Genomic DNA, 130,798 nt, shown 5'->3' on the forward strand with positions numbered 1-130,798 from the left:
TCTCTGGGCCATAGGCTGAGAAGCCTTGTATTAGATCGATTCTGAGGTCCCTTCATCTTGAAATGTATAATCCTGTGATTCCAAGTCACTTGGCTTTGCCCAGTTTTCCTTTGCTTATTAGTAAAATGAAGGGTTTGAACTAAATGAATTTTGAGGTCCCCTCTGTCTCAATTCTAACTCCTTCCCTCTGCGGATTGTCTCCAATTTCTCCAGTCTATATCTATCTTGTTTGCATGTTGTCTCTTCCGTTAGACTGTGAGCTACTTGAGAGCAGGGATCGTCTTTTGTCTTTTTTTTTTTTTTTGGTATAGCAGTGCTTATTAGCACAAAGCTTAACATTTACTAACTGGAAATCTACGATTCTATGAATTTAAGTTACTTAACCTCCCTGGGCCTCGGTTTCCTTATCTGTAAAATGGATTCAATTTAATCAATATTTATTAAGCACTTACTATGTGCCAGGCACTGTGCTAAGGGCTGGGAAGACAAATAAGAAAAAGAAAGACAGTGGCTGCCCTCACAGAGCTTACAATCTTACGGGGCTACGGCACACAAAAGGAAGCTGAAACGTATAGGATGGGTGGGTCGGGGCTCCAGGGAATACCTGGGGTTGGACTAGATGGATTTTGAGGTCCCTTCCATCTCTACATTTATGATCTTATGATTCTAAGTAAATTTGCCTCCTTTGGTCTCAGTTTCCCTCTCTGTAAAAGGCCACGGTTGGTCACTAAAGGGTTCCTGGGGCCCCTTTATGCTCTACAGCTATGCTCCTAAGATCTCTAAGCCATGACTATCGGATTTAAGACAGGGGTCCCGGGGAAGAGCATCCCAAGGGGACAGGACCCGACCCCCGGAGCAGCTGGGCTCAGCCCCTCCCCCCAGCCGCATCACTCAGCATCTCTTCATCCCCCTCCCTCCTCCCGCCCCACTTGGTCCAGTTAGACTCTAGGCTGGGCCGGCTGCGGCCCCGCCCCCTCGGGCGGGCCAGCCAACCGGCGCCCGCGAATCAGCGCTGCCGAGACATTCCCCGGGGGGGGGGCGGGGGTGCGGCCAATCAGTGCGCGCCTGTGATTTCCATGGCAGCTGGGGCGGGAGGTAGAGGCGGCAGTGCGAGCTGCGGGCCGGAGTCGCTGCTGAGGCGGCGGCGAGCGCGGAAGGGGTCGTGCGAGCTGCGACGGCCGGGCCGGGCCGGGCCGGGCTGGGCTGGGCTGGGCCGGGCCGGCGGCGGCGGCGGCGGGCCGGGGGCCCTGAGCGCGGCGGCGGCTGCGGACAAGCGGCGAGCGCACGATGCCGATGCCGGCGCCAGGGGGCGGCCGCTGCGCGTCCCGCCCAGGTGAGGGGGCAGCAGCCCGGGTCTGCCGGCTTCCCTGCACCCCGCCCCCAGCCTTGTTCTCATCCCCCGCCTCATCTGTGCTCCGGGGTCCCCCTGCCTCTCATCCCTGGCTCTGCGTCCCTGAACCCCGCCCCCAGTCTGGTTCTCCCCCCAGGTCATTGGTGCTTTGGGGTCCCCCTGCCCCCATTCCTGTCTCCATCTGTGTTCCTGCACCCCACTCCCAGCCTTGTGGTCATCCTCCTGCTCATCTGTGCTCCGGGGTCCCCCTGCCTCTCAACCTCATCCCTGTCTCTGCGTCCCTGAACCCTGCCCCGAGTCTGGTCCCCCCCCCGTTCATTGGTGCTTCGGGGTCCCCCTGCCCCTTGTCTCCATTCCTGTCTCCATCTGCGTTCTTGCACCCCGCCCCCAGCCTGATCCTCCTCCTTTATCTGTGCTCTGGGGTCCCCTGCCCCTCATCCCCATCCCTGTCCCCATGTGCGTTCCTGCACCCCGCCCCCAGCCTGATGCTCCTCCTTTATCTGTGCTCTGGGGTCCCCTGCCCCTCGTCCTCATCCCTGTCTCTGTTTGCGTCCCTGCACCCCACCCCCAGCCTGATCCTCCCCCCCAACCCGTTCATTGGTGCTTCGGGATCCCCCTGTCCCCATTCCTGTCTCCATGTGGGTTCCTGCACCCTACTCCCAGCCTTGTCCTCACCCCCTATCTGTGCTCTGGGGTTTCCCTGCCCCTCATCCCCATCCCTGTCCCCATCTGCGTCCCTGCACCCCGCCCCCAGCCTAGTTCTCCCCCAGTTCATTGGGGGTTCGGGGTCTCCCTGCCCCCTGTCCCCATCCCTGTCTGCATCCCTGAACCCCGTCCCAGCCTTGTCCTCAATCCCCATTTTTCTGTGCTCCGGGGTCCCCCTGCCCCTCATCCCCATCCCTGTCTCTGTCCCTGCACCCCAGCCTTCAGCCTTGTCCTGCGTATCTCCTCTTCTACCCCACTCATTTGTATTCCAGGATCCCTCTGGCCCTCATCCCTATGCCTATCTTATTTCTGCGTCCCTGCACCCCCGCCCCCAGGCTTGTCACTGTCTTCTCCTTTCCCTCTCTCTGTGCTCCGGGATTCCCCTGCCCCTCAACCCCATCCCTGCTTCTGCTTGTGCCACTGAACTTCAACCTTCAGCCCTTTCCTTCCCGTCTCCTCGCCACATTCGTCTGCACTCTGGGGTTCCCCTGCTCTCTTTCCCACCCCGGTCTCTGCTTCCATCCCTGCATCCCCCTTCGGCGTTGTCCTCCCTGTGTCCTCCGCTGCCCCACCCCCTGCTCTGTGCTCCGGAGTCTTCCTGCCCCTCATCCCAATCCCTAGCCCTGTTCCCTATTTCGTCCCCTCTCTGAGCCTGGGGCTCTCCCCGGTTTCAGACTCTGCTCAGGATTCCAGCCCCTCATACTTCTACTCTCCAAGTCTGAGCCATGTCTGCCCCTAAAGCTGCCTGAGCCTAAACCTCCCCCTCCAGTCATCCCCCTTGCCCCTCTCTCCTCCTCAGGAGCAACTTGTTCCTTATCCAGATGTAGGGATACATCCCTTATCCCCTAGCACCCCTGGTATATATGTCCCTCTCCCAATCTGCTCTTTGGCCTGCTCTGAGTTCACTCCTTCCTGAGGAGCCCCCCAGGTTCTTTCCCCCTCCCCCAGTAGACCTGTCTTACTCCACCGGGGCTTTTGTCTTTCATCCTGTCTAACCATCTGTGCTCCATGTTACCCTTCCTGGTTCTTCCCAGGTTCCCTGCATCTGCCCTCCCCCCTCCCCATCTCTGTCTGTATCCTAAATCCTCCAAACCAGGCTCTGTCTGGGAGGCTCCTCTACCCACCTCCAATCCTTGTACATGCCAGGAATATGCCTGTTATCCATTTCTCTTCCTTGTCTCTGTCCCTTGTCCCTCCTCCCTGCCTCTATATCTAGCCCCTTATCACTTTCCTTCTTCCTTCCATCCTGGTCTGTGCCCTGCATCCTCCCCCTTCCACTCCTGAACATGCCATATATGTCCTACTTCATCCTAGGCCCTGTCCTATACCCCTCTGGGCAGCCACAGGCTTTGTTCCAAGACTATCCTGTTCTGCGACCTATACCCCACTCCTTTCTCTCGATCTGTCCAAGATGCCCATGTTCCTTTTCTCGCAGCTCTGGCCCTCATTTCCATCTTGTGGGGCTAACTTCCCCCAGCTTATCTGTTCCCTGTACCCCGCTTTCCTGGCCTGTGCCTTGTGTCCCTCCCCTTTCACTCCTTTGCCCTGCCCGGTGTCCCTTTGCTCCCAAATCCCAGGCTCTTCCCCAGGTCACACCCCTCCCATACCAGCTTGTGCCTGACATCCCTTCTTCCCCATGATCTCTGGCTCAGTCCCTGTCCCCAGATCCTTTTCCCAACTCTCAGGTTTCTTTTCACGCTGTAGGTCCCGACCCCAATCTGTTTCTCCAACCTCCCTACTGTAATTATACCTCCTAACTATGCTCAGCATCGCTGCACCCCCTCGCCTCATAGCTGTGATCCCTTCTATTTCCTTCCCCCTCTAACCTCCATCCAAGGCTCTCTCTCATACCCTCACTCCTCTCTTCCACCCCATCCTGCTCCATGGCCTATAACCCTTCTCCTCCAACTCAGGCTTCTCTTTCCTGTATATTTCTGTCCCTTGACACCTTTCTCATCCCAACCGTCATGACCTGCTCCTCCCTACTGTACTGCCTCTTGGTCTCCTTATACCCTGGGCTGGTCCTTATCTTCCCACCACTTGGTTTTTTAGCTCCCTCTCCAACCTAACCAGCCTAGTCACTGTTCCGTACTTCCAGCCCTCTATTCCTAGCTTTATCCCACATCCCATCCCACCCTTAGGCTTTGCCCTCCATCCTTCCTGTCCTGGCCTGGAGTTACGGTTATCTCTCTTCTTTCACGTATCCTGATCTCTGTCTCTTCCCTTCCCAGGTTCTGCTCCACATTCCCCCCTCCCCCACCTAGCATCCCTTTCCTTCCTTCTGCAGGCTGGCCTCGCTTCCCTTGTCCCTCTAATCCCTGCCCTCATCCTGGGATTGGCTTCCTGTCTCGACCCCATGATTCTAGTCTGTGCCCACCTTTCCTTTCTCTGGGCCTTGTCTAGCAGCCCCTCTTTTCCCTCTATCCCAGGGTCTGCCCTACATTCTCCTGGCTTCAGGGCTCTGTCTAGCATCTTCCCCATCCCAGGTGAAACCTGAATCTCAGTCCCCCGTATACATCGTTCCTCTTTCATCTTAACTTGTGCCCCAAATCCCATTCCTCTCCCCTCTGTTCTGTGTCCCCCACCTTATCTGTCATGACTGTGCTTCCAATCCTCCCCATCCCTTAGTCCTGCTTGCCTCTTGCTCCTTTCCCTCATTATATTGGGCACTCCACCCCCTTCATCCAGGAATATGCTCCTAATCATCTGTCCTGAGTTCTGCTTCCATTCCCCCCTCCCACTTTAAGCTCTTGCCTGCATCCCTCCCCCTCCCATCTTTGCTCCTCATTCCTGTGCAGGATACCTCCTCTCTTTCTTACCCTTGGCTCTTGTCTGATCTCTTTCCTTGCCCCTGAATCCTGCCCTTCTCCATACATCCTGGCTCTGCCCTAATCTCCCTCCCCTAGCCCAGAATAGAGGCATCATTTTCTGTTAATGGTCTCATATTCCTCTGTGGCCACCCCTTCTCCATCCCTTTAGCTTTCCCCTAAACAGGATTTTCTTATCTCCTGTGCTGATCTCCGTTATTCTAAGCCCAGAGGAGCTCTTCTCTTGTCCCTGTCTGCCTCTCCTTGGCTTTATTGTTGCTCTTCCTTCCTTTTTCCAGCTCTTTTCTTTCTTTGACGTTAAGGTTCCTTTTTCTTCCTACTAATCTTAGTTCTTCTCCTTAGATGTGCCTCTGATCTGCCCGTCCCATCACGTTTGCCCCTTCTGTCTGCACTTCCTTGCCTCCAGACTCCTTCCATTTTGCAGTCATGTCCTGGTTGGACTTGAGACATGAGTTTTCCTGTTTGCAGCCCAGCTTGGTGGTGGCTAAAACTGAACATTGAGTGTTTTAGTAAATGAACGACTCTGACCTAGACAGGAGGACTTGGGAGCCCTTGGTGGTGGCCAAAGGGTTAACTTTGCAGTTCACTGTCCGTGCTGTTGCCTTTGACCTTGCTCTCTGGACCCTTTCACGTTTGTTGATCTCCCAGTGGTTGCTGCTTTGGAACGGACCCATGCTTTCAGGAAAGCTGGTGTTGTAACCACCATGTATATTTCATTTGTCCAGAGTCTTCATTGCATCTTTGGGAAGAAAATTCCCATGAATCCTCCCTCACCCCTCAAACAAGCTGTCAAGTCAAGATACCACTAGGTGTACAAAGTACTCTTCAGGCATATTAGATAGACAGAAAGGAGAGCTGAAAACCCTACTCATCCCGCTGGGCCCCTGTTAAGTCAAGAGGCATCTTAACGTAATTGCCAAAAGCATTAGAGCTGTTTAAGGGTTGTAGTTTGGGGGTCCTGACGTCTCCTCCTCTAAGCCAATGGACAGAGTGACAAAAGAATAGTGTTTGCCACCCCCCACTTCTCCCTGCCCCTGGCATCCCCCACCTTTTCCTAGAAAGTGGGAAAGTGATTGGGTATTAGGTTAGTTAAAGTTGGTTGGAAAGGACCCAAACTAGATGGTCTGTAAGGTTGCTTTCCAGCTCCAGAATTCTAGAAGCTTAAGATTTATAGAGGGTGTATTAGCATTTAGTAAATATTGTAAAAACGTCTCTTGAATTCACAGCTCTGAAGGCTGACCAGCTGCTCCTTTCTGGGCTGCTTTGCAGGTCAGTATTCTTATTTGCACTGTCGTTCTTGTTTTTAAAACCTCCTTAAACTTTTTATGAAATGGCAAAGACTTTTTAAAAAATTAAGATTATTTGACACAGTCCAAGTGCTGACTGATTTAAGGTTAAGGCTGTGACAGTACCAGGGTTGGCTTTACTTGTTAAAAAATAAGTCGTTCTTTGATTTTAAACATTTGGGATTCGGTCTTGTTTCCTTTTGCCTTTAAAAAGAAGGAGCTCTTATGTTAGTTTGTTAGGATTAGGAATTTAAATATGGTGTTTGTGACCAGTTGAAAAGTTCATTGTAAAAAAAGACTTGGCAGACATTATAAACTAAGAGGTATGATGTAATTATTTCTTCTAAACCAGGAGATAAGTTGAAAAAATCATGCATGCAATATGAGCGAGGCAATAGAACTTCATTGATCTCACCAGAGAAGGGTGGTGGTGATTGAGGGACACTGGTTCCGAAATTCTATTATTCTTATCCCAGAGAATATCTGTAATTTCTCTTGTCATTGTCATTGATGTAAAAACTTCTTAGTCTCCCAGGGCTTTGATAGAAAAGATAGCTCCTGTGACGGTTCTCTTTCTTCCTGTCTGCCTTTTTCAACACGGTCTTGTAAGCTTTTTCTCCCTTCAGTGGAGAAAAGGTAACTATAAGCACCTCAGGATTTGGGGTGCCGGAAGAGTGCCAGATATTTGGTGTTGCCACTGTATGCATTTGATTTATTTTGTGGGTATTTATGAGCACCCGCTTTGTTCTTGGTACTTCACTAGGCACCGTGGGATGTGGGGGAAAGTATAAGACAGAATGGACCTCATAAGGAGTTTATAGTCTAGTTTGGGGAAGCGAATTTGACATGTGAAAAGTTCTTTTTATAATCAATCATGGTCATTAGACTTGGAGTCAAAAGATGTGGTCTTAAGTCTCAGTTTTGCCATTTGCTGTCTGTATGATCTTGGACAAGTCAACCTCTCAGTTTCAGTTTCCTGTGGAGTAGGTATAATAGTGCCTACTGCCCTTTCTACCTCCAAGAGCTGTCCTGAGAATCTAAGGCAACAGTGGATGTAGAAAGGCTTTCCAAACAGTAAAGTCTGTACAAATAGAAAGTATGATCATTTGTTTCAGTCAAGTCAAAATGATGTGTGTCAGATATGATTTTCCCACAGAAACAATTTTATAATAGGAAGTTATATTGCTATAAATTGTTATATTGCACCAAGGATTTGGTGCCCAGCTTTTTATAGGAATGATTGTCAGCAAACACTAGTAAACTCGTGTTTACTCGAGAATGCGTTATCTCCACACTTTCCGATTTCAGTCAACACACCATAATCCTTCTGGCATCCCAGGTTCATGACCTCAGCATTATCTCTGATGCTTCATTCTCACTTACCCCTTGTATCCAATCAGCGACCAAATCTTGTCCTTTCTACTTCCACGGCATCTCTTGTACTTGCCAGTCTTTTCCAGTCCCCCAGCTACCATCCTAGGTCAGACCTTTATCGTTTCTCACCTGGATTATTGCAGTAGCTTCCTAATTGGTTTTCCAGCCTTGGGTCTCTCCACTCTAATCCATCTTCTGCTCAGGGGCTAAAGTGATTTTCCTAATCATGTAGTTCTGACGTTTACTCCCCTACTCAATAGATTTAGATGGTTCCCTATTACCTTTAGGATGGAAAGAAATAGCATTTATTAAGCCCTTACGATGTGCCAAGCACTGTGCTGAGTGTGGAGGATAAAAATAGAAAGGCAAGATAGTCCCTACTCTTAAGGGGCTCACAATTTAACTGGGGAGATAACACATATAAGAAAGTTCAACTTCATGACATGGGAAGGCCAGAGGTCAAAGGTCCAGAGGTCAAAGCAACAGAGACAATGGCAAAGCTCCATGGGCCTTGGGGATCAATGGGCAGGGCAGATGGTTTCTGATCACTGATTGTTAAGAAAAGGGTAGTGAGCCCAAGGGTTAGAGTGGAGTGTGGCTCTGGGTCACTTCAGGCAGAAGTGGAGAAAAGTGGTTCAGCATCCAGCCAAGAGTGAGCATACCTGGGGGGAGCTAGGCAGTGCCATTTGGGATGGAGAAGGGAAAGGGTTCTCCAAGTCCTGTCAGGCACCTGTTGGTGGATGGGGCTGGCAGGGTCTCGAAGGGGAAGGAAGGTCCCTGGCTCCCGGTGGGGTCGGCTGCTCCAGGTGGTTAGCAAGGCAGCTCTTTGGCAGGATCAAACATAATCTTCTTTATTTGGCTTGTAAAGCCCTTTACAACCTGGCCCCAGCCTGCTTTTCCTGCTTAGTTATACATATTCCTCTTCTTACACTCTCCAGTAGTCAGATTGGCCTTTTTGAAACTTCCCCCACAAGACCCGTTATCTCCTATCTCCAGACTTTTGTGCTGGATGCTACCATTCCTGGAATATACTCCATCCTCACTTCTCCATCTTAGCATTCTATGTTTCCTTCCATAGTCAACTCAACCACCATCAAGCTTTTCTTGACCTCCCCTGACCACCAGCAACTAGTACCATCCTCCAGTTACCTGTAATGTGTATATATTTTGCATATTCTTACAGGTACGTGTTGTTTTCCCTCATTAGAAGATAAGCACCTTGAGGGATGGGACTTTCACTTTGTCTCCCCAACCCCTAGCATATTGTTTGACCCATTATAAATATTTAATAAATGCTTACTGAGTGAATGACCAACTGTTTCAGAAGCTATAAGGGATATGTCTACACACTGTACAAGATACTAGTTTCTATTGTGTGTCTAAATTAAACAGGGCAAAGCAGTAACCATTTATGTCACAATGTACTTAATATGATACAATATCTTCTAGCCAAAGGCCTTTTGTCATTTCTGCCTTAAGGGTATTATTTTTATTGTTATTATTGTAACAGAAGGCCAATCAGCACTTTCATCTGTTCAGAAAGATTTCTCTGAGGAGATTATGACAAGCATAATTAAAAAGACTTTGGGGAAAACTTAGGATTCCATTATCCGTGGTTAGAGTGTTGGACCTGGAGTCAGGAAGGCCTTAATTCATATCCTTCCTCAAACATTTACCAGCTGAGTGGCCCTGAGCCAGTCACTTAACATCTCAGCCTCAGTTTCCTCTTCTATAAAATGGGCATAATAATAGCTCACAGAGTTGTGCGAATCAAATGAGATAGCATTTGTAAAGTGCTTTATAAATTCATATAAATATTATCTATTATTATTTTTGGCTTTTTAAGAAACAGATCTAGGGATGCCTGGCTAGTTGTCTTCTTTCTTTTCCCTGAAGTAAGCACAGGCATTTAAGATGTAAGTTGTTGGTTTTCCTGCAATTTGAATTCTTGAAATTCTGTCTCAGAAACTCTGGTAACTTTACTTTTTAAAAATTAACTTATTTTTAATTTTCAACATTCATTTCCATAAGCTTTTGAGTTTTAAATTTTCTCCCTTTCCCTCTGCACCTTCTTCCGCAAGACAGCACGCAATCTGATATAGGTTTTTCATATACATTTCTTTTCTTTTTCTTTTTCTTTTCTTTTTTGTGAGGCAATCGGGGTTAAGTGACTTGCCCAGGGTCACACATCTAGTAAGTGTCATGTGTCTGAGACCGTATTTGAACTCAGGTCCTCCTGACTCCAAGGCCAAAGCTTCATCCACTGTGCCACCTAGCTGCCCCCATATACATTCCTATTAAACATATTTTCACATTAGTCATGTTGTAAACAAGAATTAGAACCAATAGGAGGAACCACAAGAAAGAAGAAACAAAACAGAAAAAAAGAAAAAATAGTATGCATCGATCTGCATTCAGACTCCACGGTTCTTTTTCTGGATGTGAACAGCATTTTCTGTCATGAGTCTTTTGGAATTGTCTTAGATCCTTGCATTGCTGAGAAGAGCTGAGTCTGTCAAAGTTAGTCATTGTACAATGTGGCTGTTGGTGTGTGCAATGTTCTCCTGGTTCTGCTCACTTCACTCAGCATTAGTCTATATAAATCTTTCCAGGTTTTTCTGAAGTCTGCCTGCTCATCATTTTTTTGTTTGTTTATTTGTTTGTTTTGCTAGGCAATGGGGTTAAATGACTTGCCCAGGGTCACACAGCTAGTAAGTATTACGTGTCTAAGACCAGATTTGAACTCAGGTCCTCCTGACTCCAGGGCCAGTGCTCTATCCACTGCGCCACCTAGCTGCCCCTTTAAGTTTCTTTGTTTTGTTTTTTTTTTTCTGCTAATCATTTCTTATAGCACAATAATATTCCATTACATTCATATACCACAACTTGTTCAGCCATTCCCCCATTGATGGGTTTCATCTCAATTTCCAATTCTTTGCCACCACAAAAAGAGCTGCTATAAATGTTTTTGTACATGTGGGTCCTTTTCCCATTTGTGTGATCTCTTTGGCATACAGCCCTAGAAGTGCCATTGCTGGGTCAAAGGATTTGCACATTTTTATAGCCCTTTGGGCATAGGCTGACTTTATTTTTGCTCTGGTCTTCTTCCTGCCGCATCAGTGCCTGAATTAATAGTAATTCACACTGAGATCCTCCATGTTGTTTCACCAAGTTAAGAAGCCTGAAGACTTTTGTTTGAATAGGACCAGACTTGGAGCACACACAGGGCTGAATCTTGTCATTACGATCATCACCATCAAAGATTTATTGAGGGCCTACTTTAATCCTAAAGCCGCCAGATGAGACGTCATCTTTCCTTCTCAGCGACAAATCCCGAGCAGTGATTTCTAACACTGGACTGAAACCATCATTCTGATTTTTCCTTCTATCAGTTATTTATAAGGATTGAATACGGGGCAAGAGAGCATAATGAAGGGAAGGGGAAAGGAAGGCAGCAGGAATCTATTAAGCACCTACTATGTGCCAGGCACTGTACTAAGTACTTCATAAATATTATCTTATTTGGTCTTCACAACAACCCTGGAAAGTAGGTGCTATTTTTATTCCCATTTTACAGTTAGGGAAACTGAGGCTGATTTAATAAGCCTGATTTAAACATAAAAACAAATAGTAACAACAAGAAACTAGATCAGAACGTATATATCTAAATAAGTGTCATTCCCTTTGAAGTGTTTACAACAGGAAGCTATACAGTTTTGGAACTTGGGCCTCTTTGGGGTATTGCCTTCAGGGTCCTAGGTGAGCATCTAGCCAAGGAATCAGTCTCCATATTCTGTAGTCACAGGACTCTCTCCTTCGGTCCATTGGATTTTCCTATCCCCCCCCTCCTGTGTCTCTCTCTTTTCCTATCCCCTCTGCATGGATACGCTCTACCCCTTCTATCCTCCCACTACCATAGTGGCTAGAGACCTTCTCCCGCACAACTCCAGGGCCCCTGACCAACACTGTGAAAGGTGTGGAGGTGAGAGCAGCAGTCCTCCATGATGGGGGGCAGCGTACTAGTTTGTCCCAAGTTTTGCTGGTTGTGTTGTCCATTGCTGGGAACCTCTGCTTGCAATCACACATAGTTGTTGACCGCCTTACTCTTTCTGCCAGTATTGTCACCTTAAATAAAAAGACTTCACTGTGAACAAAAAACTTTGAGAACCAAGAAATAGACTGAGGTTAGGCGTAGGAAGGGGGGAGACTTGAGAAGTAGACCAACTGGACTCAGAGATTGCTGTCAACTTTGCTTGTTTGTTTTCCGTCATATAGATGTGATCCATATGAATGGAAATAACTAGAAGTTGAGTGGGGCAAGTGGAAGAATAGCTCTATGATTAATTAAGTTCCATTTCACAAACATATATTAAGTACCTACTGTGTGCTAGGCAGCAGTGGTTCGGTGGTGTAGACAGAGAGCTGGCCTAAGAGTCAAAGTTCAAGGACCACCTCTGACACATGCTACCTGACCTCTCAGCGTCCCAGGGCAGAACTCAACAGAACAGGGGCTGATCTGTTTTGATAGAGGAAATTTTCTCTCTCGTAGTTCCTTATATCACTGAAATCACAGATTTTATTAAAAAATATATATGTATATGGCACTATGCTAGAGATACAAAGACAAAAGTGAAATGATTTCTGTGCTCAAAGAACTTACATTGTACTGGGAGATACAACACATACATGGATAAATATAAAGTATGTATGAGTTTGAAAGAGTGAGAGAATACCAATAACTGGAAGGGGGAAGGAAAGGCCCATTGTTGGAGGGGGCTCCTGAGCTGTGCTGGGGAGGAAGCTGGAGATAGGACAGGGTAGAGAAGAGAAGAGAGTAGAGATGTGGGAGAGCATTTCTGAAAGGGCCCAGAGCTCCAAGAGGGGGGATTCCTTGTACAAGGAATATCTAGCAGTTTGGGTAGAATGGAGTGTGCATGAAAACACCAAGTGGCGACCACGTTGTGGAGGGCTTTAAATGCCAGGCAGAGGATTTTATATTTCATTCTAGAGACAAGTGGGAGCCATTGATGATTTCTGTGACAAGGTCAAACGTGTGTTTTAGGAGTATCTGTTTGGCAGCTGTGTAGATGATTGGTTGGAGAGAGGAGAAATTAGGCAGTTAATAGATTATTACAGTAATCCAGGGGGCAGTGGATGAGGTTCTGCCCTAGAGTAAAGCTATGTGAGTAGAGAGAAATAGATGGATATGAGATGTTGTGGAAGAAGGCTTGACAGGGCTGGGAAAATCACTGGATATTAAGGTTGAGTGAGAGGTATGGTCAGGGTTGACCAGAGCTGTGAATCTGGATAACTGGGAGGTTGGTGGTACTATGAGACAGAAATATGGAAGAGGGATGGGTTTGGGAGAAAATACCTGTTCCATTTTGGCTATGTAGAGGACATCCAGTTGGATGTGGGTCTGGAGTTCAGGAGTGAGATTAGGTGCCAAATAGATTGCATGGAACATAGAATTATGGGAGTACAGAGGAGGGGGTGATCTGGAGCCTTGAACGATGTAAGACTTGAGTGAGTCCTAAGAGGGGAGATGGTATTCCAGTAAATTAGCAGTTTTGCAATTGAGTAGCAGATACTTGCAGAGAACTGTACTAGGTGCATATAGGGCATTAAAAGTAGGTGACTCAGACCTTTCTATTAACTCTCAAATATTCTATAAACTTGAAGGTACCAGAGAATAATTACAGAATAAAGTGTGTCAAATATATTGAATATTCTAAGTATAAGAACAGAAATACTGGAGGATGCAGACAAAAGTCCTGATTTGCATTGGGATAATGGGGGAAGGTGAACATTACCTGGTCTTCAGGCTTGCCGTAAAGTTAGAGGTAGGAGGGGGGAAAGAATGTATGTTCCAGGTGAAAGGATTGCTTTAACAAAAGCAGCTGGAATATATTAATATCTAATAATTATGAATATCATTGGGAGTAAGTAAAATGAATTTAAAGGTGGTAGATATGCAATATATCAATGCATGGTTATTGAATTGAGCTGAATATGGATTTTGAGTTTAAATTATGAAATTATAGTCATTTCAAACCTAATTGGAAAGGTGGGAAAAAACTTAACATCTCTGCTTACTTTATTCCCTGAACTTCCTGCATACAAATAAATGGTGCTGATATTTATATGCTTTTTGTAAGTCCCTGGAAAATTAGCCCTGATGGGATTAATTGAAAATGGAATCTAGAGTTAGTCTTAAAAGGTATTATATGTAGACATCTTAGTGTTTATTATAGTTTAGTTGTTTCAGTCGTGTTCAACTCTCCATGTCCCCATTTGGGGTTTTCTTGGCAAAGATACTGGAGTGATTTGCCATTTCCTTCTCCAGTCTCAGTGTTTAGGGGGGCATTAAATCTACTGCATTTATTTATTTACCTTAATCCAAATGTGTTATCCCCAATAATTGTGGTTGTGATGATAACTGACATTTCTATAATGCTTCAAGGTTTACAAAGCACTTCTCATTCGTTGTTTCGTTTGAGCCCAATTATTGTTGGCGGGAGGTGCTAACGGTATTATCATTCTCATCTATGGATGAGGATGTTGAGGCGCATGGAGATTAAGTGAATTGGCCATGGCCATTCAGCCAAAATGGGGCATTTTTGAAAGGGAAAAAAGATGTAAATGCGTGGGAAGATTGTTGTTTAGTCATTTTAAATCCTGTCCACCTCTTTGTGATCCTTTTTTTGGGATTTTCTTGGCAAAGATATTGGAGTGGTTTGCCATTTCTTTCTTCAGCTCATTTGACAGATGAGAAAACTGAAGCAAACAGGGTTAAATGACTTGCCCAGCAGCTAAGTATCCGAGGCCAGATTTGAACTCAGGAAGATGAGTCTTCCTGACTTTCAGGGCCGGTGCTCTATCCACTGAGCCACTTAGCTGCCCCAGGGAAAATAATTATACACAATTACTGTATGCCTTTTTTTTCCCCAACTGCATTTTGAAAACATTTGTTTCAATTAAAACATAGATGTTTTATTCATTTCATCATTTTCTCTCTGTCTTTATTGCTTTATTACTCCCATTTTCGTTCTTTTGCTAACAACATGATATTGGACTCTAATTTGGTACAAGCCAACTTTTGAAGGAAAATGTTATTTGGACCAAAATAGTGAAAGACTCTGACTTAGGTGTCGTTTGCTTTTCACCCCACCCTCCAAGTCATTGACTGGTCGTATGAAAACAATATCAGGTGAAAGACAATATTTCTATAGAACTGGGAGTCCCTGGGTTCCCAAATCCATTATTCAGGTGCAGAGCTGCTCCGTTGAGATCCAAACCTACCCACGATTCCTGAGCATCAGCAGCAGAGTTGTGAGAACTGGAGAGAAGCACAATCTGCTTCCTGTTTTAGTAGTGGCTGAGAAGGAAGCTAAGGAAAGAATTGGTTACTTGGGCATTTCAGCATCTTAGTGAAGTGACGAGCTCTTTTGGCACCAGGAACACAGTGCTGTGGGAATCTAGTGGCTTGGCCAAAGCTGCTTGGAGCTGGGCAGTGGGTTAGGGTCTGCTTTGCTGGGAATGTGACTGACCCTGAAGAAGGAGACAATCACTAGAGGGTTATGATGGAGGAAGAACAAGGACCAAAGAAGATGTGGTTTGTATTTTGGGTATTCCTGAGAATCAAACTCATTTGTTATAACCCTGACATTTAGAGACAAGGATAGCATTCATGTAACAGAAAACTCTAGACTCTGTGTGTCTGTGGGTGTGTGTGTGAGAGAGAGAGAGAAAGAGAGAGAGAGCAAGCACCCAAGCTGGTCAGTCAACAAATAATTATTAAATACGTGCTAGATGTTTAACATTATTAGGCACTTCTAGGGTATATGTAGGGGGAATAGAGAAATGTAAGAGATGACCCTCCAAAAAGTTACAATCTAGGTACTTGTAGATACAGTGAATTTGAAGCACTTATTGTCACTTGGCTGGCAATTAATCAAAGACTGCTTTTAAGTCAACACATATTTATAGTTTAAGGCATCTTGCCTTAAACTATAAGGGTAACTGATTTCCTCTGAGGTTACAAAGGCTAAAATGAAACAGCTCCTGCTCTCAAGGAGCTTACATTCTAGCCAGGTAACTATAATGCAAAGTAGGGTTATTATGGGCACAAGGAGAGATCTTTGAAGTACTCCAGGAAAATTTGGGGAAGGATACTCATCTGGAGGAAATAAGAAAGGTTTCACAGAAGAGTTCTGCCACTGTGTCACCTTGGACAAATTACTTAACTCTCTGGGCCTCATCTGGAGGATCATTTTCTGTCTTGTTCCATGTTTGTGCGTGTGTCCCAGGTCTCAATTCTATACCTCTTCATCCCTCTCTCCATATTCTCTCTATTGGGGTGTTCATCAGATGCCATGGACTCAACTATAATCTCGATGCAGATGACAACTAAATCTACAGAATCAGACTTTGACCCTTCAGCTTAAGTCCCACATCTCCAACTTCCTGCTTAACATCTCCCCCAGAGGTCCCATAGACACATCAAACTCAAAGGGTCCAAAGCAGAACACATTATCTTTCTCCCTAACTTCCATATTTCTTTTAAAAAATACATCTTTATTTTTTGCGGGTATTTTTTGTATCACCAACATTTCTCCCAGTGTCCTTTTCCTTTCCCCTCCCAGATAATTAATAATTTTTTTAAAAAAGAGAAAAAAGGTTGATTAACACATTGAAAATATCCAAAAATACATGCCGTGTATCATAGTGGACTTCCAGCCTCTGCAAAGGAGTGGCCTGGGGATGTCTTCTCCTATCTCTTCCCTGAAGCCATGCCTGTTCTTTGTTAAATTCGCAGCATTCACTGTTAATTCTTTTGTGTTTGTTGTTTCTATCTACAAGGTTGTGGTCATTGTGTATGTTGGGTTTTTTTGGCTCTGCTTATTCTGTTTTGCTTCTTGTGACTGATCATGCGGGTCTTTTCATGCTTCTCTGTATTTGTATTTGTCATTTCTTGTTTTTGTTTTTTATTTTTATTTTTTAGGCAATTGGGGTTAAGTGACTTGCCTGGGGTCACACAGCTAGTAAGTGTCAAGTGTTTGGTCTGAGGCCGGATTTGAACTCAGGTCCTCCTGACTTCAGGGCTGGTGTTCTATCCACTGAGCCACCTAGCTGCCCTTATTTTTGTTTTTTATTTTTATTTTTATTTTTTGTATTTGTCATTTCTTAAAGCACAGTGATGTTCCATTGCATTCATGTACCATAATTTGTTTAGCCATAACTGAATTGTTGGGTATTCAATTTATTTCTAATTCTTTGCTACTACATAAAGTGATGCTAGAAAATTTTCTTCTTATCAATGACTTCTTTGAGATATAAACCCAGTAATGAAATCTCTGGGTCAAAGAGTATGGACATTTTAGACCCTTTATTGGTATGCTTTTAAATTGCTTTCCAGAATGGTTATATTAAATCAGAGCTCCGCCATCAACGCATCAGTGTGCTGATCTTCACACAACCCCCTCCAATGCTGACTCTTCCTAACATTTGTCGCCTTTGAAAATCAGCAGGGTGTGAGGTGAGACCTCAAAGTTGTTTTGATTTACTTGTCTGTAATGCTATTAGTGATTTGAAGCACTCTTTTATCAGGTCACAAATTATTTGAAATTCTGCTTTTGAGAACTTTATTCATATCCTGTGACCACTTACCTATTGGGGAATGACTTTTGGAAATGTATGGATAGGTAGGTGTTTTGTTGTTTCGTTGTTTTCCATTGTGTCTGACTCTTCATGACCCCACTTGGGGTTTTCTTGGCACAGAGACTGGAATGGTTTGCCATTTCCTTCTCTACCTCATTTGACAGATGAGGGAACTGAGGTGAACAGGGTTAAGTGACTTGCCCAGGATCACACAGCCAAGTGTCTGAGGCTAGATTTGAACTTGGGAAGATAAGTCTTCCTAACTCCAGGCCTGGTAGTCTATCCACTGTGCCACCTAGCTGCCCAGATAGGTAGGTAGATAGATAGGTGGATGTAGAAATATCTGTACATATATCTATACATACATACAGATATACACAAATATAAATATATGTATGTGGAAAGATACATATACATCAAAAGTCATATATCTAATCTATATCTATATGTATACACACACTCATGTCAGTTGTTTGTGTATCTTCTATGCACAACCTTTATCAGAGCAATTTGATACAAAGACTCTTTTTCTTTTATCATTCAACTATTTCTCTTCTCATCCTAGGTGCATTAATTTTGTTTTTCAAGAAGCTTTTTAATCTCATGTAATCAAGCAACCGAGAATCGATTCTTGCTTTGTTGCATCTCAGCTTTAGAAGCTGCATTGAGTGTACAATCATCTTTGAACAAAAAAATCATGCACCAACTCTCCCTCCACTTAAGTCTTGGCTTGTAGCCTTTTCAAGTTAAACAATTTGCCATCAGTGCAGCAACTGACCTTGATACCATTTTCATCCTCATTGAAGGCGTCTGACAACATGGCTGAAAATATCATGCTAAAAAGCACAGGAGCAAGCACACAGCCTTGCTTCACTGCATTGGTGACTGGGAAAGCTCTAGAGCAGCCCTCACACCAGAGGTACTTGTCTTCCCTGAACACACCCTACTGGTCAAACCCTATGTATGCATTAGAGAAATCACTGTGGCTGCTAAGTGGGGCATGGGCTGGAGTAGGGGTATACTTGAGGTTGGGAGACCCCAGGTAGGCCATTGCAATCACCTAGAGATGAGAGGGGCATGTGTGAGTAAAGAGAAGGGGTTGGTTACAAGAGATGACATGGAGGTAGAAATGGCAGGATGTGGCTACTGACTGGGTATGTGGGGTCAGAGACAGTGAGGAGTTGAGGATGACCCAAGATTAGAAAACCAAGAGACTAGAGAGATGATGGTGCCTTCGAGAGAAACAAGGCGGTTTGGAAGAGGGATACCGCTGTTACCATGCTGCCTCCTGAGATCACTGGCTTCTCTCAACTCCTTCACTACCACTGGCCTGGACTAGTTTTGTTACTTGCATTATTAATTTTTTTTGGTGGGGGTAGGGGTGGGGGTGGAGGAAGAAGCAGGTGATGTGTAGGTAGTTTGTCTTGCATCGTTAATTAACTTTTCATGTGTCTATACTTGGTCTTCTCAACTGGACTATTGATTCCAGTTTCTCAGTTATGAGGGGAGGGTTGGTGATTATTTGTCTCCCAGAGTAAATGCTCAATACTCACTTATCAGTTGATGGTTGAAGTGACAGCTTGGGGACTCAGTGCAGGAACACTAGGGAGGTGGCTATTTAAGGACACAAACAGACAATAGCAGCCAACAACAGAAAGTACTTTGACACCAGGAAACTTTTTTTTTTTTTTTTGGGTGAGGCAACCAGGGTTAAGTGACTTGCCCAGGATCACACAGCTAGTGTTAAGTGTCTGCGGCTGGATTTGAACTCAGGTCCTCCTGACTTCAAGGCTGGAGCTCTATCCACTGCGCCACCTAGCTGCCACAGGAAACTTTTTAAAAAATAAATTTGATTAATCTCTTTTCTTTCGACACCACTTACATTTCCCAATGTGCACCTCCCTCTCCTCCTTCCAGAGAGGCGTCTCTTATGACAAAGAATAAAAAAAGAGAACAAAAACCTTTGCTGAATCTAAACAACAAAACAACAAACCTGCAAAGTCTGATATTCCATGTAGCGTTCTATACCCATGAACTGTCCCATCTGCAGAGAAGTTGGAGATGTAGATATCTCTGTGTATTTCTTCTTTGGGACGAACCCTGGCCATGTAGCATTGGATTTTACTTCTCTGGAAATGCATTGTAGAAGGCAGCTAAGTGGCACAGTGGATAGGTACTAGACTTGGAATCAGAAGGACTCATCTTCATGAGTTCAAATCCAGCCTCAGGCACTTACTGGCTGTGTGACCCTAGGCAAGTCACTTAATCTCTGCTTGCCTCAGTTTCCTCAGCTGTAAAATGAGATAACCACATTTACTTTGCAGAATTGTGGTGAATCTCAAATGAGATAATATTTGAAAAGCACAGTGCCTGGCACACAGTAGGTGCTACATAAATGCTTTTTCCCTTCTCTTCTCCTCCCTTCCCCTACTTGTAATGCCTCTTGCTTTAGGTCTTTATTTAACTCTTTAACTTTGTCCTGTATTTTTCTCTTGTTTCTCTTAATTAGATAAGCTTTTTAAAGGCAAGGCCTTTGTCTCATATTTCATACATTTAGCACCTAGAGTAGTAAGCTCTTTCACAGATATTTGTTGCTGATCTTTATGTTTTGGGGGAACAGTATAACTGAATCTACAGTATTATGAAGTTTTTGCCACGTTGGTTTTGTTACTTGCATTATTAATTTTTTTTTGGTGGGGGTAGGGGTGGGGGTGGAGGAAGAAGCAGGTGATGTGGGAGTAGTGATAGCAGCACACTGGTTGTTGGGAGGTCTGCCTGGTTATTTCTCAATCCCGGATCTCCTGTGGTCAGATCAAAGATCTGCCCAAGTCTGCTTGTCTGTCTTCATTGTCAGAGGGATGACTTTCTGTGGTTGGGGTGGAAACTGAGAGTAGGAGGGAGCTAAGGGCTGAGGTGGGAGAAGCAGAACACAGGGAAGTGAAGGAAAAAAGGACCTTTTTGGTAATAAAAGTTCTGTGGACCAGTAACAGTTAGCCCCGGCCTGGTGGCTAGGAGACACCCATTACGTCCTCATTACAGTTTGGTGAAGAGCTTTCAGGGGCATGTGTCCCTCTCTCAATTTCCCTCCCAGCCTAGCTCCCTGCCCAGCCTCTTAGGCCTCCTGCCTCCTGCCTCCAGTAAACCCCAATTGAAAAGAGCTTTGACATCATTTGTTTCAGCGTTTTCATTGGTAGAAGGGAGAGTTCCAAGGGTGAGAATGAGTGGATGAGTGAGGGCAGTGACTTGAGGGTCTTGGACTTCTGAGCATTATAAGGGTCGTTCTTATGGAGTCAGGCCCTTCTGGTTTGAAGTTCATGGCTTATAACTTGTGGCATTTCATTGTATTTCAGGGTGGATAGAAACAGAAACCCCACAGTTCTTTAAAGGCCAGTGGGAGAAAATCCCAGTGTTATGTCAGTTTAAACAGTTGTACAGTGCCCAGAAATAAATTTGAGAGCAGCAGACAAATGTTGAACACTCTGAAGAAACCGGTTCTTTTATCCTTTTAAAAATGTGGGGCTGGGAAGGAAATTCTGCCTACACAAGGGCAATTCATTTCAGCCCATTTCTAGGCCTGTGCTGAGAAAGGCTGTTGAAAGCTTACGAGATAGTTTTTCTTTGATATTTATTTGTATGTTTGATATTTGTGTTTGATAAATACATATTTACTTAAAAAAAAAAAAACTAACAAGTCTATGGGAGTTGCATCATAGTCTTGAACCAGGTAGTTAAACCACTTTCTGGGGATGAGAGGTCTGGAGCCTCACCATCAGCGAGCAAATCTGTTCCATCCACAAACCCCCCCTCCATCCTTGACCTTTTGGACTAATATTCCTTGTCACTTTCATTGACACCGGTGACATTCTTGGCCAAAGGAAGAGATGGGCATGCTTCTTGCTTCCCACTTCTACTTTCAAACAATTTGCCTGCCTCCCTACCCCTCTATCCCACTGCCTGTCTTTGAGGTCCATGCAGTTCTTTTATACAGCCCTTTCCATATTGGAGTTACCTAACCTCCAGCCTTCAGGTATCTTCAGTTCTTGGCTTTCCCAAGAACTGGCTCATGGTCTTCCCCTCAATTCAGGCCCCTGCCACCAATACTTAGGGGCTTTGATATTCATATTGATTACCCCTCTGCCACCCTGACCATCCAGATCTTTGAATTCTTCAATTCAGAGTGACCTCCTTTCCTATTCTACTTTATTCACATACGGCCTAGGACACATTTTAGGTCTCAGCATCTCATAGGGGTAGAATAGACATTAGAGGCCATCTCTCAGAACTTTGAAATGCTACCCTCTGACCGCAGCCTTTTCTTTTCTGACTTCTCTCCCATTGGCTCACTCACACTTTGCCCTTTGACCCATCCCTGTCCTCCTATCCATTTGCCTTTTTCCCATGAACTGCTTCTAGGGCGTTTCATTAGCTTCTACCCTAGAACCTTTTACCCCTCTCCGATCTTTGTTGACCTGCAGATCGTCACCTGTGAGCTCTTGGCCCCACTGTCTGATTTCTCCACTCTTGTTCCAGGATTCCTGGGTGTGGCTCATGGAGGTGAGCTTAGCTCGTCCTCAGCAAACTTCCACCGGTCCTTTGTCATTGCTCAGTGGTTTGTCTGCTCTACGCTTCCCAACTCCTTATCTCATTTCCTGAAGTTACTGCTCAAAACCTTTCTTCTCTCCTCTTGTCCTGACCCCAATTTATACCCATCTCACCCCCAAACTCATCTCGGCAGATGAGAGGAACTGAGGTTCAGGCATGAAATGACTTCCCCAAGATCACTTGGTGACCCACTGGTGGACCTGGCACTAGAATCCAGAACTTCTCTGCATCATTGCACAAGCTTCTCTCTTTTCTTCCTTGCCCTGGCCTGTCGCTGTTCCCCAAAGTTCTGTTGTTAACGCTTTTCCCCCCTACTCTTACACCTACAGTGTCACTCACACCCACAACTTCAAGTACCACTTCTATGTAAATGATTCCTGAGTCTGTATTTCTAGTACTGACCTCTCTTCTTAGCTACAGACCTACATTTGCAATTGTCTTCAGAACGATTTCTACCCAGGTGGCCCAGTGGCATCTGTCCAGTCTTAGTTTATTACGTTTCTTGTGGACATATGGGCTTGGAGTCAAAAAGACCTGAGTTCAAATGCTGCCTCATTCATTTACTGTCTTTCTGATTATAGGCAAGTCACTTAACCTCTCTCAGCCTCAGTTTCCTCATCTGTAAAATGGGGATAATTATTATTATAATTAATTATTAACATCCCATTAATTATAAACATCCCATTTGTATGGTTATCATGAAGATCACATCAGATAATGTAAAGAAAGTGCTTTACAAATCTTGTGGTGCTGTATAAATGGTAGTTATTATTGTTGTTATTATTACTTCTCCCTAAACCTGATGATTTTGACTTCACTATTTCTGTACACGGCACTACCATTAACACAGTGTCAAAGACAGAGCCAAGGTTTTGGACATGGGAATCTTCTTTCCTCTCGCCTGGGGTTATCTTTGAGCATTCCTTCTTTCCTCCTTCTTATCCAATCAGTTACCAAGTCTTGTTGATAAGACCAACATCTTTCACATTTGCCCTCTTTTCTTTATTCCCACTGTAACCATATTATTACAGGCATTCATTACTACCTGCCGAGAGTGTTACAGTAACCTCCTAACATGCCTTCCTGCCTCTATTTGGGGTCTTCTGGGTGCTCCCTTGTGTGAGTGATTCAGAGCCACAGGCAATAAAGCTAAAAAGCAGAGTGAAAAAAGCCCCTTTAGGTCCATTGGCGTGAAATAGTTAGGCCTCACTTTTTAAAATGTTATATCTGAATACAAGTGGCTTACTTTTCCCTGTCTTTGGACTAATGATGTTTTTATTTAATAATCTTTTTTAAAGACCTCTTAAAGATGTAGTTGTAGCATTTGATAGAGTAATATAAGCAAACTCAATTTTTTTTTTCTGGCAATGGGTTGATCTAGCTGGCTGGAAAGGAGCAGTCCGATTAATAGTAAGATTTCTGGCATCTCTTATAGATGTGTTTATCACAATGTACAAGTCCTCCCTTCCCCCACTTTTTTTTTTTTTTTTTTTTGCTCAATGATAAAAACAAAAGGGGACTGACTTGAACTCCCTAGAACTCCTTCTACTCTGGCTCAGATCAGCAAATGCCCAGCCTCAACAGGTCTTGGTATTCCTCATTAAAACCTGCTATGAAAAGACGGAAAGAAAAGCCCCGCTGTACTGAAAATGATAGAAACTGATCCAGTTTTGTTACATTGGAATCTTAAGGTCAAGGATATAGTCATAATCAACCTTTCTCTGTTCCGCAATGTGGGGAACACAAAGACATGGTCCCTGCCCTTTGGGAGCTTCCAGTCAGCACAGGGAGGAACAGGCCTAGAGTCAGGAAGACTCATCTTCCTATGTTCAAATCCAGCCTCAGACTCTTACTAGCTGTGTGACTCTGGGCAAGTCACTTCACCTGTTGGCCTCAGTTTCCTCATCTGTAAAATGAGCTGGAGAAGGAATAGCAACCCACTCCAATATCTTTGTCAAGAAAACCCCAAATGGGATCCATGACTGAAATGATTAACAACCACCACAACAAAAAATAATACAAGACAACGGTAGAATAGATGCCGTATTGGCAATAGATGATTAAACATCAAATGAGAGGTGCAGACGAAGAAGAGTTATAGGAGTTCTGAGGAAGGTGAAGTTGCTCTAGGTGGGAACCAGGGAGTGAGTCTTTATGGAGGAGGCCAGCAAAGCTTATCCCTGCAGGACTCAAATGGATAGAAAAGAGCTGGGGAGGGCAGAGTGAAGAGTTGAGCTACTGGGGAAGGGATGAGAAGTAATTTTGAGAACATCCTCAGAGACATAGTAACAAGTAGGCTCAACAAGTTGAAGCAAAGGTGACTAAGACATTCTGGAAAAGTGCAAGTTCCTTGCTGATTCTCTTTCTGCTCTTCCCTGATAGGCCCTACACTTCTCTCCTACTTCTCTTGCTCTCAAAGCATCCAAAGTATGTAACGTATCTTTCTGCCAATGTTCCCTCCACCTCCTTCCCCCAGGATTGTGTGACCTGGAGTGCCATGATTCTGGGTCCCTTCCAACATCCTTGCATTCCACCTGACTTGGCATGAATTTACCTCCCTCTCCCTGTTCCACTCTATGAAAGTATATGGAAACCCAGTTCACCAAGCAGCTAAGCTAGAGGGAGGTTGCTTGCAATAAAAAGGGGGATACACCCAGCAAACAAAAGCATTAAGAACAACTGATAGTTGGCAAGGCAGTCTGAAGGCCTGAGTTTAATGGTACCCCCATGGTACCCTTAACCAGCTCTGTCATCTCAGGCAAATTAGCGGCAATGTGGTATCATAGGGAGGACATTGATCTTAGAATACAGTTTTGTATGATCTTGAGCAAGTCCCTTAACATATTTGGCTTCATTTTCTTTATCTGTGAAATGAGGGGCCTGGTCTAGATCTTCTCTAATGCCTCAAACCTTCTCATCTAAGGTTATCTCGTATGTATCTTGTACATATCTGTACATGCTTGTCTCTGCCGTTAGAATATCAGCTCCCTGAGGGCAGAGACTCTTTGGTTTTCACTTTTGTATCTCCGGTGATTAGCACAGGACTTAGCACATAGTAAGTGCTTAATAAATGCTTGTTGATGGATTTCTTCAAAATTCAATGATGGTTTACTTTTCAAGAACACATATTGTGAGACAGTAGCATTTCCACCCGAGTAACTGTATACCACAGAAGTAGGTGCCATAAGGCCTAGACTATTTAGTAACTATTCTATTTAAAGGAACATCATTATGTAGAAACCATCAGAACAACTGAATAAACCTCAAGATGCCGATTTCTTGACCTAATACTTTCTGTGTGTTAGAGTAGAAAAATCAGGATCCCTGAATTTTTGTAACTGAGCCAGTGAGTTAGGTCTACTCCTAATGCCTATTTACACCGAGGTTTTTTGTAGGAAACTTACCAAAATAAACCACTAGTACACATTCCTTTTCACAGCTGTTGCTCGTGGAGTGAGGAGATCGGGGTTCTGGTTCAGTCCCTGCCTCTCTCTAGCTGTGCAACACTGGGTATGTGTCTCCTCTCTCTGGCTATTACCTTTCCTCCTCCCCAAAATGAGATGATTGTACGGGATGATGCCAAACATCCTGTCCATTGTCCATTACATTCCGTAATTCTTGACTTCATCACTGAGAGCTCAATCTAAGCAGTTGGCTGTACTTGGTAGTTGGGGTGGACAGTTTGGATCGCAATAGAAAGCACAAAATGACGAGTGAGCATCAGACTCAACTGAGTCCCTACAGCTGGGCCAGGGAATTAGGACTTTCTTAATGCCTATTTTCACCCAATGCTTTTGCAGGAAACTTACCAAAAGGAAGGATTGGATAGGTTTAAATTGCCTTTTACAGCTGCAGCCAAAAATGTGATGAGAGGAAGAACACTTTCACATCTGTTAGTCACTCCAGATGAGCCATTAATCTTAAGCATCCAGAGCCCCCGCTACCCCTGTGTCTTTAGCCTTAGCCCAGCAAACACTTTATCCTCAGGAAGATTTCAAAGAAGCAATTCCCTTGTTTTTGTGACATGGAACTTCAAAGGACTCTTCGTTCCGAAGGTTATTATTATTATTTTTTGTTAGGAGTGGGTTAATTTGTCATCTGGGAAATGAGTCCTTGACCTTTTACTGGAAGTTGTGTCTTTTATGTAGGATGTTAGAAATTTATTCTGAATATGGAGAGGACCAAATTCCTGCAAAAGGCTTTTGTGTTTTAGGGTGATTTCTCTGTGTGTGGATGTTAGTGATTACTGCCATTCCTCCTAGAACCTGTATTACGCAACCTCAAACACAAGTGGTACATGCTGACGCAATCATCACCATGTAATTAGCTCAAATAAAATCAGATCTGACTTGGAGCAGATGAACTCCGAGTGCATTTTTCTTTTCTCAGCTTAAGTGATTTTGTTTGTCTCGCTTAGATATTAAATGCTTTTGATTTTCTTATCTCTTCATAAAAGAGAAGCTAGGAGGGAAAATCAGCATACTTTTCAGATATACAGTTTCCTAGCCTCATTCCCTTGCCATCCTCTACAAAATGGATCCTCAGGCAAACCCATCGGATACTTCCACAGTTCCAGAATCCCTCACTGCTGTGTACTGCTGCATTTCCACGATCGGTCACAAAGCCACACCTCCTCCATTCTTGGCCATCTCCTCTTCTCTAGGAAGTTCAGCTTTTTGAATACTCACTTGTTCTGCCCCTCCCAACGCTTCCATTTCTTGTCATGGTGCCCCTCTCAGGATGTTACTAAATCGAGTTGCTTGTCTTTCTGAGAAACGGCTCTCCAGCTGCAGATCTTGAAGTCTTCCCCTGAACGAAACATGACCCAAAGCCACCCAGATCCTTTTATGCCCTCGGCAACTCCCCCCCCTTCTTACTGTTCTCAGAATATCAACTGTGAGAGGAGCCTTAGAAAGCCTGTATTTCTTTTTCTCTTGGCTTTGAATGATTTTCTCTGCTCCCTTCTATTAAAATTAGTAACTGAGTTCCTGTTTTCCTGTTCCATCACCTAGCTATTACCTACCCCTCCCACAAGACTCTGCCCAAACAACTTCTGGTTAACCTTCCAACCCGATCTCATCACAAACATCTCTGTTCTCATTTTTTGAAATTCTGCCCTTGAGAACATTTGACCACAAGTAGAATGTAAGCATTGTAGGAAAGCTACAGTTGGACTTTAAAGGGTTTGTAAACTGCTTCCCACGCTTAGTGAGCTCTCAAAGCAAAGCATTTTAATTCTCCTAATTCAAGATTATTTATTTTTGAGAAGCAGAATGGCTAGTGGGTAAAGAGAGTCAGCACAGGGCCTGGGAAGAGCTGGGGTGTAGGTCTACTTCTGACATGTACTCGTTGGGCATTCAGCCTCTCAAGACCATAGGGCAAGGCTCTAAGACCATTAAGTTGCATCAGTAGAAGGAATTTCCACACTGGGTGATTCTCACACCAGTGAAATCACAGGTTCAGATCCCCCTTCTCCCTCTAAAGAAAACCTCGTATCAGTGTGTGTCCCGTACTTGAGCATGCCTTCTCAGGCACTTGATTACCTTTCTAGTAAGGGAAACATGGCTGGTAAAGGGCAAGAAGTGTTAATACTTTAGAACCAAAGAATAGCCTTAAAACCTTCTTTCCTCTTTGCAAGGGCAGCCAAAGTTAGCATTCCAGATTTGGGCTGTTGTCTTAACAAGTGCTTTGAAAGGAGAAAAAAAAAAATTCCTATCTTATTTTGAATTCCTAAACTCTCTGACTCCCCAGCATGATTTGTTAGTTCTCCAACATGTTACTACCTACAGAAAAGCAGGCACAGTGACGTAGAAGCACTGGGCTATCAGCTTAAATCTGTCTTTTCTTTTTTTTGGCTTTGTTATAATAAAAAGTAAAAGAATTCACTAGTACTGTTGTTCTTCAAGCTTTAAATTCTAGATTTGGTGTGTGTGGTCTGGGGACCCAGATTTGAGAAGTTCTTTGGGCATGGAGAAATAGAATAAGGCTTTCAATTGCTGGATTAGTTTTGCAACCATCCTTAGCAGAATAATTATTCAGCACTGTCCCCTTTAGCCTCTCCAGTGCTGGCTTTGTCTTCCATTTTGCAATTTAATATCTTGGCTTCCAGAGATGAGATTCAGATTTGAGAGCTGCCAGAGAAAGGGTCTTAGTTTATATGGTTTGCTCTGTGACTTTGGGAAAGGGAAAAGTTGTTTTTGGTAGGAGTTAAAAACATAATAGCTGAATCAAAAGGAGGCCTGGTACTCGATAATTTGTCAATGGAGAACAGTTTATGTTTTCACATTTAGTAATGTTTAGGGTTAGTGAGGGCAAGTAGAATTGTTCAATGTTAGAATTGCTCAAATATGTTAGGTGTGGGATTTCAAGGAACATAGACAACCCCAGACCGGCCTTGAGCTAATAAGAGGATTTATTGAATATTCTACAAACCATGTAGTTGTAGACGTTGAAAAAGACATGTTTATCTCATACTCTGCCATTCTTGGGCCTTATATGGCCTTATTCAGGTAAGTGAAGCTCAACATATACATGGTTAAATCCCAGGCAACCAGGGTGGCTTAGGTTTTCCTTGGCCCACAGATATCTATCTGGAGCCTGTGAGGTTTTGTACTGAGAAAACTGAATGTTCCAATGTCGAATGAGCAAGCCCTCGTGCCTTTGAGAACGCTCCAATTATGAGTAGGTCAGATAAGTCTAAAGCCAGGGGTTAGTAGAATTCTTTTGGGTCTGCCCTCATGTATATTCATCAATCACTCTAGTGACCTCTCTCTGCTTATTCTTCTTCGATTTTCTGGGTGAAGAGGCCTGATCTACCAACACACTTCCACAACAGAAACAATAAGCATTTATTAAGTACCTATGTGTTAACTGCTTCAGAGAAAAAAAAATCCAAACAGTTTCTGCCCTCCCCAAAATTTGGGAGGAAAATTAAATACAAAATATATGCAAAGTAGATAGAAAGCCGTTTTTAAAGGTACCAATGTAGACTGGAAAGAACCAGGATGGTTCCTGTAGGAGTCAGCAAATTTGCTGAGACTTCTGAGTTTTGTTAGGGAAGGTTTTCTTCTAAATCAGCAGACATTAGTGAATGAAAAAAAAATAGTTTATACTTTCATAGTACTTCTTAGTTTCTAAAGGGTTCTCTTGACAACAGCCCTCCTCTGCCTTTGCTACTTAATGCCTGTATGAATGTGATCAAGTCATTTTACCCCTTTGGGCTTCAGTTTTCTGAGGAGGGGGTTAGACTAGATAACCCCTAGGAGTCTTTCCATCTCTGAATGAATGAACGGTTGAAGCTTTTGTTAAGGTTACTGTGGGCATACAAATTGAAAAGTAAGAGACAGTCCTCACTCTGAAGGAGCACATAGTCCAAGGAGCAGATGAAACTCATAAAAGGTTTCAGCTTCAAGTTCAGATGGAAAGGTCCCAAGGTCCTTACGGTATGACCGCAAAGCAGATGTTAATGCCTCTTTTTTTTTTTTTAATGTGGTAAAGATAAATGTTACCAATTTTGAATGAAATTATGAGGAAAGAAAGTACGATGTACACTTCAAAACAACTATTATTACAATGGATACTGTTACCAAGAAACCTTCTGTATAACAAAGCTAAAAACTCTTCTCATGTCTCCAGAGGCTCTGTAGAAAAAATTCTTTGTCATAGCTCTAATTATAAAATTGTGTACATTAAATAATCCTGTACAACAATGCTTTCTCTGGCCTTTGGCTACTTAATAGTTAACTCTATATAATGAAATCATCTTATCTTGCTTTTCAGTCTGCCAGTTAGCATTTATGAAGCATTTACTAAGTGCCAGACATTGTGCTAAACACTGGGGTTACAAAGAAAGGCCAAAAAAAAAAGAGAAAGAAATGATACTCGGTTCCTTTTCTCAAGGAGCTCACAATTTAATGGGGGAGACAATGTGCCTTTGCTTGGTAGGGGGGAGAGAAGCAGTTGTTCTGTGCTACAGTTGAATTACTTATTCTCCTTTTGTCATATCTCCAAGAAGCAATTACCATTGAATTCCCCTTTTCTCTTCTTCCTTTAATACCCTGGCCACTGAAACCTTATGCCACACAGAAGGGCAGCATTGGCCATGTAAGAAGACATGAGTTCATGCCCTAGTTCTGCCAGCCATGTGACTCTGGGCAAATCGCTTTACCTCTCTGGTCCTTGCGTTTCTTAAGCATGAAGAGAAAGGCCTGGTGATTTCTCAGGTCCCTCCCACCTATGAGTCTGAGTTCATAAGAAAGTTTGGTGGTCAAGGAAGAGAAGCAAAAGGCTAGCTAGCAGCATTTTTTCTGGCTGCATGCTACAAGGTAAGCATATGGTTTCTGTCAATATATTCATTTAAACAAACTTCTGGCAAAATAACTAGCATGTCCTGTAGAATTCATTATTAAGGCATTTTGACTAGAATTAATTTTTAAAATATTGATGATGTCTTTTGCTTTTTTATATGCACCTTCATTTCCCAAAATATCTCTTCCCCTGAACCTAGAGAACCATTCCTTTTAACAAAGAATAAAAAAAGAAGAGAAAAAAAAGTTTAGCAAAACCAACCAACCCATCAACCAGATCCGGTGATATATTCAGCATCCCTCACCCATTGTCCCCCACCTCTGCAAAGAAGAGAAAGAAATGTATCTTATATCTCTTCTTTGGGGCCAACCTCCATAATTATAATACGGCAGTTGGCTTCATTTTGGTTGTTCTTTTCATTTATGTCCTTTTGTATGTTGTTTTCCTGGTTCTTCTAACTTTACTTTGCATCAGTTAGTATAAAATCTCCCATGCTTCTCTGTATGGTTAAGCAGGGGTTAACCTCAAGGCCTCGAGGCCTCAGGTTCCTCATCCCTGGTAGAATCTGTTTGGATCTCTTTAGAAGAAAGGTGCTTGTGGTGATATGGTTCTTGTTCACTCTGGCATTGCTTTGTGTCTTTGACCATGGGTATGTTGAGGATGTTTTAGTATTGAAGAAAGCATGCTTGTTCATAATTAAAACCTTTCCTGGCCTCCTTAGTCTCATTCCAAGGGAGACTTGTGCTTTAAGTTTGAGGCGCAGAATGTGGCACACAGTAGGTGGGCAGTCCGTGTTAGAATGAGTAAGTGAACACTAGTGATCTCAAAGGTTGTGGCTGGGGGAGGGTTGTATGTTTCAGACTGTTATCTGCACATAGGGCATTGTTTCTTTTGGGGAGGAGAGCCTCCGGAGATGACACTTTGGGACTTAAATTAGTTACAGTATTTAACAATAAAATCCTTGGAGCAACTTCAGAAAAAGACAAGCATAGCTGCTTTAGGGCTAAGAGAAAAACTTCAGAAAAAGAATTCCAAAGGCTAGATTCTGAAATGAAGATGTAAAATTCCTTTACCTCCCTCCCAAAACACCCTTCCCTGCTGCCTTCTGTGTTCTCCCAAGTCCCCACATAGGCTTGGGGGTGGGGAGGGAATTATATTTGGAGATTACTGCTAAAGGAAAAGTAGAGGGATAAGGAGAAAAGCATTAGGACAAAGCTAATTTATGACCCTCTTTTCTCCCATGGGCAGCAGGCACTCCAGTGAAGCACCCCTCTTATTAATGTCCTGCTTTTCAAGTCTTGCAATAAAGTACTCCATTTTTTTTCATTTTTTTGTAGCAGAAACAAGCTATGGTGCAATAAATTGTTGAATCAGAGAAAAATTCTTAAAGTAAATTTTATTGTTTGTTATTCTGAGCTTGACAAGCAGCAGTTAACAGTCAAGGAAAGTTAGAGATGGAAGGGACCTTGGATATCATGGAGTCTGGAAAAGGAGAATGAGCAGAAGAACTCCAGCTGGAGAAGGATATTAGGAAGGTAGGCTTGGCAGCTTTGGGATTTGTGAAGAAAGGCAGAAAGTGACTCTGGGAAAGGGAAATGTGGGAGGATTTGAGAAGTTGAAGGAAGCGAAGAAGAAGGGGAAGGTTTGAGCTGGAGAAGGGATGGCTTGAGATGGAGGAGGAGAAGGGTTGTAGCTGAAGGAAGGAGTGCATTGGTAATGCAAGGAAGTGGGTAGTTAGTTAAACAAGGGAAAGGGAGGTGGGTATGGTTGTTAGGCTGCTAATGAGGGCAGTGACTGAACTCCCATAGTTGAAAATCTCCAGGAGATATATTTTTGTAATGGATTTTGGTGTTTTTTTTTTCTTACCTTCCCAGTGGGGAAGGGAAAGGGAGAAGGGAAGGGGAGAATTTGGAACTAAAAAGAAATTTAGATTAAATTTTAAAAAAAGAAAATTTCCGTAGGAAGTTTGTCATAAAAGTTGTCCAGTGATCTGCTAGCAGGAACCAAAAAGGACCGAGATCTCACTTCAGCAGTAGTGAATTTTGCCGTGATCTGCATAGAATATGTATTGTTTGTATCTCTTCCATGGCCAAGTGACCATTTAAAATGTGGGCTGATCTCCAGAGACCCAAGGAATCCTCTTCCACTTTCCAGGTTCCCAGGGACCATGAAGTGTTCTTGAAGCTCACAGGTAAACAAACCAAGAGGGTTTCACTGCTAAAACAAAGAAGGCTCAGAAGAGGCAAAGTGGGTTGCTGACCTTGACTAGGAGTGAAAGGATAGCAAAACACAACCAAGAGCCACTGAACATTTGGAGCTAAGAGACAGATAGGAGGCTTTTCCCATTGGGGTGGGGGAGGGCAGTGGGGAAGAGCTGTGCCCTTGGAGGAAAAAAAATTGCTGTTCTCCAAGGAATGCTTTTGAGGATTCACAGGTGCTCTAAAGTGAAAAGTCCTCTAGTTGTGGTTGGAGAGCGAAAGGGATTCAGAGCAGTGGTTGGTGAATCCCTGCTGAGAGGCTCGGAGACAGTTCTTTGTGGTCCAGATGACAATAGGAGAGATCTGTTGGCTTCTGGGGATATTTATGCAGTACTTGACCTCTCAAGAATTGTCAAACCAGATAACTGAGCACTCTTTCTACTTCTGGTTATTCATGTGAGTACAAATGATACTGCTAGGAAGACTCTGAAAGCATTGTAAAGATTACAGTCTTGGGCAGAAAACCAGGGCACAGTCACTGTTGGTGACCAAGGCCAGGGCTTCAGAAGAGAGACTGAATAGCTGGTTTAGAAGATGGTGTCTGAGAATAAGTTTTGGACCGTAGCTTCAAAGGAATGAATGAATGAGAGATCATTTATTAAGCACTTCCTGTGTACTAGGAATATGAAAAGTGAGACAAGCACTTCCTGTGTACTAGGAATATGAAAAGTGAGACAGTTCCTTCTCTCGAGGAGCTTACATCCTAATAACAGGGGAAGATAACATATCTAGGGGAGGGGCAGCCAGGGAAGGGAGTTTTGTTCAGGGGAGTTACAGGGATTCTGAGTTGATCTGTAGGACAGTCAAATTCACACACCTTCTCTAGAAGCAATAGATGGTACAGTAGATAGAACACCGGACTTGGAGTCAGGAAGACCTGAGTTCAAATCCAGCCTCAAGAACTGACTAGCTGTGTGACCCAGGGCAAGTCACTTAAATGGTCTGCTTCAGTTTCCTCATCTATAAAATGGGTATAACAGCACCTACCTCCCAGGGTTGTTGTGAAGATCAAATGAGATATTTGTGAAGTGCTTAGCACAGTGCTTGGCTTAATAAATGTTCCTTTCTTTCCTTCCTTCCTATTGATTCTATTGTTGTGCCCAGAGCAAGAAGTAGAAAATGTAGTGGGGGAAAGAGTGGCTGACTGGCTGGAAGGTGAATATGAAGAATGGTCCCGGGTCTGGGATTAATTAAATGTAGGGGGCTAAGTAGGCTTCTCCTCAGTCACCCATCAAGTGGCTAAATCCAGCGTTTGTGTAGGGTTGGAGTATACTTAATAAAGACTGCTAAGAGTATAATTTGCCTGGAGTATCTAAAATCTGATCAAAAGGGCTCTAAACTGAAAAGGATGGAAAAGGGGAAAGAGTGCCTACATATATCTACCAAGCCAGATGTTATATAGAAAAGCCACAGCATATGAAGAAGACTAGTAGAAACACCCACGGATTCTTAGGAGAAACAAAATCCATGGAAGGATCCAGCAATACAACCCATGGCCTCAAACATCTAACCACAAATGATACAAAGTGTGATTTTAGGCAAGGTGAGCTAGATAATCTAATGCAAAGAGCTAGCTTGACCACATAGGCAGCAGAGGGGCATGATGTGACAAGATTCGTGATGAAACATGACTCTGAAAGGGACATAGGTTATTGAGAAGGAGGAGGATGGGTGAGAATTGTGTGTGTTGAGGGACAGGAGGGCTGGAAGGGGACAGGGTAGCATTGTCTGTTAAGAAGATGGGCTCACTGGGCGGCTGGGTGGCACAGTGGCTAGAGCTCCGGCCTTGGAGTCAGGAGGACCCCAGTTCAAATCCAGCCTCACACACTTGAAGCTTACTAGCTATGGGACCCTGGGCAAGTCATTTAACCCTGACTACCTCACCAAAAAGCAAAAAATAAAATAAAAAAGATGGGCTCTTGTGAGGAAATCCAAGAATAAGGGGGGAGAAACATGATTTAAAGTATTTGGGTGAAGGGGAATGTAGGCAGACGCAATATTTTCATTGGCATCTACTACAGGCTACTTGTATAGATTGAAGAAATATAGGATTTGAAAACATCATATTCCTGGCATGGAAGCGTGATAGGGTAGTGATGGGGAACTTCAAATGCCTAGACATCTACCAGAGTTGTTTTTCTGCCCCAAGCAGAGCAATGAAAATTTTCTTTATTAGCTTAATAAGTTCATCCTTTAAAAGATGGAGTAAATAGCAAAGGAAACTTCTTTCTGTAGCCGATTTTCACCGGCAAGGGAGAACTGGTTGCTGGGGAGGAAATAGTGGGAAATGTGAGGTTAAAGTGGCCGTTCCCTGCTAAGATTTGTGATAGGGAAAAGGAAAACCAGGTATAACCTGCAATGTATATTTCGACTTTTTATTTTTTTTTATTTTATTTTTTTTTTGTTGGCTAGGCAATGAGGTCAAGTGACTTGCCCAGAGTCATACAGATAGTAAGTGTTATGTGTCTGAAGTCGGATTTGAACTCAGGTCCTCCTGAATCTAGGGCCGGTGCTCTATTCACTGCGCCATCTAGCTGCCCCTATGACCTGCAACATAGCACAGATTTCAGGATAGCAGATTTCAGATGGTTCTTAGAAAGAATAAGAACAAGCAGATTCCTTGGACAAAATCTCTGCTGGAGAAATCAGCCCAGGAGGAATAGGGCATTCTTAAGAGTGAAATTCCGAAGGTACAAAGCAAAACAATTCTCTTGAGGAAGAAAAGGGAATGTTATCTAAGGAGACCAACGTGGATGCTCGGGGAACTCATTAACCTACGTGGATTGTAAAAAAACAAAACAAAACAAAACAAAAAACCCATATAGACAAAGAAAGCAAGGATTTTTTCATTAACACATTTATGATTATCTTTCCATTGTCCAATCCAATCCAATATTAAGTACCTACTGTGTGCCAGGCACTGTACTAAGCACTAAAAAGACAGTCCTTGCCCTCAAGAAACTTATAATCTAAAGGGGGGGACAATACACAAAAGGAGGCAGGAAGGGGGGCGGGGAGGGGGATGTCAGGGAGTACCAGGAGCAGGGATGTCTCGTTCTATGGAGCTGAAACCAGGCTGGGCTGTAGATGCAAAGTAGAGTGAGTTGAATCTAGCTTCTACCCTCTATAAAGGATGGCATTGGGAGGAGTTTGGTTACTCCACCCTCCAATGCTCCAATCAGAAGAGAGAGGAGGCCTGTGGGAGGTGGTTATCATCAAGGCTTGAGTTAGCAGCATGGTAGTGAGTTTTTAAATGATGAGCTTATCCTGCCTGCAAAGGGGCATCATCTTATTCAATAGAATTGAAACCAGACAGGGCAGGAGATGCAATGTTAATTAATTAACGTGAGCTTGTACCGTACTCCAATTCATTAAATATTAATTGATGAACTAGACAAACCTCTTTTCCTATTGGTTAAATATTAAAATTATTGGATATATAATTAGTAAAACATAATTGATAATAAACAAATATATTTATAGTGTTTTGGCTAGGACCAATGTCACCGTCAGAGTCACCTCACCTCCTCAGAATGTCAGTAGATGATTGACTTACTATAGATAATGATTAAAATCTCTTAAAATCTCTATTTCTCTACAGTATTAGTCCTTTTTTTAGTCTTTTCTTCAATGAATATAGGAAGCAATCTTTTCCAAAACACACTGTACTACTAAGTTCCTCATAAAGTGACGTTTAAGATAGGTCTCCTAAGGAAGCAGTCCATCCTCACCTTCTCTCTGCTTTGCATGGATTGTTAGGTACTCACACTTCTCCATGATCAACACCCCTCCCCTTGACTCTGTAAGAGAGAACTCTAAGATTCTGCACACTAAGCTATTTCTCAATTGTCGTTTTCACTGTCCCATACAAAAGCAAAGATGGCTTCTGCCCAAAGGGGCTTGTATTGTTTTTGCTCTTCCCACAAACTTTATCTTTCTTTCTTAATTAAATTTTGATTTTTTCCAATTATCAAGCATTTATTTTTTTCTCCCTCCTACCTCCCAGCCACTTTGTGATGTCAGACTACATTGTTAAACTCCCAGATCATGTGATGTTAAACTACGGGATGTGGTGGTCCTCCTGTAAGGTGCCCTGCTTAGACCACATTTAGAATATTGTGTTGTCTCCTGGAAAAGGGATCTAAAGACTTGTTTTGTTTGGTCCCAGATAACATAAATAGAAGCAGTGGATGGGAGTTGTGAAAGGGCGTCAATAAGAGCTGTCCTAAGGCGGGACAGGCTGCTCAGCAGGTCAAGGGGCCCACCACCAACGCTCTGGAAGCCTTCAAACAAAGGCTCAGTGATCTCGGGCTGGGTAGTCAAGGAGATTCCTGTCTGTGTTTAGGTTTGAGTAGATCATCCCCGAGGTCCTGACTAGCCCTGAGATTCTGTGATTCGAGGAGTGCACCTCAAATCTTTTACTTTTTTGAAGTACATCCTGAATGCGTTCAACATTGAGTTTTTGGCTTGAGTCACTCATTTGTGACAAGACATCTCTTCTCTTTCTCAGCAGAGGACCAAAGAGAAACAAGATTGTTTTTTTCCAAATGTCAGAAATGGGCTGTTATAATTCTGATAGAAATAGCAGGTTCCCATGTCATTGGTTTTCATTTTCTCATAAGTTTTCTAAAAAAGAATAGAATGCCACGAAATACCATGAAAAAAAAATCAAAGAAACAGGATCGGAAGGCACATATTCCCCATGCTCTTAATCTTTATTCTGTGCTCATAATGAAGAGTTGATGTGTATAGAGCTGGTGCCAACAGTCATCTGTACCCAGGATTAACAGGTTATATATACAGCCTCCAGAATTTCTTTTCATAGGATGTGGTATGAGTCACTTGAGACTCACAATTGAAAAATACCAAAGGAGAGTCAGTTACATAGAGCCAAATGCACATGGACCTATTAAGGTGGTTATCTTTAGTAGCTTTTTGGGGAGGGGAGATCATTATTGCCCAATGCCTTGTACATCATGTATGTGGTTGTTCATTTGTTTCAGTTGTATCTGACTCTCCATGATCCCATTTGGGTTTTTCTTGGCAAAGATCCTGGAGCAGTTTGCCATTTCTTTCTCCAGCTCATTTTACAGATGAGGAAACTGGGGTAAACAGGGTGAAGGACTTGCCCAGGGTCACACAGCTAGTAAGTGTCTGAGGCAGGATTTGGGTCTTCCTGACTCCAGGTCCGGCGCTCTATCCATTGCACCACCTAGACCCTCAGCATTTGCAGATTTGATTGGCTGCTGCCCTTATTCACTAATATCAGTTTCCTATCGTCATTATATTGGTCTTATGAATATATATGTGTCTGTATAGTGCTTTATGCCTTACTGAATGTTTTTCTCACAACAAACAATAGCATGAAATAGATGATGATGATGGTAACTGGGACTGATCTGTTGTTTTAAGGGTTTGCAAAGCACTTGACATCCATTGGCTCATTTGAGCTTTACAGCAACCTTTGGGGATAAGTACTAAAGGCTTTGTTATCCCCATTTTATAGAAGTGGCGACTGAGGGAGGCTCAGTGAGAATAAGTGACCTGCCTAAGTTGACACAATTTCTAAGTCCCAAAGGCAGAAATTTATTTATTTATTTATTTTTGGTTAGGCAATTGGGGTTAAGTGACTTGCCCAGGGTCACACAACTAGTAAGTGTCAAGTGTTTGGTCTGAGGCCGGATTTGAACTCAGGTCCTCCTGACTCCAGGCCCGGTGCTCTATCTACTGTGCCATGTAGCTGCCCCTGTTTTTTTATTTTTTTTTTTTAGAGGCAGAATTGAAACCTAGGTTTTCCTATCCCCAGAATCTCCCAGGAAGTGTTGGGCATTTGTCTTCTGGATGCAGGGCCGTTTTTCTCTCTTCCATATCTTCTCCATCGTTCTGCTTCTGGGATCCATGAGGTGACAGAGTAACCATGGGCAGAGGTCACAGGCAAAACTGGAATCTTAGTGGGCCCTTGATGGCTGTATGCTGTTGCCAGAGAGACATCTAATTTATTCTATCTGGGGCTTCTTACCATGGATGATCTGGGGCATAATTCTTCACTTTTCCATAGTAGCAATGAGGAGGCTAACACTTAAAAATATAAATATTGAAAGCCAAGAGAGAGACAGCTTATATTTTATTTTCCACATATGAATATAGTTTAAGTGGATATATTTTGGTAATTTCAAAATCCATTTACAGACTACGTGACCTACAGGTTAAGAAAATAGAGTTCACATTATTATTCCAAGTTGTCAGAATGTAGTTTTAGGAATAGCTCCATCATAATAGAAAACTAATACAAGGTTATAAATGGAATGTCCTCTCTCTATTTAAAGTGTTTCTAATTGCATCTATCTATTTAACAGTTTCTTAGACTTAGCAAGTCATCTTTGTGACTGCATCATTTCAAGCAATTTCATAAATAAAATCATATTTCTCATGACTTTCAAATATGTCATTGCTTGTCACCGAATGAGTGAAGAATTCCACGGAACAGTAAAATCAACATGTTGCTATATTTATCACTATCCATTGAGCTGAACCATTGACTCATCCCATTATGTACTTTGCTTCTCATTTTGGCACAGAGATCTAATTTGTTCATTGGTTGGTCATTCTTGACCACCTCTCAGTCATCTTGCTAAGTATTTCATCTTTAATACGTCGATCACCCCAACTTGCCTTACTACTTAAGTGTACTGTGTGTATCATATGTGGTGTTCATTTTGTGTCCACTTTGATGAGGGTTCATCTCTAAGCCATTTAGGTCAGTGGTCTCCAAAGTAGAGTGGTGAAGTCATGGGGGGGCGGTGGATATGTTTACTCCAGGGGATTATGTGATCAACCCTATTGGAGGATGGGAAGATAGGTCACATCACCCCATGCAAAGATATTCAATTATAATTATATGCACCTTTATCGTCCAGTACTATACCATTCCACACCCTCCTTCTGTTGTGTAATCTTCCCGCCCCTCCCAATTTGAGCCAGCCCTTCACTCTTTAAGGTTAGTTACTATCTAAACTAACCATCCCAACTCCAGATCACCTTAAAGCATCCCTTGGAGGAGCAACCTCTTTGCTCTAAGGTATTGACTAAGAGTTAAGAGTTCTGCCTCTCTCCCTCCCCCACCTTTTTGTGGGAGTATAGAACAGAATAAATCACAAAGGATGACCCAGCATGGATGGATTGTGATGTGGATCTCAGATATCCTTAGATCATCTTTCCTTCCAACTCTTCCCCACCCCCATTTTTCACGACTCCCCCTCTGTTGGGAGTCAAGGGCACCCGCACTCCTCCACTTGCCCAAATTTTCACAACCTCTTGGGCCATTTCTCCTCGCTGCCCCCCATCCCACCCAGTCAATCACTTGCCAAATTTTGTCCATTCTGCTTCTCCCACATCCAGCTCCTTCTTGCCACTCACCCAACCCCTACCCTACTTCAGTCCTTCATCAGTCCTTTTGTCTGGACCGGCGTGGAGAACCTGCGGCCTTGGAGCCACATATGGCCCTGTAGGTCCTCAAGTGCAGCCCTTTGACTAAATCCAAATGTCACAGAACAAATCCCCTTAATAAAAGAATTTGTTTTGTAAAACTTGGACTAAGTCAAAAGGCCTCACCCGAAGATCTAGAAGGCCACACGTGGCCTCAAGGCCGCAGGTTCTCCACCCCTGGGCCCTGGACTATTGTAATAACCCTCCAAATAACCCTCTCTCTGCCTCGTGTCTCCCTTCTCCATTGCAGCCTCCATACAATTGCCAAAATGATTTTTCCCTCCTAAAACATAGGTCTGACCATGTCACTCCACTTCTCAAGAAATTCCAGTGGCTACCTGTGGACTCTAATATCACATATCATTTCATCTTTATCTGATCCTTTTAAAATGTCTATTTTTATGTTTTATAATGGCCATCCTTATTCATATAGTAGTATATGAGCATTTAGCTTATAAATAAGTAAATATGCATACATTGGGAGTGCTTGCTCCACTTTATTTTTAGTGATAGAGGCAAGATAAAAAAGTTTGCAGCTCAAATGAGGGAGCTGTTTGCTAGCCATTGTCACTCAGGTTTTCCTGTCCTGGTGTCAGGAAGTGCCTCCAAGGTAACCAGGACTTGTCTGGGGAGATTGTGTCTTCTTGTCAAACATCTTTGTGGATATTGATTTACCCCGGCTTCACTAACAATTTGATTTCATTTCTGCATCTGGTGTTTGCCTGCTCAGTGATGTAAACATACACTGGCTTCAGTCCTCCACCCTGTGAGGAGTTCGATACTCTTGTGATTTCCCTGGAGTCAGATCCTTCTTTCTACTGCACAGATGCACTGTGAGACCTTAATGGTTTCTGGATTTTTCTTGAAGTTACCGGACGCCATGTTTGTGATCAGTGGTTGAAAGGAAACCTGACCGCTCTCACTGGTAGAAGTCTCTAAGTCCTTCTCAGTTGGGGGAAGAGTATGATTCGTGTGAAAAGCTTATAGCTTTACCAAAGAAGAAAAAGAGAGCTAATTTTCAGGATTTATTTTTCAGAAGTAGGCTAATTCTGGATATTTTCTGTGGAATCCCAGAATCCCAAGATCAGAAGAGACTTCAATGGCCATAGAGTCCAATTCGTGGTGGTCTGGGAGTGCCCTCTTCAGCATCTCTGAGAAGTGTTTGTCCAAACTCCTCTTGATGCCTGGGGGGCGGGTGGTGAGTGGGGAGGGAGTCAGTTACCTTTGGAGATCACCCATACCTGAGGGCGATGGCCACTGCTGAGGTACAGACATGGTACCTCTCTGAATGCCAGATGAGGACTATTTGAGAGCCGACCAGTCTTCAGAATGCATTGATCTAGGGACACAGTGCCCTAGCAGTTTATTTTTGGTTCTGTGACTACAAGATGCTCTAAGGAGTTTATGATCTATAAAACTCCCAACAGAGCTCCCATTTAAAGATCCCAAGGCTGAATTCTGTTTTAAAGCCAGGTTCCTCCTATAATAATTACTCACTAATTGTCAGTCATAATTGAGGCTTTGAGATATTTAAGATTATCTTTAGGAGGGGCACATCTGTTTGTCTCATTTTAAAAGCATAAAGGCCAACATCCTCCACTCCGTGCTGTTATGATGCCTCATGGAGGTGAGCCTGGCTTCTCCAGGGTGTGCCAGCAAAGGGTGCATGCTGGCAAGGTCTTGCCATGTAGGAAAAGCTTTGGTTTGGACACAGCGATCACCTGTATGCTCGCCATCCATCCTAACAGCATAGTTTGTTTTGAAGGGGCATATCACCAGGTTGTCCATTGGGTGATAAATTTTCAGCCGTAGTAACCCTACTAAGTCAGTGGTCTTCAAACTTTTTTTAATCAGGCATCGCTAACAATGCATTTTTTTCTTGGTGGGTATGCTGGTGTGTGTGTGTGTGTGTGTGTGTGTCTGTGTGTGTGTGTGTCTGTGTGTGTCTGTGTGTGGGGGGTGGGGGGGGAGTGATTTTTTCAATGGCACTGCACAGTTAATGCAGTTGGAGTTAGGTTACAACTGACCTGAGGGGGCCAGTGCCTAGATCAGAAGGAAGAAGGCTAGGGATTTTCTCAGCTGCTGGAGCTGGTGGAGTAGGGGAATATTGACTTGAAATGGGCAAAGAGTAGGTATGATTGTGTTGGAGATAAACCCCATGGTTGACTATAGTGGAGAGGGAAGCATGTGACCCATCTTCCTACTTTCTGATTCTGATTCATGATCCTACCCATTGGGATCATGCCATGGTCCTCCAGGGAGTCCAGGACCCCACTTTAGAGGCTATTGTACTAACATACCATGTGCCCTGGCAGGGGGTACACCCACACAGATGAATTCACAGATCCTTAAAGCGTTGATGGGCTATTATTATCTTAGAACAGAGTTTTATGAAATCATTCTATAAATATTTAAATTCTGTCATACTTCCTTTCCAGAGCTACATTGACTCACAAAGCGTAGAACTCAAAATCTGGCCTTCTCTTTCCAATCCCAGAGCTCTTTCTGCTGCAGAATCAGAGTATAAGACAGGATCATTGCCCAAGGCACTTAGCATCCAGTTAGAGAAACATGAGAGCTGTATCTGACCCAGGATTGCACCACACAAGCATGATGTATCACAGAGTGCTAAATTACAAGGTCTGTAGGCTGTCGAAATTCGAAGGAAAGTGATCAGCCCTCTAGTACACAGAAAAAGCTAAGTGTCCCCATTTCCAGCCTGGTGACGATCTTTGTGGTCTGCCAAAGCTGTGGGGCTGCCCGCTTGTTCAGAACGATGAACGACCAGCAGAGTTCTAATTCTCTTTCTCTACTCTAACAACCGGGAACAGGAAAAATAAGTTCAGACCTGCTCTTACACTTCTTTCACTTAATGCAGCCTACACACATGACTTGTTTTTACTTGACCACTGTTCCCTATGTGCTCCACTTAAGAGAAAGAAACGGTGGGTAGATGAGAAATGAGCTTCTGTGTACTTGGCCACAAGCGAGGGATCTATGGGGAGGGTGGTGAAGGGGAAGTTAATTGGTAAGTGACAGCAGTAGAAAAAAAATCAATAAAGCGTTTTAAAGAGGGGGGGGAGAGAGATGGCCTACCATCTGTGAATGGTAAGCCCTGTTCCTGAATGCCCTTTATATCGGTGCACAAATAGACTCAGCAGTAATGGAGTGTACTTATTGCTACCGCAATGTCTTCTGTTGCACATTGTCCAACTGAGATCAGGGCAGAGCTAAAACTGTTTTCTTATTGCTCTGTGGTCATTTTTTTTGCTATATCTTTTTTTTTTTTTTTTTTTTTGGTTAGGCAATTGGGGTTAAGTGACTTGCCCAGGGTCACACAGCTAGTAAGTGTCAAGTGTTTGGTCTGAGGCCGGATTTGAACTCAGGTCCTCCTGACTTCAGGGCTGGTGCTCTATCCATTCCGCCACCTAGCTGCCCCGTGGTCGTTTTTTTTTAAGGGAGCTTGAATGGTACTCAGTAAGGCAGTTGTTTTCCCTTAGGTGTTCCGAATGGAATGTAAAAGTGACCCTTACAGGTTAGGATGTAGTCTGATAATGTGAGTTATCCATTTTTTAAAGGGAACACCAACTTCTAAGCCGTGTTGATTATTACTGTTAATGTGCCGTTAAATAATGGAAGCCTAGGCTAGTTGAAGTGAAGAGAACTGTTTCAACCCGGTAACATAGCCTCACTGTCCACAAGAGTAGATTTAAATCTGTTGATGTCAGTTTGTCAACACTTAGTAAGCACCTACTGTGTGCCAACTCCTGTCGCCTCAAATACTCTTGCGTCTCAGTTCAACAAACTCCTCGGTCAGACACAGGGATGGTCATCTTCTGTATCTCATTCCCCACCCCCACCCCCGTATCAGTTTGTAATTCTGAAATTCCATTATCTGACTATCCTCTCCTGGTCCTTACTCTCTCCCTAGGGCTCACTCCTCCTAAACCCATTCTCCATCCTCATCAACACCTCCAGTCACACCTCCCCAGGCCACCAATCCTGCTTTGGCCTCACTTACTTTCCAAATCTTGACCCTTTAGTTCACAATTCAAGTTGCCACCGTCCTCTTCCCAGGAATGCCTTGCTTCCTTGGCCTGGTGATGTTTGGCCCTTTCTAAATGAGTTGGACATTGATCAAACCTTGAAATCAAGGTGGTGCACAATATATCTGCATGTGTGTCACTGTCAATAGTCAGACAAGCCCCCCCCCCCCCCAGATTGTTCTCACCATTCACCGTCACTGCTTTTGCTCTAAAACTACGGAACACTAATGCATCAAGTCCCACAATCATTCTGACTGGGCCCACTGAGACTTTGTGACTTAATCTCGACTGAGCCCTCACTGCTGCCCGCCAGTTCTTTCATGCGTCACTGGTTTACTTTCTGTCATCCTCTCATAGGTTCTATTCCAAACTGTCTCCCTTCATGCCACGTATAGCACCCCTTCCCCTCCCTTTCACCAAAGGGCCTAGACTCATACTTCCCTGAAAATAATGAGGCCAGCCATGAAAGCTCCCTCTCTTCTGTGTTTCCCCATTTTGATCATTCCAGCATCCCCCTCTGCTTCTTGGCTCCAATCTTGGAGGATGAGGTGGTTCTTTCTCCTTGACAAGTCACCTCTTCTACTTGGGCCCCTGACCCACTTGCTCCTTCAGTCATCCCCTTTCCTCCCCTATTTTTTAACTATTCCTTTTTCCACTGGCTCCTTCCCTACTGCTGTCAAACATGCAACTCCAAGTTCTTCACTTGGAGTCAAGAAGACCTAAATTTGAATCCAGCGTCAGACTACCCATGTGATCCTGGGCAAGTCACGGGACTGTTCTCAGCCTCGGTTTCCTCATCTGTAAGAAATGCAACTTTGAAAACCTTGAAGTGCCATATGGACCACAGCGATAGAGCTGGGGGTTAGCTATTCCATCTCCTGAAGCAGTCATCCTGTGTCTCTTCTCCTTTTCACATCTCCTCTACTCATTGCTTCCACTTTTTTGCCTTCTACTGACTTCTCAACCCATTTCAGTCTGGCCTCTGTCTCTTCCACTCGTCTGAAAGAGCTCTCTCTCCATGAGCATCAGTAATCTTTTTGTGGCTACATCCAGTGGTCTCTCCTTAGCCCTCATCCTTTTTGACACAGTTGAGAACCCCCTTCTTCTGGGTACTCTCTCATCTCTGTTCTGTCATATTTAGCTTCCTACCTGCCAGACTGATCCTTCTCAGTCTTCTTTGCTGGTTCATCATTCACGGTCCCTTTCTTTTCCTTTCTCTGTACTCTCTTGGTGATCTCATCAGTTCTCATGGACTTCACTGTGATCTCTCTGTGGATGACTTCCTAATGTCCACATCCAGACCTCCCATGAGCTCTCTCCTGAACTCCCGGTTTACATCTCCAGCTGTCTGCTGGACATCTCCACATGGATCTCCTATAGGAATCTCAAATGCAACCTATCTGAAACAGAACTTACTATCTTTTGTCTCTTCATAATTTGCCTATTTCTTTTAAGAGTACCACCCTTCTCTCAGTCTACCAGGTCTCCCTCCCCGTCTTTATTCAGTTGTCAAGTCTTATAAATTCCTTTTCTACTTATGTCTCAAATCCTTCCCCTGATTTTTACTTCCAATTCCCCCAAGACCAGGCCTTCGTTATGTCTCTGTGGGGGAGCCTCCTTATTGGTCTCCCAAAATGCTGTCTCTCCCCTCTCTTGCCCGTCTTCCAAAGAGCTGACAAATGGATATTCTCAAAATTTTGGTCTGACCATGTTCCTCCTCTGCTTAAGAAGGCTCAGTGCCTTGTATTGCCTTTAGGATAATCTACAGATTCCTTTCTTTGGCATTTAAAGCCTTTCCCAACCTGCTTCCAGGCTCTGTGTCCAGGCTGATTACACGTTATTCCACCACACACATGCTTGACCTTACGGCCAGATTGGCCTTCTTGCTGTTCCCTCTACACTCTATTCCATCTCTTTGCAGCCTTGTCTTAGCAGAGACTGTCCTGCCTGTTCTCTTCAGTCTCTTTCAGCCCTTGGAACTCTTAAATCCTTTCCAGGCTCAGCTCGAGGTCACCTCCTCCAGGAGACCTGCCATGATTCTCCAATTGTTAGTGCCCCTACTTTGTATATAGCCCATATTTACTTATATCTAAGAATGACTGTGGGCCTTGAGAGTAAACCAAATTCCTTCTGCCTCCACCCCTCTCCCCCACCTCTGCCAAGTAGAATATAAGCTCTTTGTCTTAGTGTGCCTAAACTGGTACCTGGCACACAGTAGGTTCTAATAAATTCTTGTTGATGATTGAATAAAAGTTACCTGTGCAGCTTTTGAACAAATCTCCCAACATTTGCAGACATCAGTTTCCTTGGCTGTAAAATGAAGAGGTTGAATAAGAAGCTCTCTAAGATCCTTTGTATGTATAAGAGGTATAATTTTCTGTTTTATATTTTCCAGATGATTTTTTTAAGTACTAAGGAATTGTTAGATGGATACTGTTTTAAAGTAATATTTTTAGATTATATTCTGTGCAGGAAATCTTAACTTCTTTGTTCTTCCTATTACCCGCAGGATCAAATAGAAAATTCTCTGTTAGGCTTTGAAAACCCCTCCCCAACAGGAGCCTTTCTGCCTTCTTAGCATCCTCCCTTCCACCTGCCACATGAGCCAGTGACCCTGGGCTCCTTGCTGTTTCTTTCAGAAGAAAAGAAAATCTTCCTGTCCTGGCTCTAGGCGTTTTCACTGGACATCTGTTGGGATGCTCACCATTTCTTCCCTTTGGCTTCCCTTGCTTCCCTCAAGATCCAGCTCAAATCCCACCTTCTGTAAGAACCTGGAATCAGGAAGACCTGAGTTCTAATCCGCCTCAGACACTTACTAGCTGTGTGATCTTGGGCAAGTCACTTAAGCTCTCTTTGCCTCAGTTCTCACATCTGTAAAATGGGGATGATAATAATGGCCCCCACTTCCGAGAGTGGTTGTGAGGATCAAATGAGATAATGTTTGTAAAATGCTTAGCACGGTGCCAGGCACATCGTGGGAGCTATATAAACGTTTGTTGCTGTTGTCATTCTTTGTGTTGTAGACCACAAGCAATTTTGTGGAGGGCCTATGTTTCCTCATTTGTATTTAACTCATCTTCCGGGGCACTTTAGGTGATTAGCTTAGCTTGCTACAAGGCAATTGGCGTGTTTCGTGTGTCTGGGTGTGTGCATGACCATATATAAGTTATGGCTACATGCTATATATACACATAGCTACACAACATACATACATGTATATATGTGTATGTGCCTGGCACACAGTTTTCAATTTGTCACCTCAAAACAGCTTCGCGTTATTGTGAGTTACTCCATTTTTACAAAGGTTTATCTTTGTGTATTTTATGTAGATCCAACAATATCACAACATTCGATACTATTTCAGTTATTCTCCACCTGAAATGATGTTGGTAACAAACGAACCAGTACATAGCACAGTACTTGGCACACAGTTGGCGTTTAATAAGTGCTTATTGGTGATTAATTGATGCATGCTGATCTTAACCAGGTGGTAAAACTGAATTGTTTTCTCTTTCCCACCAGATGTTGATCATCTTCACAAATTAGAGTCTCCATGGCCCGGACGTTACCTAAAAATCATTTTGAGTAAAAAATCCATTGAGTAACGTGATCACAGCATCAAGATGGTGGGAAAACTAAAGCAGAATTTGTTATTGGCATGTCTGGTGATCAGCTCAGTGACTGTGTTTTATTTGGGGCAGCATGCCATGGAGTGTCATCACCGAATAGAGGAGCGCAGTCAGCCAGTCAGACTGGAGAGCATCAAGGCCACCGCCAGAACTGGCTTGAGCCTTCAAGCCAACAAGACTGTCACCTACCACAAGGACATGCCTTTAATCTTCATCGGGGGAGTGCCTCGCAGCGGAACCACCCTCATGCGGGCCATGCTGGATGCCCACCCCGACATCCGTTGCGGAGAGGAGACCAGGGTCATCCCTCGAATCCTGGCCCTCAAGCAGATGTGGTCCCGGTCCAGCAAAGAGAAAATCCGGTTGGACGAGGCCGGCGTCACTGATGAAGTGCTGGATTCTGCCATGCAGGCTTTCTTACTCGAGATCATTGTGAAGCATGGGGAGCCAGCCCCGTATCTGTGTAACAAAGATCCTTTTGCCCTAAAGTCATTAACTTACCTGGCCAGATTATTCCCCAATGCCAAATTTCTTCTTATGGTTCGAGATGGGCGTGCATCCGTACATTCCATGATTTCCCGGAAAGTCACCATAGCTGGATTTGATCTTAATAGCTACAGGGACTGTTTAACCAAGTGGAACCGCGCCATCGAGACCATGTATAACCAATGTATGGAAGTCGGGTATAAAAGGTGCATGTTGGTCCATTATGAACAGCTTGTCCTGCATCCTGAGAGGTGGATGAGAACACTCTTAAAGTTTCTCCACATCCCTTGGAACTACTCAGTACTGCACCACGAAGAGATGATCGGGAAGGCAGGGGGCGTGTCTCTGTCCAAGTGAGTAGAATGTGATGCTTGTGCTCCTTGCCTGGGAACCAGTGAATGGGAGGGTATCTGAGAGCCTCTGCTGGGGAGAAATAGTGCAGCATCCACTGGAACCTGACCATGAATCCCCCCTGACACTTGACCACCTTGTGACCGCGGGCGAGTCTCTCAAGGCCTGGGTTTCCTCCGATAGCAATTAGGCAGATAATAACGTCTACCTCCTAGGGCTGTGGTGAGGATCCATGAGGTAACATAGGCCAAGGGCTTTGTGAAAAATGATCCCACGGCTCTGGTGCTGCCTATTATTATTATCACTGCCCATGGCGGATGCTGGTTATTATTCCCTTATGTTTCCGGCAGGGATTGTTGTAAAAGGCCCAGCTGTTGTTTTCCTAGCAACAACAACAACAATAATAATAATAACTGACATATAGCGCTTTAAGGTTTACAGAGTGCCTTCCATACATTATCTCATTGGATCCTCACAATAGCAGAGTGAAGTAGGTGCCACACCACGGGACAGTGGTAGCCCCATTTTACAGATGAGGACACCAGAGGTCAAAGACCAAGTGACTTGCCCGTGGTGATGCAGCTAGTGGGAGTCAGAAGGGGGATTGAAACCCTGGTCTTCCTATAACTCCAAAGAAGGCACTCCTATCCACTGCCTCATGCTACCTCACTGGTGACCCTGTTCATCTCATTCACGTCTGAACATTTTTATGAATTAAGGCTGTTAGTTATTGTCCTTTAGTGTTAAAATATCAGGAAATATACCTGCTCTGGTGTTGACATACAGAAGGTACCTAGAAAATACTAAGACTAATAGAATCATGAGAATTTTTACACCTGGAGAGAACCTTAGAGATTATTTAATTCAATTCCTTACTTTTTTTTACCAGTGAGGCAATTAAAAAGGTTCAAAAGACATACTTTCTGGGTAATTTAATCATTTTGTTCATAAGACCAACGCATTTATTAATGGTCTCTTAGACCAAAGACAATTATGGCAGTGGGCTCACAGTTTATATGCCCTTCAAAAAGTAGCTGTTCCCCAGGGGGAGGGAATCAACCCTGATTGGTTAATACTTAATGAGAGAATAAATATTACAATGAGAGGCTGGAACTGAATTTTGATCATCCATTTCTGAGTTCACCCAGCCTTGGGCAATCTATTCAAAGGATTTATGCCCCACCCAGGCCTGAGCAAAACACAATGGCTACTCAGCCTGGGTGGAGTCTGAACAAGAAAGTCAGTCCAATCTCATTATCAGCAACGTCCTTTAAGACTGAACTTTTTAAAATCAGTACTTTGGAAAAAGGGGGAAATCATTGGTTATTAGTAATCATTTCTCTTACTGGAGAGGAAATGGAAGTCCAGTCACATGCTTTGTCCAAGGTGGGACTAAAACCCAGGTCTCTTCTTTTCAGCTTATTGTTTCTTCCATGCCAGGAAGCCTTTCTGGAAGGGTTGCTTCAAAGAGCCAGCATCCTCTGGTATTGAGTCTTTGAAATGCTTGAGGATTCCTTTTTAAGAAGACAGCCCCAGATTTTAGAGGTCTTTTCTACACTGGAAAAAGCTGCTTAGAATCTAAATCCTCTCAGAGTCATGATGTTTTGGCTCCTTTCTTAATGAAGTGACCATCAAAAGGTCCCTGGCTTGCTCAGATAATCACTTATGGTGACTTATGCTTCTCTGGGTTGAGTCCATAAGAATAGAAGCAATTTAAAAAATGTATCCTATGTCTCTAGCCCATTCTCATTGCCCTTGGGGAAAAAGGTTGGCAGTTGCTAAATTTCAGTTTTTAAATGGCCGGAAACCCTAGAGAGAGTATTGATTGCGAATGTTGATCATCCCAAAGGAACAGCTGGCTGCTTACGTCTAGCTTTGGGTTATTGATTGTTAGAAATGATCAGAAATCATCATTTGAGTGGACCTGGGTCTGACTTGCCAGACCAAGGAGATTTGCCTTTCCAGAGCCACAGCCTGTAGGGCAAGCCCCACCATTTTGTATTTTCCTAACAAAGCAGAACTTGGACTGTCCATGGCTGGTCTTCAGCACAGGGTACTCAGAGGGCAAGTTTGCTTGACAGGAAACATGCTTCTGTTCAAATGCAGAAAGCAGAAGGAAAATGCCTTACCCTTCAGTTGAGTCATTGTATTTATTGAGCAACTGCAGGAAAGTATAGCACCTGATTCCACCCTTTCGAGATTGGGAAGACAGATGCTCTGCCCATGTCCTGTTCCCCCCCCCCCCCCCGCCCTTCTACCTCCCCCTACCCCAGTCTTCTCTTTTCCAAGCAAAACTCCCCTAGGTCCTTTGACTGACATGGTCTCCAGTCTTCTTATTTTCCAAAGGCTAGAGGTTTAGTGATTTGCCCAGGAAAGCACAGCCAGTCAGTGTGTCAGGAAGGATTGAAATCCAGGTCTTTCTGACTCCAAGTTCAGGTCTCTCTGGGTCCCATTTCCCCACTATAGCCTTCTTGGGACCAAATCACAGAGTGGAGTATGAGGTTGAGGCTGAGGAGTTTAGACTTTAGTCCACAGGTGATGCAGAGTCATAGAAGGATTCTGAGAAGAATATTGGGTGGTAATGTGGTACTTTGAGAGGATCCGTGTGGCAGGACTATGTGGGCTGTACAAGAAGGAGGAGGGAGAGAATCATGGAGTCAAGCTGGGAGGCTTGTTATATTAGTCCGGGGGCTGGACCGTGGGGGTGCTATGGTGGTCACCTGTCTTCAGTCTTTGCCGTCTTGCTCAGGTGTCCATGTGACTGCCATTAGGGATGGGTCTAAACCACAGATTTGGCTTTTAACTCCCCATTATCTCCATCCCACATTGCTGTCACACTGACCTCCCTGCTCTTGTCCATATGGTACAGTCAGGCTCCCGTTCTGTCTCTGCCGACCCTTGGCACAGGCTGTCCCTTCTTCCCAGAATGCCTCTTCCTCCTGCCTCTGCCTTCTCAGGAGCCACCTCCTCCAGGAAGCCTCTTCTAATTTCCCTGATGGTTAATTCTCTCCCCACAAGAATTATTTTCTATTTACTCATATAGATTTTGTATATAATCTGTGTGTGTTTTTCCTCCAAGTAGACTTTGTAATCTCCTCAAGGGCAGGAACTGTTTGGTTTTTGTCTTTGTCTAGTGCACAGTTTCTAGCATATAATAGGCACTCAATAAATGCTTGTGGAATTGTATTGAAAGAGATGAATTCCAAAAATATCGAGGAGGAAGAATTAATAGGTGACTGTATATAGGGTAACAGAGGAGAAAGAGAATGATGGAGACATTAGCAGAAAGAGAGAATACAGAGAGAGGAGCTGAATTAGGGAATGAGGTAAAGACAATGAGTCAGGTCTAAAACCTTAGGTAACAGGGTGACAGCTACCTAAAAGTTGTCCAGCAAGCACTTAGCATTATGGGACTGGGGCTTAGGAAAGAGGTTAGGGCTGGAGATAAAGATTGGGGTGTTATCCACACTGAGGTGATAGTTGACCCTATGGGAGTGCGTGATATCTCAAGGGAGACAATATGTGAAGAGAGGAAAAAAGGGTCAAAGACAGAACCTTAGGGAACTCATATTTTGAGGTCAAAGAGAAGAACTAGCAAAGAAGATCGATAAGTCTCAGCTGGGGATGTAGTAGGAGAACCAGGATAGCTGACACAGTGTCGTGGGAGTCAAGGTGGAGGAATCAGCAATGCCACATGCTACAGAGAGGTTCAGAAGGATGAGGACTGAGAAAGGGCTATTGGATTTGTCCCCTGCTCACTTGTGATCTCTAAGAGAGTTGTTTTAATAGAATGTTCAGCACAGATGCCAGAGTGCAGGGGGTCCTGAGGAGAATGAGTAGTGAGGAAGTAAAGGTAGTGGGTGTAGACTATTTGAGAAATTTGTAGGAAAGAAAGAAGAGAAAATGGGAAACAGGCTTAGAAAGGGCAACAAAGTTAATTGGATATTGGTAAAGGGAGCCATCTTGGAAAAGTAGGTGAACCTTTTCCAAGAGGACCTGTTTATTCACCAGGAAAATGACTAAAATCTTTTCCTTGCCTGCCCTTTCCAATAAAATTTTCTTCTAGGGGAATTTCCAGGGGCTTTGGGTTCCCTGTCATACCACTGATCACCAGATAGAAAAGAAAACATCGACTATCCAACTAAGAGCAGGGTTATTGTATATAGACCTAGCATAATATACCAATTCAATATGTCAGTGGATCTAGGCTCTTCTTGATGTGAGCTCTCCCTCGGGGTACAGGTTGCAGCCCATCCACACCTTTTCATTCTATGTGTGTAACTTGTGTCCTTGACCTCCCATTATTCTCCATAGGGGCCCCCTCACTTTTTGGGGGTCTCCCTTTGGGCCTTTTGACACTTCTTGGGTACCAGTGTCACACATGGGCTACTCATCCTTATTCCTTGCCCTTGCTCCATGACCAGTCATCCATGCCTCGATGCTGTTACCACTCTGTTGACTATAACTCACCATCATTGGTATGCCACCACCTTTTTTATGCCCACCACACATCTCCATTGTCCTTCAGGTGACTCAGTTCTGATTCCTTGGAGATTGCAGTATTCCATCATTTGATTTTTTGAATGGTATGATATTAAATCCAGAGGGCTGGTGCAGACAAAAGCTATTAACTATTTGATTCTTCTTTTCTCCCAAACTCCTCTCTCCCCTTTCCTCCCCAAAGGGCACTGCTTCTGGTTTCATTAGAGAGATCATATTTTCTACCCATTTGTTCATGGCGTAGATGGGAGCTTGAACAGCCAGCGCTCAGTTGATTAAAATATTGAAGGGATAAAAAAGCTACTGAAAAGGCTGGTGAGTCACCAGGAATATGGAGTTTCCAGAGCACTAACCCAACCCAAGAGCATCGCTTAGCCAGTAAGCCTCTATTATTATCTAGAAAGCCTCCAGAGGAAGGGTTATAAAATTGAGTTAAGGTTTGCTTGCCTAGAGCAGTAATTCCAGCTGTTTACTGGATTCATTGTGTGATTCTGTGATTCTTTACCACCCCACCCCACCCCCACCAAGGTACTATGTTGTATCTAAATACATAAAAAGTAGTTTACTTTGAGAATTTAAAAAATTCCAATATTCTTGAATAATTGGAAGCACCCTGAATCTTACAAAGTCCATGTTCAAGAATTGTCAAAGCTGAGTTATGTGCAGTATGGAATGTGTGTCTAATGAACCTTTTTCTCTATAAAGGGTCCCCTATGTGTAATTTGAATACAGAGAATAGAACAGAGTCAAGAACAGTCAGGAACTGGACTTTCATTTAATTCAGCTCCTTCATTTGACAGGTCACAGGATCATATGGTTTAGAGGTCAAGGAAATAAGCTCATGTAATCTCCTTAAACTTATAGAGGTGAAAACCGCATTCCGCAGAGGTGAAGTGACTTGCCCAGGATCTCACAGGGAGGATTTGCAGAGCAGGTTTTGAATCCAGGTCATCTGATGCCAAATCCAGAGTTCTTTCACTATTCCACACCATCCAAAAGACTGTCAGGATATATAAATCTATCGTGTGCACACAGTTGGGAAAATCTATTCTCTTCTCAGGGCAAATGAACAAAATTATGGACTAGAAGTGGAAAGAAAATGTAATAACTGATTATGTAACGTTGAAAGAAGGGAGCAATAATTTTGGACACTTAGGGTACCGGATTGCCTTCTGCAAAAGTTGTTGCCATAGCATCATAAGATTTATAGTGGGAAGGGAAATTGAGGTCATCCAGTCCAGGGGTGGGGAACCTGTGGCCTTGAGGCCACATATGGCCCTCTAGGTCCTCAGGGGTGGCCCTTTGACTAAATCCAAACTTCACAGAACAGATCCCCTTCATAAAAGGGTTTGTTCTGTAAAACTTGGACTCAGCCGGAAGGCCACACCCGAGGACCTCGAGGCCCACATGTGGCCTGGAGGCCGCAGGTTCCCCACCCCCGATCTAGTCTAACCCCCCTCATTTTCTAGATCAGGAAACTGAGACCCGAAGGCACAAGTGACTTTCACAAGACTGAACACAGGTAGGAGGCAGCAGAACCAAGACTCCGATCTTTTGATTCCATATCTAGTGCTGACGACAAGTGCCTTTGCTTTGTCTTCTTTGAGAGCCTAATGGATGTTCTCAGCGTAGTCCTTTTTGTAGGGGCAGGAGGAGATCTCTCATTTGTCGAGTCCTCACTAAAAGGCCATCTTTTATCCCTTTGTCCGTCTTCTTACTCCCCCAGCCTGTATTCCTATTCTTACCATCGTCCGTATGTACCAACTGTATCATCATATACACGCTCAACTGGTGCTTCCTCTTTGGTATCGTATATCTTCTGTCAAGCAGATTTATTGTGAGCCGTCCTTGTTTCATCCTGTGATTAATGTCATGCTACCCCAGTGCCAACATTTCCAGGGCTGACCACCCCAGCCTGCCTTTCTGCTTGTTAAAGTAAACAGTCATACCTCATGAAAAAACCATTAGCCTTGGCTTTGGAAGTGTTCTGTGATTTTCTCGGACTCAGACGATTCAGCAGACCTAGATGATTTGATGGTTTTTAGGAACACAGGCATCTGAAGAGCTGTGTAGATCGTATTTTGACTGTTATATTGGGTTTTTTTTTTTGTATCCTGTTATCATTTTTGAACCTTCCCTAAACTGTTTCCATTTTAATGGCTGTAGACATCATGAATCATAACCAGTATCTTCATGACTTGATAAGAAATGAGTTAAGCACATGCAGGCACTTCCTTTCTTATCTGGGTAATTGGTTTTCAGAGTGTCCCTTTGCACCAAGGCTGAATTTGTGCTCTGAGAATTGATTTTTCTTCCTGAGCTGACTTTGTAATGAATGCAGGGAGGCTAGTGCTGCAGTGGGTAGTATCTCACCCCTTAATCCTGTCAGTCTAGCCCTGGAGATATGAGTCTAAACTACAGTGGATCAGGAGAGTAGCTCTAGTAATTTTGCCCCACAAGGCCTGATACCCCCTTGGCTGAAGTCATCCCTAAGTCAGAGGGGGATCTGTGGCAGCTGCTCTAGCAGTGGGGAGAGGTTGGGATCTAGCCGAGTCAAAAACTCCCTGTTTGTCCCAAATCAGATCTGAGCTTCGAGGATGACCTTGAAACTACACGGACTTCCCAGGGATCTCTCAGACCAGGGGTGATCCAGGTTGGGCAGGAATAAATCAGATCCAAACTCATATTCCCAAGAACTAAGATGGAACCGAATCACCTGGGTCAGAGGATGCATAGTAAGAGATTAGTTACCTTTACATTCAACCTCCCTGGTTGCCTCCCCATGGTGCCATTTTGTGGGGTGGCTGGAGTCCTCTAATTTGAACTTTATTACAGTGCCCAATGAGGCAGGTAGGTGGGCAGTGGCTAGAGCACTGGGCCTGGAGTCAGGAAGACCTCATTTCAAATGTGGCCTTAGACACTCACTAGCTGTGTGACCCTGGGCAAGTCACTTTACCCTTATTAGCTCAGTTTCCTCATCTGTAAAATGATCTGGAGAAGGAAATGGCAAATCAGTCCAGTGCCTTTGCCAAGAAAACCCCCAACGGGGCCACAAAGAGTGAGATAGGACTGAAATGGCTGAACAACAACAGTACAGTTCACTAGTAGTAGATGAATCACTGTAAATGTTCTTGAAATCCAATCACAATTAGTTATCAGGTGGTATAAAATCACCAAATTAGAGCCATGTGGCCTCTTTGATTAAGTTGCTGGTTACCAGATAAGCTCACTTTCTTGCCTCATGCATGTTATTTCAAATTGCATTGTCATGTTAAAGCCTTTTCATTTCAGCAAATCAGGCAGATTGTGAAGTCCATATGAAATCTCTGTTGATTTTGTTATTAATGCTTTATGTCAGTTAGTTTTCAAATGAAACTTTCTGTTTGGGCTATATGTAGTCCTATCCCCATGATGCCTCACTGTTGAATAGCATTTCCAGATGACTCTGGCATCTTAAATTCCAGTCCATTTAGAAGTGAAGAGTGGCTAGAGTGGAAGGGACACTCGAGTCCATCAGGAGGCCACAAGGCCTTGGCCCTTAGCCCTCATTCTTGGGGCTTTTTTTCTTCTCTGGACGTTGGCTCTTTCTTCTCTAAAGTGAAGGAATTGCACTAGATCAAGGGTTCTTAACTTGGGGGTCAATGGACAGATTTCAGGGAGTCCGTGAATGTGGATGGGGAGAAAATGACATCTTTATTTTCACCGGCCTCTAACTGAAGTTTTCGCATTTCCTTCAGTTATCTAAGCAGGGCTCCATAGGCTTTACCAGACTGCCCCAGGGCTCCAGGACACAGAATGGTTGAGAACCTTTGGTCCGAACCACATCTGAAGGTTCTTCCAGCTCTAAATCTGTGCCCGTGTGGCTGGCTCATTGCTAACAGTCTCCACTGGCTCTGAAAGTCCGTGTTCTGTGTGATTCATCCAGGAGTAATGCAGTTTCTTTTGGAACCTGTCAGATGAAATGGAGTTCAGAGGCTTGCTCCAAAATGTTCCCCCATTTGGTTTTGCTCTCTTAAATCTGAAGATAATCCTTTGAATTTCAGCCAGTAAATGTATGGGAATAGGTGTGGTCTGTTGTCTCCTCCCTTACCCATGTGCCACAGAAAGCCTTGGATGTATAATAATAACAAAATAATAATGATTGCATTTATGTAGCATCTGCTAGGTACCAGGTGCTATATGTTAAGCACTTTACAAATATTATCTCATTTGGTCCTCACAACAATCCTGAGAGGCAGGTGCTATTATTATCATCCCCTATTTTACAGTAGAGGAAACTGAGGCAAACAAGTTAAGTGACTTGTCCAAGGTCATATAGCTAGCAAGTCTCTGAGGCCAGCTTGGATGCACATCAGATACTATGCAAAATTAGTAGCTGAATTAGAATGGGACTGACGCTGGAAGGACCTTCACCTGGCAGGGGGATCGACTTCCTCTTCCTTTTTCTGGAGGGCAGAATTAGAGTCAGTGTCTAGAAGCTGAAGACAGGTCGATTCTGGATCCATAGAAGGAGCTTTCTAACAACCTTCTGGTAGCTGGAGCTGTCCATTAGTGGCTAATCAACTCCCAGTGACCGAGATGCTCTGGGAAGGCCTGGACTTTTGCCAGAAGGGCTGGCAAGGGTTTTCCTGCATTGGGTCAGGGGGCAGCCTGGGCAGATCGAGTGCAGGGCTGGGAGACCAGTACCAACCAGTTAAACTTTGTGTGTGGATTTCCTAACCTCTGCTTACTTGTTCATTCAGTAAGTGTTTATTGTACATCTGCTGTGGGCATGGCGTCGTCCTGGTCGTCTCTGTCATTTGCTGTGACTGAATATTCCTTTTAAAGATAAACAGTTAAATTCCTGTCTAGTACTTGTGATTTTATATGAATTTTCCTTTGGTTATAAATCTTATTTCATATCTGACATGTCAGATTGACCTGAAAATATATTAATAACTAGAAAGGTCGTAAAATGATACTGTTTTGGAAAGAGCTGAGTTTCTAAGAGGTGCGATTCATTACCACTCCAGTGAGGTTTATAGTTAGACCTTAGAAAATAAATTTGACCTGGCATTTATCAAGCATGGCAAGCCTTTTGTACAAGGTGTTGTCTCTTATTGGCCTACTAATCCTAATGATCTTTTGATGAAGAATAGAGAGCCAAGTGGACGTTTCTACCCAGTGGAACACTTGGCTTCAGCTTTTATTTTCCCTGACTTCTCTGTCCCAAGCTAGAATTTCTTCTTATGACTGCAGCTGTCATGAAAATTTCCCTAAAAGGCACCATGTGCACCAAACAGTGCTCTAACCTGTGGTAACTCAATGATGGTAAAGAATTCAGTTTTACAAGTTTGGCAATAACGCTTATATTCATATAAAATATCAGGTACCTGTACATTTTAGTGCATGGAATTAAAGCGAAGGCGGTATAGTTTGGTTTGGGCACTTAAGTGGCCCATAGGGCACATAGCGTTGGGCCTGGGGTCAGGAAGACCGGAGTTCAAATCCAGCCTCAGACATTTACTGGCTGTGTGAGCCTGGGCATGTCACTTAACCCTGTCTGCCTTAATCCACTGGAGAAGGAAATGGCAAACCACTCCAGTATCTTTGCCAAGAAAACCCCATGGACAGCGTGGTCCGCAGGGTCACAAGGAGTTGGGCGTGACTGAATGACTCAATAATAGCAACACTATAGTTTGGCAGATGTAATAATAATAATAATAACAACAACAACAACAGTAGCTGAGATTTACATAGCATTCTCAGGTTTTGAAGCACTTTGCATATATTATCTCATTTGATAGAGAATGGGCCTTGCTGTCAGGAAGGCCTGGATTCAAGTCCTGCCCCTCACACACCCTCAGTTTACAGCCATGGGCATGTCACTTCATCTTTTAGGGCCTCCAGGGAACCCTCCAAGACTCTTAAGTTAGGAAAGAGTTGCTGGTCTGCATTGGTGCAGAGCAGGCTGGGGAACCTGCGGTCTTCTAGGCCCTTGGGTGCAGCCATTGACTTGAGTCCAAGTTTTACAAATCCCCTTTTATTAAGGGGATTTGTTCTGTGAACTGTGAAGTTTGGATTCCATCAGAGGGCCGCACTTGAGGACCTAGAGGGCCACATGTGGCCTCGAGGCCGCAGGTTCCCCACCCCTGGTGTAGAGAGTTTCCATAATAGGAGTTTCCACATTTATGAAATGATCACAGGTCTGGATTTTAAATGAAAAAAAAAGTTAAAGTCCCCTGTTCCTCCAACCACCAAAATGATTGAAGCAGATTCAGAGTGCCACATAGCAAACAAGCAGGACAGAAAAAACCCAAAACCCAACAAGCTAAAACAGAGAGCAGTTCATAGATTTTGAGGTCTGATAAAGGCCTGAAACTCCTCTGATCCAGGCCCCTCTTTTTTACAGATGAGGAAGCTGAGGCCCAGAGAAGTTAAATGACTCACCCCAAATATCCCGCTTCTTAATCTGCATTTGTAGGTGGGCACTGGGCAACATATTGCAATAACCTGACACTGAAGGCCCTAGTGGTGCTGAGTGGGCATTCCCCATTGCAATAAGCTCTGCTGATCCCCGAATGAGGCTGTGCCTGGATCTGTTATAAACTCAATATATAAACTCACCTAACTAATTCCTTCAGGGGCTGCATTCATATTTTCTTCTGCCTGAGTTCCATAGTCGCTATTTTCGGGAATCACTTTCCTTCATACTTGAACCAAATCCTCTATACCCACGATTTTGGGCATCTCAGTCTGTATAGCGTAGAAATAGACTGTCCAACGTCTGCCTTTTGTGGCAAGAATACGGGAAGCTTTTCAAAGCCCCGCTTGATCACTCCTAAGTCCTTTCCTTTGCTGGCGTTTCATTCATCACCCTCTCCTAAATTAGAACCAGGTTTTCTATCTGGCCCCATCTATCCTCCTACTCTAAACACCGATTTGATTTTGATTCTTTCTTCATCTACTGGGGAGAAAGTATGACAAAAACACAGTTTCCCCCAAATGTGTGGATTGTGCATTCCTGTCTGCCTGCAACAGAAGTGATATATAGTACATGTGGGCGCTTTGAATGTTAATGTTATGGAGAAGGGAACGATACTGAGATAGCCAAGAACAAGCTGGATTCAGTGAGGAATATGTATGGGACATGGGGGTTCCTCATTGGTGGGGGGAGAGGTAGACGTCTATAATAGGGACACTGGGTAGAGGGCGATCAGGCGAGGTGTGAAGGAAGTGGGAGAACAGAGAGCGCTGCTTGGGTCCGAGTCAAGAAAAGGAAAAGAGGAAAGTTGGTAGAGTTAGCAACTGAGCAGAGTGCCCAGTGCCCATCACGGAAGCAAATCTAAGGAATTTCTATGGGCAGAGTGCAGAGCAGGAGTTTAGGGGCCATCAGGGGAAGCATTTTCAAGCTAGGATTGAGCATCCCAGTCCAAACTAGAGGCTGGAGACTGCTCAGAAAAGGGCCTTATTTCTTAATTGGTCACAGGAGCTGAGAGAGAGAGAACCCTCCCCTTGGACCTTCCCCTTACAGATTCCCCTCTATCTCCACAGTACAGTTTGAGCATCCCTAATTATTGTCTCCCTCATCAGAATAGAAGCTCCATGAGGCCAGGGGCTGGTTTGGTTTTGGTTTGCCTTTCTTTGTATCCTCCATGCTTAGCTCAGTGTCTGGCATACAATAAAGGCTTAACAAATGCTTGTTGGCTGAGAAAAAGAAAAGAAAGTGTAGTGGAGCTAATAGGAAAGGATTACTTCCCGAGGACTGTGCCAGAAGGAGGATTGGCCTGGGAGCAAGGAAGCTTAAGTGCTGATCCTGGCTCTTTTACAGCTTCTCTGACCTTAAAAAGTCCCTTCACTCTCTGAATCTCTCTCTCTCTCTCTCTCTCTCTCTCTCTCTCTCTCTCTCTCTCTCTCTCTCTCTCTCTCTCTCTCTCCCTCCCCCTCTCCCTCTCTCACTCTCTCCCCTCCCCTCCTCCTCCTCCTCTTCCTCCTTTTCACTCTCTCTCATCAGCCAAATATCTATTAAGTGCATAGTATTTATGAAGTCTGTTTACTTCTCCATAAAATAAGGGGGATGACCTGATAATCACGGACTTCTTGCCTGATCCAACGTTCTGTGTCTGCTAGAGTCTGCCTCAGAGTTGGGCCCAGAGGAGTATAGACCCGGGTGGAGGATAAAGAGATCAAATAATGCTTCACTCCTAGTCAGATTAATGGGGTAATGAGAGTCTGTAAGCATCAACATGATGGAGTAAAAAGAGAACTAGAACTTGGGTTAGAAGACCAGCTTTTACCACTTAATAGCTATAAGCAATCATCACGCTTATACAAGTATGTATATGACATATAAAGGCCATTTAACCTGCTGAGCCTCAGTTTCTTTATCTATGAAGAGGGGGTAATAATATTCCTACCTACCTCTGGGTTGTTGTGAGATATGTGCTTTATAAACTGTAATATATTTCTCTTTCTCTGTGTGCGCGTTTGTGTGTGTGTATGAATGTAATTTGTATAATTTGGAGGTTTTGATGTTTTATTGGAGGGTAGCTAGGTGGCACTATGGAGAGCGCCAGGCCTGGAGTCAGGAAGACATAAGTTCAAATATGGCCTTAGACACGTGCCGGCTGTGTGAACCTAAGGTGAGTCCCTTAACCCTGTTTACCTCAGTTTCCTCATCTGTAAAATGAGCTGGAGAAGGAAATGGCAAACCACTCCAGTATCTTTGCCAAGAAAACTCCAAATGGGATCATGAAGAGTCATACACAACTGAAAAAATGACCGGACAACAGTGTTTCATTGTGCTACGGATTTGGGGTGCAGGCTAAGGTAGATCCTCCAGTAATGGAAAGATGTCCATATGGGCCTGACAGCAGACATCTACTTTCTGAGGGCAACCTGGTTCGATATGGAGATGCCCATTTCATGGTAGGCTGGCCACTTGGTGAGGGATTGTTTGACCTCAACAAACCATGACACAAAAGTATAAAATGGTCCTTGGTCCCTTCTATTTCTGCCATGATAGTGGCAGAGTTAGGGAAAAGAGAATAGAGGCTACTGAGAATCACAGTTTTTAAAATATACATACACATTAACTTAACTCTTGGTACTCAAAATGTGGGATCCTTGTCCAGTGGCCGTCAAGTGGACATACCATTGGAGGCACTCAGTTTGGTCAGCCTTAGTATTCTAACTGGAGAACAATAGGAAGTTACAGTGAAATAGAACTCACAAGTTCTCCTTGAAGGAGCAAAAAAAAAAAAAAGGCATTGGTGGAGTTGGTTTTATCGCACTTTCAAAGGCCTCGAAGGCAACAAAAGACAGTATCTTGTGGACATGTGGTTGTCCTGCATTTCAAGTGCATAGGACAAGCATTTGCAGAAAGACCATTATCAAGAGAATTTCGTCTCATGTTTCTTGGAGAGGATGAAGGGGTGAAGGAGCTCTGTGAAGAACTCTATAAGACCCTCAACTTAAATGAACACATACGTTAATAAGTCATGACTTCAATGCAAACAATAGGATGGTGAAAATCACGTTTGAAAACACAGCTGAGGTATAAGAAATGAGAGGGGCCGAAGGCTTATAGCAGTGACGTCAAACTCAATAGAAATGGGGGGCCAGTAAACCATATGAAAGGATCCCTGCAAGCCACATATTGGCTTGGTTTTAAAACATAATATTGTCTATGTTTATAGTATTTTTGTTATCATACATATATTTCATGATATAATATTATAATATTTTGGGGTTTTTTTTGTTATATATTTCCCCATTGTGTTTTAATCTAGTTCAGGCTGCCCTTTGCAGTATTGTGGGCCATGTGCAGGATCTGACATGTCTGGCTTATACTGTACAGGCCATGTCCTGGATCCAAGATTGAGGAGGAGTAGTAGAGCAGGCCATGTTGTCTTGGGAAATTGATGGCCCCTGAAGCAAAGGCCCATCTTTGTCATCTCAGCCTTTTGCTGGGGATTCTATCTGGCTATAATTCATTGAATATCATCATCGCCAAAGAATGAAAGGCATGGGTTTCCGAGGCTCAGTGGAGAGGCGCATGGTGGGTTTGAGTAGCTTGTAACACACAGGGTATCCTAACGTCCTGGAGCCGCTGTAAGCTTTAATAGCTGAATGGTAACTAATTAGTAATGCCTGTATTACTAACAAAGAATTGCATAGGAGAAGTACTATAATGGACATCATCAGAGGTGTGTGAGCAGAAAAGGAAGAGGGTTCAGGCATGTTGTGAAAACAAAGGATAACAGCGCACAGCCCAAGTCTTCCAGCAGTATCCATGCAATGTCAAGAGATTTAGAGGAAGGCCCCCATCGTGTGGGCGAATCTCCTGTGGAATATTTATGGGAGGTAGGAGAGGATAGGGCGCCATCTGCGTTGTTAGAAGGAGGACACTCACCAAGGAGATCATGGAGTCATTGATTGCAGTGTTAAAGTATAAATGTGAGTCCCAACTGTTATGTTCAAGAAGTGGTGGAGTTGAAAGGACATGAAGAGATCACCTCAGCCAAATCTCTCATTTTTTAGACCTTGCTTAAGGCCACCTGGCCAGGGAATGACCGAACCAGCATGTGTTAGAACCTGGCCTTTGGGTTCCCACTCCTTTGAGCGTTCTTATGCCCTCTGCCTCCAGGGCCTGTTTGTTTGTGCCCTGGCCTAAAGGAGGTCCTTGAAAATCTTGCTTCAAATCCTCAGGAATGCAGGGTTACCGGCGTCTTTGTACCCGGAGATTTGTACCCTTTAATAGCTGACAGCGTACCTGACATTGCACGTGAGGAATGAAAGGGGGGAAGCCAGGAATCCTAGGAGTGTGAGGAAGGAACCTCAGATTCGCTGGACGGAATCAGTAGAAAAATGCCCAGGTGGCAGAAAGAACCAAGGGAGAGGCCAGAGAGAGCCACGGCCCAGGCCTGACTGCTGGACAGCAGACTCTACTTCTTACACTGTTGTTTTGCTCACTTTACTCGTCTTCAGTGTCCTCAGTGTCTAAATCTTCAGTTCAAAATCAGCTTCAAAACCAGAACGTGGCAGTTATTTGTAACTCTCCCAGGTTAATGGCCAGAGATGATTCTGTCATCGTGCTGGGGCTGGGCCTCCAATTTGATTTTGTTTTGTAGCAAGGCACCTGAAATAGATCTGACCCTCACTGTCACTCTGCTTTGAACTGAACTTCTCCTTGTAGTAAATGAAGGAAGAATGTATGCACTGCTGCATGGAGTCCTTCTAGTAAGATGCCCTTGGCTTTGACCATCTAATGGAAGATGACTAACCTGGGAAAGAATCTCAATCTCTTTCTCTCTCTCTCTCTCTCTCTCTCTCTCTCTCTCTCTCTCTCTCTCTTTTTCTTTCTCTCTCTCCCTCTCCCTCTCTTTTCCTCTTCTCTCTCTGTCTTCCTCTCCCTTTTTCTTTATTTCTGTCTGTCTTTCTCTGTGATGTCAGTCAAATATTTATTAAGTGTATAATATGTGGAGGGCACCATGCTAGGGACTGATAATACCAAGACAATATCAAAACAATCCATTATACTCTAATGGGGAATATGGCATGGATATGGATATGATATGAATATGGATAATATGGATATGGATATGATATGGATATGGCTACAATATGGATATGGATATATGAATGGATATGGATATGGATGAATATAATTCTGGAAATAGAGTGAGAGGACAAAGATGGAAAATTTTGAGAAGGTATTAAAGGAGGCTTCACAGAGGAAATGGTGCCCATCTGAGCTGAGCCTTGAAGAAAGAAGGATTCTGAAAGGCAGTGTTGAGAGTGTAATTCAAACATAGTAGGTGTCTGGTACAAACGCTCCGAGTCTGGAGACCATACACTGCATCTGAGGAACAGCAAGTAGTATAATGTCTCTGGAATTTACAATATATGAATGAATGAATGAAAAAGCATTTATTAAACGCTGTGTGCCAAGCACTGAGCTAAGTGGTGGGGTATAAAGATAAAAGAAAGCCACCTCCTCCCTTCAAGGGGCTCACACTCCAATCCCGAGGTACTGGAGATGGGCCCTAAGAGCACATCAGTGGGGTGGATGGCTAGGTCTGTGGGTCCTTAGGGTGCATCAGCAGGTCAGATGACAGTGCCCAGGAGCCTGAAGGGCAAAGCAGCCTGGCCAATGGTGAGACCTAGAAGACCGTAGGGCACAGTGGCAGGGCTGATGGTTCTCCATCTTACCTGAAGGATTGTAGTTGATGACTCACTACTCTTCCAAACACATGAGCAGCCATATCCCCTCTGTGGAGAAGGGAGTGATGTAATAGAAGGCTAAAAAGGGAGATTGGAGCCTGATTGTTAAGCCTCTAAATGCCTGGATGAGAAGTTTCTATTTAAGCTTTGAGAGAAAGGCAGTGTGGGATACTGGAAAGAAACAGACTCTGGAGAAAGAGGACCTGGGTTCAGATCCTGCCTTGGACACTACTTATGTTACCTTGGGCCTGTCATTTGACTTCTCTGTACCTTAGTTTCTTCATCTGTAAAATGAGGAGAGTGGACTATATGATCTCTAAGACCCTTTCTCCCTTACACACACACACACACACACACACACACACACACACACACACGAGCTCTGAAGGTTTTTACAAAGTCAAGTCAACAAATATTTGTTAGCTCCTTATGTTGTACCAGGCACCGTGTAGACCAATGAGAATGTAAATATGAGCCCAAAGAGACTTGGGAGCTTACATTCTAACGGGGGCAGACACCACATGAAAGGATGCTGAAAATGGGTTGAGGAGAAGTCATCTGCACAGGGGAACAGCAGAGAAAGTCCAGAAAGGAGCGAAGCCATGGCTGGCCTGGGACTTTCCTTAATATGGAGCTTCTGGAAAGAAACAGCCCGTTGTAGGAAGGCGCCAGGGGGCATAGCGTAGGAGTATCTGTCCAGTGTGAGAGGTCCAGGGGCAAAGTGAACTTCCAGGGTGAGGAGGCTACTGTGATGTAGTGGAGAAAGCTCAGAGAGGGCTGAAGATGTGGCTTACCTGCAGACTTTCTTTAAAATGGAGGATCTGAGGGGAACCAGCCAATGAGAGGAAGAGGAAGGGGAGTGGCATGTTCGGATCTGTCATAGCAGGGCTGTTTTGGCAGTTATGAGCAGGATGGATTGCAAGAGACAAGAGCCTAGAGGCCAGTGGTCCAGGTGATAGATTCGAGGGCCTGGGAGGAGGTGGGAGGGGGCTGCAAATGAAAAAGGAGACAGATGTGAGTGGTGTTTTGGAGACAGAACTGACGGGTGTTGGTAACTGTTTTTACTACAAACAGCATTCGTAATCAATGAACAATCTCTTGATCATATAGAAAAGACCAAATATCACATAGATTTTACCATTAAAAATTTTTAAAATTATTTCTGAATTTAAAAATTCACAACAATATCCTCTGTCTCCATCTGAAACTCTTTGTATGTTTATTAAGCTCCCTTGCCTTCTGGGTTTTTTGTTTTGTTTAGTTTTTATATTGTTGTAGCCAGTGTATATGTTGTTAGTTTTTGTTCACCTATTTTGTATCACTTTATACATGAAAGTCATTTCTTATTTCCCTACATTTTCTGTATTTGTCATATATACCCACACATATATACATATGTGTATGTATAGTGCCCTATGTATGTCCTTTTCTCCCCCTGAGGAATAGATCTTCTTAGCAGTATTAATTCCTTGTAAATTTTCAATGTCAGAATTTTATCCAACATATTTATGACACATTTTCTTTTAGATATATGACTTTTTATCACACAAAATCTTTCCTTGTTGAATAAGATCCATTGTTTTTTGTTTCTATTTATTTTCTATGTTAAATTTTTTTCTTCTCCACAGTTGAAAGAAATGGCTCTTCCTTTTCTTCTAGTTTCTTATTGTCATTTTAAATATTTAAATCATTTATCTAAATTGAGTTAGAGCTTTTTGTAATATGTGTTGTGAGGTATTAACCTCCACCCCACTTTTTACCATCCTCTATCCAGTTTGACCAATGGTTTTCTGTATCTTTCTTTTTACCTAGGTTTTTTTAAAAAATCTATTTATTCCTTCTCTTTGGCCATTTTATACAAAAAGTTTTAGAGCTCATATTGCTTCTGGAAGAAAAGGAAAATTAAAAAAAAATAAGAATCCATTCTTTTAACTTCCCATATTTATGAAGGAGCAGAAGCCTAATGGTTCTGGTTCTACTGTCAAATCAGAAAGAAAATCAGGACCATCAAGTACTTACATGAATAATTTCACACATGGCTACATCTGTTTTAGAGGAAAGTTAGATCAAATTTGATATGCAGTAACACTTTCTTTTTATCTCATACTAGGGAAAGTGGTTATTTTGTATCAGTGAATTTTCTGGATAACTGAGGCATACCCCATTAAATACCAAAACTTTTTATTTATTATTTTTTAATAGAAGTCTTTCAAAGGTAGATTGATTACACACTTCCCTTCCTTCTTAAAAAGAACATTCTAAAAAAAAAGAATATTCTAGATACAATTTAACCTTTACTTAGTGACTCAGGACCATTATTGTTATTATTTCTTTATGTGAACTCAATAAATATCCTCACACATGAACATTTCAATCTACAAAGACAAGAAAAGGAAAATAGTGTATGAAACTCTGAACTTCGATCATATGCAATTCTAAAAAAGTATATAATACCCTTAATATGCTTGTATCCAGCCTCTCTTATCTGTATCCCTTCTGAACTTTTTTTTGCTCTCTAATGTAATTTTTCTCAATGTTTCATTGACACTTTTATCTTTTTCGTCTTTGCATCATTGTTGCTACTCATCCAGTCCTCTAACTCCCCCCACAAATAAAAGTCCTCCGTTGTAACAAATATAGTCAAGCAGAACAAATTCACAAGTTAACACTATCTGAGAATGTTTGCCTGACCCTGAACCTCGAGTCAATCACCTCTCTGTCAAGGAGTGGAAACTACGCCTCATCATCAGTTTTTATGTTGCTGTGAGTTGTCATCTAAATGGTCAGAGTTTTTAAGTCTTTCAGAGTTGTTTTCCTTTATATTCTCATTACCATCATCACTGTATAAATTGTTCCTCTGGTTCTGATAACTTTACTCTGAATCAGTTCAAACAAGTCTTCTGAGGTTATTCCAAATCCTATCCCATTCATCATTTCTTATAGTTCAGTAAAATTCATTCCATTCATGTTTCACAATTTGTTCAGCCATCCTCCAGGAAATGAGCAGCTGTTTTATTTCCTGTTCTTTGCTGAAACAAAAACTGCTGCTCCAAATATTTTTGTACATATGAGCCCTTTCCCTCTGTCTTCAGCTTCTTTAGAATATTTTTAGGACCATTATTACTTATAGAATCATAGTTCTAGAGCTGGTGGGTGGTATACCAAAGGCCAACTAGTCCAACCTCTTCATCTTACAGGTAAGAAAATTGAGTCCCAGGCAGATGAAAGGATTGGGGGACTTTTGATCAAACTTCCCAAGGTCCAAGATCTCATCTGGTGGTATCCTCTCCCCCAAAGCATATTGCAACCCACCTGAGGGGACACTTTCACCAGATGTTGTTTGGAATTTATACCGAAGTATTGTGTGTATGGGATCCCTCTGCTGTAGTGCTCCAATGCCTTACTGTGATGTGAAGGTAACCCTGGGCTCTCAAGGATTATGTCATAAGAGAAGTCTCCCAGAAAGGTTTTCCCAACAGAATTGGGGCCTTAGCTAATTTTGGAGAAAGGGTCATCACCTTTGCCACTAGTGGATGAGTTGTTCTGGTTCATTCCAAACAACAGCTTGTGAAGGCGTCCACTCAGGTGGGTCGTGATCCCCACTGGGGGAGAAGGTATCACCAGATGAGGTCTTGGGTGCTGGGAAGTTTTCCAAAAATAATGTCTGGCTGTGACGGTTTTTTCTGTGTTTCCCACAATGGCACGAGGCTGTGATGGCTTGCTGCTGCTGTCAATGTACCCTTCTCTGGTAGCCTGTTCTCATCCTCTGATTTATTGCTTCAAGCATCTTGTAGGGTTTGGAAACCAGATCCCAAGTTTGTTAGAATTGTATGAGGAGAAGACATCTCTGAGGATCTGAGGGGCTCCTCCTTGAGTGGGGTCAAGTCAAGTCAGCAAGCTTTTATCAAGCACCTACTGTGTGCCAGGCACTATGCTAAGCTCCAGGGATGCAAACAAAGCAAAAACCAGTCCCTGCTCTCAAGGAGGCCACAGTCTAATGAGAGCCAGGGCATGAGCTTTAGCGTAAGGACTTTGCAGGATTCGCCAGGGTCTTTTGTGTTTGTTTTCAAGCTCTCTACTATGTGCTAGATCACTGAGGTTGTGGGACAAAGGACTTGCAGATTAGTGGTGTGTTAACTATATCATTCAACTGTCTTGTTGTAGCTAAAAAATGCAGCAGGCTAATATGTACACTAGAGAAGGATGAACCATATCATGAATAGATTTTGGTTCATACTTTCATTATGAAGTTTGAAGTAGTCATCTCTCTGATAGAAGTAATGGTATGTTGGCATTTACCCGTGGGGGAACACCGCCCCCTTCTCGTTCCTTACCTTGTGATGCCCCCCCTACCCACCTCCATCTGTTCATCAGTCTTCCAGTGAGCCTCTACCAGACTTTCTGGAGGCCTTCCTCTGATGCTTTTCGCCCTCGAAAGCCGTCTTCAGTTATCTTTCCCTTTGCTCTGTGGCTGTTCCAACTGTGCACTTTGCCAGTCAGACATATATTTTAATGATAATTTTTGACACTTTTCAAATACACATCACCACAGGTAACATTCTGCCTCTGCTGATGCAGAGCTTGTATTTTTTTCTTTGCCTTTTGGGTTGCCTGCATCATTGGCACCTCTGAGATTGTGATGTGCCATGATTCATAGCTATATAATCTCACCAGGAGAATATTAGATGGGCATCTGAAGCAGGGAGCACCTTGGGATCACCACAATCACTGGACACTTCCCCAAGAGAGATCTAGCCCCATCTCTTCCTTCTCCTGTTTCATTATGGACCCAACTCACTATCAATCTGTCTGCAGCATCTGTCAGCAAAGAGACATCGTGTGATCATTAGACTGTGAGCTCCTTGAGAGCAGGAGCTGTTTTTTGCACATCCTCAGCACTTAGCACAATGCCTGGCACATAGTAGGCATTTAATAAATGCTTGATTTGACCTGGCTCATGTTCTTGGGCAGTGAGGTGGTACAGGGGTAGAGCATCAGGCCTATTAGCAGTCGGGAAGATCTGAGTTTAAATCTGGCCTCAGACAGTTACTAGCAGTGTGACCCTGGGCAAGTCACTTAACTTCTTTTTGCCTTAGTTTCCTCAACTATAAAATAGGATAATAATACCACCTGCTTCCAGAGTTATTATGAAGATCAAATGAGATAATGTGTGTAAAGCACTTAGCATAGTTCCTGCAACATAGTAGGCTCTTAATAAATGTTAACTTTTTGGGGAAGCTAGGTGGCGCAGTGGATAGAGCACCGGCCCTGAAGTCAGGAGGACCTGAGTTCAAATCTGGCCTTAGACCAAACACTTAACACTTACTAGCTGTGTGACCCTGGGCAAGTCACTTAACCTCAATTGCCTAAAAATTAAAAAAAAAAATAAAAAATAAATGTTAGCTTTTACTGTTATTAAATATTCTCTTATTTCTCGGGCCCTTGTGTGACTGTGAAGGCATGGCCTGCTGTAAAAAATCATCTGCAAAGTCCCTTCCAGTTTACTTTTTTGCTTTGTATCCAGGATACCTTCAATGTATACACCAACCATCTTCATAAAGTTTTGATATAGATGAGAAAGTAGGAAAACGGGTCAATATTGGCTTCAACTTGAATTGAACTTTCAACTATTTTTGGTAAAAGTATTATTCATTTTCTTTTCTTCTGGAAATTTCTACTCTTTCAGATATCTTGAAAATTAATACCCAGATGCTTTTAAAATTGTGTCACCTGCAACACAGATTCTTTCTGTATCTATCTGGTCAGGTCTAAACATCTGCTCTTCCAGGCTTCATGTTGTCAAGTTCCAATTGCCCCTGCCTTCCATAGTGTGGCAGAGTCCAAATATGGCAGCTCCATTCTTATCAGTGATCAGAATAGAAGGAGTGTAGAAATGTGGACAGATCCCTTTCCTTTTCATCTGTTCTCCTTCCAGCTTCATCCACGTGTCCTTAGCTGGCTGTCATGTCAAACCCTTTGCAGGATTTTTTTCCTTCAATTGTTTTTTCATGGTTTCTCAAAGTAATTATACCTCACAATCTTCTGTCATCCTTCTCAATGTTTTGTATGATCTTAAAGAAAATGTTGTTAAACACTTTTAAAATTGTTCCTACAAAACCCTTTTTGGGGTGTTTGGACAGTTTAATGTCTACTCCATATATGGATAATTCTTCCATTAGCCATTCTGCTCTGTTGGGTCACTTCTTTTCGAATACATGCTCTAACTCTTTGGTTTTAGCTCCTAAGGATTTGGTTTCTTCTGGCAGTTTCTCCCTATCATAACTCAGACCTGTGGTTTGGCAATATGACTGACTTTAGCATTTAGCAAAGATGCATGGGAGGTCTGTAAGAATAATGAATAACTTATAGGAGTAGATTGCTTTGAACTGCCCCTCTGGGCCATTCACTGAAATAATTTGTTTCCCTGGTAAGTCCTTAAGAGATTGACCTGCCACTTTGAAGGTTGAAAAGAAAGGAGAGGGAAATTTTGTTGACTGGGAGTTCTGTTGAGGGATTGGCTCACTTATTAGTAAGGCAATGATGTCATGTGAATGTTACTTCTATATCCTTCTCAATTAGAGATCAGCTCTTCAACTAGATTGTAAGCTCCTTGAGGACAAGGAGTGTGGTCATATTTTTTTCATGTCTACCATAACCTCAAGTTCAGTGCTAAGTGTTGAGGACATGATCCTAGCAATTCATGATCTGGAAGGGGAGAGTCATAGATACACACACACACACACACACACACACACACATACACACACAACTAAAATAAAAATCATCATAAGGGCATAAGAAGCACAAAGTGACACATGAAGCTGGGTATCTCAAGATGCACAGGATCCCAACAAGCAGAGATGGGGGAGGCAGAATGAATGATGTGTGCAAAGACACAGAGACAGGAGAATAATGATACATGAAGAGAACAGCCACAAGTCCAGTGGTTGGATTGTAGGAGATGTAGAGGAGATTAATGCTAAGGATGTCTAGAAACACAGTTGACTAGAAATCTGTGGCCAAGCTGTAGCCAGGCTAAGCCAATTCAGTTTTGTTCAATAGTCACTGAAGGATTTTGAGCACAGGAGGAATGTGATTAGGCCTCAGTATAAGGAGGGGTGGATTGAGGGGAGAAGAGCAGTTGGGAAGCTATTGCAGTAGTCCAGAAGTGAATAAAGAGGAATTGTATGAGGGCAGCAGTAAGAAGAAAAGGCCCCATGTGAGATGCGGTGGAAATAGAATCAGAAGAATTTCATTATTTACTTCTTGACTAATATGATAAGTGTAAAGTTCCATGTCAATTAGCCTCAGCAATAGATGCCTTTAGAGGGGCTCAGCTCCCTTTTCAAACTAATTAAATAGCTATTAAGTGCATCCTTTATTAGCACTGCAGATACAAAGACAGATAAGGCACAGACCCTCCTGTCAAAGAGGAAAAGGCATATCTACAAATCATACAAGGGAGAGGGAAGTAAGAGCAGAGGAGAGGAGGCCCTGGCAATGTTAGGAGAAAATCTAAGAAGAGAGAGATCACTTTCAAAGGTTCAGGGAAAAAATTATAGAGGAAGAGATGATGGAATGAAGCCTTGAAGAAAAGAAAAGGACAACTCTATCTAGAGACAGAGATTAGAAGGAGGCCATTCCAAGTATGGACAGTGGCAAGATGAGTACAGGCCACAAAGAGTAAGCTCCTTGAGGCCAGGGACTGGTTTTCTTTTTGCTTTGTACTCCCAGCACGTAGCATGGTGCTTAATAAATGCTTGTTGGAAAGAGTAACTCAGTTTGTCAAGGACATGGCACACTTGAATTGTATAAGGCAGAAAAGGTAAATTGGAGCTAAATTGGTAGAGGGCCTTTGATGTCTTTGGTAAGCAGTGGAAGCCATGAAGCGTTTTGAGCAGGGGAGTGGCATGATTGGAACATGGACGGAGTATAGCAACAGGGTGAAGGAGAGATTGGCACAGGGATAGACTGGAATCAGGATGATCAGTTAGGAGGCCATTGCAATAACCTGGGTGAGAAGAGACAAGGGCCTGAATTACTGGATATAGTTAGAGTCAATGTAAGATATGTCATGGAGATAGACTCACTAGGCCTTGGCAACTGATTGGATGTGTAGAATGAGGAAGAAGCGAGGATCAAAGTTAGATCAGAGCTTTTGAACCAGGCTGACTGATAGAATGGTGATGCCCTCAATACCACGGGGAATCCCTGGATCCTACACCTTTCCCATCTACCTGGCGGCTTTTCCCTTCGTCTTTAACAGAAATAGAGCAAGTGGGGAATGATCAGGTTTTTTAGTTAAAATGAGTTTAGTCTTGGATATGTTGACTTTAAGGTGCTGGCAGGACATCCACACAGAGAGAATAGGATCATAAGATCTTAGATATTGAACTGGAATAGATCTTTAGAGGTCTTTGGGCCCAACCCTCTCATTTTACAGATTAAAAAACAGAGGCACTGAAAGATGAAGTGATTTGCCTAGGGTTGCCCACCTGGGAAGTGTCTGTGGCAGGATTTGAACCCAAGTGTTCTTTACTCCAAGTCTAGGGCCCTATCCACTAATACAGGCTGCCTCTCCAATGAACAATTAGAAATAAAGAACAGAAGTGCTAGAGAAGATTGGGGGTCAAAATAAAATTTGAGAGTCACCTGCATAAAGATGATCATTTTACCCAAGGGAGTAGTTGAGGCCCCCCAAGGGAACAAGTATAGAAAGGGAAGGCCAAGAACAGAACGTTGAGGGTGGGCAGGGTGCTCATTTTTAATTCCGGGAGGATGGAGATCCAGCGGGAGAGGAGTGATCATAGGGGGAGAATGAGGAGCATGTGGAGAATTGTGTTTTTCAGTCCTCATCTCTAATTACACATCTGCTTCCTAGACCAGAAGCATTTACTTAACAGAGTAGCCCCAATCATTGTTTCAGCATGAGTGATCTACCGAGATTTCATTCATTCAACAAGTTACCCATCAGTGATCTCTGTATCCTGTGGTCTTTTCTCAGTCCTCATTCTGCTTGACCTCTCTGCTGCATTTGGCACTGTTGAGCACCCTCTTTTCCTCGAGGATCTCTCCTCCCTGAATTTTCGTAACACTGCTTTTTGCCCCGTTCTCCTTCCTGTGTGATCATGCCTCAGTCTCTATTCTGGATCAGCATCTTTATTATGCCCCCTAACTGTGGGTATACACACCTCAAAGTTCTTTTCTGGGCTCTCTCTCTCTCTGTCTCTCTGTCTCTGTCTGTCTGTCTCTCTCTCCCCCCCTTCTCTTTTTCCTCCTCCCTCTCTGTAATCTAATCAACTGACATGGACTTCATTGTCATATCTATGCAGATGATTCCCCCATCTATATATCCAGCCCCATCACCAACTAATTCCCTATTAGATGTTTCATTCAGGATGTTCTGGAGACATTTCCGACTCGCTGTGCCCAGAGCACAGCTTGTTTTCATCCCGTCCATCACATCACCCAAATCTTCCACTCAACCAGAGTTGCCTCCTTTTATCAAAGCTGTCAGCATCTCATGAGCCTGCCAGGTTCAGAGCTTTAGTGTAATTCGCTGAGCCAGATAGTTGCCAAATCTTGCCATTTCTACAGCCACACTTTCTCTTTACTTACATAGCTCCTGCCAGTGTTAGGTCTTCATCCCTTGTTGCCTGGATTGTTACCACAGACGTTTAGTGATCCATGTAAAGCATGCTGCCATCCTTAAAGTGCTTTAAAAAATAAATGTGCCTTTAAAGGGAAGGACTCTTCTCATCTGATCTCAGTCCTCAGTTGTCCATATCAGGCACTTAGCAAATGCTTGTTGAATTGAATTGGAGTATAGTAGAACTAAGTGCATTTTTCCTTCAAGGAAACACTTAACAATTAGAACTGCCCCCAACTGGACCAGCTTGCCCCCTCATATTAGACATATTGGGTGCCCCCTCACTGGAAGCACTAGAGGGTTGGGCGGGTGACAGTTGGGTATTCTTGGTTCAGGCTTGTACATGCTGGCCTAGATGGTCTTGGAGGTCCTTCCCTGCTCTGATTCTGAGAAGAGCTGCCTGGGAGACCTCTGTCAATCCAAAGGCGAAGGCTTCCCAGGAAGCACGATGGGGATAATTCCTTGCTTTTGCTTCAGGATATTTTTCTTGGGGGTGTTCAGTCCCTTTGTTGGGACATGACGTGACATTCGATACGGATTTCTCTTGTCTCTGAGCTGCTGTTGGTCTTTTTGCCCTCACTACCCATTCATTATATTCTATTTTAAAATACATTTTATTGATATCTTTTGTTTTCACATTACCTGTGTTTCCCACTATATCCCTCTCTTACCCTCTCCCAGAGAATCATCCCTTAGAAGAAGTATTCGTTTTTAAAAAGTAAGAAAAAAAAAGTTCAGGAAAAGTAACCAACATATCAGAAAAGTCTGACATATATCGATGTTCCACACCCTTGGTTCCCTCCCTCTGCCAAGAAGGGAGGGAGGAACATTTTATTTCTTCTTTAGAGCCAGCCGAGGTCATTCCAATTTTGCAGCCTTCAATCTTGTTTGTTTTATTGTAGTTGTCTTTCCATTTGGATTGTTGTAGTTGTGTGGGTTGTTTTTTCTGGTTTTGATTACTCGACTCTGCAGCAATTCATTTGTCTTTTTTCCATGCTTTTCTGGATTCATCATAGTCATCATGATTGGCCAAAGTAGAACTCATTGCCTTTCTTCTGAACTTCCCTGTTCCTGTAGAGGACATGACCATCTTCTTCATAATCCACATCCCTGCTTGACTTCTCACTCTTAGCCTACATAGCCAGTCTGTTGCCAAATCTTATTTGTTCTATATTCACAACATCTCTTGTTTTTTATGTCCCTTCTCTTCACTCACATAGCTACCACCCTCATTCAGGCCCTCCGCCTTCTGACATTGGACTCCCTGCCTCTCAAGGCTCTCTCCACTCCAATCTAGAAGCTGCCAAATTGATTTGGTCTGACCATGTCATTCCATGGTTTATTGACCATGTCAATAAACTCTTGTATTTCCCTATTCCTTCCAATCTTTCTAGTCGTTTCTAGTCTAGTCATTTACTCCCTTCGGGTGCCCTGAAATCCAGCTACACTGGCCTCCTCGAGGCTCCTTGAACATGACAGTCCACATCTGTGTGGATCCTTTACGCTGTGTGATTATGTAATGTCTTATACATGTAAAGATGCATAAAATCAGAGCGTTGGTTGGCAGAAGCCACTGATTCAATACGACTGATTCTATAGTATTTTCACATCTGTTAATCTCCCCATTTAGACTGTGAGCTCCTTTGAAGACATAGGCCATATCCTCTATATCAAGGGTTCTTAACCGGGGGACCATGAACTTAAAATATATATCATTAAGTATTTTATTATTGTTAAATTGGTATTAATACCAAGTAAGTATTTAATTTAGTTCATTATTATTAAATATATTTGGTTACAATATTTCAAAATAATCACATTCCTCTTATAATCCTATGTAATTTATTTAATGCATTTGAAAACATGATTCTAAGAAGGGCTCATAGACCAGACTGTCCATCAAAGCAGGGGGGCGCAGGTAGGGGGCCCATGGCTCAGAAAAGGTTAAGAACCCCTGCTCTATAGAAGGAGGCAGTGAAGTATAGTGGTTAGAGAGCCAGCCTCAGAGTTAGGAAGTTCTGGGTTCAAGTCCTACTTCTGACCCACCTGCTCTATATGAGCCAGATGGGTCCTTTAGCCTCTCAGTCCCTCCAGGACACTCTCCAAGTCTCAACACCTGGATGTTGCTGAGCAGTTGGTAAAGGATTTTCCATACTGGGAGTCCCCATACCAATGAAATCACAAGTCGGGGTTAAAAATCCCACTGTAGGCCTACAGTACAGTGATCCAGTGGGGGCTGAGAAATATTCATGGCTTAGCGTTGGAGGTTATTCCCATGATCACTGAAATGACCCCTCTGGAGCCCTGGTGGTTTTACAAAGCGTGCACGGCCCTTTGTGTGGTACTTTCTGTCCCATTTCTCCCATTAAATCATTGTCTGGCAGAAGTCCTCTCCGGGTAGAGGTGCGCCGGCTAATTTTATAGGGGTGTTTTTCCCCCTCTACCAGTTCCTGGCATCTTCTTTTCTCTATTGCTCATTTTTTATGAAACTCTTTTAAAGAAAGGTCCTGTCAGAAAGGCATTAATGATTACTAGCAAAGGAAAGGTACAGACTTACACCAAATCACAATGTCATTACCTCTTAACAGAACATGTCTTTGGAATGATGTAGGATGGGTTGAAGTTCTCGTTAGCACCCTCTGTGTGTTTCCTGTGTCAGGACCTCCACTCTCCAAACTCTCCTCTGCCCCCTCTGCCTTCTTTCATGGAGGTGATCCCCCAACTCAGCAGTTTTCTATCATTAGGTTACCAAGCTACTTGATGAAATTCCATAGTCCTAGTTCTAATTGGGTGCAAAGGAAGTCATTGTGTTGGACCTTGGCTGGATGTAAACGTCAAATTAGCAGAAACCAGCCATCTCTGAATCTTCTAATTGGCTCTGACTTTTCTACCTTACTTAATGATTACCCAAAGAAATGTAGCTATAGAAATCTAGCAGAAGGAAGGGAATCTGCAGTTTTACGTTTGCAGCAGAATAACCTGGTGTTTTCATTAGCAACCTTGTCTATTGTGCTTTGATTCTCTAGATAAAATTAAAATGTCAACACAGTTTGTGCAGATGTTTTCACTTGTTAACATTTTTCCTGTTTCTACGAGTTTGAGATTGCCAACAGCTTTAGTTGCTCATTTCATTATTTTGATAGGCCCTGTGATTTCATCAGTGTAGGAAGCAGTGTAGGGAGAAAAGTGTCTACCAATACAGAGGAGCCCTTTCTTTGCAACTGGTAGTCTTAATGGAGGTGCCCAGAGCATTGAGTGGTTAAGCGACTTGTCTAGAGTCACAATCAGTATGTGATAGAGATGAGACTTCAACCCAGAAGTTCTGACACAGAGCTCTCTTTCCACTAGGCTAGGGGTTCCCCAATTTGTTGGTCTCAGGATCCCAAAAGGCTTTAGTTTATGTGGGTTAGACCTATCAACAATTACCATATTAGAAATTAAAAAGGATGCATTTTTAAAAGAACAATAATAAATCCATTACATAGCAACATAAAATATGTTTATGAAAAAAACTATATTTTCTAAAACAAATTTAGTAGCATTGTTTTACATATTTTTGCAAATCTCTTTAGCATATGGCTTAACAGAAGGCAGCTGAATTCTCACATCTGCTTCTGCATTCGATCTGTCGAGATATATTGTGGTTGAAGTATACTAGGAAAATCTGGCCTCACACAGATGTGTGGTTGGAGAAGGGAGGAGTATTTTACTAGGTAAGTAACAACTTAGTATCATTATAAAAACAGCTTTGACCAAGTGAACCCCCTGAAAAGGGCTGAGGGACTGTCAGGGGTTCTCAGACCATGCTTTCAGAGCCACTGTACTCTGAATGCCATGTTGCCTATCAGTTGGCCTTAGGACATTTTCAAAAACAACCTATAGCTGGCTGATTCAGTGCCTTCTTTCTCCATAGTTTGGTAACCAGCCATTTCCCTTTGGTTTTTAACATTCTGAGCAAACATTCATCCATGTTCTTTTATTTTCAGGGTAGAGAGATCAACAGACCAAGTCATCAAACCAGTCAATGTGGCAGCACTGTCAAAGTGGGTTGGAAAGATACCCCCGGATGTCTTACAGGATATGGCGGTGATTGCTCCCATGCTGGCCAAGCTCGGGTACGACCCACATGCCAATCCACCTAGTTACGGAAAGCCTGACCCCAAAATTCTTGAAAACACAAGAAGGGTGAGTGAGACTTGAGTTTTCTGAGAGGTTCTGTCTCAATGTGGGCCTTGGAATTTCTCCCTGTTTTGTTTTATAAAACCATAAGCTCGTCTTGACCAGAAAATTACATTTGTACAATGACATCGTGCAGGAGAGCTCTCATTTCAGTTGGAGGCTAATTCTTCTGGGTCTCTGAACCCTTAAGAACTTTCCCAAGAGCCTGCCTTCTATCACTCCATGGGTGTATCTTGTCAGACATCTGGAGAGGCTGTACGCCCCAAGAAGTTTGGTAAAGAAAAGACCTTCAGTGACCTTTGCCCAGCTCCTGGCAGAGGGACTCACTCTGAAGGCCATGCGGTCAGTGTCATGTCTGAGGCATCGTCAGTCTGCATAAACACCTGGGATGTGAGTGACAGCATGTAGTAGGGCAGCCGCTGCCTTGATTCGGCCCCCTACTTGTGGTGTTTGCAGGAGTATAAGACACTCCTATCAACACCTGGCAAGAGAGGAATGCCAATAAACTGAAATCTCACTCCCCTTTATTTTACTGATTCATATTCATGCCTTTCCAAAAAAGTACTTTCATCTTTGTTCTAGGTAGCTAGGTGGTGCAGAGGTTAGAGTACTGGATTTCGCTTTCTCATTATAACCTTAGCACTGAAGGGGACGTTCTGACTCCTTTTTTTTCTTTCATGTCATCTCTTTTGTAATAAAAGAAGAATGTCCATTCACCCTCTTCCATGTACCTGAGTCAGCCTTTGTCTGCCAATCTCGAGAGAGAGATGCTCAAGCCCATGGGAGAGGGTGAAGGAGTGGAGAGTGGAAGGGCTTTCTTTAATATGTGAAAGACACAATATGCTAATTTATTGCAATTGTCTAGTCCCCAGCTTTGTGAATGTCAGGAAAATTGGTAATTTGTAGCTTTCTCCTTTGCACAATAACCAAGTTAGCATTTTGCAAACCTAGATTCATGTGCAAATGGTATTTTGAGGTTCCCCAACCAGTCGACATTGCATTTTTCCTACATTCTGCCGAACAAAGTAAAGCAAGTCCCAGTGTTCTTGGCTTCCTTGGGAACAACCCTGTGGTTTGACTCCATGTGACAGTGGCATTTGCTTCAGTCATTCCTTGTGGCTTTGGAAAGGATTTCAGAAGGCAGAAGCGTAGTGCAGAGAAGGAGGTTTTCTCTCTCTGACTGTGGCTGGACATGGCAGATAGGTCATAAAATAATTCAGGGAAAGAAATGAGAAAGAAACAAGTGTGAGAACTGTCGTCCCATCTGGAGGCCTGTGTGTTGGCGAGCTACTTCTTGTCCCTGGGTGCGGCCTCCTTGGCTCTCCTGATTGAGCTCCCCCTTATTGAGAAAACTGGGAGGCATGCCTCAAAATTGCTGCAAGGATTCACGCGGCCACACGTGAAACAAGGTGCCTGAGGAGTGCAGCCCTCAGAAGGGGCCGGAGGAGCAGTTCTGCTCATTCCTGGGGGAGTGAGGCATTCTTCGGCACCAGGAATCGGGGGCAGCAGGCCTGGAGACCGACTCTTTGCACAGTGAGCTGGGAGTGTAGCTGCCCGAGTCAGCACATTGTTTTTGAAAACCTCAGGCGCCTTGGACCAGAGCTCACCTCATTTGACTACACCATCATGTACTTCATGGCTGCCCATCTTCCCGTGGCATACTGGAATTGAAATCCATGTTTTCTCCCAAGGCTCCTAGAATCTTACAGTTGTAGTACGTTGGAAATAAACAGCCCTTAGATCAAGCAACTGGAAAACATCTTCATATTCTCCTTTTTGCTTAATCATTACATCCTGACATAAGATCATGACAGAAGTGGTTACTTCCATTAAATATGACTCATGTCTTTGTTGGATGTGGAAAATGTGGGCAGTCTTGGGCTAATGCCTCATTTCCTCCAGGTTTGTTGATTTTCACTTTTGAAGAGCTTTCAAATTCACCCAGTCCGAGGAGAAGAGGACTTGAGCCATTCTCTGGATTGGGAAATCTTTCCCAGGTGTGATAAACAAGGGCAAAAAACAGTTTACAAGGAACAAACAGTGGTGGTTTCAGAAAGAGTATTAGCCCCATCCTAGTTACGGTAACCTGAGGGTTTGACTTTCTCTCTGTCCAGGATGTTCTGGCTCCAGAGCACGGACTGCTCGGACATATCCGGAATAATAGGTGTGTGTTTGTTTCTCTTTACAGAGAAGGAATCTGTGGGAAGTGCTGGAGTTGAAAAGTTGGCTCGACACGTCTCACCCTCCTCTCCTTGGCATCAGCCCCTCCAACTTTTAGTGACAAACATTGACTTTCACTCGTTCGGCAGCTATGTGCTGAGTGCTTGCACCATTCTGGTGCTGTGGATGTTATAGAAGACATAGACTGTTACTTCAGGGAATTCAGCTTAGTTGAGGACATAAAACACGTGAGAAGTTGGCAAACCAAACAAGGCAAGCACAGAGTTGAATTATTAGACCTGCTTCTGCTTTTGTAAGATCAGTGAGGTTTAAGCACAGACATAGCCATATCAGGTTAGCCCCATGATCTACATACAAGCCAAGACCCTCTTGCCAACAGAGACCCCAAGGGAAGTGTTTGCTGTAGGGTTAGCTTCCCTAGCAATAACCTTTCCTCATCTGTGGTCTGGGTCTGTGAGTGTGAGGGTCTGGCAACTGCCAGGGTAGAGCCTCCCCCTACCGGGGTAGGACTTATCGAATTAGAGACCAGCGATACAGCTAGTTATGTGATAAAGGCTGAACTTGAACCCAGGCCGGCCAGCCCGCTATCTACCATGTCAGTCAGCTGGCTCTTATGGGGTACCTCCAAAGTCTTGCCACAGTTTCAGGCTTTAATAGCTTTGGTGGCCTTAAACTGTAGCAAGGCTTTTTGGGGTACCCTGTATACCCCAGCTTCTCTCTGCAGCCATTGAGGCCTCATCATTCCTAAACTTGGCCAGATGCTTAAAGGTAGTTGTATTTTCTGCCATTAATGCCTAGTTTATAGGATCCTAGAGCTTTTGAGAAGACCTTAGAAATCCTCCAACTAGTCCCTTAATTTTTCAGAGAAGGAAATGGAGGCTGCAAGAGGTTACTGACTGGCCAGACCACACAGCAAACTTCAGACCAGCTTCTGGAACTCGCTGGGCCGCTGTAACAAGGAGCTCACTGTGTGCTGGATGACTTTCTTTTATTTGGTCCAGGTTTCCAAGGGGCCCTTTGTCCTCATATTTCTGGCTTTAGTGGACAAATGCATGCTCATTTTTAATAGATTTTCACCATTTCCTCCCCCACCCCACATTAAATTCAGCGAACACACCTGCTGTTGTTCCTGGGTGGGCCCAGAGGTCCTCTCGCCCTCCTGATTAGGGCTCCCCTAGAAGCAGCTGTTCATCCACCGTCATCATTCTCCTTGTAGCTTTCCTAATCATGGATGCCTTTGGAGGGCAAGCAAATGGTGGTGATTGAGTTCCAGTTCACCCTCTTTTCCTTTGGAATTTCAGAAAAAGGTGAACATCTTAACTATACCTGTGATTGCTCCTTCCATTCATTCTGATATGTGAGCATCAAAACACACCAAGCTAATTCATCCCAATGTGGGTCTTCACATTACTCAAAGGCTGCTATAAAGAGAACAACTGATCTCAGGTCCCTTTACATAAGCTCCCTCTAATATATTTGAAAGAGGACCACTTTTCCAAGAACACCTCTATTGTGTAAATAAAGTGACTGCCAAATCCTGGCCAGGACAGGTTTATTTATTACAGGACTCAGGATACCAGGGAGGCATCAGCGTGGCCCTTCTGCAGGGTGTGAAAGGGAGAAGACGATTCATGGATTTATTTAGTTTAGAGCCTTGTATGGAGGCTGGGATTTAATCCTAGACAGTCTTTGCTTTCATTTCACCTTAGCAAACACCATTAGTCAGCGCTTGGCTTCTTTGTTGCTGTAGGTCACTTGGGCTCTGGTGGATGAAAACTGAAAATTGGTCAACGATTACAGAATAAAATCCATCACTGTGGTGAAGTCCCTTCACAATGGGCCAGCGGCACTCTAAGGTCCAGTCTGAGCAGGGGCAACTGTTGGTTTACAAATTCAGTAGGAACTCACTTTATTGGACTGCTTTTTTGTAGAAATATGTGCTGGAGCAGCAGGCAGACCTGTGTATAAGGTTTTCTGAACGATTATTTAATGATTGTGAAGTGTTAGGAGATGAATGGGATGAATTTATCCAAATGCTCCAGTCCTACTTCATCCTTATTGCAAGAAAGGAAGGTCCCTTGGTAACTGCTTACCCTGTGTCAGCAGTGTGTGTGTGTGTGTGCTGCAGCTAACCCCGAAGTATGGTGCCCCACCTATAAATGTATCCCCAGGATTTTCTTTGGTACCTGCTCAGGATGGAATGAATTAATGGACAAAGTCTTATTTTCTCTTTTTGCTTCTTTTGGCTTTGCTTTACTGAAGGATGAACATTCTCTGTGGAGACTTTGACTGGAGGGTTTTGGAACAGGAGGGATGTGGAAAAATACTGAAATTGGATGGTCCCCCCGACTTTTTACTGGTGGATCTTGCGCATGGTGAACTTGGCCAACAACTTCTTTCTTTGAGAGGCCTCATTTTTATTGGCAGAATCAAGGGAGAAAATGATGAAAGTGTCCTGTGTTCATGCCTCCAGGCCTAAATTTACTACCAGGTGATTAGAGAAGAAATACTTCCTTATCTTCCTCATGGGATCTGAGCATTTTATATTTGTAGCACATTATGAAAGGATTCTACTCTTTTAGTCAACATCCTGGTCTTTGGGATCATTGTTGGAGCTGGGAAGACCTGGTGGAATTACTTCTTAAAAAAGAACTCCGTGGGCCCAGTGTGAATTATCTCAGGCCATGGCATTTTAGTGTAAATAGTAACTTCAGTGGAGTGATTTTAAACACCCTGATTGTCAGTGTTTACCTTCGACAAACAAAAAGAGGTGGGTAGCTTTGGTGGGTCCTTAAGTAGTAGCCCCAGCTGGGCCCGGCTGGCCCTCCTCCAGCGGTGAGGGGTGGCCTCTGGGAGTGATTGGGAGCAGCAGAGCTGGGGAGGCATCACCATCTTTGTAGGTAGGCTCCTCGAGTATCCTCCTCACTAGGCTTAGGGGATGATGTCGCTGAGACCAGGGCGTGACACCGGGGTCCTGGCTTGTTGCTCCTGACACCATCTGTTCTTGGCAAAGTGTCCGGTACGAGTCATTTATAACTTCATGAGATAGTGTGTCATTGTGTTCTTTCTTTCAGTGGAGTTTACATCTTTTTTTTTTTTTTTTTTGGCTAGGCAATGGGGTTAAGTGACTTGCCCAGGGTCACACAGCTAGTACGTGTTATGTGTCTGAGGTCAGATTTGAACTCAGGTCTTCCTGAATCCAGGACCAGTGCTCTATCCACTGTGCTACCTAGCTGCCCCCTGGAATTTGCATCTTAAATCTGATCTCTCATTATAGAAAATGGCTTTGATCCTCTACCGAAAACTCTTAGAGGTCATCTAGTCCCAACACTGCCATTTTTCAGATGAGAAAACTGCGGTGCGGAGCAAGAAATGATTAGTTCTTCAAGGTCTCTCAAAAGAGACTAGAACTCAGGCCAGCTGTCTCCCAGTTCAGTGCTCCTTCCCTAATGACAAACTACACTTGTGCCTCGTAGTAAAGCCAGCCTCACTCGGACATGCTACCAGCTGCTTTTGCAAGGTCTCTACCTCCAGAGCCCCTGAAAGGGCTTTGTTTTCGAGATGCTGAGTTACTACGGGAAGGTTTTCTATTTGTTTAGTTTTAATTACCTTCTCACCTTCATCCCCAGAAGAAAAACACAAAAAGCAAACATGAAACACCTTAGAATCCAGAGTTTTGGATGTCAGAATTTAAGAGTATTTCCTAGGAAACGGTGAGACAGAGTAGAAGGCCACTGCTTTAAACTTGGTTATTCAGGGCCTGTAATTAGTTGGCTATTTGGGGTTTGCATAAATTAATAACAACTCATGAAAGCTTTAGAAGAGACCAAGGAAAGGTCCAAGTGATGCATCACTGCCTGAAGAAAACACTCTGTGTTGTGTCCACGTCATTTCTGTAGGTTTCAATTGTCAAAAAGCAAACGATCTGTTCAACATGGCAGGAGAACTCGCAACAGCTGGGATCATCCCCCTGGAGCGCCAGTCACGCCTATGTTCCTCCTGTCATTGGAACTCCAGTCAAATGCCTCTTGTTTGGAGAGCTAGCCGACCGACGCAGCCAGGACTTCTGCGCACCTTCGTAGAGCTAAGTGGGGTAGACCCTAGAGAGAATCCCGTCCAGCCTGCCCACTTCACAGATGACCTTAGGAAGGTGTATTCCACTTGGCTGATTCTGCCAACGTGTTAGCTCGGGGAAGCCAGGGAACCTCTTTGGTCTTCAGTTTCCTAATCTGCAAAATGAGGAGGTTGGGTTGTATGATCTTTTTTCTAATCTCTACTAATGTCTTGATTTTTGTTTGAAAATGCCCCCTTCTTTTACAGTCTGGACCAGTAGTGTCAAACTCAACTCAGAATAAAACGGTACATAAAAGATTCCTGGGGGCCACATATTAACTTAGAAAACCATATATGTCATATATATATATGTGTGTGTGTGTGTGTGTGTGTGTATGTATATATATGTGTGTGTGTATATTTATATTCATATATATATGTATATAAAATTAATAAATCAACACATTAAAATCTGATAGTAACTACATTTTCATCTGGTTTGGGGCCATATTCAGGGCATTGTGGACCACGTGTGGCCTGCTGGCTTCATGTTGGACACCTCTGGTCTAGGCTACACATATTTTTTGTTGACTAGCTGGATGGATGAATGAATGAAGAAAAATTCTTATAATCCAGGTTTCTCTTAAATTAGTAACCACTGTTCCATGAGTTCTGACAATGTCAATTAAACTACCCGCTTTTACAGTGCAAAATAATGTACACATTATGTACAATGTCATTCCTACCATAATGAGCTATAATCCTCATTAATTTGAACTGGTGGCTAAATGGTCTCCTAGTCTGTCAATTACCTCTAATTAGATTTTCCCATTTGCACTATCATGTAATTACCAGGACTTGCTGCAGATAGTCTAGGACATGTTTTGACTTCAGGTTCTCTTTCCAGAACTCGAATGTTTATGTTTATGTTTATGTTTCTTTTAACTCTCCATTTCATTTTAAAACACTTCTGAGTAGAAATAGAAGGACAGACATGCAGCTGTAGCTCCATGCTGTACATTATCTGCCCAAGAGTAACGTTAGTGTCTGAAAAATGGTCCTCTAGTTGACAGGAAAAAGAAATGTGATAATCTGCCCCCATTGTAGCCAGGGGTCTGGTCAGTAACTCTAAGCACTGATGACTTTATTGCCCCATGGATTATAGAGGAAGTCTAGGCTACACCAGCAGCAGATGCCTGTTTCTAAATTAGTCGCTACCTCTTCTCTAGAGATGTTTCCAGGCAAAGGATAACTGCAGTTTTCCCAGGAGAAAAGTCAATAATTACTGAGCAATCACGGGGTGCATACAATAGATGATTTATGTCTCCAGTGAGTATTTGTCTTTCTCTTCCATCGAGGGGCCTACTTTGTTTACCTTATGATAAAAGCCAGCCCTTTGGAGAATATTCTGCGTAAGTTTCCACCAGAGAACCCTGCTCCTAGTAGGTGGTCAGAAAGGAGGTCAGGTGCTTGTAACACTGGCCATCACAGCCATGGAGCTCTAGAACTGGAAGGCATCCATTGAGTCCCAAGAGATCTTCACCTTTTTTGTGGCAGACTGGCAAAGCCTATGGATTGTTTCTCAGAACAATGTTTTTAAATGCATTAAGTAAAATACATAGCATTACCAAGGAAACCAATTATGTTGGAATAAAGTTGTCAAAATATATATTTTTAAAAAACAAGTTCACATGCCCTAGGTTAAGAACCCTAATCTGGTCCAACTCTTCATTTTATAGAGGAGGAAACTGAGGCCCAGAGAGAGGCCAAGTGTTTAACTCAAGAGCCAGTGTTTTTTCTACTGTGCCATCCTGCCTCACTCATCAGGGGGTGATCGGAAGATGATGGTCTTGACTCTGCTATTAATGGCCATGTGACAGTGGGCACATTTCTTAACTTAGTTACTGAGTTTCAGTTTCCTTATCTACCAAAAGAGGGATATTTTTCCTACCTTTGCCACAGAGGCTGAGATGAGATACGTGTAAAGTGTTTTATACTTTATAAGTATCTTATAATGGGAGCATAGATGATGGGGTATAATGGAAAAAGTGCCAGATACTGAGTCAGGAAATTTGGGTTCCAGTCCAGGCTCTACCACTGACCATTTCTGTGGCATTTAGTCACCTCTGGTCTCTCAGTCGTGGTTTCTCATCTTTAAGAAGAGTTATGCTAGAATGAGCTCTTAGGACCTTTCTAGCTCTGAGAGTCTGCTGTGATTATTCTATTCCATAGCATTCTATTGTTCTTGTGTGGTGTTGGCTGACTATTTCTTCTTAGGCATTATATACTTTCAATTCAGTTAGCTGCTTCTATGGGAACCAAGATAGTTTGAGTTTGGTTGTATAATAAGTTAACCTTTCTTTAGGCATAGATAACTGAGAGTCCACAAGTTAGCAAAAATCCAAACCAGTTCTTCTTCTGTAAAAATAGTTCTTTATTAATATAACAACACAGATTATTTCTACTTGGGTGCAGCTGCATACATTCTAGACAGTGGTCACTAGTTCCACCCTTCCTTTCAATCTTACTAAAGTGAAACTCTAGAGTAAGATGCATGGCTGGTGTTAGCTGCTAAAGGCATGATGGGTATTGGAAGGAATTTTCTTACTTTAAACCAAATAGCCATTCCTGGGGAAGTAGCTGCTGGTATGGAATTAAAATAGCTTGAAAGACAAACTTGGCCCAAAGATTCTTACTGGCTGGCTGACTGGCTGCGTAAGACTGTGAATCTGATTCACAAAAGAACTAACATAGGCTCAGGGCATGGACTGCTCATAAAAGAGCTCCTACCACTCTCCTCAAAAGGAAGAGACAACATAGCAGCTGTGGTTGGTTCAACAAGCAACCAGAGGGTAACTGGGGCAGGGAAAACAAGCAGATGACCACCAGTCGCTTACAGCTCAGCTCAGATATCTCCAAAATAGTAGCTTTGGAGGCAAAGAAGTGTTCAAGCTGGAATGCAGATCTAGCACTGTGAGTTATCCAGGCTACAGATGTTCCCTTTCCCTCCAAGGAACCTGTGGGAGAGTCTGTCAGTCAGAAAGTCTTTATTAAGCACCTGCTGTGTGTCAGGCACTGTGCTAAATGCTGGGAATGCAAAGAAGGGGGAAAGGCTCCAGGGGAGCTCCCAGCCTGATGGGGGAGGTAACAGGTGAACAACTACATACAAAGATCTGGGATCAGTTGGAGAGAATCAACAGAGGGAAGGCACTGCGTCATGAGGACGGTGGGACTTTAGCTTGGACAGGAAGAAGGCTGGAGAAGCCAGGAGGCAGAGATGATGAGGAGGAGAGTTACAGGCATGGGAGACTACCAGTGTAAATGCCTGGACTCAGGAGATGAAAGGTCTGATTCAAGCCCAGCAGTGAGGCCGGTGTCACTGGAACAAGAGTACTTGGGAGGGGGTAGGGTGTAAGGTCCGAGAAGACCAGAAAGGCAGGAAAGGACCGGCATTAAAAACCTAGCAGAAGATTTTAGATTTGATCTTGGAGGCAATCAGTGGAGCTGATTGCATAGGTGAGTGGCAGCAGACTTGGGCTTTCGAATGCCTCTGTGTGACTGAGAGGAATTTTCTTTGTTCCTTACCCTGCTATTCTATTTTAATTAAATGTCTAGCCTTGAATTGATTTGCCTTCTGATTTTGTCTGGTAAAAGAGAAATATTGGTGAAAGCTTGTGAGCTGTGGTTTTGAATGGATGATGACCCAAACTGTGCCTTAAACTTAAGCGTAACTTTCAGTGACTCATGTTCGAGGGGAAACATGGACAACATTTATCTCTAAGAGGTAAAGAGAAAAACAGGATATGGAGATTAGAGCAAAATGTAAAGACATATGAATACCTAGACCCAGACTAGTAACTTTTTCGTTAAAACTCTTATCAGTCACTTTTTAATTTTTTTTCTATTTTAAAGAAACTTCTTGTTTTCTTTTGCTTATGTGATTGTAGGCAACATCGCCTAATAGAGGGCTGGGCTTGGGGGTCAAGAAGAGCCAGATGTATTCCAGCTAGCTGTGTTACCATGGACAAATTACATAGCCATCAGGGCCCCAACTCTCTGAGGCCACAAAATTCAGAATAGATGCCAGTCTGCACTGGTAGAGGAAATTTCCTCAGTGGAACCTCTTCATACTCATGAAATCACAAACCAAAAAATGTGTTACTATCTTAAGACTTATTTACTTCTCCAGGCCACTTATTACTTGTTTTATTCCAGCGTTTAGCAACCCAGCCTATTCTCTGGGCCAGTAGATATCTAAATTAATTCCCAGAATCATCCTACCCACTTTATCTATGGGCTTATAAAAGTAAGAACAGTTCGTAATAAAAGGTTTTGCAGACACTTGGATCCTTTATCAGAGTGATGGCGTGGTCCCTCCAGAGATCGTCTTGCTTAGCTCCACTCTCAGTCCTATTTGCTCTTTCAGGAAGAACAGAAAGAAAATGGAGGCTTGTGTCTTTAGCATGACTCATCTGTAAATTAATCAATCAACAAGGATTTATTAAGTGCTTGCTTTGTGCTAGGCACACTGCTGATTGTTGGGGATATACATACGCAAAAAATGGTGCCTGTCCTCAGGGAGTTTTACAGTCTAATGGGGAAGACAACGTGGACATAAATAGGTACCTACAAGACACATATAGAGGATGTGCAAAGTGTAACCTCAGAGGCAACTACTCCTGCCTTTGCCTCTGAGGTTACACTTTCCATCAGTAGTTGGGAAAGCCTCTATCAGAAAATGGCAGTATTCAATTATTTCAATAAATATGCACCACGATGTTGCTTATCTACCAGTTTTAAATTCATTTCACACACTCCCATTGGTGTGCATGATAATCACATATTCACATATTCCAGCTTTTATTCATGTCCTTCCTTTCATGGGGAATGCTCGCTCATTCCCCTGTTTGGACGAGATGGCTTCCCAGATCTTTTCCATTTGTGATGCTATAATATCGTAGGATGGTCTCCTTTCTCTACAGTATCCATAGTTATCCCTCCTAACCCCCACCCCATCCTGATTCATGTTGTGTTACCATTATAAAGCAGACTTTCCATCAGTTTTTATAACATGCTCCAGATAATTGGTGAAATATTCTTTCTTAAATGGGCCACACTCTTTTTTATTTCTGCAATTTAAAAACACAACTGAACAAGACAGTGTATCTGTTTTTAGGGCAATACAATGGTTTCCTTATAGGAATAATGAAGAAATCTTCATTTCACTTGTCAGAGTAGGATTATAGGTAGGGAAAAATGCAACTACATTAATATCTTATAGCAGAAGCAAAAGTGGTGGTCCCTGCTCTCAAAGAGTGTACATGTTACAATGTGAAAATAAAAGAGGAACAAGGAAGTCCCCAGGGGCATGGTGTTAAGGTCTGGAAAGTCAGAACCAGAACCGGAGCCAGCAGGCAGTGCAGGTTGGTAAGCTTGAGACCTCTCCTAATTGTAGACTTTCTGCTTCCCAACTCTCCAGTGGGATAAGGGGGTCAGCAGGGGTAGGCCCTGGAGGGCCGAGGAGCTGAGAGAAGTTACAGGGTGGAACCGTGGCCGAGGTTTAGTGGCAAAGCCTAGAGAGTCAGAATGTGAGCCAAGAGGGTGCCTCCATGTCTTCTTTGAGGCCAGGCTTAGTCATTATAATTTCCCAACATTCAGTCCTAATTTTATTCTTCTTTCAGTTTACATTGTTATTGATGTGTATGCTGTTTTCCTGGTTCTGCCCACTCCACATTGCATCAGTTCAGAGAAGTCTTTCCATGCTTCTCAGCATTCCTCATTTTCATAGTTTAAAGAACAGTAATATTCCATTGCAGTCACAAACCACAACTTATTTAGCCATTCTGCAGCTGGTATGCATGAACTTAATTTCCAGTTCTTTGGTACCATAAGGAGTGCTGCTATAAATATTCTGGTGTATATAAGGCCTTTCTATCTTTAACTGCCTTGAGGTATGTGCCTAGCAGAGGGATCTCGAGGTCAAAGGGTATGGACATTTTAGTTACTTTCTTAGCAACATGCTTTCTATTAGGGTTGGAACAATTCACAGCTCCACTAACAGTGTATTAAAAGTTACTTTAAATGGTCAAAGGATATGAATAGGCAGTTTTCAAAGCAAGAAGTCAAAGCTATCAATAATCATATGAAAATGCTGTAAGTCAGTATTAATTAGAGAAATACAAATCAAAGCATTCTAGAGGTTTTACCTCATACCCATCAGACTGGCAAAACCAACCACAAATGTGAGGGGGGTTTTGGTAAAATGGGTACCATGGTGTATGTACTCTTGGTGAAGCTGTGGATTGGTGTAACCCTTCTGGAAAACAATTTGCAACTGCCCAAAAAGTTACTCAGCTGTGCATACATACCCTCTTATCTAAGCTATACCACTACTAAGCTTATGCATAACCCCAAAGAGATTTTTTTTTTAAAGAGGAAGAAGGGATCTAATACAAACAATAATATTTATAGCATCTCTTTTGATAGTAGCCCCAAACTGTGAGGTAAGGGAGCTGACCTGTTGGGGAATGGCTAAGCAAATTATGGTATATGAATATAATGAGATATTATTGTTCCAAAAGAAATGATGAAATGGACAGCTTCGTAGGAATCTGGAAAGGCCTTCATGAGCTCAGACAGAGTGAAGTGAGCAGAACCAGGAGAACGATGGATACAGTGACAACAAAGTTGTAAAGAAAACCCTCTTCGCAAGATGTTAGAATTCTGGTCAGTACAACGATTAACCTTGAGTGCAGACGAAACACCCCACCCACCTCCTGCCAGAGACATGAGGAACTTAAAATGCAGAAAGCTGTGCGTTTCCAGGGGTGGCCAACGTGGGGTTTTTTTGGTTGTTCATGTAGCAGCAGGAGGGGCATATTATAAATCCACGTAAGATAAATAAACAAAACAAAAAAGTTATTTTAGAAAAGAAAGCTTGGTCTAAGATGATTTTTCTTTGAATACTCATAGGGATGGATGACTTAGCATTCTTTTTAGATCCTATGTGCTCTGTGGACACAAGAAAAAATTTCTTTGTCATACCCCTCACAAGGCATTTTTAAAGGAAAGCCTTCCTGACCTCTTTGTTTTTAATGTTTGCCTTCCAGTAACTATATGGTGACCCACAAGTTGGGGGGTTTCCTTTTTAGGAATTATAGAATAAATTGCTGAGTTTGGATTGGAAATTCACATTCCAACATACCATTGTGGAAACCTCATCCAAGGGCCAGGACATGAAAGATTTCTAATTTTTTTTCTTAGAAAACACTGCTGAAATAGGCCATTCTGTTGCTGGGCTGCTTATTCTGGCATTAGATGGCATCTCTACCCTTCCTTTGGGGAATATTAATAATAGCGAGGCAAGGCTGTAGCTTTTGGAATTTGAGAAGATGAGTTTAAATCCCAGCTCTGACACTTAGTGTGTGCCCGAAGGCAATTTACTTAGTTTCCTAAAATGGGAATAATCTTTGAACTTGTATTTCACAAGGGTGTTGAAGGGAAGTAGTGAACCTTCAAGTGCTGCAGAAACAGAAAACGTTATTACTGTCACTCATGACCCAGTACCCAGGCCCTGGGCTCAGCACTAGTGTGAATAAAAGGGTCCCAGCTCCCTCATTGGCACTTATGGCCGCAGTGTGCATCAGGTACCACCCAGCCTGTATGTCACCCCACAGAAAGTGCCCACAGTGACTCCCACCTTCTCCCCAGGGACCTCTGTAGGCCTCTAGACTTACAGCACTGCCCCACGGGCTTGAACTCTCCTTGGAAGAGAAACAAGCCTGGGTTCTTAGACAGGCCAGCCCTTGGCATTCTGGGGAGTCACTTCTTCACCCTAGGGACCCTTGCAGGCCTCCAGCCTTATGATACTACCCAAGGACTCCCCGAACAGGTCCCCTGAAAGAAATGAACCTGGCAACCTCTTGCCCATTAAACCTGTCCCGTCCAAATCGCTCCCAAGAGTAGCAGAGGGGGAAGTCCAACATTGGTTTCTTCCGTATGGTGGTGTGGTCCCTTCCTTCTCCAGTTCTGGGGGCCCACATGCTAGATCCTCAATCCAGAAATTCTTGGAATTCCTCCAGGAGGCTGAGATTCAGGAACTCCCAGCTCCCTGCCACGTTTCCCTTTTCCTGAGGCTGTGTGGCTGTGAGAGCATGAACTGCAATGACCGTCTGCCCCACATGGCCATCAGCCCCCAGCAGAGGCCGGGCAGCTCCACAGGCCTTTCCCCTGCCCCCTCCCCATTCCAGTCTGGTGTTCTGGTCTCTGGTCTGCACTCAGGGCTCTCTCTGGATCTCTCCTAAAAGGACTCAGAGGCTGAGCCCCACCCCCCACCCCTCATCCTAACAGCTGGAGCCAAGCAATCCATCCTCAACTGCTAATCCTCAGTTGTTCTTCCTCAATGAGGTGTGAATGAGTACACAAGTTCTGTAGGGCCAGTCTTATATACTCTCAGGGAAGTGTCTGAGAGTACGTCCATGCCTCCCCTTTTGGAGGTGCCCCTCCTGAAGCCTCATCAGATTGATCAGGAGACTTTATACACCATATAAATGTGAAATGGTATCATTTGTGTCTTCATCGCCCTGTCTCTGCTCAAACAGCATCATAAATGCAAATCTCTGGAGCGAAGCTGGCAGAGCAACCAAAACATTGTCGAGGCCAGAGAGATTATGTAAGGGTACATATTATCAGTGGATATTGTCATGTTTATATCGTGGAGACGGTGAGTCACTGCAGGCCTCTTGGGGCCCATAAGGGATTGAAGGTTTCAAAATCTGGATTCTGTCCTGCATTATGAAGCCTAATTGGACTTACTTGTTCTCTCAGCAGCGAAACTACCAAGTCGTCTAAACCTTGACAAGAAACCCCAGGAAAGACACTGGCACGCCCAGGTTTCAAAATTAGGTGGTTATCTCTTCATTTTGCTTTAAATACATCATGGGCAGACTTCAGTTTGGACACTGGATTCCAGATTCATTCATTTGTTTAGCAGATATTTAGTGAAAGGCAGCAGGGGATGGAAAGAATACTGAAAGTCCTGGGTTCAGATTCCAGCTTAGTCACTTACTGCCTCTACGGTTACCTCTTGGTTCCCTCAGTGTAAAAGAGAGAGTTTGATGGGAAGGCTTATAAGGTCCCTTCCAGCTCGACATCGATCCGAAGACTTGTGTTCAAATCCCAGGGCTGCCACTTACTGGCCAATGACCCTTGGGCAAGCCCATTTCCTCACCTATAATCTGTGGCATTCCGACCCATATTTGAAGTAGTTCTGTCACAGGGCTGTTGTGAAGCTCAAGTAAAATAATAATGATAAGACATTTTGTAACCATAAAATACAATATAATGTGACCCTGCTGCTATTGAGCACATGCTATGCGCTCTGAGGGAGACAAAGTATTATGAGGGTCCCTGCCCTGTATCTAATTCAATTGCAGATGACTGCTAGGCCCTAATGTCAATCAAACTCAAGACCACCAGGTTAAATCCCAGTGTTTTTACCCCCTGTAACTTTATGTGTATTTTGGGGAAAACTGAGAGTATTGGGCCATGTTGGAGCCTTTTAAATTTTATATTATTTTGAAGGATGGATTTTAGTGAAGGCTGCAATTTCAATCCATTCACAGATGACATGATTGCTTTTTTATGTGGCCAATCTCCTGCACTTAGCTTCGGGAAATGTTGGTGCATTTATCATGTTGAAATTGGAGAGGTTTTTTTGGTTTTTATTTTTAAAAATAGGAGCAGTATGACTGCATTTAATCCCTGTTTCATTTACAGGGCTCAGAGATTTTGTGGTTTATGTTGCACATGTGAGGAAGCGCAGCCAGTCCTTAGAGGTTGGTGACATTGCCCCTTAAACATCAGAATAATTTAGATGGTTTTGCTCTCCGAGACCACGAGGGACCAAATGCAGTTTCCTCATCTACAAAAGAAGGAGATCAGACCAGTCGAGCTCCAGGGTCCCTTCTAGCTCAAAGTCTTAGGATCCTAAGTTTGGATTCGCTAGTGCTTCTGTCCGATACCCCTGTAACTTATAACTACAGTTAAGAGCTTGGCTATCTGTAATCTCCAGGGAATGAGTCATTCTGGAGAGGCTCGTTTTCCAAGTTGCTTTATGCTTCAAGACTTTTAAGAAATTTAGCTGTCCTAGATAGGAATCTTTACAAAATCCATTGTACTATTCCTTGGCTACTTAAACAGGGGATAAATATTGTGGTGGGATGAAAAAAGTTGGAGGACCTGGGTTTGAATGCCAACTGTGGTACCTTTGTGACCTAGGGCCAATCACTGTGCCTTCCTGGGCCTTATCAGTGATGTAAAAGTGTGTCCTGTTCAATAATAATAATAATAATAACAGCTAACATTTATGTAGTGATTACAGTGCTGGGCACTGTGCTAAGTGCTTTACAGATATTATCTCATTTGATCCTCACAACCTTGGGAGGTAGGTGCTGTTATGATCCCCATTTAACAGCTGAGGAAACTGAGGCAAACAGTGAATAAGTGACTTGCCCAGGATCATGCAGCTAGTAAGTATCTGAGGCTGGATTTGAACTTGGGTCTTTCTGACCCAGGCCCCAGTATTCTATCTACTGCCCCTGTTGCTGTTTAGACTAGTGCCAGTCAGAAGGAGCAGACATATTGAAATGTAAAAAAGCTGAAAAGGAAATGTTACATACCTATGAAAAGATCAGAGACTTGCATGGCTCCGTTGAATATGAAGAAGGCATCGGGGGCCGACCCTAGCCACTCATCTGCACGAAACCCAAGGGGAGTCTGGGAAGCATAACTGACCTGAGCACCATAAGTAAAAGTGAAGTCCCCCACCAAGAGATGCTTCCTCTGAGCTAGGAAGTATTATTGAACTGGCAGAACTAGACCTCTCTGCCATCCTGCCCGGATGTGAGGAACCAAGGAGCTTTAGCTAATCCTATGCTAAAAGTTGTTTCCCTTGTTGAAGAGAGCACTGTAGAGGAGACAGTGAAGGTTTCAGTTTTCCCTCAGAGTGTGAGCCCAGGGAGTCTAGTGGACTGGTCTGTTCAGCAAAAACACCTCACCTGGTGAAGAGGCCACCGACAGAGCAACCTTCCTGGTCCAGCCCAGCAGTGGTGGGGAGCCAACTCAACTGAGCAGTAGAGTAACTTGGGAATTCGTCACCACAGCTGCCATTCGTCCACAGGAAACTTTGTGAGGCGCCTCTAGGAAAAGACAGGACATCGTCACCCAGGAGGTATGAGTCGTCCATTCTGTGCTTTTGTGGGAGAGTGCGCCACAGGTTTAGGAGGATAACCATTGTTGGTACTGTGACATTTGAGTAAACACTCTTGCTAAGAAATATCTAAGTAGACCAGCTCCTTGTTAAGGGGAGCACACTGATGGGGGCTCATAAATTACAGCAAATAAATGAGTTAGCTGATTATCACCCACAGAATTACCCCTTCTAAGGGGTCTAAGAGTTCCTCCCTCTGGCCCTTATTATCATAGTGCTGGTACAAGCTGGAGGGAGCCCAGAGGGAGAGTTAGAGGAAGTAATGGGTTAGGTGAGATGGTTTCTGAGATCCCTTCTGTGTCCAGCTCTATGATCCTGTGAGTCTGTGATGTAAACATTTGGTGATGATTTCGGGTCCTTGTTAGCCCATCAGTATACCTCAGAGTGTATTAATGCCCTCAGGGCCTTCCCTGGAGCATGTAATGAAGGTCTTTGCCCCTGCACTCAATGGCTCCGTCCTGGTGTGCTGTTGGAGCTTTGGGGTCAGCTTTATATATTGTCTTCTCCTTCCTTTATTGGTGACCAACGTCTCTCCCTGCTGTCGTCACGTCAGCCGCAGCAGCATTTCTTCCCTCCTGTCTTCCAGAAACCAGACAACCAAGTTTGTTAGAATTATACAAACAAATGCAGATGGAGTCTATGGAGGACCTCACCTATGATAACTGTACATGCATGCATGTTGCGACATCTAATTGAGTTATATTGGGGTTTTTTTGTTTTTTGTTTTTGATTTTTGTTGTTGTTGTTGTTGTTGTTGTTTTGGCTTTATTCTTGGTACTTGACCATTAAAATGTGGATTTCAAACCTGGCTCTGTCACCTATTAGCTTTGTGATCTTGAAGAAATCACTGACCTTCCATAGCCCTTCCTTCTCCTGGGCTCGGGATCTGTAGGCATATAGGTAAAGGTTGGAGGTCATGCCGAGGATGCCCGCGTACTCCCTAATGTGTCGATGTGAGGGGCCCTTGTCCCACACCCCCGTCCTCTCTCTGCAGCCCACCTTGCCCTGTCTGGTGGTGCTTCTTAGCAGAGCCCATTTCCCATAGTGGTTAGGTAGGTAGTCTGCCCCGCTTGCTGCCACCAAAAATCCTCTTCCCACCCTCTCTTACTCAGGGACTACAGTCTGGTCAGAGAAAATCAACTGGACATCTCTACACACCCCTTTTCCCCTGACTCCTCTGGCCACTTTGTTTTCCACGGCTTAGACAGTAATACATGACTCTTATTGGTAATATCATACTAGTAACACAACTACCTTTTATATAGTATTTAAAGTTGGCAAAGCACTTTACATATGCTATCTCATTCAATCTTCGTAACGACCTTGTGAAGTAGATGTTACGATCCTGAAGACAGGGATATGTTATAGACAAGAAAAACTGAGGCAGGCAGAGGCTAAGTGACTTATTGAGGGTCATACATCTAGTAAGTGCCTGAGGCAGAATTTGAACTCAGGTCTTCCTGACTTCAGGTCCAGTGCTCTATCTACTGCACTACCCAGCTGCTCAAGGCAAGGTATAGGCATAGAAGGGAGAAAAGTTAAAAGTGATGCACTTCTGGTCACTAGTCCTTAAACTTCACTCCATGTCCCTCATGGCAAAGTACAAGGTGGGGGAGCACAAGGTCCAATTGGGAAGCACCTTTTTTAGCCAAGGATATAAGGCTGAAAAAAGAACGTATTTTAGAGGAAGGATTTGATTAACAGATGCCTTTTGCAAAGTTTGTGCTTTTAGAGTAAAGTTAGTTGTAAATTTTTGAAAAGTCAGTTTAGTTACCTTCTAGTTTCATTAGTTTAATAAATAAAAATAAAGTCCTTTGTAATTGATTGCGTTTTATTAAAAAACAGTCTCCTGGCTACACACCCTAGTGACATGTGTGGTGCACACCTAGCAATAGCCATGGTTTTCCTGTAGTTATAAGAGAAGCCATCAGAGAAAATTTTGGATCAGGTCACGGGATAGATCTGAGAACTAGACACTGAAGCTGGCTAGCCTGCCTTCGTTTTCAGGATGAGGAGATCCTGTGTTTGGTTTGACAATACTTAAATTGTTTTCATCCACAAAATGGGAATGACAAGGCTGGCCTTCAAGAGATGAAGTTGTGAGGATCAGACATGAGCTAAGGTATGGAAAAGCTCTGTATAAATAGGAGCCCTTACCAGATAATTGCGTTCTGTGTGAGTGAGGTGTTTGACGAGTTTGTAATTGGTCTGGTAAGGAGACTGAAAATGCCCAAGTCGTTATTTGGGGGGCTTTGACAGGCTCACTTCTAGAGACCCCTCCTCAGTTATAGAGGCCCCTTGGACAAACGTTAGAACAGCCTGTGACCTGGTTGCCTGGCCAGTCGCAGGCTGTAGGGCTATGGTCAAGGCTGGAATTAATGACCCCGTGCTTCAGGAACTCCAAGCTGATTTCTGCTGCCAAACATAAGGCTGTAGAATGACCGGATTTGCTTTTTCTATCAGCCCTTTCTTTCCAAGTATTATCTGTTGCCAGCCAAAGCTTCTCAGATGGAAACATGTGGTCAGTGCCACATACAAAAGCTTCCAGAGGGAGCGTTCCTTTTCCTGTGGCCTTTCTTTTATGGTGCTGCTCGGTGTGGACTTCTGCTCCCCGGGAGAATTCAGAGCAGCCCTGTAACCTCTCTCTGACCTTGCTGGACAAAAGCCCAGCAAGCCTGTGAGAGGAGGGAGGGTGGACTTGAAGAAAGTGCCCCTCCTGATGCTTAGGCACTGAGATTCCCTCACCAGCCGACTCCTGCCACTGGCCACAGTGAAGCCAGTTGATGGAAGGCCGGCCTTTACTGGGTTCTTGGGTTTTATTGTGTTTTATGGAAAGCCGAGACTAACCTTTCAGAAGCAGTATCTTTCTCTGCTCCGCTGTGCCGGGGTGCCCCGGGTCGTGCATTCTGCTCCAGGGGTCTTAGCTGGCCTCTCTCCACAAACTGTAGCCCAGGAGACCCCGGAAGCCTGCTGATGTGGAATTCCAGGGTTCTGTTAGCGCATCCGCATCTTTCCCTCGTCTCTCTCTTCCTTAGAGCCAGTGTGCGTATGGACAGAGTGTGGTAGGTCAGACTGGATCTGAATCCCACCTCCAGGACTTACTCTCTGTGGGGCCATGAGGATGGTGGTCCGTTCTCTGCCTCCCCCATGGCTGTAGAGCAGGGATCAGTTGAGATTTAGGAGCATCCTGAAGACTCAGTCCCATGGCCCACTGTAAGAGGTCACTCTTGGAGCAGAGGGAATGTGGAATGTGATGCTGCCAGCTTGGCTTAACCCTGGGATGTGGGACCCGGAGATCGGAGATCTCTTTCCGTCTTGCCTCGAATGTGCTTTTTGTTTTGTTTTACTTCCTCCCTCCCTTCCCCCACCTGGAGAAAGCTTTTGGCTTCTCCCCTTTCAGGAATGAGGAAACAGAAGATCAGAGAAGCAGGGACTTTGTCCAGTTCTTTAGGCTTTAGAGCTGGAAAGGATCTTAGAGACCATCCAGTCCAACCCCCATTGGATAGGTAAAGTATAAAGAGGTTCAAAGCGGGGAAATGTCCTGTCTGTGGTCACACAAGGTTGTAAGTGGTGAAGCCAGAATTCAAACCTCCATCTTCTAATGCCTAATGTGGCCTTCTTTTCACTCCCCCACATGAAAGCCTGTTAAATGTTGTTATTTGAGCCACACTATCTTCCCTGTCCCTGGAGTTATCGAGGTTTCTGCTGTGAGACACCTGGATTTAGGATGCCGACCCCACAGATGTAGAGCCCAGCTATGTCCAGCTGAGCTGTTTGTTTAACCAGAGGAAATACCATCAGTGGCCTTACTGTTTGTTTAAGCCCCGGGTCTGGTTTCTTGTGCTAGCCACCAGCTTTGCCACTGGAATGCACCAGTGTTTGGTGGGAAGTGCAGTCCCTGACTTTTAAGGCTAGCCCGTCCCGGCTTCTTATCCAGCTAAGCCTTTTGGGCTGTTTCGAGTACACATCGGACACCAAACATTTAACTTGGTCTCCTGTGAGCTGTGCCCTGCTGGAGCTGACGAGAAGCTCTCGATAACATCACGAAGGAGCTCATGCTGTTTGATGTTGCCAATGGCATCCTCTTTTGTGCCGCCCTCACCTCTGTTGGCCGGGAGTCCAGTACCTCCTGAGGCTGCCCATTCCATTTCTAGACAGCTGCAATCACGAGGAAGCCTTCTCTTTCAATGAAATCTGCTTCTCAGGAGATTTCTCAGCTTCTCACTCATTGTTTCTAGTTCTGACCTGGGGCTGAGCAGAAGAAATCTAATCTCTCTTCTCCATTACCCTTTAAATACTTCAAAGATACCAGTCCTGCCCCCACTCAGATCTTCTCTTCTTTAGGAGGCTACACAGGGTGTCCCCAAAATCTTAGGATAGCTTTAAACTGTTAAAGGTCACGATCACTTAAATATGCTGCTACAAGATAAATCATTTAAATTATTCTACAGAAATCAGAGTGAGAGGAATAATGAACCTAGCCCAAGAGTTGGGGGAAAAGCTTTTCTGGCTCCCAAAATGTACACTTCGTGTGTTAGGGCCTTCCTCTATCCCTTCCCAAACAAGTAGCCTGCCCTGCACTTGATAACATGCTTACACCATGACCAGCATTTAAGTAAGGCAGATGTTGGAATCTCAGAGTTTATCCAGACTACCATGTCTCCAGATATAATTACTTAGGCATTTTCCCTCCTCTCTACCACTACTATTCTTTTGAATAGAATTATACATATTAACTGTTTCTTAAATCAACACTGTTTCCTTTCAAAGGCTCCTGATTATATACGGATTAGAAGTAGACTTTAGCCCCAGGATCTTTTGTCACAAATCCACCCATTTTCATTCTCTTAGGTCTTTCATTTTTGAAAGCCTTTTGCTTTTTAAATTCATTAACAACAGAAATAATGAAATGTAATCTAGACAGCTTTTTATGACATTTAAGAATAGTACTTTTGTTCCTTGAGCTAAAAAAAATCAAGAAATAGACCCGGCAAAAGATATAGATAGAACGGATGGCTGAGCTATGGGTACAAATGAAGAGAAGGTAGAAACCAAAAGACAGAAAGAAGGGAGCACTTGTATGTTTGAGGCAGATCACCTGATTTCAAATCTTTGTACCAGTGACCTTTGGCAAATCATTTCCTCCCTCTGCCTCAGTTTCTTCATTTGTAAAATGTTGGATTGGCCTAGATGACCTCTGAGGCCCCTTCCAACCCTGGAGTTTTAATCCTGTGATCTACTATATGGAAGAAGTATTTGGATTCTCATTCCTGAGAACAGGAATTCATTCCTGGGTTTTTGGACAAAGCTGCCATTGTTTTCTCATTGCATATGGAAGCAGTTTGGTCTAGAGACCAGGGGGCTGGCTTTGAAGATGAGAACCTGGTGTGACTTTTGGTTCTGCTACTTACTTACTACCAGTGAGATTTGGGACAAGTCATTTTACTTCCCTCTGCTTCTGTTCCCAAATCCATGAAATGAGGAGTCGGACGGCATGACCTCCAAAGTTCCTTCCGGTCAAAGTTCGATGAGATGCTGGGCCCTCTGGGAAGAGGTACATCACTCATTCAGTCAGCAAGTGTTTACTGAGAGCTTACTGCATTCACTGCGTCATACTAGGGAGACCCTGGGAGGTGCTATAACAAACAATCCCCGCCCCGAAGCAACAAGGTCTCCTTGAAGTGTAGGCCAATTGAGGACTGACGAACCAAGTTCCACTTGGGAGACATCAATAATGACATCACACTCTCTACGTGGTGTCCCCACCTGGATTTCACCTGGGAGCACTAGACTTTTGTTCATTTCTAGCTCTCATTTAGGTGTCTTCACGCTATCAAAGTTTCATACAGCAGAGAATTCAAAAAGAGTTCATGCTGGAGTCATGAAGAAAAGTCAAGAAAGTTTGGGCATCTTGTGAGCCTCGCCTTTCTCAGAGACCTATCCCATTGTTGAGGTTTAGAGTTGGGAGAGCTGGTTCAGGTGTGAAAAAATTCACTTAGACCTTCTCTGTAGCCATTGGTAGCTTTATTTCATCAAAGCTTCACGGGCCTGAGGTTAGCAAGGAGCTAAACAAAGGCCCCGATATAGGAAGGGACCCAGACTTCTATAGACAGAAAGCTATACAGCCTGTAGGATAATGGTATATTTTTAGGAAAATGATTGTCAAGATAAGAAAAATTGTCATGACACGGGATGAGGAAGATGGATGACAGAATATGGGACATAGGATAAGGGAGGCAAAGGAAATTCTTTTGGTGCAAGCTGTGTGGCATTTCAAGATAGGGGAAAGAGACTCTAGGATGCCCTCAAGTCCAGGAGGGGCCTCACAAGGTGCTGGAAAAACAGCCCTTAATTAAAATTTGTTTCTTGAAAAAGCTTTTAGCTTTTAGGGCACTGTATGTCTTCTGCTTCACCATCATTCCGGACTTATGAGTGTTGCCCAGGGCTTGAGGCCCTTTTCCCAAGGGAAAAGAACTCAAGGCTGGTAGAGAGTCCAGCATCCCTCACCTCCTTCACGACCTTCCTTCCTTTGGAACCCACCAGGATGCATGACTGATAATAGCAGTGAAGGGAAAGGTCTGGCTTTGCTCCTGTCCACATCGTGGTTCTGTGCCTGGATGCTCCTCATTTCTGCCTTTCACAACTCTTCATCATGGTCCAGGAGCTCTCTTATCACTCTGCTGCTCTGACCAAAACCCCCTTCTTGTGAGATTGATGCTCATGCTGTTCCATTCCTTTGTAATTGCCCTCATTTGCTTCCTTGGAGAAGTGTCTCCACTCTCTTAGAATAAGACTGGCTGGGCCAATATACCTCAGGGCTAGTCAGCACGTCTCCAGCTCTGTGTTATAGGCTTGCCTATCAGTACACAAAAAGGCCCAAATACACAGCTGTCAGGACCTGCAAACTTGCCTTACTCATTCAAGGTTCCTCATCTGTACATCTCGCTGAAGTAAGGTGACTTAATTCTGTTTTCCTATTTCCTGACTTTGGGGGAAGCCAGTGTACCGCCTTCCCATCCACCACTGTGACCGTCCTATCTCTGGACATTGCCTTGAAGCTCCAGTGTGTCTCAGGAAAGCACAGGAAGACCGGTTCTTCAACGTTTTCGTGTCATAGACCCTTTTGGCAGTCTGGTTGAAGCCTGTGAGTCCTTCCCCTGTTTTTAAATGCATAAAATAAAATACACAGGATTATAAAAGAAAATGATGATGTTGAAATAAATATGTATTTTTTTAACTCTACCCCTGAAAAGAAGCCCTGCACTAGAGACATTAGGGGGAGGGGCTAAGTGAGCCATTTCCACCAGCATTCCTACCCCCTTCAGCAGAGGGCTGAATCTTTTACTTTTTACTTATTAATTTCTCATGTTATTTGGAGAGAAAGAGAGAAGACATCCACAAGTGAAAAGTTAACTAACTGTATACAAGATATAATGATACAAAAGTTCTTCAGTAGCAGGGACCCTGGCTTATACATTTCATCCTTCCCCTTTCTTCCATCCGTCCACTGCACACAGCAGACACTCCCTGTTTGTTCACTAACGCCCCAAGGCAGTTGGTGCTAAATGACAAGTGATCAGTGAAGATGAGTTCAGAAAAATGAGTAAGACCACCTTGAGCAGGGACGGTCAGAGAAGAGACATGAACGGGGCCTCAGGGCTTGGGTCTGAAGCTGCTGGAGGCTTGGAGTAAGCATGTTCCGCTTCTCTGTGGAGAATTCTAATTCCCTCCATTAGTGCTGGCCCATGTCCAGCTTTCTGAGCTCCGATGAAAATAGCAAGGCCTCCGAGTTTTATTGGGCTGGAAAGCCGTATTTGATTTTAAACTGTAATTAATCCCTCTGAGATTTGGAACATTGTCTTGTGAATTATTTATGATATATTCCAGTAAATGTTGAAGGACAGGGCTTCTAATTGCCAGATGAGGGAAAACTGTTTAATTTGAGGAAATAACCATCATGTAAGTTATATATTTAATTGTTTTCATTCATCCTTCACAGCCCCCCTTTGCCACCACTTGGGGTGCGGAGGTGACCCTGGGTCTTCAAGCTCGGGTCAGCAAAGCACAAGCCGTGGCAGGGAGATCTCGGGTTTAGGCTGGTGTCTGGGAAGCCACCTTGCTAAGTTGAAGGAGGCTCCAGCAGGTGGTGAATTTGATCCTCCACAGCAACTCATAAAGGCTGTCTCCTAAGGTGGAGTTTTCCACCTGGTGAAGCACATCCCCTCTTCAGGGACCATGAAGCCCTCTAATGCACCCTGTAATGCAACGGCCAAAATTATTGGATATTTTCAAGTGCAGCTTACTCCCCCATCAATAAATCCACCTTGTTCAGTGGAAAAAAAAATAGAGTCAATAAAAATGAAACTGACAAAGCAAATGGGGTCCAACTGAGTAATGTGATACAAAGGAAAAAGCATTGACTTTGGAATCAGAGGACCTGGGTTTAAATCCTTTGCTTCTCACTGATTTTCTGTGTGATCTTGGGCAAGTCACTCTCTGTGCCTCAGTGTCCTCATCTGTAAAATAAAGGTTTTGGACTAGATGACCTCTAAGATCCGTTTCAGCTTTAAGTGTCTGATCCTGTGCCAATGAATGCGGTTCAGTGATTGTTTAACACAGTATGGGCTCAAGGTTACGTTCGACCAGTACTGGGAAGGCTGAAGACACAGATGACTCGTCAGCTGCTTCAGCTGCATTCAGATGTGCAGTTTGTGAATTCTAGGTTCCACGGTTTCTATGTGGAAGTTAAAAAGTACCATCTTTTACAATCTATTACATTTCTCGATACCATTCATTTTGGTAAGTGCAATATAATTATACTGTTTCCCAAAACTGGTTTTCAAAAAACCACAGCTTTTTAAAAATTAAGATGAGAATGGTTGTAGATAGTTATGAGAAATGTACAGTAATTAAAATGAAATGGTATTTTATTTTTATTGTGAAGGATTTTTATCTACAAATATCTGTTAATTTTTTTATTGTATGGCTAGAATTTGTTTGGGTGTTTTAAAATTGTATGAAATTTCTAATTTTATTTGAAGAAAATGCAAAGATAAGAACTATTTGTTTAGGTTATTTTATAAAAGTGGCAAAGCACAACTTTTTTTTATAGAAAGGTGGGGTATCATTACATAAAATTTGGAACCCATTGTACTAAGATGTCCAAGAGCTGTGAGTTGTGTTGGGGCAGTAAAGTCATAGATCCTTAAAGTACTGACACATATCACCCATAATTTCAGCAGACATAGGAGTGTCGGGTAAATTGACTTTGAAGGAAAAAACCTCCTTGTCAGAAAGGTCAAGTTGAATTTAAACTAAGCATCGTTGTTTCTTCGTGTAGAGAAAGAAGCTGCTAGAAATCTGTCCCAAAGCTGTTGATTTGTACTTATTTCATGGCAAAGACTATCCAAGGCTGCCTTTCTTCCTTGGCAGTCTTGATTGGAGCTTGGGTTTGGGAGCGTGGAGTTTTCGGACACTGGGAACTCTCCCAGTCAGAAGTGGAGCCAAAATGGCGTGGGAGGGAATTAGAGCTGATGGGAAGCCAGCCCAGCCTTTTCCATCTGCTGTTCTAGGACTCTAGGCCCTTGAGCACCAAGCGTGAACCTTGGCAGGCCTCAGGAAGCAAGAGGGGCTGCTGTGGCCCAATACCGGCCCGTGGTCCTCCCAACATTGTTTAAAGTGTTGCCCACTTTGTTTTTTCAGGTCTATAAAGGAGAATTTCAGCTACCCGATTTCCTTAAAGACAAACCACAGGTATAGTATACACTTCCCCTCTTTGATGTGTGACAGATGGATGCTGTGATTGCCTACCAGAGGTGATGCTGGGTGGTGGTGGTGGACACTGGTGCTCTGCATGTAAGCGCTACAGTAATAAGCCCCAGGCAGCGGCGTCATCTGGGTTATATCCTAGAGCTCAATTTAATGGAAGTTTGAGCTTGACTTGATTTATGGAAGCATGACACTGCCATGAGCAAACCCATGTCCATCCTCCCTGAGATGAGGAGAGAGGTGGAAGCTGGGATGACCCTTGTTATATAAACCTCCTGGCCCTGACTGTCAGTGCTTCAGTGGAGCTGTGATCTCATCGACGGCCCACCCCTCTGATGCTTCTCTGTGTGTGCTCCATTGGGGAGTGTCTCTACAAGAAGCACCCCCTACACACACACCCTGGGGAAGGGTAGTCTGGTGCAGTGGAAAAGAGGAAAAAGCTCAGGATTTGGAGTCGTGGATTCAGATTTCAGTTCTGACACTTCTTACCTTTGTGACTCTGGAGAAGTCTCTTTGCTTCTCTAAGACTCAATTTCCCCACCTGTAAAATGGGAACCGTATGTCCCCTGCCCTGCTCCCAGAGTGGCTGTGGGACAATTGTAGCTCCCTAGGCTTGTGAGCTGCTGCTCCTGCTGCTACTTCCCCAGCCGCTGCCACCATCATCATCCTCCACTCCCCGGATTGCTAGAGAGTCCAGAGCTTGTCCCCTGTCGTGAGTCACTGCAGACCCACCCTTGTTCCAACTCCTGTGCCAGCCCCAGAACCAGAACTCAAGAGTGTGGCCACAGCTTCCCCTCTGTGGGGTGGGCCAGCCCCACAAATGAGTATCACGAAGGGGAGACCAGTGCTCCATGTTGATGCTGAAGATACCTCATTGAGCTAGGCTTCTGTGCGCAGGCCTTGGGTGGGGGGCCATGAGACTCACTGGCATCAATGGAACAGGGGGCTCTGCCTCAGAGACCCACCCCATGGAAAACCAACCTGCATAAAGTGAGGATTCAGAGGTCCATAGATTTAGAGCTGGAGACAAACTCAGGCCAAATGGGCCAGCCCTCTCTCCCCTCATTTTGCCAATGAGGAAACTGAGGCCAAAGGAGAAAAGTGACTGGCCCAGGGTCACACAGGTAGTGACAGAGCAGAAGCTTGAACCCAGCACCCTTTGCTGGCATGCCCCATCCCCTCTTCCAAAGGAGCCAGCTTCACTGAGGAGAATTACCCAGGATGAAGTTTGCCTTCTCTAAGCACAGCCAGGAAGAAGGGATAAGAGATGCCCAGAGAACCCAGACCTAGGGGGTTCTAATGACCTCCAAGGCATTTGCTGACTGGCACACAGTCATTCACTAACCTCTTTTGTCCTTCTCCATAAAAAAAGCAGTCTGAAGTATTTTTAACTAATCTCTTTGGGTCTGAATATGTGTTACGGGATCATTTGAAACGTTAAACTGATATAAGAGGAAAAACTTCTGAGGTGTAGTCACTGAGCAGAAAAACACTGTGTTTCTGCCCGCCTCGTTTCAAATACTACTACTAATGACAACAACAGGGGAAATCCAGTGGTGCACCACTAGACCTGGATAGAGGCGTGGCTAGAGCTCTGGGCCTGGAGTCCAGAAGACCTGAGTTCAAATTCAGCCTCAGACACTTACTAGCTGTGTGGCCGCGGACTGAACCTCTGTTTGCCTCAGTTTCCTCATCTGTAAAATGGAGAAAATACAGCACCCACCTCCCAGGGCTGTTGTAAGGACAAAATAAGATCATGGATATAAAGCACTTTATAAACCTTCAAGCAGCCTATCAATGCAAGCTATTATTTCTACTACCTCCTTTATTTTGTGAATTACTTATATTTTCCAAAATCCTAGGATTTCCTCCTATCCCCTTGCCTCTGCTTTTCCATATACTGTGTCCTTTCCTTCCCTACCTCCAACTCCTTCAGTCTCCCAGAACCCTCCTGCTTTCGTCTTCTTTTTTTTCCCTCTGCTTTCTTCTTACCTCCCCTATAGACACCTTTTCTCAGGAAAGGCTCTGATATCAGTCATTTATACTTTAGTATGAAATGAATCTAGTGCTGCTTCACCATAGGGATATTTACACTTTCTGAGGTAACTTAGAACAGTATATGAAAGTCTTTGTTCACTATCAAAGGAATTTCAAGCGTCCTGGAGCCAGATAAAAGAAGTATCCTGGCTATCTGTTCAGGACTACACCTAAAAAAAAAATGCCTTGAGGCCAATTTGGAATTTCATCACCCACCAGATTGGATGGTACTATTAAAAAAAAATGCTGCCTATCTGGGAGGCTGATAAAAGAATTAAAAAGTGCAGAGTCAAGATCCATTGTCCAAATTATTTCAGAGAGCAGGGACCATCAGGACCTAGATGGTTTCAAGATGTCCCTAATGAAATGTTTCTGGACTATGAGCGGAGCAGCCTGTAAAACGATGGCGCCATGTGAACAGAACTCTCATTAGCACGGACAGAGCACATTTGCTTCCCTTTTCTCACAAAGCCCATGTTGCAGTGCCACAACTCACACCTCACTTCAGCCTTCAGCTCTGGGTAGAATTTTAATTTTTTTTTATTTTTTTTATTTTCATTTTTTTGCTTTTTGGTGAGGCAATCAGGGTTAAGTGACTTGCCCAGGGTCACACAGCTAGTACGTGTCAAGTGTCTGAGGTCGGATTTGAACTCAGGTCCTCTTGACTCCAAGGCTGGAGATCTATCTACTGCGCCATGTAGCTGCCCCTTGGTAGAATTTTTAAGAAGAGATTTGACATAAATCTTCACCAACCACGTGATTGACTAATGAATGCCAGAGGGCCAGGGATTGTGCTTGGCTGAAATTCTGGCCTAGAATCTTTTGGTTGGGAGGCAAGGGGTGGAATTTGGCTATGGCTTGTTTAAAATTTTTTTTAATTATGCAATTTACTGTAAACAATATAACAAATGTGGATCTATTTAATACTATTTTATCCATAAAAGGAATCCATCTAACATGTCCATAACAACTCTTTAGTTATCCCTTCTGTTTCTGCTGCATTCTGTTTGTTCATTTAGCTTTGTATTTGTGTCTGGCAATGATGTATTTCCTTTCATATGGTAGTAGTCAGGGCATGGACTGTTCCGGGTCTGCTTTGTTGCTTTGCATAACATCATCTGAGCTTTTCATAATTTCTTTATTTCTTCATATGTAGTATTTTAATGGCATCATGGTTTTCTATTACATCATTATACCAGTGTTTGTTCCCCAGTTCACCCACTGCTGGATATCTGGGTTATTTACATTTCTTTCTGTAATCCATCTGTTAGCTGGGCACTAGCACAACATTGTGGACCACAGTCTCACTGGGGGCTTTTCTCTCAATAATCTCTGTGACACTGGTTCCCATTTAATATTTCTCCTGGGAATAGCAGAATCGATCTCCTTTCTCTCTAAGGACCCTTAGTTCTTCTGCAAGCATTTGGGCTAACAAGACATTGGACATAAGGCAACTTTTTCCCCATTTGGGCAGTGTAGTGATCTCTCTTCAAGTAGAGGTGAGACTGGACCTCTCCTTCCCTTCTCCCACCTTTTCTCATAGAAGCCATAAATTCCTTTCTTTTCTTTTGTCAAGAGTCTTTCTTTTCTCTCCCCTTTCACATCTGACTCTGGTTCCTAGGGATGGTGAGCTTGTCTCCTCAAAGCCACACAAATGCAAAGGCTTTTGACCTGGTCACTGTGTAGCCTTGGTTTGTACATCTTGTCTCTCTTAGGAGGGGCTCTCTGGAGCATCCCCTCTCCTTCAGAGGCTGTTTTCTTTCTCGTGGTCTGATCTGTCTTCACTTCCTGTGCCTCTTCTTTTTGGGGAGGGTGCCCCTTCTCCTTTAAGAAGCCAGACCAAAGGCCCAGCGCAAGGGGATCAGCTTTGTCATCCATGTGTCGTGACCCCGAAGCTGTGAACAGAGGGCATGTGGGGCAATGAGAACCTAGAATGGGGAGAGCCATACCTGAGACAGAAAAGAGACTTACCCTGCTCCCTTGGACACACAGCTGGGCATGCCCACTAGTTTGCATTTAGGAATAATTTTTTTTTTACTCTTCTTGATGAAACTCTTGAGGTCCAGCCTCAATGCTGGAGTTATTGGGTGCTGTGAGTTGTTTTTGACTGCATGTAGAATCACTCTCTTGGGGCTGTTATCTGAGGAGAGCCAATGAGAGCGAATAGTCCCATGCCCAGTGTTTGGTCCCAGCCTCCACATACATTCTTCCTCCTTCTTTCCCTGATTGTGGAGAAGAGTGCTTCTATTCAAGATGGTGGACTTCAAAAGAGGAAAGTGTATGGGTTCCAAACCCTCCAAACTTAGAGGTGAAAATGGCCATAGAAGGTGGGGAGAGGCAGAGAGGTATCTTTAATTTCCCCCCCAGAGCAGCTATTCTCAAATTTCTTGAGAAGTACCTGTTTGTTGAAAGTTCATATAGCACTTTCATCTTCCAGTGCCTTCTGAGAACCAAGCCCTCACCATTAGTTAGGATGCCTGCTGTCCAAGAAATGTTTTGGACAACTGTTTGACTTCATCATCACATGACTTGAGGTAGGATGTGTAGACTCACCAGGTGATGTGGACCGAGGAAGGTGCTAACCTATAAATTATAGCCGTTCAAGAAAGTCCTGCTTCCAACTTGAGTATGAAGAGTAAATCTCAGAGGCAGTATTTCCTTCTTTGTAATGTACCTCCAACCACATCTAAAATCACCAGGCATTGGGAGAGCCAGTCATTTCCATGGTTCTCTATCCATCCTTTTCAGTGGCAGTCAAAGTAACCTTCCTAATGGGCTGGTTTGACTTTGTGGCTCCATTGCTTGGGAATCTTCAGTAGCTCTCCAGTGCCTTTAGGATAGAATGGAAGGCCCTCCACAAATGGATTCCATCCTTATTTCACTTTAGGTCCCCTTCACACACTCTTCCAGACAAACCAGCTGCTTCCCAGCCTCCACATGGCTCAGTGTGGGATGGCCCGGTGCCTCTTTCCTACCTGTTAAAACTGTCGTTTTCCTTCAAAGCTCAGCTCGGGTGCTACCCCTTCCACAAAGCCTCTGCCCTTTCCTCCAGACCGAGAATGTTTTCTTCCCCCTCAGCTTTTCTAAAGGACTTTGTCTGACTCTCCCCTGCTTCCACCCACCTTAGACTTGACTGTGGATGGGTGGGCTGCCCCACCTCCATTAGAATGTAAGCTTCTTGAGGGCAGGAGACCGGGTCCTTTTTCACCTTTGTATCTCCAGCACCCATCACAGTGCCTTACAGAGAGGAGGCACTTCATAAGTGTTTGGTGACCTAGACAGAGGATGTACAAATGCAGGTCCCTGAGCTGACCCTTGGTGGAGGTATTGGGGTCCCTCAGAGCAGAACTCACCTCTCCAAACAGGGAAGACTGGATTTCTGACCTCGTTGTGTTGAACACCTCTGTTCTCCCTGGGAAATGCTCTCCACTGTTTGAATGATGGTCACTTGCCTAATTCATAAGATTATAGAGCGGAAAGGACCTTAAAGGTCATTGAGTCTGACCTTTGCATTTTATAGATAGAATGTGGCCCAATGAGGAAAAGTGACTCACACAGGAGCTCCCTGGAAGCAGAATCAGGATTTGAGCCAGCCCTTTGATTCCACATCCGTCGCTACTGTACCATGGAGCCTTTATGCTGTTCTACAGAACAGTTTGTTTCCATCACTTCTTTCAGACACAGAGTTGATTTCAGAACCAGCAGGAGCCTCGGTACCAGAAGGTCCTGATCTCTGATCCTCCCCATCCCTGGGATTGGCCCCTTCAGAAGAATCCTGAAATCTCTGGGGACTTGACCTTAATTAACATTGACTTTCAGAGGGGGTTGACATGCAGCCTCTCCCCCTAGGCCTGGTGTCCTCCTCCTTCTCTCACTGTATTTCTGTTAAAACCCTTTTGACCTTTAGCAAAGACACGGCTCTGGAAATGTTAGAGAGTCTTTAGATGACTGAAGGCAAAGCCTGCTTCCCTCTTGTCAGGAAAGGGGGACTTCAGGTGGGCAGGAGGCCTGCGTTGTCAGAAGGGGCTCTGTGTCTGCTTAGATTTAATGACTGGATTGCTTACCTGTACCTCTTTGTTACAAAGCAGGCGTAGCTGGAAAATGAAGCAGTTGGTTTTTAAAAAAAACCAAACCTATAAAACACTAAGACAACAAACAACACGAAATGTTAACAGGCCCAGGTCAGAGTAAAATCACTCATTAATATGAATCATCATTCAACAGACATGGCTTCTGATGACTAATAATGAGAGAAATGCATATTAGAACAACCCTCAGGTTTCACCTCCCAGCCAACAAATTGGCAAAGATGACCAAAGATGGTAATGGGCAGGGTTTTTGGGGGGCGGGGTGGGAGGCAGGAGGCCGTTATAGAAAGATAAGTTAGTAGAGCTGGAATTGGCCTGACCGTCATGTAAAGCAATTTGAATTTGTGCTAAGAAAGTGACTAGAATGCCCCAGAGATGCCACTGCTTGGCCCCTATCCCAAGGGGTCCTTGTTAAATGCTTGTTGTGGTTGAAGGGAGAGGCCCTGACAATCCAGCACACTGATAGCAGCACTTGCTCAGAAAGCAGAGACCTGGCAATGAAGGCGCTGCCCATCGATTAGGAGGCAGGCACGGTGAAGCTGGAGGTGGTAGCACCTGTCTCCCCTATCCTATCTCTCTCCCCACTAAGAACCTTCATTTTTATGTGCTCCCATGATGCTAAACTTGGACTTCCCAGGGTGGTGGGAGGAATGTCACTTAGCTCTCCTGCCCCTCCCTGTAACAGCCAGCCACATTCTACAGAAGAGGCTGTCAGTCGGCTGCTTGCTGACTGGTGTTGCCAACATCTGGTGTTGAAGGGACTCCTTAAGAAAACAAAAGCAGCTACCAGGCGGCCATTGCTTCAGGGGCCCCAAAGCAAGGCCAGCTTCTGCTAATAGAATATGACAAACCTGATTCTGTGACTGCTCCTTGGGAGCAGGGCCTGCATTCCAGTGGAAATTCTATGCTGTGCACTTGTTTTGCAAAACAGAGGGATTCTGACTGGAGAGATAAGACAAGGCAGCTGACATTTTATTGGGGGCAGGGGGAGTTCTACTGCTCCATCTCTCCTCCTCTAAGGGGTCTTATTTCTAGAATAAGTTGTCTACCCCCAGTGCTTTCAGTGACTCACCACTGATGCTTTTTTTGCAATCCTGATTCCACCTGTACTCCTCTACTGAAATTGCCTTCCCAAAGGGCATCAGTGATGTTCTAATTGCCAAAACCAGTTACCTTTCCAGAATCTTCACCCCCAACTTCTTGACCACCTCCTCCCCTCCCTTGGCTTTAGGGATGCCCCATTCTATTGGTTCTCCTCCTACCTCTCTAACCTTAGCTTGTTCATCTTTACTATCTACTTCTTCTCTTTCCTTATCTTTTAGTGACGGTATCCCCAAGGTCATAGCCCCCTTCTCTTTCTATATTTCTTTGACAATCTCCTTCATTCCTACATCTTCAGCTACCACCTCCGTGCGAGTAACTCAAATCACATCCACATTTCCAACTGCCTACAGTGTATAGCCACCTGGGGCCTTGCCAATACCACAAACTCACTGTGTTCAAAATGTTTATTTTTTTAGGCCTAAAACCCATTCTTCTGACTCCATTTTTTCTGTCAATGGCACCACCATTTCCCCAGTCTCCTATGTTTGGAACCTTGACTCTTCTCTTTTTCTTGTATCTCCTGTCAATCAATTACGAATACTGTTGATTGTACCTGCAAAATTTCTCTGACTTCTCCCCTACCTCTCCATTTCCACTGCTGTCATTCTACTATAGGCCCTCACTATGCCCATCTGGAATCTTGCATTAGCTTTCATACAGGCCTTTCTGTCTTCATTCTCTGCTCTCCCTCATCCGCTCTATACCATAGACCTGGTCCTATCAGTCCTTTGCTCAACCCTGTTGAACTTCCCTTCCAAGTCAGATGGAATCTCCTTCAGCCATCATAGAAGACCTTCCATAATCTGGCGTCCTGCCTCTCCAGACTAATCTCATGCTCGTCTACTCCTTATACTCTGCAGTTTAGCAAACTGAACTACTTGCTGTAATTCATGTCATGCCCTGAATTTGCCCACCTCCATCCCTCTGCTCATATCTACAATCCCATCTCTCTGCCATCTCTTAAAGCTGCCTCCTCAGACTTCTCTCATCTCAACCACTTATAATTTCCCCACCCTCATCACTTCTCACTTATGTATGTGTATTTTTTCTTTTGTGTTACAGATATCTGCCTATATGTCATGTCCCCCATTAGTCAGTAAGCTCTATGAGGGCAGAGACTTTCTCATCTCAATTTTATGTCTCTGCCAACACCTGGACTGGGCTTTCTACTCTGTGAGTGCTTAGTAAATACTGACTGAATTTGAATTCTATTGCCTAAAGATCTTTAGCTTATTATGAACTAGTTGAAATTTGGGTTAAGGAGGCCTGGCTTATCAAATACATTTTTGTTGGTGAGCTCAAGTTGAGGAGTTCACCCAGGTCTTTGTATGTGGGCCTAATTGGAGGTGATCCTGAAGTCTGAACATCGTTTGGTTTTATCTTACAAATCATTTAGGTTCCTAGAAGAGCCATTAGGATAGAATTGGTGTCGTAGCCTCCCTTCCCTTGGGAGGAAATGTTAGCAAGCCTGGCATAGGAGAGAGCAGCCTCAGAGCCGGAAGACCTGAGCTTTACGTCCTGTGACAGATACTAACTGTAGAACCCTGGGCAAGTCACATAACCTCTTAGTGCCCCAGGCAACTCCCAGAGACCCTAAATTGCATAGAAAGTCTATTCCTGCATGGGTAGGGGGAATTCCTTCAGCTGAGAGCTCCCTTTGCCAGTGGTTCTGCAGCTTTTTGGTCTTGGGACCCTTTTGCGTTCCTAAAAAGTATTCAGGACCCAAAGAGCTTTTATTTATGTGCGTAATATCTCTTGACATTCGCCACATTAGAAATTGAAACTGTTAAATGTTTAAAATACTTATTTTAAAATAATAATAATAAACCTATTAAATGGTCACATAAATTACTTATTTTTTAAAAAATATATTGCCCAAAACAAAAAAATTAGGAGAAGAGTGGCATTATTTTCCATATTTTTTGCAATTCTCTTTAACATCTGGCTTAGTAGTAAACATCTGTATTCTCATATCGGCTTCTGCATCCAGTCTGTTGCTGTAAAATGTTGTTTTGTTTGAAGCATATGAAGAAAACCTGGCATCACAAATACATGATGTTGGAAGAGGGAGGAGTATTTTAAGAGTCAAATAAGATTTTAGGATTATTATGACAATAGGTTTGACTTCACAAACTCCCTGAAAGGGCCTTGGGGACCCCCAGAGTTTCTTGGACCATACTTGGAGAACCAATGCACCAAATTAATGAAATGACAGGCTTAATCCCTGTCCTTTATCCTGTTAATATGAAGAGGGAAAGAGTGGTTTGAAGGACACCAAAAAAGTCTGAACTGGAGGAGATACCAAGGAAATGGAGGTGTGTGAGCCGGGGGCAGTACCTGGGCGTGACCACAAAAGAGAGCCTCTAGGATAGGGCTGAAGGGGGACCGCAGCAGCGTCCATTGTAGGCGAATAAACAACAGGCCCTGTCATCTCATGGCAATCAGATCTCTGCCCTCTAATCTTATTTATGGGGTTGATTTGCTTTGCCAACCCTTCGTCACTCGGCAAGGCGAAGGTCAGCCTAGCCAAGGTGCGTGCCTCAGCGTGGCGTCTCAAACCATCAGTCTGACTCCAGCCTGTCATTTTGGATTTAATTCCCATTCATCTCTGCTCCGCACGCTGTATGCTCCAGCCAAACCCGGCCGTAACCTGGCCTGTGGGTTCTCCGTCCCCTGTGCCTGGCTGGTCCCCCATCTAGTATGCTTCCCCTCCTCCCCTCCTCCTCTCTCAGTCCCCAGCTTCCTTCCAGGCTTGTCCCCCTTGTTCGTCCTTCTCAGACTGCCCTGTGGCACCTTGGCTATTTACTCCTTTCCGTCTCCCGGTAGAGTATCGACTCTTTGAGGATGAGGGACTGTCTCAGGTTTCGTTATGGGGGCTTAGCAAAAGCTTGCTAAATTGATTTGAATGCCTGCAGATTCCATTGTCTCCATGTACAAGTTTGGACTATTGGGCTTAGCCAGCCAGGGTTTGGGGCTTCCTCTTGGAGCCTTCCCTGGCTTTAAATCCTGACTCTGCCATTTATTAGCTGTGTGACCTTGGGTAAGTCCCTTGAGCCTTCTAGGCCTCAGTTTCTTCATCTGTTAAAATAAGTAGATGAACTCTAGGGTCCCTTCCAGCTCTAAATCTACTTTGAGCCTTTGATCGTTGCCTGGGCCTGATGGCAGACACGGTGCCTGGCTTTCTTGGCTGCTGCTGCTACTGCTGCTGCTTCTCTGGAGTACCAGGTCTTTCTCCAATTGACTGAAAGGTGTTTAAATTATTCTCTGCTTCCCTTAACAGAATGAACCCGGCGGGTAGAGAAGAGTGGAGACATCTCCTCACACCCAAGGTGATGGTCAGAGGCCCCGAGGGTGCTTTGTATTTCACTAATTCGGGTTATTTTAATGTGATGATGATTAGCAGATAGCTCAACCGGGCTGCTCTCACAGACGTGGGGGATCGGACTAGCCCGGCCTCCACCTTTGTGATGGGTCCAGATTAGACACCGAAGAATGTTAGATCTGGAAGGGACCTAGACAACATCTAGCCCAAGGTACAGCGAGATGACTCCTGACTTGAACTCAGAAGAGACCTGGGTTCAAATCTCACCTCCAGGCCTTGGTAGCTGTGTGACCCTGGGCAAGTCACTTAACTTCTCTGTAGACCCTTAGTTACCTCTTCTGTAAAAGGGGTATTGGGTAATACCTGTAAGACCTGCTTCCTAAGGCGATCATCGGATAAGGTTACCTAGTCAGGAAACTGAGGCCTCTGGAGGATAAGTAACAGCCCAAGATTGCACAGCTCTCAGGCCCCAAGCGGGGGGATCAAAGCCAGGTGCTTTGGCTCCAGGGGCAGCATCCTTCCTCTGTCACTGTTACCGTCTTGCTGGTGAGGATCAAGTGAGAAGACATTTGGAAAAGGCCAGGTCCCCTGAGAGTCCTGCAGACAAGCCCGTGTTGGCGCTGTCCGCTCTGAGCAGGTTCCCAAGGCCTCAACCCCGCAGTCTCCATCCTGGGGTGACAGCCAGCAGGCTTGGGTGTCAGCCTCTTGGATTAGCTTTTCAGAATCGTCATCTCTCCCCGCAGCTTTAGCTTGTGAGTTGCACCATGCTAATGAATCCCGTGCGAGGAGCCAGTGTCTGCATGTTACTCACTGTAAGGGAGCGTATGCATTCGGTAACAAGCCCTCCCCAGTGTGTACAGCAGCATCTTTTAGGCATTGGGCTGGTTCCTTTCATTTTGCTGTGGAGTCTGTGCTCACCCTTATTATTCAAGTACTAGGTCTGTCCCCAAGTGGGGGCAGGGGGCTGGAGGCTTGGCTTTTTACAGATTGGGGGCCAAAGATGAAAAGTCGCCTCCACCAAGATGGTCACTCAGTGGCCAGGAGTTCTGGGGGCCCCACATTGAGTACGGGCATTTCCTTCTTGGCTCTCTGGACATCCCACAAGGAGTTGGGATGGGCTGAAGGGAGCTCCCAGTGAGGAGAACCCTCCCCCAGGGCAGCTCGGCACCTGCTCTGCAGTGTAGCATCTCAGAAAGCTGCCTAGGCCACTGAGAGGGCTCATGGCTCCCCCAGCCAGGCAGAGAGGAGACTTGAACCCAGCACTTTTCGATCCGAGGCCAGCCCTCTGCTCACTCCACCAAGCCGCTTCTCTGGGAGGCTCGTTCTCATGGAAAACTAGGGCGTACTCCAAGCTAACAGTGCGATCAGAGGAATGGTCCCTTGGGTGAAGCAGCTGGAGGGGATCACGAGCCATCCTTTCCTAGGCCGTGTTCAAGATAATTGGGGGGCCAGAGCCGCGATGTAACCCCAGCAGCTGCCTTCCGCTCCTCCTGGAACCTTTTCCTTTCCTGCTTCTGCCCTGTTCCTTTGGAGATCCTCAGTGGGTTCCTGCACCTTCCTGAAGGCTGGGCCTACAGAAGGACAGAGGGGAGGGGCTCCTGGGGTTCTTGTCGGGGCTGTCAGGGTTCCCACCAACCATCCAGAGAACTGTTAGACGGCCCCCAGCTGCCTTCCCAGGAGCTTATCCAGCGCATAATAATATGTGGCCAGAGTGACAAAAGGCTGAAGGAACGCCTTCCAGCCCTGCCACGTTTCCTATGTGAGGGAAACTGAGCCTTAGACGGCCTGCTGGGGTCGGTGGTGGAATGTGAACCCAGGTCTCTCCTAACTCAGAGCTGAGCATTCTCACAGACTGTGAAATGGACAGAGACTGCAGGATTTGGAGTTGGTCCCCTCTGACCCTCCAGTGCTGTGATTCTCAATAAGAAACACTTGAGTTCCACTCCAACCCTCGTAACTGTGTGGCCATGAATAAGGCCGTTAGACTTGGAGTCAGGAAGACCTGAGTTCAAATCCTGCCTCAGATGCGTTCAAGCTGCATGACCTTCCTCATCTGTAAAATGGGGATAATCATAGTGCTTACCTCCTAGGGTTGTGGTAAGGATCAAATGAGATAATATATGTAATGCAAAGTGCTTTGTAAACCCCCTTAAAGCACTGTTAGTATCACCTCCGCCCCTCTCAGGCCAAACGTCTCTAAGCCTCCAGAACTGGTGTGTTCCGCACCCCATTTGGGCACAGTGCAGGGGCGTGCCTTGACCCACGTAGCCGTGAGGTCCCTGCCGGCTTCCGGGGTCTGTAATAACCCGTCAGAGCCATCGTACAGGGCTGCAATGAGACTGAAATGAGATTTTGTGTCTAGGCCCGAGTCTAATGCACTAAACGTTTCTTAAGCACCTACTGTGTGCCAGGCATTAGGCTGGTTTCTATATGTTTGTATGTACATGTATGTATATACGCACATACACATACATATATATTTACAGACAATGTGCTTTGCAAATCTTAAAGCACTCTGTAGACTTCAGTTTATCATCTTTGCAGCTCCCCTCCATTTCCCTGCCTCAGGGTGGGAATTCCAGGCTGGCTAGGTTTTGGGATCTGGGCCTCCCTGTAATGATGTTCTCTCTCCTCCCACCCTAGGAAGGAATTCTGCCTTTTCAGGGGATGGGCGATCTCTAGGAATGTCTGTCCATCCGTCCGTCCAGTGGCTGGGACTTCCCCACCTGCATCTTCAGCCTCTTTCTCTCTCATCCGTCCCCTTCCCGCGTGTGGTTCCATCAAGCACACTTCAGCTGTCACAAGTGAATTATTTCCCTACCAGGACACTCACATGCCTCAGTGGTAACAGAGTAAGATATTCCATGGGCTAATGACATTAGCAGGGATAAAAGGTCAAGCTGGGAAAAGACGCCCACCTGGGCCAGATTTCTGCAGCAGCTGCTTGGATCCACAGCTTTCCTTAATCTGATTCCAAACCTTCAACTTGTAAAATGGGTTTCTCTAAAGAAGACTGAAGGACCTCAGTGAGGGGCCGGGAGCTTTTGGAGTGGGTGGTCTGTGCTCGTCCCAAATATTTTGTAGAACAGTTGTTCCTGTTGAAATCTTATTAATGTGGATGATGTTAAATAGCTTAATTATTTAAAGAATTATGTGTTATTTCTGAGAGGGCGGGGAATCATGTACATTTACAGTTCAATGACTTTTGTATTTTATTTTTCAAAATAAAAGCTTTAAATGTGAGGCTTTCCGGTGGCGTCCATCTCTTCTTTCTTATGCGTTGTCTGATGTCAGAGTGGCTCTGCACTGAGCCCAGCGCAGCTGTGAGCTCTCTCTCTCCTTTCCTGGCTCTGTTTCTTTGAGATGGTTCCACAGGAGTCTGCCATCTTGACCTTAACAAGTATTCATCTGTTAAACAAATAGCTTGGTTCAATGTGTACTTCTTTTTTTTTTTCCCTATTCTTCGAATTCCTCAGACTCTATTCTGAGCCAGAGAAGTTTCCCTTTACCAGCTGCTATCAAGGAACAATCTTGATCAATCAGATCATGGTCTGGCAAACAAATTTAAAGACTTAATTTTGGCCAGCATTTTATTTATGTTTTTTATCACTCCACATGAGCCTGGACTATTCCCTTCACTCCATTCAGCTAATCTTCCTAGAACACTGTCTTCATCGTGCTAGTGCTCTGCTTAAAGGGTTCCATGTTCATGCCTACCATGCCGTGTCTAAACTCTGTTGGCATTCAAGGCCCTTCACAATTTGACCCCACCCTATCCACCCTACCTTATTTCCTACCACTCCCCAAATCATACCTGCCTTACCCATCATCCTGCACATTCCTGCCTCATTGCCTATGCCCTGTTCTTCCTCACTTGAAATGACCTCTACTCCATCCATCTATCATCCATTCATCCATCCATCCAACATCCATCCATCATCTATCCATCCATCCATCATCCATCTATCCATCCATCCATCTATCATCCATCCATCCATCCATCCATCTATCATCCATCCATCCATCCATCATCCATCCATCTATCATCCATCCATCCATCCGTCCATCCATCCTTCCATCCATCCATCCATCCATCCATCTATCTATCCATATTTAATCCATCCCTGCAGGCCCTGCTCCAGTTACACATCTTCCATTAAGCATTTGTTCCCCTGATCTAATTATCTCTTACTTCCTGCTTTTCTAAATTCCTGTAGCACATATAGCCTGAAACCAACTAAAGTTGAGAAGCTTCCATTTACACATTGCTTAACCAATTAAGAGCACTTCCCTGTGAACATTCTCATTTAACTTACTCAGCTATGAAATGATGGGGCTGGATTAGATGGCCCCTCCAGATCTCTTCCTACTCTAAATCCATGATGCCATGTCACATCTGCCACACTGGGCCTTAGTTTCCCCTTTTGTAAAATGATGGGGTTGGACTATGGCCTTGAGATCCTTTCTAGCTCTCAATCTATGGTCCTATGACCCTCACAGTGACTGTGTGAGATAGGCAGTACATTACACATCGAGGATTTCATCAGTGTCGCTATTTCTTCCATGGAAGCAGATCTCAGCTTCTCACATGTTAGTGGACCAACAGCTTCGTGTGAACAAAAAAATTCAAGGTTGGTGGTCAGCTTTCTCCTGGTGAGCTTAACAGCCAGAAGCCATTTCAGGGCTCTCCTCCAGGTCTTCCTCTCTGGGAGGACCTTGCCGGAGCTTACACTCCATTGGTATAAATATTCAGAACTTGGGTTCCCATCCACATCAGCTTCTGTGGAGTGAGTAGTAAGAGAGTGATTCTCATTTAAAAGATGAGGGATGGTGTGAGCGAATGAAGGGCTTTGCCCAAGGCCACATGACTAGGAAGTGGCAAACCCAGGCCTTCTGACTCTAAGCCCTGTGTGCTTTCCACTACACAAAGAATGTGAGAAGTGGAAGGGATCCATCGGACCTTCTGGGCCAATCTGTCCCCACCAGGATGTTTTCTAGACAATCTCAAACGAGTGGCCTCAGCTCAGCCTCAGCTCCCAAGGCAGCTCACCCCATCCTTGGCCACTCTAATTTTCGAGAAGTTTTCCCATCTGTTGAGCCAAATCTGCCTGGCCACAATTTCCTCCTGTAAATACTTGCTCGTTAAGAGGTCGCATTACATGGCAGAATGGCCATGGGATGAGTCAGTGAGCTGGATTGGTCAGAAGATTTGGAAGGGAGTCCCAGCTCTGCCACTTACTAGCCATGTGACCACCATGGGCAAATCCCAACCTCTGTGAGCCTCAGTTTCCACAGCTGTAAGATGAGAAAAGTAATCCCTACACAGAGTACTAACACCTTCCAGGGTTATTGTGAAGGTCAATTAAGATACTCTATATAAAAACACTTTGTAAACCTTAAATCTCTCTATGCATACATAGAGTATATTTATGTCATATCAGTGTAATATTGATGCCATGTAACATGTTATATGTCAAAAGTCAGTATGTCACAGGAATATGAAGGTTGGTTAGCATAATGGTTAGAGAGCTAGTTTTAGATTGAGGAAAACCAGGGTTTAAATCTCACCTCTAACCCTTACTGGCTATGAAACCCTGAGCAAGCCACTTAATCCTTCAATGCTCTCGGCAACCCCCCTAGACTGGAGGTTGCAGAGATGGTGATGGTTTGGATTGGGAGAAGGAGCTTCCTTACCTGGCAATTCCCTATGCCATTGACTGCCAGGTCTAGCTCCTAGCCTATCCAATGAATAGAATACTAATATGAATATATACTGATATATGTATTAAATGTGTATGTGTATAATAACTAGCATTTCTAGAGCAGATTAAGAAAACACTTTACAAGTGTCATCTCATTTAATCCTCATAACTACCCTGGGAAATAGGTAGGTGCTACTATTATCCCCATTTTATAGATAAGGAAACAGAGGCACAGAAGGTTAAATGACTCAACCAGGGTCACACAGCTAGTAAGGGTCTGAGGCAATATTTGAACTCAGGTCTTCCTGACTCCAAGCCCAGCGCTCTATCCATTCTGCTACCCAGCTACCTCTGTATTTAAACCCAAGTCAACTAGCGCCATTCCACTAGTGTCTTATCACCTCCCAAAAGAGCTCCGGCCTTGCCTAGTGGTCTCTTCCAGCTGTAACATTCCATGTTCCAGTGGTTCACTAAGAAAAATCAGAATGTTGCAGCTGGAAAGCCCCTTGCAGCCTATCTCCTCCCACCTTAGAAAAGAGAAAACCGACTCCAGAGAAGTGAGAGTGATAGGGTCTATGATGTCAGAGCGGGGGAAAGCCCAGAGGCCATTTCATCCAGGGGTTCATCACCTTTTTTGTGTCCTGGACCCCTTGGGTAGATGGTCTGGTTAAGCCCCCAGGCCCCATTTCACAATCATGTTTTAAAATGCATATGGCAAAATACATAGAATTCCAAAGGAAACACATTATGTAGAAAATTGTATTTATTGTATTTTTAATTGTATTTTTAAAAATTATTATTCTTTAAAGTTCACTGAATCTAGGTTGAGAATTCCGGATGTAGTCCCATCCTTTTCTTTTATAAAGGAAGAACATGAGGACCAGGGAAAGGCAGTGACCAAAATCACCCAGCAAGTTAGTGACGGAGTGACAGAATCAGTGACAGAGCCAGGACGAGGACCTGGGTCTCCTGACTTCCTGTTGAATATTCTCTCTCTGCTGTTCCCTGACCAACAACCGAGTTCATGGGCCGGGAAGGGACCGGACTTGGGGGCTTCTAGAGGAGATAGACCCTGCCCTGTGAGGTCAGGATAACAACATGAGAGCACCTTTTTGTCCATGCCTTCCCTCTGGTGGAGCCTTGTGAGAAAAGCAGGGCGGGTTCTCTACTCTCCAGTCTATACACCCTAATGAGGGCCCCAAGTCACTGCATGATGGCAGGGGAAGGGACGGTGAGGTCAGGAAGCCATACATGGACGATGACTTATAGAGTCAATCAAGTTATCCATACATGGACGATGACTTATAGAGTCAATCAAGTTATCCATTCCTTTCCTAGCACGTGAGATAAGATGCCTGGAGAAGACGTTTAAAGAATTAGTCAGCATTATTTCCCCATAAGAAATGATGCAGAAAAAATGGATACAGTCCTATACCAGGCTCATATAGTTTAATGGTAATTAAAATATAAATACACCCACACACACTAGGAAAGAGATTAGAGATAGTCTTTTTTTTTAAAGTTATCTTTACTTTTTATTGATGCCATTTTTTTTCCATCACATTAATTTCCAGATACACCTCTTCTTCCTTCCTCTGCCCAAAAAACCATCCCTTGTAACAAGGAACAAAAAAGAGAGAGGGAAAAAAAAAGCGGTTTCGGCAAACTAACCCATTGGCTGTTTCTAATACTATAATAATATTCTAATACTATAATAATATTCCATTCCCATAGTCCCTTTCCTACAGAGGGGGTGTGCTTGTTTAGTTAAAATTTCCCTTTTAATATGAACTTAAACATCAGCAATCATGGACATTTCAGTATACAAAATGAATACAAATATGTGTGTGGACTTGTGTCCTCATTAATTTCAAGGAGAAAAAAAAAAGAGAATGAAGAGATAGTTAAATTTTACCAATAAGTTGCAAGATCCTTTAAACCAAGCCAATGTATACCCAGCCTTCAGTGACTTCAAAATGAAGATGGATAGAGGAAAGAATGTCAAAAAACATGGAGGGAAATGTGGTGCAGAGTTAAGAATCAAAAGACGCCCCAGGAATGCTCCAGCCCATGGGTCATTGATGTCTTCTTCCAGAGGAGAATTGGGAAGCACTGGATGAGCCTAGCACCAAACCCAATAACTCGTGAAACTGACAACTATTTTAAGCAGGAGAGAGTGGTTAAATGAAACAATATTAAAAACCAAACCAAACCAAAAAAACAGACAAAAGGGCTGTATATGACACCGTAAACATCTGTTAATAGAGGTTGGAGATTTTTTTAAAAGTGCATATAAAGTTTAACACAAGTAACAGAATTGTCCTTCTTGTCTGGGTCCCCTTCTGACCTTTCCTCTGCTCTCTTCTGAGTATTTTTGATTGATACTCTTTTCTGTCCTTTCTCCTTTTCTTTATGTGGCCATCTCTCCTTGCCAACTCTCTATCCCCAAATAGAAGCCATCCTTTGAAACCAATAGCATAGTCAAGCAAAACAAATCAGCCCATTGGCCACATTTTTGTATACCCAGGGTTTTGCATACAGTAAGCAATTAATAAATGCTTTTTAGGTGATCAGTTTTCTGTGCCTCTAGTCCGGAGGTTCTTAACCTGAGGGTCTGTGAACTTGTGAACTTTTTTTTTTTAATTTTGAAAGTGACAATTCAATCTAATTAGTTTCCTTTGTAACCCTCTATATTTTATTTTAAAACATGATTCTGAGAAGGGGTCCATAGGTTTCCCCAGACTGCCCATGTCCCAAACAAGGTTAATTCTATTAGCTCGCTGCCAAGAAGTGGGAAGCATGGTTCCTCCTCAGCCTTCAGAAATCATGAGTGATCTTTGTGTTGTTCAGAATTCTTGGATGTAGTGTATTGTGTATATGCAGTGTATTCCCAGTTCAGTGTCCTCAGGAGTATAGTTCCAAATTGTTTTCCAGAACAGTTGGAGCTATTCACACCTCCCTTAGCAATGTATCAGTATGCCCATCCTCCCATAGGCCCAGAGAGATGAGCCTTCTCACTTCATCTCCAAAGACAAGTTTGATCATTAGAATTACATATTTTTTCTGTTTCTGCCATTATTGTTTCCACTTAGATTTTCATGAGCACTGTATCAGTTGTTTTCCTGATTCTGCTGACTTCATTCTTCATCAGTTCATATGTCTCCAAATTCTTCATATTTGTCATTTCTTAGTATTCTATCACATTCATGTTCCACAAGAGATAGTCTTACATGTCTGATTATATATATTTATATATACATACATACATACATATATGTGCACACACACATATATACTGTACTCCTCCTTCACATCAATCAACAAGGTTTTGAGGACCTCTTGTGTGTTTAGGCTATGTATGTCATGAACAAGTAATGGATATGCCCTCTAGGAAATTACAGTCTAGTTGAGGAATTGGGAACCACAGAGAAACAGCCAAGAATATCATACACGCAAGGATCTTAACTTAGAAACCAAATAAATTAGTTGGGGTAAGTGCTTAATAAAGTCTTGTTAACTGACCAATTCATGCTTGTAGAGGATGTGAATAAAAAATAGCATCACTCTGATGTCAGTAAGAGAGCCCTCATGTCCTCCGCAAGCCCTCAAGCTAACGATACATATCGAATATAGGACAGTTTTATTTCACCAACCCAGACAACGGAAAAGACAAAGGACTAATTGAATGAAGCCTATCAAAGAAGACAAACTATTTCACCATCTCATAAGTCACAATTTCCTCCACCCCTATCCCTACTCTCCAGTCCTCTAGACTCATAGAATACCCTATGGTTAAGACATTTTGGTTGTTAAAAAGTCAATACTTCATCTTCTAGTGAGCATCCCATATCCCTTAGGGAATTACACAGTCTTACAAGCATACAGCACTGTCCTAAGAGGCTCCCCCAAAAGGAATTTTTACTTGGAATTTCTAGAGAAATTCCTTTCCCTTCCCCATCTAGTTGACTACCCTTTCCTGATAAAGAATCTGAGTGTTGTAAGGGTCCAACTCACACACAAGGAATTTCTACAATAACACACCAGACAGGTGGGTGTCCAGCCTCTCCTTAGACACCCCCAGCTAAGGGAAGTCCGCTGCATCTCAAGGCATCCTGTTCCACTTTGGCACACCTTCAATTGTTCGGAAATATTCTTCACAAGCAGCAAGGCCAAATCTGCCTCTTTGGAATTCCAACCTCTTGTCCTACTCCCACCTATTAGAAGACAGTTCTCATACCCAATCAAAGAAGACAATCCAAGTCTCCAAATCCTCACTCCTTCACCTTCATTGTTTAACCAGGCTCTTGTGGGCTCTTGTGGTCACACCCTCTACATTTTATAGAAAGATTCTTTGCCTAATAAGTTTTTTTTTTTACCATGAATTTACTCCAAATGGCCGGCTCTCCCTATGAATTCAGATTGAGCTGATTGGCAAAAATTCAATTATGCAACTTCCAACACACCATCTAAGGTCAGTGGGAGTTGTGCTTTGTGACACCTTCCTAGTCTATCAGCATGATTATCAGTAGAAAGAGTTTAATCTGAGAGTCACATTTTACAGTGTATTTGGTGACAGTTTCTCACTGTGGAGTCCTTGATGATGAGGCTGTGACAAGTCTCACCCTATTGAGTGTGATCTTAGGGGGCAGTTCACTCAGTCGCCCTTTATGCTTGGTTTTTTTTTCCCCTGTAAAATGAGATCAGACCGGCCCTGACATTCTATGGTTCTGTAATTCTGCCTTTGATGGAAAAATACATCTTTCCCTCAAGGACACAACAGAAGTCTGTAGATGTTGCCTAAGAGACTTCAGCCAAGAAGAAACAAAATAGGTCTATTTTCTGGTTTCCTTGCCCTCACTATGCCCCTTTCCCAGGAGCCAGCTGCTTTGTGAAGTTCAAAGAATTCCCCTTATGTAGCTGGTTTTTCTGTGTTGCCTTTTCATCTCTATGGGGACCTTGGGCCCCCAGAAGTTTTTGTAGAGGGAGGCAGAAGGGAGGGGGTTCCTCTCCCCACCTCAGCTGATCCAGGCACAGAAGATCCAGACTGTAATCACAAGGTATTAATGAGGTGTCAGACTAACTTTTAAAAATGCATCTCTGTTCTGCTCCCTTTATGAGTTGCAAATACCTCTCCAATTGGTTTAAGAAGGGAAAAGTGCGATTGACGGGGAGCCTCTAAATAGTTAAGCATTTCAGCAGTTCAAGTTTAGGAGAATGGAAGAAATTGCAAGCTTGTGGCTGCCTGTGGATGAACTCCTACAATCCGTAGGGCAGGGAATTTCCCATCAGCCATGTAGCTTTGAAGGCAAACTATTCTACTAAACACTGAATCTTTTACAAAATGCAAATAGGCCAAGATCTGAAAGGGAAACACTCTTAAATCTAAATCTCTCCATTGCCTTCTTTAAACATCTTGTAGATTCAGCATCAAGTAGATTGCCTTGTATTAAGCTGAGGAGCCCATCCCCTGCCTTCCCCACTGCACTTATCTGTGTAGGCTTTGTTTACTCCTGATAGAATGTAAACTTACTGAAGGCAGGAGCTATTTAATTTTTGTCTTTGTAGACTCAGGCCTACAAAGACAGTGCCTGGAACACAGTAAGTGCTTAATAAATACTAGTTAACTAATTGGTTGCACTGGAAAGAAATAATTCTAGTGAAAAAAAAATGAGAAAATATTCCAAAATTGGAATCTGAAAGAAAAAAATCAGGAAAAACTTCTAAAAATAAAAATGTAAATCCTTTAGGGCATCTGATTTTCAAGTGTATGAAGGTGGGGTTAGCATGTTGTGTGGGGGGATGCTATATAAATATAGATATAAATATGTAAATACCCCTTAATTTCAGCTGAGTCAAGAAAGGCCTTCTATATAAGGTGATACTTGAACAGAACTTTGAAGAAAATTAAGAAGAGGTCTAGATTTTTATATTTTTAAAATTTAAATTCAACCAATGGGATTTTCCTCCCTCATGACCGACTCATTAGTCAGAATAGTTGTATCTCATAGGACTTCCGATGCGTTGTGCTTGTGACTGTTATAGATAATTAATCCCTTGTGCCTGTGCCCTCCAGAAGCATCATTCTACTGATAATCAACACAGCTGGAAGTCCTGTGCTGTTGATAACAGAGTGGCCCATTTGCCTGTGTCTTTAAATCTACCAATTTGTTGTCACTTATCTTTTCATATGCTAATTGATGGCTGTTCAGCTATGGCTGTTTGCATTTGCATGTGTTTTACAAAATGGTTGAATGGCACTGCTTGCTCTTTGCATTATTGCTTCGCAGAATTCAATTTTAACTAGAATTCGAGCTGTTAGGCCAAAACTCTAAAACTGATGTGAGTGTGAAGCGATGGTTATAGAAACACAGGGGTCTTTCATCCTAAGGGTAGCCCCTAAGAATGTAAAAGTAAGGATACCAAAAATCATTGAAAAGAGTGATAGAGGATGTGGAGAGATGTGCAGTGATCACTGAGTTCAAACCAGGAAGTACCACCCAACCCATTTTTGTGTGTGAATCACCAGACACAGTTGATCAATCCAAAATTCCTGATGCTGGGACAGTAGGACACAGTGCTTGGAGACTGATCACCACACCTTCCTTCTGAAGAAGAGAAACTGGGGGCAGCTAGGTGGTGCAGTGGATAGAGCACCGGCTCTGAAGTCAGGAGGACCTGAGTTCAAATCTGAACTCAGACCAAACACTTGACACTTACTAGCTGTGTGACCCTGGGCAAGTCACTTAACTCCAATTGCCTTTAAAAAAAAGAGAGAGAGAGAGAAATTGATTCAAAGATTGCAAACCTTAATGGGGCAGAGAAGGTTTGCCAGCAGGCAAGCTAAAACATTTGCTTAAAGCTGGGAAAGGTGCTTTACCCACACACAGTTAGTGCTGGGTCCCAGATCTCCTACTTTATGGGAAAATCATGGGCCCAAGTTAAGAATCTTCTCTGGAGAGAACCCTTCTTCCCCTGGGAGCAACCAGTAAAGGTCTGAATCAATCATGCGAGTGAATTATTACAGTATTGGCAGGCACCTGAGCTGGAAAGCATCAAAGGGGCCAAACTTTTGTATTCAGGCCAGTTTTAAGATCAGCAAATTCCTGAAACTGGGGTGAGCAGGATCAGAATGCTAAGTCCAGGAATGCCAAGTCAGTGCGAAAGGGAAAAGCCCCCTGACGGTGATACAGATGGACAGCCTATGACAGAGAGTGACCTGAAGAAGGGGACAGGCTCAGCCTGAGAGAAGTAGACAAAGGCCACCAAAATTTACAGGGACCTGGGTTTGAGTCCTGACTCTGTCACTTAGTACCTGTCACCAAGACACTTACCCCTCTCTGAGGGCCTCAGTTTCCTTATTTGTAAAATGAAGAGCAACTTCTGCGGTCCCTTCAAGTTCTGAAAACCTCAGCTCTGCATTTCTAAGACGCCCCAAATGTGGAGACCATTCCCTTTGCCCCAGTCAAGCCTCCTTGCCTCTACCTCTTAACTAGGCCTTCTTCCATGGCCTCATGTCACTGGGAGATGTGAACCTTCAAAGGGATGTGAAATGCCTCCCTGGGAGACACCTCTCTGGGCCTCAGTTTCCTCATCTCTAAAATGGGAGGGTGGGCCTAGCTGGCCTCTGAGGACCCTTCCAGCTCTAAAGCTACAAAGCCATCAAATCTTCCTCCCAACCCGGGTGCACATTTCCAGGCAAGCCGTGTTTTCATTCTTGTGGAATGTGGGTGAAGGAAGCATATTGGATCCCTGCAGCTTGTAGTCCTGGTCAGCAGGTGGTTATTAGGTTCAACGCTGACATATCTGGCCACCTCAAATTTTCCTTTAGCCCGGGGAATTGAGAGTGAGCTATTTTCACGGAGGGGCTGACCCTGCCTCCCTGCTGGGCTCCTGTGGAAAAGTCTCATGCATTTTGTCCACAAAAAGAGGTCCTGGGGCTCCATCTATGGGCAACCAGTGGAACAGCTGCCCAGCAGCCCAAGAACTACGTTTGACCAGGAAGACTGAATTACATTGAGATCATAGGATTCCACGCTAGAAAGGAGCTTAGAGTCCATCTAATTCAGGGCCTCTCTAGCTTTTTTGCATGTCCTGGACACCTTTGGCAGGTTGGCGGGACCTCTGGACCTGTTCGGAGAAGAATGTTTTTAAAGGCATTAAATAAAATACTCAGGATTACAATGCATTGAAATAGTTTATCTATTACCTATCTATCTATCAATCATCTATCTATCTATCCATCCATCCATCCATCCATCTATCTATCGTCTATTATCTATTTATCATCCATTAATTCTATCATCTATCTACCTATCCATCTATCTATCTATTTATCCATCCATTCATTCTATCATCTATCTACCTATCTATCCAT

At 43.9% G+C, this 130,798-nt stretch overlaps 1 protein-coding gene across 7 annotated transcripts; it reads left to right on the plus strand.

The window, feature by feature from the left end:
- Positions 1-1,265: 1,265 nt before the first annotated feature.
- On the plus strand, positions 1,266-119,920 carry TPST1 (tyrosylprotein sulfotransferase 1). 7 transcript variants are annotated; one of them, XM_027862291.1, is made up of 7 exons: positions 1,304-1,333; positions 6,111-6,153; positions 47,425-48,370; positions 78,708-78,906; positions 106,106-106,156; positions 116,681-116,729; positions 119,366-119,920. In XM_027862291.1, the coding sequence occupies exons 3-6, from the start codon at positions 47,526-47,528 to the stop codon at positions 116,696-116,698; spliced, it is 1,113 nt and encodes a 370-aa protein (XP_027718092.1). In that variant the 5' UTR covers positions 1,304-1,333; positions 6,111-6,153; positions 47,425-47,525; the 3' UTR covers positions 116,699-116,729; positions 119,366-119,920. The 7 variants fall into 7 exon arrangements, with proteins under 7 accessions (XP_027718087.1, XP_027718092.1, XP_027718086.1 ...); XM_027862285.1 differs by lacking the exons at positions 106,106-106,156; positions 116,681-116,729; positions 119,366-119,920 and adding an exon at positions 84,981-85,496; XM_027862290.1 differs by lacking the exons at positions 106,106-106,156; positions 116,681-116,729; positions 119,366-119,920 and adding an exon at positions 81,089-83,280.
- The last annotated feature ends 10,878 nt before the right edge of the window (positions 119,921-130,798 follow it).

This window comes from Vombatus ursinus, unplaced genomic scaffold (genome assembly GCF_900497805.2).
Source record: "Vombatus ursinus unplaced genomic scaffold, bare-nosed wombat genome assembly UNPS02014768.1, whole genome shotgun sequence".
Classification (NCBI taxonomy): Eukaryota; Metazoa; Chordata; class Mammalia; order Diprotodontia; family Vombatidae; genus Vombatus; species Vombatus ursinus.

Coding starts and splice junctions, on each gene's coding strand:
- TPST1 (XM_027862286.1), top strand. CDS start 47,526: ATGGTGGGAAAACTAAAGCAGAATTTGTTATTGGCATGTCTGGTGATC. Junction 48,371..78,707: donor GGGGGCGTGTCTCTGTCCAA/GTGAGTAGAATG, acceptor TTTTATTTTCAG/GGTAGAGAGATCAACAGACC. Junction 78,907..84,980: donor TTCTTGAAAACACAAGAAGG/GTGAGTGAGACT, acceptor TCATTTCTGTAG/GTTTCAATTGTCAAAAAGCA.